At 42.4% G+C, this 115,598-nt stretch overlaps 13 protein-coding genes and 2 non-coding genes across 24 annotated transcripts; 10 read left to right on the plus strand and 5 right to left on the minus strand.

The window, feature by feature from the left end:
- Positions 1-17,352: 17,352 nt before the first annotated feature.
- Positions 17,353-23,405, minus strand: LOC115688319 (DEAD-box ATP-dependent RNA helicase 46). Of its 2 annotated transcripts, none has more exons than XM_030614119.2 (9): positions 23,178-23,405; positions 22,029-22,333; positions 21,336-21,491; positions 21,074-21,142; positions 20,242-20,511; positions 19,333-19,683; positions 18,904-19,181; positions 18,194-18,586; positions 17,353-18,090 (listed from the first exon to the last, which is right to left on the minus strand). In XM_030614119.2, the coding sequence occupies exons 2-9, from the start codon at positions 22,320-22,322 to the stop codon at positions 17,682-17,684; spliced, it is 2,220 nt and encodes a 739-aa protein (XP_030469979.2). In that variant the 5' UTR covers positions 22,323-22,333; positions 23,178-23,405; the 3' UTR covers positions 17,353-17,681. The 2 variants fall into 2 exon arrangements, with proteins under 2 accessions (XP_030469979.2, XP_030469977.2); XM_030614117.2 differs by having other exon boundaries at positions 22,029-22,336.
- Positions 23,406-32,463: 9,058 nt separating this feature from the next.
- LOC115688321 (polygalacturonase At1g48100) lies at positions 32,464-36,546 on the plus strand. The gene is made up of 7 exons (XM_030614120.2): positions 32,464-33,527; positions 34,260-34,391; positions 34,587-34,811; positions 34,942-34,983; positions 35,061-35,268; positions 35,624-35,814; positions 35,962-36,546. The coding sequence occupies exons 1-7, from the start codon at positions 33,195-33,197 to the stop codon at positions 36,343-36,345; spliced, it is 1,515 nt and encodes a 504-aa protein (XP_030469980.1). The 5' UTR covers positions 32,464-33,194; the 3' UTR covers positions 36,346-36,546.
- A 288-nt stretch (positions 36,547-36,834) lies between these two features.
- Positions 36,835-41,086, minus strand: LOC115688323 (peptide deformylase 1B, chloroplastic/mitochondrial). 2 transcript variants are annotated; one of them, XM_030614122.2, is made up of 7 exons: positions 40,780-41,086; positions 40,525-40,663; positions 40,124-40,316; positions 39,486-39,596; positions 38,575-38,637; positions 37,834-37,957; positions 36,835-37,247 (listed from the first exon to the last, which is right to left on the minus strand). In XM_030614122.2, the coding sequence occupies exons 1-6, from the start codon at positions 41,012-41,014 to the stop codon at positions 37,859-37,861; spliced, it is 840 nt and encodes a 279-aa protein (XP_030469982.2). In that variant the 5' UTR covers positions 41,015-41,086; the 3' UTR covers positions 36,835-37,247; positions 37,834-37,858. The 2 variants fall into 2 exon arrangements, with proteins under 2 accessions (XP_030469982.2, XP_030469984.2); XM_030614124.2 differs by having other exon boundaries at positions 36,835-37,325.
- Positions 41,087-42,398: 1,312 nt separating this feature from the next.
- On the plus strand, positions 42,399-46,176 carry LOC115688326 (ADP-ribosylation factor 1). Of its 2 annotated transcripts, none has more exons than XM_030614128.2 (7): positions 42,399-42,539; positions 42,948-43,132; positions 43,742-43,812; positions 44,256-44,375; positions 44,806-44,924; positions 45,235-45,316; positions 45,919-46,176. In XM_030614128.2, the coding sequence occupies exons 2-7, from the start codon at positions 42,985-42,987 to the stop codon at positions 45,922-45,924; spliced, it is 546 nt and encodes a 181-aa protein (XP_030469988.1). In that variant the 5' UTR covers positions 42,399-42,539; positions 42,948-42,984; the 3' UTR covers positions 45,925-46,176. The 2 variants fall into 2 exon arrangements, with proteins under 2 accessions (XP_030469988.1, XP_056169800.1); XM_056313825.1 differs by lacking the exon at positions 45,919-46,176 and adding an exon at positions 45,387-45,788.
- Positions 46,177-47,178: 1,002 nt separating this feature from the next.
- On the plus strand, positions 47,179-51,157 carry LOC115688327 (ADP-ribosylation factor 2-like). Its single transcript, XM_030614130.2, has 6 exons — positions 47,179-47,663; positions 48,583-48,653; positions 49,097-49,216; positions 49,771-49,889; positions 50,071-50,152; positions 50,859-51,157. The coding sequence occupies exons 1-6, from the start codon at positions 47,516-47,518 to the stop codon at positions 50,862-50,864; spliced, it is 546 nt and encodes a 181-aa protein (XP_030469990.1). The 5' UTR covers positions 47,179-47,515; the 3' UTR covers positions 50,865-51,157.
- An 801-nt stretch (positions 51,158-51,958) lies between these two features.
- On the plus strand, positions 51,959-54,050 carry LOC115688325 (MYB-like transcription factor EOBII). Its single transcript, XM_030614127.2, has 3 exons — positions 51,959-52,157; positions 52,268-52,397; positions 53,436-54,050. The coding sequence occupies exons 1-3, from the start codon at positions 52,019-52,021 to the stop codon at positions 53,755-53,757; spliced, it is 591 nt and encodes a 196-aa protein (XP_030469987.1). The 5' UTR covers positions 51,959-52,018; the 3' UTR covers positions 53,758-54,050.
- Positions 54,051-56,190: 2,140 nt separating this feature from the next.
- Positions 56,191-56,262, plus strand: TRNAP-UGG (transfer RNA proline (anticodon UGG)). Its single transcript has one exon. It is a non-coding gene; the product is annotated as a tRNA-Pro (tRNA).
- Positions 56,263-56,445: 183 nt separating this feature from the next.
- On the plus strand, positions 56,446-57,362 carry LOC115688264 (50S ribosomal protein L12, chloroplastic-like). The gene has a single exon (XM_056313824.1). The coding sequence runs from the start codon at positions 56,496-56,498 to the stop codon at positions 57,066-57,068; it is 573 nt and encodes a 190-aa protein (XP_056169799.1). The 5' UTR covers positions 56,446-56,495; the 3' UTR covers positions 57,069-57,362.
- Positions 57,363-59,007: 1,645 nt separating this feature from the next.
- On the minus strand, positions 59,008-60,276 carry LOC115688324 (uncharacterized). The gene has a single exon (XM_030614126.2). The coding sequence runs from the start codon at positions 60,274-60,276 to the stop codon at positions 59,680-59,682; it is 597 nt and encodes a 198-aa protein (XP_030469986.1). The 3' UTR covers positions 59,008-59,679.
- Positions 60,277-65,356: 5,080 nt separating this feature from the next.
- On the plus strand, positions 65,357-65,456 carry LOC115688333 (small nucleolar RNA snoR1). Its single transcript, XR_004006563.1, has one exon. It is a non-coding gene; the product is annotated as a small nucleolar RNA snoR1 (small nucleolar RNA).
- A 517-nt stretch (positions 65,457-65,973) lies between these two features.
- LOC115688322 (cinnamoyl-CoA reductase-like SNL6) lies at positions 65,974-69,501 on the minus strand. Its single transcript, XM_030614121.2, has 5 exons — positions 69,061-69,501; positions 67,787-67,968; positions 66,733-66,927; positions 66,488-66,641; positions 65,974-66,396 (listed from the first exon to the last, which is right to left on the minus strand). Exons 1-5 carry the CDS (start codon positions 69,341-69,343, stop codon positions 66,077-66,079), a joined length of 1,134 nt encoding a protein of 377 aa, XP_030469981.2. The 5' UTR covers positions 69,344-69,501; the 3' UTR covers positions 65,974-66,076.
- A 6,789-nt stretch (positions 69,502-76,290) lies between these two features.
- Positions 76,291-78,421, plus strand: LOC115688235 (uncharacterized). Its single transcript, XM_030614003.2, has 7 exons — positions 76,291-76,451; positions 76,764-76,811; positions 76,926-76,972; positions 77,543-77,609; positions 77,687-77,730; positions 77,974-78,031; positions 78,113-78,421. The coding sequence occupies exons 1-7, from the start codon at positions 76,392-76,394 to the stop codon at positions 78,161-78,163; spliced, it is 375 nt and encodes a 124-aa protein (XP_030469863.1). The 5' UTR covers positions 76,291-76,391; the 3' UTR covers positions 78,164-78,421.
- A 1,112-nt stretch (positions 78,422-79,533) lies between these two features.
- Positions 79,534-90,664, minus strand: LOC115688234 (serine/threonine-protein kinase BLUS1). 5 transcript variants are annotated; one of them, XM_056313822.1, is made up of 21 exons: positions 90,413-90,664; positions 87,707-88,387; positions 85,899-86,153; positions 85,667-85,791; positions 85,497-85,541; positions 85,304-85,385; positions 85,151-85,219; positions 84,884-85,054; positions 84,721-84,786; positions 83,614-83,682; positions 83,395-83,538; positions 83,184-83,257; positions 82,622-82,891; positions 81,723-81,814; positions 81,547-81,623; positions 81,065-81,187; positions 80,944-80,986; positions 80,819-80,871; positions 80,246-80,307; positions 80,089-80,140; positions 79,534-79,844 (listed from the first exon to the last, which is right to left on the minus strand). In XM_056313822.1, exons 2-21 carry the CDS (start codon positions 87,872-87,874, stop codon positions 79,821-79,823), a joined length of 2,064 nt encoding a protein of 687 aa, XP_056169797.1. In that variant the 5' UTR covers positions 87,875-88,387; positions 90,413-90,664; the 3' UTR covers positions 79,534-79,820. The 5 variants fall into 5 exon arrangements, with proteins under 5 accessions (XP_056169797.1, XP_030469855.1, XP_056169796.1 ...); XM_030613995.2 differs by having other exon boundaries at positions 87,707-88,397; XM_056313821.1 differs by having other exon boundaries at positions 87,707-88,397; positions 90,379-90,664.
- A 5,922-nt stretch (positions 90,665-96,586) lies between these two features.
- LOC115688275 (probable phospholipid-transporting ATPase 8) lies at positions 96,587-105,035 on the plus strand. 3 transcript variants are annotated; one of them, XM_056313819.1, is made up of 12 exons: positions 96,587-96,875; positions 97,385-97,803; positions 98,715-100,081; positions 100,796-100,903; positions 100,992-101,268; positions 101,394-101,482; positions 101,559-101,667; positions 101,744-101,953; positions 102,047-102,172; positions 102,907-103,005; positions 103,349-103,540; positions 104,142-105,035. In XM_056313819.1, exons 2-12 carry the CDS (start codon positions 97,411-97,413, stop codon positions 104,724-104,726), a joined length of 3,555 nt encoding a protein of 1,184 aa, XP_056169794.1. In that variant the 5' UTR covers positions 96,587-96,875; positions 97,385-97,410; the 3' UTR covers positions 104,727-105,035. The 3 variants fall into 3 exon arrangements, with proteins under 3 accessions (XP_056169794.1, XP_056169795.1, XP_030469905.2); XM_030614045.2 differs by having other exon boundaries at positions 96,588-97,803; XM_056313820.1 differs by lacking the exon at positions 100,796-100,903 and having other exon boundaries at positions 96,587-97,803.
- Positions 105,036-110,845: 5,810 nt separating this feature from the next.
- LOC115688225 (uncharacterized) lies at positions 110,846-112,149 on the plus strand. Its single transcript, XM_030613986.2, has one exon. The coding sequence runs from the start codon at positions 110,968-110,970 to the stop codon at positions 111,970-111,972; it is 1,005 nt and encodes a 334-aa protein (XP_030469846.2). The 5' UTR covers positions 110,846-110,967; the 3' UTR covers positions 111,973-112,149.
- The last annotated feature ends 3,449 nt before the right edge of the window (positions 112,150-115,598 follow it).

A 115,598-nucleotide genomic window follows, 5' to 3' on the forward strand; every position in this document is an offset into this window, starting at 1 on the left:
AAACAAAAGTTTCTATCTCACATACAATTACTAGAACAACAACATTAGGTCTCAGATAAGCAAACTGGGAAAGCACAAAGATAACATTTTGAGAGGCAACTACAATGCAAGAGTCTTTTATTACCTACCAGGGTATTTATGAATTCAGAATTAGCCACTTTGGCGAGCCATCATCTCGAGAAAGTCCAGCTCCTTAATCTCCTGACGTTGATGGTCATTATGGTGCTGATGGCGACGGTGGTGGTGGCGATCACCATCCATCTCCAAGCTCATCTCCAGGTCCAACTCACGTTCATCATCAAATCTCTCTTCACTCCCATTACCACCGTCTTCACTCAGCACCTGATGATAATGATGGTCATTCACCTGATAAAGCCCAAGATTCCCATTCCCATCAACCATCGGAAAACCAAAGTAACTGCTGTCTGGCCTCTGAGCAGGTGGCAACGGCGGCTGGTGGTGGTGGTGGTGATCCGGCGCCTGCTGGGGGCGGTTGGTCGCTTCAAGCTGCATGTCCGAGCCATGGGAAATGGCTGCCGCCGACAAAGACAACGATAGCTTCTTGGTCTGGTGGTGGCGGTGGTCGCGACCACAAGCCGGTGCCGATTGTTTCGGACAAGATGGAGTGGTGACACTCCTGATATAATTTTGCAAGAGGTTGGAGTTGTTGTAGGGAAGTGACTCGCGCTTAGAGAATTGCCTGCGCTTGGTAGCATTCCAGTGGTTCTTAATTGTGTTTTCAGTTCTTCCAGGCAATCTCTTGGCTATCTCGGCCCATTTGTTCCCAATCTGCTTGTGTACCTGAATCAGGATCTTGTCTTCTTCGATGCTCCAGGAGTCCTTCTGCTAAGAAAATGATGAGAGCCCAACGAAGAAGAAATAGAAGAAAAAAAGGAGGAGAAGAGATAGAAAAACTCATTCTAGGGTTTTGTGAGTTTGGGTTTTTGGCGAAGTCCTTGATTACACTTCATTAATACAATCAATAGTAATTAGATTTTTCAGTTTTAATTGATCAAATAGATTACAAAGTATGCGTATTTACATGTAGGTGTAAAATATTTTTTTGATATATAATGGTGAAGTTTCTTTGAGGGAAAAAACGAGGAAAATTCATAATGAATACTTTACACCCTTCTAATATAATTATGGATCTTATTTAAGTAAGGTTTAACTGTGCGATTTAATAGGTATATGCCGTGTGTTAAATGGAAGAATTTTGGAGTTCATAAAATGGATTTAACCTTTTGTTTTGTTCTTAATTAGCTGCTGAGCTAGGACATGGAAGTGCACGAAGGGTTCATGCAATTTGGTCATCACTAGAAGTTAGAAAAAAAAAAACATTCACGTTTAACAAGAATCAAAGCATCTTTTGAGATTTTTCCGGTCCTGCTTATAAGGCTTGGTTTCCGAAAAATCCGGTCCGCATGGGCACTTGTCGCCATGCATGCTTGTGAGTTGTTGCATATGGACTAAACGACGCAGGATAAGTAGCGTATTGGCAAACTTGAAGAAGTAAGTCAGCCAAAAACTTAATAACGACAAAAAAAAGGGATAGAGTCACGAGTTCCACACACTAGACGACACGCGTCGGTAAAGATAAGGAAATAAAGTCATATTTCCGTGGAAAGGTAATAAAAGAAATACATATACTCAATAATGGTGTGTATGAATGGTGCGATTATGGCATGAATTTAAGATAAATCACGATGGAAAATCACAATGAGTGTTGAATGCTCATGTCCTTTGATCTATATGCATATCATATATCTGTCTTTAGATATACTTTCCATGTATGCGATTCACTTATCAAATCTAACTGTGATTCTTTTTATGAATACAAGACTAAATGAGTAGGATGGTCAATGTAAATTCATGTAATGGAAGGTATAACGGTGGGAGAGTCTAAAGCAAGAACAAATTATGGGCAAGAAAAAACAAATATTTAAAGGAAAAAAGGAGAAAAAAACCTTGATATTAGATCTCAAATGGTTATGCCATCTCTCCCTACATTGTTTTCCAATTCTTCCGTCAACCATCTTCGCAATTTGAGACCACCTTTGCGCTCCATGAGTCTCAACCAACATCGTCAAGTGCCTGCACAAAAGATATAAAGACAACAAATAATTTTTTTCGTCACATATCACCCCCAAAATTTCGGAAAAAAACAAGCCCAGAAACCCTAACGAGGAAAATAAGCTAAAACCTCAGATATCAAAAGACAAACATTCAAAACCAGAAAAAAAATATATAGATGAAGGAGAAAAAGCAAGCCAATAAAGGGTGTTTTTCATGTCTTAACCTGTCTTCTTCAAGAGTCCACTGGCCTTTGACGACCAAGGGCTTCATGTCAGCCTCCTCGTTCTCATTCTCTCTCTTCTTTTTTCCCGTTGTATGCTTCGGTTGCTGGTGCGGCAGACCTATCACCACCTCTCTCTTGCTCCGATCATCACCACCATCGTCCCGCTCATGACCCCATTGGCGGTCCGAGCTCACGTCACCTGAAGAGAACTCCTCACCGAGTTTTTCGTTCAGCGATCCAAGGTCATTCAAGTCGAGCAAAGGCATGATCTGGCGGTCCACTGTCACCGGATTGTGATAACGACGGTGATCGACCAGACAGTAGTCAAAGAGGCTCTTGAACTCGAGCTGGCCATGCGCCGCTACGCTGTCGCTGTTGTCGCCGCTCTTCAGCGAGGTGTCGACGGACGGAGGAGGAGGAGGGGTCGGCAGCGGCGGCGGGGCACAAAGGTCGAACCCTCTGGGGAACGTCACAGCCGGTTGAGGATCTGGGGATCGGTGATAAAATGGCAGGTCGAGCTGTGGGGTCGAGACCCCCGAAGAGAAAGGGTTCGAGGAGGAGCCTTCGATGGTGAAGCCATGGTCATGGTCGAGAATGTCGGGGCTACGGCTGTGGAGGAGATTGTAGAAGAAGCCATTCACGTTAAGAGGAGGCGGAGGAAGAGTCTCGAGGTCAAGAGATAAGCCGTCCCGGGGTTTCGGGAGGGAATTTTCTTGGAAAATGGCCGGAGGGAAAGGGAAATCATCTCGGAAAGTGGAGCAGGGGGTGCAGGAGGAAAGGTTGAGCTCCATGCAGAGGGAAAGGGAGAGGGAGAGGGGAATGAGTGGTTGAATGCTGGTTTTGGCTTTGGGAGTGAGTGAATTCTGTGTGAGAGTTGGGGCTTTTTAATAAGGGAAAAGATGGTGGGGCCAAGATGGTGCGATGATGTCCACGTTGATTTCCCATGATGCGCTAGGAACCGACGGTCAGGATCGAGAGCTATAGATTGGATATTGGGCCTGGGCCAATCTTGGATTTCGGACTTGTCCAGTGGGACTCATCCGTTGACGTGGCACCACTTTTGAATCACTAAGTGGCTTGAGACTACGCTGAAGTGGTGAGGCGAGTCTCCCTAATATTTTCTCGATTCTTGAATCTTACACCCATGTCGGGTCTTGCAAGAAAAGCGTAGGTTCCTGTATGCTTTCTGCGTTTTGATTCATGGGTGTAATTGAAACAAAGTTTAGTTGACGCATCATAGTACTCACATCTCGACTCGATTTAAATATTCAAAACCCGATACTACTATCAAGCTCTATTGAGAGTTGGATTTTCCAAGCTACTTTTCAACAAGGTCAAAGCTAACCGGACTTGTTAATAATATTTGCATGATATTTTAACTAAACTCGGACTCATGGTCCAAAAATGCACTGCAATTGAAAATAAACTATTTGATTGGTCTCCTGACCAACTCAAGTTGCATATTCAAAGTCCACGCTTGGCTTGATTCAATACTCTAACATGTTCGAACTTGATGTGCGAGGAAAGATCGACTAGCTCACGAGCAGTTTGATTGGTTTTTTACCCATGAATGTGATTAGACCAATTGGATCTATGCACCACATCATTTCTCATAAAAAGATGCCACCCCATCTACAATGAGAGAGAGAGGCACAAGCCAGGATTGAGGGAGAGGAAAGTGGAGAGTAGCGACAGTGGTCTTTTAGCATGCGATGGTTTCATTGGAGGTGGCATTTCAATATATTGACACATTTCAATATACAGACAACATGCTATTAACATATTATTTTGCTTAAAGAGTTATGACGAGGACTTACTATTAAGAATTTAGAATAACTGAAATGAATTAATTAAATAAACATGATGCCGTTGTCAATATTTTATGTAATTTTTATATACTTGTTAAAGTGAGGATGAACGATAACTTTTGAAATGCAAATGAGTTACGAGTTAAGGGAGGAAATGGTGAAGGGAGATGGCGGGGGGAGATGAGTAATAAATAGGTAGTTTATGGAGGTAGACTAAACAACTCTGCGATTTCCAACTAAGCAAAGCAACAAAAAAAGAGCAGCAAAACTCTAAAATCACTCGATTAGCAATTGCTTTCTTACATACTACATAAATGGTGGCAGTTCACAAAGAAAAATTAATATGCAAAGTAGTCGGTCCAAAAAAATTAATCGAAATTCCTTATAGAATCAATGTATAATGCCTAAGAAAGTACATTTTTGATAGTTCATACATTTTTTGCGTTTTTTGCAGCTTTCAAATGCATATTAATCAAATTCATTTCAAAGACAAACCGATGGACCAGGACAAAAAGACATGGTCTTAGTTGCATTGTCCGATCATTGATTTCAAAAAGGATATTTTGCATGAAGTTTTGATCATAGAGAACAAAGGAGAGGATGGAGAGTTGCGTTTAAGGCTTCGTTTGTTTTGCACAAAATAAATTATTCGGAAAATATTTTCCTAAAATAGTCATTTGTATCACTTGAAATAATTAGCTAATGAAATTATTTTTATTATCGACAATAATTTATGTTTAAGCATTTTCGTGGATGGTGAAATATTTTTTATTAATTCATTTTTGTAAGCAATATAAATGATCAATTTTAGGAAAATATTTTCCATTATTCATTTTCTGTGAAACAAACGGAACCTAAATGAGAAAGTGAAGGATTACTGGATAGGTTTGACCGAATGGGGAAATGTTTAAGACTAATTAGCATTCCAGAAGTACATAAATATTGCAATATGAAAAGAACCAAAGAGGAGGATTGAATGCTGGATTTCTTTCCGAAATTAGGGACCTCTTCAAAAGCTAATGTGTCATTAATGTTTGACTCTTTTATGCAAAAAGCGAGAGAAAAGAGACACATGGGATGACTTGCCCCTCTTATGTTTGATCAAATAAAAGGAATACATTGAATATCGAAGAATAGTTCAAGTACCAAATTGAACAAGTCAAAACGGTACGAATGACATTGCACATTTGGACCGAAATTTATGGGCTACCAATATCATTTTATAAATGACAAATGTTCTTTTCTTGGTCGTAAGATGCGACTTCCAATACTGCAAAGAAGTTTGCCATGATTCTTTGCCAAAAACTTTTTCCACTGCATCAATGAAACTCATGCAAAGTGCCATGGCAGATTTGGTGTTCGACAAAGGGCTAAAATCCAGATAAACTCCTCAACAGAGCTCCTGTCCTTTTGCGGTTCATGTTGCAAAAAATAAGGAGCAAAGCCTGACGCCATGACATCATAGCTAACGCCATAGCACTAAATATTTCGTAACTGGTTAAACGTTATGGTTCAAATATCGCGTGGATAGTAGGCAAATATCAATTCATATGGAAAAGAAAATTTGAAGGATCCTCAATACTTTTTTCTTCTAAATCAGCTAGGGCTGCCAAGATCGCTAAATCAAAAGGTCGCGAACGAGATAACTCTTCGGACGCTTTAGTTATCGTAAGCCATAGATTGAAAAGCGGAGAAAGACCCTTTACCCCGCTCGGTGCCTCCATTTTTTCTCAATAAGGATTGATGTTTGGGATGAATGTAGCACCAGATAAAAGACAGCAGTGTAGAGGCAAAGGATCCCTTACAATAAAAATTCATAACTGATACAGCATGGAGGTTTCAGCAGCACTGAGAATTAGAGTTTTCGGTTTCATACAAAAAATAGCAAACGGCAATCACAAACAATATAATATTCCCATGGCTGTCGGTCGTGCGGGGGGTTCCTGGGTTATCAAAAAGAAAAATTAATATAATATTCCCCCACCCAATTGTTGAGACTACAGAAAAGAAAGAAGAAGTGGAAAGCTGAAGCTCGTAAGAAGTGGAAAGCTGAAGCTCAAGTCTTCTATACGCATCAACAATGTCTGCGTAACTGATTTCTATTCTTAGAACTAAGGAAAAACAGAGTAGTTAACATTCTGTTAGTTCAGTTGAACAGAATTGTTCTTCTGTTAGTTTAGTTGTTCAGTTGTATTTTCTGGTACATGAGCTGTAAACTCGAGCGTTAGTTTTAGCTGTATGAACTATATAAACAGTGAGATACACAAGAGAGAGATAAGGCTCTCAGATGAAGTTCTGTATGGAGTTTCTCTGCATAATCTGATGAATAGAAGTTCACGTATCTTCAACTATAGATTTCCTTCTCCTTTCTTCCATTTCTCAAGTTCTTCACACCAATCACCGAATGGAGACCTTCAGCTCAAGCCACAGCAGTTCCAAAACCGCTTAAAACGAACATCGCATCTAGTATAATTTCTAGTTAAGTACTTCATTTGCCATAATTCGGTTAAGCATTTTGCATTAGAATGCCCCTGCAGGTACGTCAATGCAGCATTCACAAAAATCGTTCCGTCCACTGCGGACAAAGATGCAAAGAAAACCAGTTCTAGGAGATCATGGGTCAAGCATCTTAGATCCTGTAATTCTAGGGACCAAGTTTCTCTTTACAGCTTCCCCTCTCTGGCCCGACCTCAGAAAGAATGAGGGGATCTTCAGCTGCACCCACTTATCTGCCTCCGTAAAACAGGAATCATGCCTTCCTCTTCTTCCCCGAGGTAAGAAGAGCGGGACCACCACCATATCCTCCATCCCATTTTGATAGAGCATCGCAGTGCGATCCCCCAAAATTCTCTCGCTCGTTATCCTTCCCACGGGGCGAACGAGACCTTGCACGTTGCAGACTACGTGAACTCTCTCTTGTTTGCTCGCTGTGGAAGGAAGATGCACCTGGGCGATGAGACTGGCTTCTCTTCATCATTGCTTGGTGTAAGCTCCGAACTGGGGAATGAGCCCTGTCCTGTTCAGATGTATCAGGCTATGGTTGCAGTCACGACTCCAGTTACTAGCACGATCAACCCAGCCACCCGATCCCTTGGGACTGCGACTTCTAGCTCTCTCATATCCATCATGGCCATTGCCAAACCTGTTTCAATATAGGAGAAAACCTCTTAAGCATCGTGATCTTCCAAATGCAGTTTATCAAATAGAAAAGAACTTCCAACAATCAAAGTTGCTGCCAACATTACCTTCACGTGACTCGGAACCGTAGCCACGACCGCTAACTTTGGCTGGCCTGCTTCCAACCTCCCCTTCCACCATCTCTTCCCCCATAATTAGAATCGCCACGTCCACCTCAGCCTCCATCTCTATCACCATCTCTTCCACAGCAAAAATCTGGATTCGCTTATAATGCCGTATAGAAACAATGTATAAAGCCTAAGAAAGTGCTAATGAGATGAGCGCGAGAGAGATTTTTGATAATTCATACATTTTTCACGTTTTTTGCAGCTTTCAAATGCATATCAATGAAGTTCATTTCAAAGACAGACTGATGGACCAAGACAAAAAGACATGGTCTTAGTTGCATTGTCCGATCATTGATTTCAGAAAGGATACTTCGCAATAAGTTTTGATCATAGAGAACAAAGGAGATGATCGAGAGTTCTGTTTAATGCTCCAATTGTTTCGTAGAAAATGAATTATTCGAAAAATATTTTCCTAAAAAAATCGTTTGTCTCGTTTGAAATAATTAACTAATGAAATTATTTTTATAACAAACAATAATTTATGTCTAAGCATTTTTGTGGTTAATGAAATTTTTTTCATTCATTCATTTTTGTAAGCAATATTAATGATCAAATTTAGGAAAATATTTTCCATATTATTCATTCCACAAAACAAACGGAGCCTAAATGAGAAAATGGAGCCTGGGCCAATTTTGGATTTCGGATATGTCCACTAGTACCCATCCGTTGAGGTGGCACCACATATCGATCACTAAGTGAGCCAAGACTTCACTGAAATGGTGGGGCGCGACTTCCTAATTTTCTAAATTCTTGAATCTTATTTAAAAGAACAGTGAGACCCTCGTCGGGTCTTGCGAGAAAAGCGCACGTTCATATATGGTTTGTGCGCTTTGATTCATGGGCGCAATGGCAACAGAGTTCAGTTTACACAACTTAATATTTGTACGTCAGTACTCACAACTCGACTCAACTCTGCTCGATTAAAATATTCAAAATCTAATGCTACTATCAAGTTTTATCGAGAGTAGGATTTTCCAAACTGGAGCTCAACTTGTATAACTTTTCCACAAGGTCAAATTTAACCGAACTTGTCAATTAAATTTGCATGAAATTTGAATTAAACTCGGACTCAGTCTAAAAACCATTGCAATTAAAAAGCAACTATTAAATTGGTCTCATGAGTAACTCAAGTTGCGTATTCAAAGTTCAAGCTCGGCTCTATTCAATACTCAGACATATTCGAACTCAAGAAAAATTGAGATGTGTGAGGTGAGATCGAATAGCTTACGAGCAGTTTGATTGTTTACACCCTCGAATGTGATTAGATCAATTGGATCTATGCACCACATCATTTCTCATAAGAAGATGCCACCCCGTCCAAAATGAGAGAGAGAGGCACAAGCGAGTACTGGGGGAGAGGAAAGTGGAGAGCAGCAACATTGGTCTCTTAGCGCAGTAGCCGGCGATGGTTTCATTGGAGGTGGCATTTCAATATACTAACACATTTCAATATACATACAACTTGATATTAATATATTATTTTGACTAAAGAGTTATGATGAGGACTTACTATTAAGAATTTAGAACAACATAAACGGATTAATTAAATAAACATGATGCCGTCACCAATATTTTATGTAATTTTATATAAATGTTAAAGTGAAGATAAAAGAAAACTTTTGACACATAAATGAGTTACGAATGAAGAAATGGTGAAGGGAGATTGGGGGTGTGGGGGGGGGAAGATGAGAAGATGAGTAATATGTGGTTTATGGAGGGAGATGACAGGGCTCTACGATTTCCAACTAAGCAAAACAACAGAAAAATCAATATGCGAAGTAGTCAGTCCAAAAAAATTAATCAAAAATCTTTACAGAATCATTATATAATGCCTAAGAAGTGCTAATGAGATGAGCGCGAGATGGAGAGATTTTTTATAGTTCATACATTTTTCACATTTTTTGCAGCTTTCAAATGCATATCAATCAAGTTCATTCCAAAGACAAACCGATGGACCAAGATAAAAAGACATGGTCTTAGTTGCATTGTCTGATCATTGATTTCAAAAAGGATATTTTACAATAAGTTTTTATCATAGAGAACGAAGGAGAGGATTGAGAGTCTCGTTAAAGCCTTCGTTTGTTTCATAGAAAATGAATGATTCGGAATATGTTTTCCAAAAAATGATCGTTTGTATCGCTTGAAATAATTAGCCAATGAAATTATTTTCATTATCGACAACAATTTATCTCTAAGCATTTTCGTGGATGATGAAATTTTTTCATTCATTCATTTTTGTAAGCAATATAAATAATCAATTTTAAGAAAATATTTTTCAAATTATTTATTTTCCGTGAAACAAACGAAACTTAAATGAGAAAGTGACAGAATGGGAAAGTGTTTAAGGCCCCGTTTGGTTCAGCATTTGGAATGCTCATTTGCGCTCTAAAGTCCCTTGGCCAAATGCAAATGGTGATTGGCAATTTTTTTTACTCACTTTGGGGAGATGCAATTGCATTTGGAATGCTCCCCAAGGGACCTTTGGCCAATGCTCCACCGGAGGTGCTTTGGAAAGTTGCATTTTCGGAATGCAACTTGCACTGTTCATCGACACTGTTCATCTTCCCCAGACCGAGGTCCGGCGACCGGCGACCGCCGACTAAGGGCTAACCCGACGACCCTCCGGCGCGTCGCCGGGGGTCGCGCGACCCTCCGGCGACGGGTCGCACGACCACCGCCTGGGGTTGCCGAACCTCGGGCGTCGCACGGGTCGCGCGACCTAGGCAACGCTTGGCCGGGTCGCACGACCCGGGCGACGCCCGAGGTCCCGCGACCCCAAGCGGCGGTCATCGAGGTCGCGCAACCCCAAGCGGTGGTGGCGGCGACCAGATATGGCCGGCGGTGATAGCCGCCGGTTTAGCTCCACCAGAGCTTTTTTTTTAAAAAAAAAAATTAGAAAAAGTCCTTTAGCCCAAGTTGATTTTAAAAACACTTACCAAACACTACTTGCATTTTGGAAAACCCCTTTAGCCCAAAGGTATTTGCATTCCCCCAAAGTCGAATTAAACGGGCCCTAAGACTAATTAGCATTGAGGAAGTACTTAAATATTGCAATTCGTTTCATTCATTCATTCATTTTTGTAAGCAATATAAATGATCAATTTTGGGAAAATAGTGTCTAAATTATTCATTTTTTACAAAACAAATGGGGGCCTAAATGAGAAAGTGGAGGAATACTGGATAGGTTTGACTGAAGGGGAAAGTGTTTAAGACTAATTAGCATTGAGGAAGTACATTAATATTGCAATACGAAAAGAACCAAAGAGGAGGATTGAATGCTGGATTTCTTTCCGAAATTAGGGACCTCTCTAAAGCTAAATGTGTCGTTAATGTTTAACTCTTTTACGCAAAAATAGAGAGAAAACAGACACATGGGATGACTTTCCCTCTTACGTTTGATCAAATTGAAGGAATAAATGGAACATCAAAGAATAATTCATACACCAAATTGAATAAATCAAAAGTTTAAGAATGACACATTGTGACTGAAATTTATGGCCTATCGATATCATTTTATATATAACCAAATGTTCTTTTCTTGGTCGTACAATGCGGCTTCTAATACTACAAAGAAGTTTGACATGATTCTTCTAAGTTTCAATGGCCAAAAACTTTCTACACCGCAACAATGAAACTCATGCAAAGTGCCATGGCATATTTGGCGCTCGACAAAGGGCTAAAATCGCGATAAACTTCTCAACAGAGTTTCTGTCCTTTTGCGGTTCTTGTTGCAAAAAATAAGAAGCATAACCTAATGCCATGACATCATAGTTAACACCAAAGCACTAAATATTTCGTAACGAATTAAGCAAAGATTGATTCAGACGATAAAGAAAAGATGAAGGACTCCCAATGCATTTTTCCTAGATCAACTAGGGCCATTGGGTTCACTACATCAAAAGGCCGCGAACAGTAACCCTCCCGAGGCTTTAGTTATAGTAAGCCATAGATTTGAAAACGGAGAAAGACCCTCTAACCCGGTCCGTGCGTCCATTGTATCTCAATAAGGATTGATGATTGGGATATCACAATGGAGGCAGAGGACCCTTCCCCTAAAAACAGTCTCAACCGTTACAACACTCTAACATTCGCATTTATCACGATGACAGTGATGGTGACTCACATCTCTACCCATTGAACTGAACATCAACCAAAACCATCAATAGAATTTCAATAACGGATACATGTAGTTTCATCAGCACTGAGAATTAGAGTCTTCAATTTCATACAAAAAGTAGCAAACGGCAAGCACAGACATTTCAATATCCCAATCCAATCATCGAGAACACAGCTCAAAAGCCACAGCAGTTCCAAAACTGCTTAAAACAACGGGGAAGAAGAAGAGAGAGTGGATGGCAAGATTGACAAGGAACCCTTGGTCGTCAAAGGCCAGTGGAGACAGGTTAAGACTTGAAAAATATTCCCTTTCTTCTTGGTTCTCCTTCTTCATCTATTTTTTTTTCTTCTAGTTTTAAATGTTTTTCTTTTGATTTCCTAGTTAGGATTTCTTGAAATTATTTTTTTCCAAAATTTTGGGTAATATATGTAACCAAGGATCTGTATGTTTTTTTCTTCTGATTTTGGTGCAAGCTCTTGACGATATTGGTTGAGACTCATGGAATGAAAAAGTGGTCTCAAATTGCTCAAATGTTAGAGGGGAGAGTTGGAAAACCATGCAGGGAGAGGTGACATAAGAAGCTTGATATTAAGATTTTTTTTCCTTTACTTTCTGATATCAGGCCTCAAATGGTTATGTCATCTCTCCATGCATTGTTTTCTGACTCTTCCTCCAACTTTTTTGAGCAATCAGAGATCATTTTTTTCATTTCATGAATCTCAAGAAATATCGTCGAGAGCTTGCACAAAAATCAAAAGAAAAAAATATAAAAATTCTTCGTCACATATTACCCCAAATTTCGGAAAAAAAAACACAAAAACCCTAACGATAGATAACAAAAGAGAAACATTCAAAACAAGAAGAAGAAGAAAAAATAGATGAAGAAGAAGAGGGGAATGTTTATCAAGTCTTAACCTGCCTTCCTTAAAGTCCACCGGCCTTTGACTACCAAGGGTTCCTTGTCAACCTTGCCATCCTCGCTCTCTCTCTTCTTCTTCCCCGTTGTCTGCTTCTGCTCCTGCTGCAGCGGCAGACCTATCACCACCTCTCTCTTGCTCCGATCATCACCACCACCGTCCCGCTCATGACCCCATTGGCGGTCCGAGCTCACGCCACCCGAAGAGAACTCCTCACCGAGCCTCTCGTTCAGCGATCCAAGGTCATTCAAGTGGAGCAAAGGCATGATCTGGCGGTCCACCATCACCAGATCGTGATGACGATGTTGATCGACCGGACCATAGTCGAAGAGGCTCTTGAACTCGACCTGGCCATGCGCCGCTACACCGTCGCTGTTGTCCGGCAAGGTTTACATGGACGGAGGAGGAGGAGGGGTCGGCGGCGGTGGCGCCGCTGCGCAAAGGTCGAGCCCTCTGGGGAACGTTGCGGGACGGGTGATAAAATTTGGGTGGGGGGGGAGGCGGCCAAGGGGTTGGGGGGAGTGAATTCTGCGTGTGAGTTGGGGCCTTTTTAATAAGGGAAAAGAGCGGGGTGGCCGAGAAAGTGCCGTAGGGTTCCACGTTGATTTCCCATGATTCACTATGAACCGACGGTCAGGATCGAGAGCTATAGATTGGATTTTGGGCTCCATCCTGGACCTCGGGCCATCTTGGATTTCGGATCTGTCCGGTGGGACCCATCTGCTGACGTGGCACCGCGTGTCGATCACTGAGTGGACCTTGTAAAACTCTGACGTGGTGGGACAGGAGTATCTAATGTTTTCCCCATTCTTGAATCTCATGTCAAGAAACAGTGCCCCCGTCGAGTCTCGCAAGAAAAGCGCAGGTTCTTTTATAGCTTGTGCATTAGGATTCATGGGTGCAATTAAAACAAAGTTTAGTCAACGCACTTTAATACTCACAACTCGATTTGACTCGACTCTGCTCGATTTAAATATTCAACACATGACGCTACTATTAAGCTCCATTGGGAGTAGGATTTTCCAAACTCGAGCTCGACTTAAATAACTTTTCAACTAGGTCGAATTTGACTGAACTTGTCAATAAAATTTGCATGAAATTTGAACTAAACTCGGACTCATAATATAAATATGCACTGCGAATTTAAAATCAACTATTTGATAGGTGTCATGAGCAACTCAAGTTGCGTATTCAAATCTCAAGCTCGGCTCGATTCAATACTCGACGTGTTCGAACCTGAAAAGAATCGAGATGTGCAAGACGAGATCCAATAGCTAAGAGTAGTTTGATTGGTTTATACCATTGAATGCCATTAGACCAATTGGATCTATGCACCATATCATTTCCTATAAAAAGATGCCACCCCGTTCAAAATGAGAGAGAGAGAGGCGCAAGCTAGAACTGGGGGAGAGGAAAGTGGAGAACAGTGTGGTCTCTTGACACGGTAGCCAGCGATGGTTTCGTCGGAGGTGGCATTTCAATATATTGATGACTTGATAGTAACATATAATGTTGCTTAAAAAGTTATGACGAGTACTTACTTTTAAAATTTGGAGCAAGTTAAACAAATTAATTTAATAAACATGATGTCGTCGCCAATATTTTATGTAATTTTTTATGTATATTAAAGTGAGGATAAAAGATAACTTTTAAAATGTAAATGAGTTCGACTTAAATGAAGAAATGGTGATGAGAGTGGAGGGAGATGGGTAATATATAGGTAGTTTATGGAGGGAGACAAAAGAGCTCTACAATTTCCCACTAAACAAAACAGAAGAAAAAAAGTAGCAAAACTCAAAGATCACTCCATTAGCAATTGCTTTCATTACATACTACATAAATGGCCGCGGTTCAAGAAGAAAATCAATATGCAAAGTGGTTGGTCCAAAAAATTAATCGAAATCATTTTGGAATATTATCGAAATTCCTTATCGAATAAATGTGTAATACCTAAAAAGTGCTAATGGGATGAGAGTGAGATGGAGAGATTTCTATAGTTGGTACATTTTTTTATGTTTTTTGCAACTTTTAAATGCATATTAATCGAGTTCATTTCAAAAATAGACCGATGGATAAGGACAAAAAGACACGATCTTAGTTGCATTGTCAAATCATTAATATTAAAGTGGAACGTCTATTTTGAAAGAAGTTTTGATCATAGAGAATAGAGGAGAGGATTGACGGTTTCATTTAAGGCTCCATTTATTTCACAAAAAATGGATGGTTCGGAAAATGTTTTCCTAAATGAAATTATTTTTATTATCGACAACAATTTATTATGTAAGAATTTTCATGGATGATTTCATTCATTCATTTTTGTAAATAATATAAAAAATAAATTTTAGGAAAATATTTTCCAAATTATTCATTTTTCGCGAAACAAAATGAGCCTAAATGAGAAAGTAAAGGGTTACTGGATAGGTTTGACAGAACGAGAAAGTGATTAAGACTAATTAGCATTGAGGAAGTAGATAATTATTGAAATTTGTTTCATTCATTCATTTTTGTAAGTAATATAAATGATCAATTTTAGGAAAATATTTTTGAAATTATTAATTTTTCGCAAAACAAACGGAGTCTAAATGAGAAAGTGGAGGTAACTGGATAGGTTTGACAAGACGAGAAAGTGTTTAAGACTAATTAGCATTGAGGAAGTACATAAATATTGCAATTTGTTTCCCTCATTCATTTTTGTAAGCGATATAAATAATCGATTTTAGGAAAATATTTTTCAAATTATTCATTTTCAGCGGAGCAAACAAAGTCTAAATGAGAAAGTGGAGGATTATTGGATAGGTTTGACAGAACAGGAATTAAGACTAATTAGCATTGAGGAAGTACATAAATATTGCAATTTGTTTCATCTATTTATTTTTGTAAGCAATATAAATAAAAATAATCGATTTTAAGAAAATATTTTTCAAAATATTCATTTCAGCAAAATAAATGGAGCCTAAATGAGAAAGCGGAGGGTCACCAAATAGGTTTGACATAACGGGAAAGTATTTAAGACTAATTAGCATTGAGGAAGAAAATAAATATTGCAATATGAAAAGAACCAAAGAGGAGGATTGAATGTTGGATTTCTTTCCGAAATTAAAGACCTCTTCAAAAGTTTATGTGTCGTCGATGTTTAACTCTTTTACGCAAAGATCAAGATAGAACAGACACGTCGAATGATTCCCCCCTCATTTGTTTGATCAAACGACATTGAACGTTTAATTTTATTGTCCGAGTACTACATTGAATAAGTTAAAGGTTCAAGGAGGACATAGCACGTTTGGACCAAAATTGATGGGCTACTAATATCATTTGATATATGACCAAATGTTATTACTGGATATAAATTCAGCTAAGAATGGTTTACAAATAAGAAGGGCTTACTTTGACTAAGAACAGCATCGGTGTCAAACGAAAAACAGAAGTTTTGTTGGCCGTACGATGTGAATGTGATATTGCAAAGAAGTTTCACATGATTCTTCCAAAGTTGGGAAAAGAACCAAAAACAAAAAGTCATAATCCTATTGCATTTATACCAATTCAGTCCTAAATCTTTGAATTATACCAATTAAGTCCTATACATTTTGACAATTTGCCAATGAATAAAAAGCGCTCAAATGGACGTCATCCATACTACATGGCACGATCGGCGCTAACGTAGACAAATTTATAATTTTTTTTTATATTTTTTTATGAATTTTTTGTTATTTTGTTCTTTTCTTTTTTAATTGTGGGAGGCGAAGATCGCCTCACCAGCCACTGGGCAAGGGCCTACAAGCCTTCTTCGACTACTCGCCCTTGCCCAATCGAGAGGGTTGAGCCCGGCCCGGGTGAGGGTTGCCCTCGCTGGTCACAATGAATAAAAAAAGAAAAAATATTTAAAATTTTAGAGAAAAATATTAAAAATTTGTAAAATTTGACGTAGGACGGCCAAAGTTTATGTTAGCGATTTTCTGTCAAAATTGACCGGATTGACTATATTAGTAAATCGTCAAAAATTTTAGAACTCAATTAGTATAATTAAAAGGTATAGAATTAAATTAGTATAAGTGCCCTTCTAAAGTTTCAACGCCCAAAAACTTTATGCACCACAACATCGAAACTCATGCACCGCACCATATTTGGTGTTCGAGAGAGCTAAAATCGGAATAAAGTTCTCAACAAAGAGTTCCTACCCCTTTGCAGATCATGTTGAATTGCAGATCATGTTGAAAAAATGAGGAGCAAAGCCTGACGCCATGGCATTTAAGCTAACACCAAAGCACTTAATATTTAGTAACGGATTAAAGGTTTCGGATTCAAAAATCATGTGAATACTCAGCAAAGATCAATCAGACGGAAAAGAAACAAATGGATTTCCAATGCTTTTTTTTTTCTAGATCAGCTAGGGCCACAGCAGCTAAAATCAAAAGGTCGCGACTCAAAAGGGACGCGGACCAGATGACTCTCCGAGGCTGTCGTTACCATAAGCCATAGATTGAAAAGCTGATGAAGACCCTCTTAACCCGCTCGGTAACTCCATTGTATCTCAATAAGGATTAATGGTCGGGATGAATGTAGCACCAGATAAAAGACCGCAACGTAAACAGAGGACCCCTTCTCCTAAAAACCAGCGTCAATAGTTACAACACTCTTAACATCCACATTTATCACGGTGACAGACTGACTGTGATGGAGATTCACATCTCTACCCAATCGGCAGCCATTGAACCGAACATCAGCCAAAACCATCAATAAATTTCAATAACGGATACAACATGGCACTGAGAATTAGAGTCTTTGATTTTAAACAAAAAAGTAGCAAACGGCAATCACAAACATTTTAATATCCCCACCCAATCATCGGATAGAGACCCTCAGCTCAAGCCACAGCAGTTCCAGAACCGCATTAACAGAACATCGCATCTAGTAAAATGTCCAGTGAAGTACTTCATTCGCCATAATCCAGTTAAGCATTTGCCATTAGAATCCCCCCTACAGGTACTTTAATATAGCATTCACAAAAAATCATTCCGTCCACTGCAGACAAAGAGGCAAAGAAAACCAGTTCTAGGAGATCAAGGGTCAAGCATCTTAGATCCTGTAATTCTAGGGAAACCAAGTTTCTCTTTACAGCTTCCCCTATTTCTAGTTCCATTAATTACTAAACAAACAAAAAATAAGGGCAAACAAAGGACTGGCCCGACCTCAGAAAGAATGAGGAGATCTTCAGCTGCACCCACTTATCTGCCCCCATCAAACAGGAATCATGCCTTCCTCTTCTTCCCCGAGGTAAGAAGAGCGGGACCCACCACCATAACCTCCATCCCATTTCGATGGAGCATCACCATGCGATCCCCCAAAATTCCCTCTCTCATTATCCTTCCCACGGGGCGAAGGAGACCTTGCACGTCGGCGGACTCCGTGAACTCTCTCTTGTTTTCTCACACTGTGGAAGGAAGATGCACCTGGGCGATGAGATTGGCTTCTCTCCATCATTGCTTGGTGGAAGCTGCGAACTGGGGAACGAGCCCTGTCGTGTTCAGACCTATCAGGGCTACGGCTGCGGTCACGACTCCAGTTACTAGCACGATCAACCCAGCCACCCGATCCCTTGGGACTCCGACTTCTAGCTCTCTCATATCCATCATGGCCACTGCCAAACCTGTATCAATATAGGAGAAGACCTCTTAAGCATCATGATCTTCCAAATGCAGTTTATCGAATAGATAAAAACTTCCAACAAACAAAGTTGCTGCCAACATTACCTATCACGTGACTCGGAACCATAGCCACGACCGCCACCCTTGTCTGGCCTGCTGGAAGCAGAAGCAGAAAATGACCAACCTCCCCTTCCACCATCTCTTCCACCATAACCAGAATCACCACGTCCACCTCGGCCTCCATCTCTACCACCAGAATCAGAGCCCCAGCGTCTAAACCTTCCCATTCCTCCACCACCACGAGAAGCCATACTACGAATTTCTGGTGGGACTCGCTGGTTTGCCCCCTCAAGAACTTTGATGAGTTCTGCTGCGTATTTCGAATCCTGGTCACCAAAAAACGTATATGCTAATCCACTAGCTCCTGCCCTTCCAGTTCTTCCAATCCGATGAACATAATCCTCCACACCAGTAGGGAAGTCATAATTGATAACCACCCTGAAAATGATGCAGGTTCTTTTAACCGCAAAAATTCATAAAATAAGGGGGTCCAAAAGCGTGTATGATAGAATGTATAATTGGTCAACAGATCAAAAATCCAAACAGCCATGTTCAAATAAAACGACAGAAAGACAGCAAAGCACGTTCCTGAAGGGAAAAGACCCCCTAAATACACCCAGATTCTCCCAATCATCTGTACTCAGACAGCTTCCAATATGCCAAGTATCACAAAACTGGATTTCTTAATCTTCCTTACATCATAAAAGTAGCTTTTCCTCTACCTGATTTCTTTACTGACCCAAAAAAAAATATACCTGATATCTTTGATATCTAATCCTCGGGCTGCCACATCAGTTGCTACCAAGATTGGAGATTTTCCAGTCCGAAACTGACCCAGCACGAAATCCCTCTCACTCTGAGACTTGTCTCCATGTATTGCAGCAGCTCCGAACTGGCGGTTGAGGTTACGGGAAAGCTGATCACACATTTTCTTAGTGGAACAGAAGATAATTATTTTTGACCCTGGCTCTTGAGAGCGAAGTATCTGCTCCAATCGTCTGTGCTTCTCCATGGGAGCCAAGACTTCCACATGCTGTATGTCAAAATCATAACAAATGATAAATAGCATGTATTTCATCTTGATGAAAATGGTTTTAGTAAATAGAGCAACTGCGACCACCAGGGAAGAACCATTTCAAACACGTAAGTACAAGTCATGGAAGGAGGAGGAGAACAATACTAACCTGTGTGATAGACTTGTTTGCAACAAGCTCATCCACATTACCGATGTTAACCTGCACGGGATTAACCAGTAGATCTGCTGCAATTTTACGAACCTCTTTTGGCCACGTAGCAGTATACATAAGAGTCTGGCGGCGAGCAGGCACCTCCCTCACAATCTTTCTTATCTGAGGTTCAAAACCCATGTCCAGCATGCGATCTGCCTCGTCCAGCACAAGGTAAGAAACTTGACTGAGGCTGACTCTCTTCATCTCAAGGATATCATTCAAACGTCCAGGAGTGGCAACCACGATGTCAGCTCCTCTGTCTATATCCCGCAACTGGGGACCTTTTGGTGCTCCTCCGTAGAGACACTGGAGCAAACAAAGGAAATGTATCAATAAGCAACTACATTCAAATCTACAAATATTTGAGTGTACATTAGATATACTCATTTTGACAGACAAAATTAAGTTAATCTTGAACTCAACCGCTACATAAAATAACATGAAAAGGAAGTTATCACAAATAACATTATTGTTTAATCAACAATGACAAATGTGCAATTTTCACCCAAAATAAGATACATATGACACTTATTATGCATGGACATCAGGGAACACAGTCTGCAAATATCCAAATACAAGAACCATCTCAAAGACACTGGTAACGCAGTCTACTCAAAATTCATCTTCTAAGTAGCAACTGCATGCGTGAAAAATCATGATGCATGGATTATCCTGTGGCAACAACGCCTCAAAAGATGGACTGAACAAGCAAAGCTACTGACACGGTTACAGAGAAAATCAGTAAACGAGCATTGATTTCAGTAACGTACATATTAATTTGTAGTCCCAATAATATGATGCCATCAAAAACACAGGATGAGATGATAAAGCCAAAATGATAAGTTAGATGGACATGTGACGCACCACACAGGAAATTCTTGATGATTTACCAAACTTGACAGCTTCGTCTTGTATCTGCGTCGCCAACTCCCTCGTGGGTGACAGTACCAGCACAGTTGGACCCATACGAGAATTATTACGGCAGCGCTTGATATGGATAAAGCCTGGTATTAGGTATCCCAATGTCTTCCCGGAACCAGTTTTAGCAATGGCCACGATATCTCGACTTTGGAGTGCGATAGGCCATGACTGTGCCTGAATTGGTGTCGGAGAAGAAAACCCAGCACTGTGTACCTGGAAAAAGGCAAAACCCAGCAGCCCCATAAGCACAGGCACTGCCTTCAGTATTTCTTTGTGATTTCCTTTCTGGACCAAACAGAATTTTGGCTAAAGCCAGAAGAAGCATCATCCCCTGCACGCGGCCACCAGTGCTTGCTGATGCAAGCTGGAACAGGAGGAGACCACTTCTTCTGTTTGGACCAAGTAGCAGACTGAATAATCACCATCGGCAGTCCCAGCCACGAACATGAGTGACTTGGAAAGCCCTTCCAAATAATTGATCCATCGTCTAAAGGTGCCCCAAATAAATGCCAGCCCCCAAAAGAGGACAGCATAGCGTACGACATTAGCTCCTCCCAGGAGCAAATATCGCACCTGAGACAAGAGTAGAGACGGCAGAAGAATTAACGTGAGTCTGAAACTTGACGTTTTGACTCCACCAGTTTGACGACCCGATAAACTAGGTTTACAATGCTCCCAACACATCCACGATCTCCATATAAAACCGCTAAAATCGGCAGAATTTTTGCAATAATAAAAGAACAAAGAAAAATGAACATAAATGAGATTTACTTACTTCCCTGAGAATCTCTGAAGGGAATCCTGTAGCTTCAAATGACATCAACGGCGGAGGCACGTCAGCTCCCTAATGACATTACAAAACCAATTAGTAATAGAATCATTAATATCGTGACTATAAAGAGAAATTATATAATGAAAGCATGCTAAAAGATGGTCAAGCCGTTACAATTAAAAGCGCAGACAAGAGACGAGAAATTGACCAAGCACACTGGAAGAAAGATTATGAGTGTGGTTCAAACACAGTTCAAAGTACTCACAGAAACAGTGATTTCGTGATGACGCCGATATGCATCAGCAGATAAACTACTTCCAGTGCTTAAATGACCCTGTTCCTTCACAGAAGGTGCTGCATGCCCAAGACCAACTGTCCCCTTTGGAGCATTTTGTGAACTAACTGTCCCACCAACTGCACTCTGATGAACATTTCATTTGACAAGTATCAGCCAGTGATTCCAAATTATTGTGCAAAATAGATCTCAAACTGAATTTAAGGCCGCAATCAAACGATAAAATCACCGGAGAAAAACCTACAGCAACTCATTCCCGACCAACTTACTTGTTAAAAGCAGTGCAGGACAATGGTTAAATGGAAGCCAAATCGAATTATTGCCCATATCACAAAAATTTCCAGAATGGCTTGCCAAAATCTTTATAAAGTGCAGACATTAGCGGCCATTCTATATAGCAGCAAGAGTGATCTATTTGTCACCCAAAATAAAACTAGTTCAACATTCTTATATCCACATTACATAAACGGCGAATCAAAAGGCAAGGGAAGTTAGTAATTGGCATGCCAAAAAAACAGTGTATGCATAATTTCAAGCATGAGTGATCATTAGGCTTTCGAGTAGCAGCAGAACCATCATCCAAAAGCAAACTAAGCCTCTTGTTAAAAATGAGTAGTAAAACAATGCACCAGATAAATTAGCAAGCATAAAAGGAATATGTACCTGAATGCCCCTTGACCCACCATTGTTTCCTCGGCCATATCTATCATCTTCCTTATCAGGATTATAACCTCGCTGCTGACCAGGTGATGGCTGTCGAACTTGAACAGAGGAACTGATATGAGCCGAAGACGATGTGCCCGTGGGCCTCTCATACTGAGTAACGTTAGTCTCCGGATTCCAAAAGTAGAGATAACCCGTTTTACCATCAACAAGCCCTCTCCAGGGCTTGGGAAGAGTAGGATCTTCCGGAGCATAGCGAGGACCAGATGACGTCATGGTTGCAGTTGCAGCCATTTCAATACAGACTGCTGCCAGATAGTTCCACATGGACACAGCACAATATGAGAAAGTAATCTTTTGACTTCATAGTTAATCGCACGCATTCAGCATATACAGAAGGCTCGTACAACAAATCACGCACATACCCACAAAAACAAAGTAGATTAAGCAGCAGAAAAGCCAGAGAAGAACAAAATCAAAAAGAAACGAGTGGTGTATTCAACACCGCTTGTTTCTAAAGGATTAGACCATTAGTGCGTAACATATAATCATTTGAAAGGGGGGAAAAGAACCAATCATAAACCCTCAGATGCAATGCTCAAGCTTCACAATAGCTGCGCATCAACCATAGACGCGTTAATGCCACCGAATCAGCCATCACAAACCAAGGCAAACCCACCAATCACAACGACAATTGCAGCCCCAAAACAACGCGAGTTCTCCGAAAGAACCCCAGAACCAAAAAAGCCAAGGCAAACCCATCAACCACAACGACAATCGCAGCCCCAAAACAACGCGAGTTCTCCGAAAGAACCCCAGAACCAAAAAAGCCAAGGCAAACCCATCAACCACAACGACAATCGCAGCCGCAAAACAACGCGAGTTCTCCGAAAGAACCTCAGAACCAAAAAAGCCAAGGCAAACCCATCAATCACAACCACAATCGCAGCCCCAAAACAACGGGAGCACTCCGAAAAAACCCCAGATCCAAAAAAGCCAATCCCACCCAGAGACTCCCCGCGGGAGCTAGCACAGGCAAAATCGAAACTTAGCACCGACCCGAGAAATCCCTCGACGACCCAATGATGCATGAAACAAACCCACAAAAAAAGAGGGCAAAAAAGATCGAGAGAGGGCAAAGAAAAGCACCTGGCGGCGGCGCAAGAATACCCGGATGCGCAGAGCGATAGACAGACAAACAGAGAGAGAAAGAGAGATGCTATGTGGTGATACGCGAGGTCGAGCCGTCTCTCTCCTCCCTCTGCGTGCGGGAGCCCCCCTGGGCCAACACGAACCCTCCGCTTCCTACGGACGAGAAGCGCAGAGAGAGAATCAACAATGGTGGGTGGAGAGAGAGAGAGGAGGGAGGAGGACAGGGAGGCATTGATATTTATAACAGATGGACGGCGGACGCGGAGCGATTGAGAAGGAAGGAACACGGACAAACCCTAGTTAGGCGTGATTCTAACCGTGGTTCGAACCTCGTCTCCGGTGGTCCAAAGCGGAAGCGCTTTTGCTTCTCGGGAAGAGATTTTTCTAGAATTCAACCGTCAAAGGTTGGGGGAGATCGCAACACGCCGGAGTCGTTTCGGGCGGCGCGAACTCCGGTGGCAACTCCGGCAAAATTGGCTTGAGCCGAGCCATTTTAAGTTGATCGGGCCTAAGAATCGGGACGACATGATAATTGAGAGCGGGAGCTCGATGGATTTTATTTGAGATGGCGGCGAAAAGCAAATTTCGAAAAGTCGTTATGATTAATAATGAGGCTCATATCTCGTTAATGTCATCTGTTTATGTGCATAGGAGGAAGCAGACCGATCGGTCGAGGTGGGAAAAACCTGATCTGAACACTACTTGATCGCTATATTCAAAAGGAAAAAAAATAAATAAATGCATCGGAAGTCCTAAAACTTGTTACAAAAGTACAAATTAGTCCTAAAACTTTCAAAATATGCAATTAAATCATTAAATCAATTTGATAAGTTTTAGGACTGGATTGAACTTTTTGAAAGTTTTAGAACTTAATTGCACTTTTGAAAATTTTTAGGATCTAATTATATTTTTATAACAAGTTTAGAACTTCTAATATACTTATTTCGAAGAAAAAAACGGAGTAAAAATTTAGGCCTTTCTTAGATAAGTGGAGATTGTGCTTGTCAAGACTCCTCGAAGCACTGTTGAGGTCTCCTTTGTATGTTGAGTATCGAGAAGCCAAGGCATAGCTAAAAAGTTTCGGGGTAGGTGAGAAGTCAATACATAGTCAATGTATAATGAATTCAAATTAGCTTCTTAGCAACACATGGGTACAAGATAGTAGTTATTCAAGAACATGCACAAGCTAAAATGTGAATCTCATTGACTCTCCGACAATGAGATTCATCGAAGGAAGATTTGGTCCTTCATGTTTTCAATTTCCACCATTTGACTCTACGATGCGTGTCAAAGTCAAGACCGTTGTGTTCGCAACATCGTTTCGATGCTCGATCGTTCTTCGATTTTCTGCAAGAACGAAAAAGATGCGAAAAAGATGCGAGAAAGACCCTATTGCTAAATTTAGAAATTCCAAGCACGATGAACAATTCAGCAAGCTGGTTCATCGTCATTCAGAGCGAGCCGTTCTTTCTCGATGGCGGGACGTAGTCATGGCCACGGGCCGGTTTTGGCTCGGAACCGGCCCGGTCAAACCTGGGCCCGGCCCGTTGATCGGGCCCGCGGTTCGGAACCGGAACCGGCCCGTGGCCTACGGGCCCGGTTCCGATTCCAAATTATTATTTTTTTTAAATAATAATGAATATTTTTTTAAAAAAAAATCATTATTTAATATATTTTTTTATAAAAAAAATTGAACTCTAATTGCCATGCATTGTAAGTGCATCGATCTCTAATTACAATGCTTGACTTGGGTTTTATAAACAACCCCTTTGATGGTCTCTTCATTCCCATTCGATGTGAGACTCTCGGCTTGCCTTGAACACCTTCAATGTGAGACTCTTGGCTTGTCTTCATGCAAATGCCAAGAGTCCCACATCGAATGGGAATGAAGAGACTATCAAAGGGGTTGTTTATAAAACCCAAGCCAAGCCATGAGCATGTGAAGTTGTATACCTTTTGTGGCTACGATCCTTTGCTAGTTAAGAGCAAAGGGTTCCATTGGACAGCCTAGAACCGGACTGGACCAATGGTCCGATTCCCGGTTCTATGATTTGCCGGTCCGGTTCCTAGTTCTAAAATTAAAGGACCGGTCTTACCGGTTCGGTTCCCGGTTCCGACCAGGAACCGATCACCCCTATAATTTTCATTTTGATTATAATTTATATTGAATAATTCATTATTTCATATTTTTATAATTCATTATTTTTTTATTTCATAATTTATTTTTTGGTTCGGAACCGGAACCGGAATCGCTAGGGGCGGTTCCGGTTCCGGTTCACACATGGCCACGAATTGGAACCGCCGGTTCCGAACCGTGGCCATGACTAGCGGGACGAGGTGAACTCTGCAAGTCAATGACAGAGTTGCCACGTAATCTAAAAGATCCAGATGTGACCCGAATCTAACATTTGGTTATTGAGGTGGAAGAGTCCAAAACCATATGGACCCCCCTGCACCATAGTTCGGTCAGCTCTGGCGAAATTGGCTTGAACCGAGCATTTTAAGGTGACCGGGCGTGAGAATCGAGACGATATGGTAGTCGAGAGTGGGAGCTCAATGGATTTTTAATCGAGACGATGAAAAGCCAATCCCGAAAAGTCTTATGATTATTAATGAGGCTGGCGACTCATTAATATCATATGTCCACTTGCACGAGTCATGAGATTGTCTGAGGAAGCAGATCGGTCGAGGTGAAAAAAACCTAATCTGAACATTACTTGATCGCTTATTCAGAAAGGACACAAAAGAAAAGTAAAAATTTAGGCCTTTCTTAGAAAAGTGGAGATTGTGATTGTCAAGGCTCCTCAAAACAGTGTTATGAGGTCTCCTCTGTTTTGTTGAGTATTGAAAAGTCAATGCATGGTTAAAAAGTCTCATGGTAGGTGAGAAGTCAATACAAAGCCAATGTACAATGAAATTCAAATCAGCTTCCTAGCAACTCATGTGTACGAGATAGTTATTTAAGAACATGCACAAGCTAAAATTTGAATCTGGCTGCTCCAATGTGGTGATGTGATAGGAAAAATCTTGCCCGGTTATGCGATATGCTGTAGATGCGCTAAAAACAACAATAGAGAAGACTTGATTCATGTCTAAAGTTGAGATCGAGCGTAGATATCTAAACATTACATCGAATTGGAAAAAAAAGAAAAAGAAAGAGGAACTTTTATGGCGGCAATTCTGGTCTAATAGTTCCCTTACATGTATGCTAAGATTGAGGTAGCAAACTCTAAAACTTTTGGTGAGGTGGTTTTTTCTCTTGCAGTTCAACTTCCACGCATTATTACCTAAATTTTTTTAAAAAAGAAGAAGGAAAAGAGTGTTATTTTAGGAATATTGCGGATGGAGAAAAGTCCTATGTCGGCATCATTAATTACTAGTTATTGGGTAGGTGAATTCTTATAGATCTATCCTCCGACGAAGGAACCAGGTATGACTATTCTCCATTGTCCGGCTCGAGCAAGAATAATAAATAAATAAAAACTAGATGGATCCGTATCCATAAAAAGTTAGGTCCGGCGGGTATTGGTAATAATCCTATAGGTACTGAAACCATTAGAGGAACACCTAGTACGTTATTAGGTATTATACAAAGTATTTAAAACACGGGAAAGAGTTACCATTTCCAAGGAGTTGTAAACGGATGGGCGGGTTCTTCCATTGTCGATGGTTCCGGAACCGCTAAGCATACGTTACGCGCAATAGTACCGAGCACTAGGCACGTGCTAAATAGGTCAGCAAATCTCCGCACGTGCCCTAGAACTAAACAAGGATGGGTTTAATGGTGTGATTAATTTTGGGCTTTGATCTAAGAAATCTAAAAAACGGGCATAAGAAAAACTTGCTCTCGTTGGGCCTCATCACGATTTGACCCGAAATGCCTTTAACTCAAATGTGGACCGGGCTTAAAATTGATTAGCGGATCCTCCAAATACCCGAAAACAGAATCATGGCTGGCAGCTAGGATTCAAATTTCAAGCCCAAGCATTAATGCACTACTTAAATTGAGCAGGCAATGAGCAACAAAAATTTGACTTTTCCTAAATCAGACGACTTTAGGGTCCAGTGAATCTAATGATCTTGTACTAGATATGAACGTGGCCATGTCTATCTTGTACATCTTTCAGTCAGTTTAAGCAATTAGTCAGTCGAGGACCAAAATTACAAAAAAAAGGTAAAATTTAGCCCGTCACCCAATAAAGTCTCTTAGGAAAATTGAAGTCGTGTTCTGCCATCTTCTCAGCTAAGAAATGCTAAGAAATTGTTTCTGAAACGTGATTCCTATTTCGACGCAAACATAAATCTCGCATTTACGACGCACCGTGCGAGGAAGAGAGAGGAAAATCGAAATTATTCAAAAGTGAAGCGAACGCCTAATCGATTAATGAGAATGCCATCGCGGAGGTCTTATATCAATAGTGAACGGGGGAAATTTGCGCCCTGACTAGTGCGTTCAAAGGAGTCTTTGGAATTGACAATTCCTGCGATTGATGGGTTTGCGTACGAGAAGGGCTGGGGCTTGGATAGCATTCTACAATTATAGCAAAAAATATAGAATCGTTTTGAGTTTTCACAAGAATTATGTATCGATCTACTTTAGACTTCTTCATGTTCTTACAATTATCACCATCCCGTGCCCCCACCAAAAAAGCCGATTTCCAAGGGGAAATCTTGCCCCCGTCCGGGCCCGGACTCCGCGGATTTCCCGTGCAACATTGCCCCGTCTCCGGCGATAGAACGAAAGTCCAACCTTAATTGGCTCCCCGACAGTGAGATTCATGGAAGGAAGATTTGGTCCTTCGTGTCTTTTCAATCTCCACCGCTTGACTCTGTGATGCGCGTGTCCAAGTCAAGACAGTTGTGTTCGCGACGTCGTTTCTATGCTCGATCGTTCTTGGATTTCCACAAGAACGAAGAAGACGCGAGAAAGACCCTGCTACTAAAATTAAGAAATCCAAGCACGACAAGCGATTCGGCAAGCTAATTCATCAAGCCCTTTCTTTATCGATGGTGGGACGAGGTGAATTTTGCAAGTCAATGACAGAGTCGTTGCGTAATCTAGAAGATCCAGATCGTGCGCTCTTGTGACTCGCACGTCCTCGCCAGTCGCTAAGATCTGGGCCGGCAGTTGCTGGCCATCACAGAGGCCTTGGCAACCACCGGATGGATATAAGGAAAAAAGAAAAAAGAAAGGGAAAGGAAAGGAAAGAAAAAATTCGGGAAAATTTTTAAAATTTGCAATAATCGTTCACATTAGCGCCGATTGTGCCACGTAGGACGGTCGGCATTGACTAGAATGCCACGTCAGTGATCTCCAATTAAAATTGATCGGAAGGGCTATATTGGCAAATCGTCCAAAAGTTCATCACTAAATTGACTAATATGACGAGTTTTTTTGACAATTTTCCAAAAAAATAAAAAAGAAGTACGAGTCATATAGAATTTCGATCATGGGCATGTCCAAAAGCAACCAATAAACTTAAAAGAGAAAATGACGAGCACAAGAACTAACCAACCGATGGTGTGCTCAATTTCTAGCACAATCATTTTGAAAAATTGGAGGAACAAGACAAGCTTGTAGATCTTCTCCAGAGTCCCAAGACCCGGCAAAGTCGACCATCCACATGTGCTCTTATCAAAATTAGTCGTAAAGAGACCACGCAACCAATTTCGAAAGTTACTTGTCATATGATCCCCTTCGCCGCCTGATAATTTGGGTCTTTGGAGCGGTCGGTCACGTTATGGAAACGTTCAAAAGATGCATCTAATTTTCCTTAAAAATCGCTACTATTCGGAGCATGAACGCCCAGAACGCTCGATACCCTTTGCCTTTGAACAGGGATTTTTTCCTTTTCGTCTCCTTTCGGGCGAAACGAAGTCAAGGTCGGGATACACGAGAGTATCCGCCTGTAAAGTCTCGTTGGACATTTGAAACGCGGGTCGTTTTCGCGAGACGTTCACGGCCTCGCCAATGCGACAGTAAATTATGCCGTCCGTCCAATCGGAAACGAGCTTAATATGTCGGAAAGACGACAGACAACGCAACCGAGGCGATGACGAAGTGGTGCGGGATGTCAAGTTTCACAGGTATAACAGGAAGAATTGAACCGGAGGTCTAGGATGATCCGTGTGCATGCATGAGCACGACCTGATGATCCTCCAGCTCCAAGTGCGGCGTATCTAGACTCGCACGAAGCCAAAGTCTCGTGCTCGAGTCGTTTTCTGGACTTGGAAAATCAGAGGATGCAACTCACAACAACGTCGGTTGTCAAATATTGCGACGTCCGAGTTTACAATAACGTGTTCAGAAGACAGAACCACGTGATTCGATAATAGTTTATGGAAGAACAAAAAATTTAGGGTTCGTGTTTTTTCTGGATTCTTTTCGTGGGGCCGCGGCCAACTGGTTGAAAAGTCCAAGACTAGGTTTGCAAGCCGAAGAGTCACAGATTCAATGGAAAAAATTATCCAAAAAGTCACAAATTTATTACAGTTTTGCCAATTTGATTTTAAACCTTTCAATGTTTTTGCCAATTGAGTCATAAATATTTTCATGTTTTGCCAATTGAGTCCATTCGGCTAATTTTAGTTAGAAATCACTGATGTGGACGCCAGCCGTTCTACATGGCTCGGCTAGCCGGCGCTTACATGAACAATTTTAAATAATATTTTAATATTTTTTTGAATTTTTTTTATTAATTTTCTTTTCTTTTCTTTCTTTCTTTTTTTTTCTTTTTCTTCTTCCAAGTCCGGGGAGGGTCACCAGCCGATCCTCGCCGGGTACAAACAAGGGCCAGCCAGCCTCGCCTATTGTTAGCTGACAACCCTCGCTAGACTTGATAGAAAAAAAGGAAAAGAAAGAAAGAAAATGAAATAATAAAAAATAATTAAAATTCGAGAAAATATTAAAATATTAATAAATATTGTCCATGTCCGCGCTGGCCATCCTACGTGGCACTACCAGCGTTCACGTCGGTGATTTCCTGCTAAAATTGATTGGATTGACTCAATTAGCAAAACATAAAAAGATTTGGGACTCAATTGGCAAATTGAAAAGTTTAGGACTAATTGGCAAAAGTGCAATCGGTATAGACTTTATGGACAATTTTCCCCGAGTTTAATTCTTCAGTCTAGCATTGAAGGACGGACCTAAGCTTAGAGGTATCGCCGATCCTCAGTTTCCCCACTCACACCTAGTGATGTTGCGGTGACAGGCTCGCCGGCGGACAATCGGTGCTTCTTCCAGCATCAAACCTTCCATTCCGCTGGTGGTTGAGTAGGTCCCGATCCCGTTCGAAGTCTTTTTCCGAGGCAAAAAAAAAAAAGGCCCTTAAAGAATACTTAAAGCGCTCGTGATTAGTTGAGTAAACGGGTATGTATTTTGCAGGAGTGCCCAAAAGATTTCTCCAATTTTTGGTGTCAATCAAAGTGAGTCATCCATTACATATTTTATTACAACTGTTTTTAACGGTCTGACATTCTTTTGTTCAGCCGTGTACCCCAGAGAACATTCGCCAGTGGAACCGTCATCGTCGGGTAGGACAACTTGGCTACCCATTCTAGTCCAAACGAAGCATCTCTTCATCTTTTGTAAGTTACCTCAACACGCAAATCTCGAAGATTTTGCCTTGTCCCTTGCCGCTTTTGGCGGCCTCATTCCCGTAACCATCTTCAATAATTCAATCTTTTTTTGTGTTATATATAACTTGGGTTATCGCCTAATTATATACCTCCCCAACATGGCAAGAGTTGGTGGTGACTCGGACCTACCATGTGGGTAAAATTTAGATGATATCACCCGATAGAAAATCGATGTTTCGTGTCTAAGCTTTTATCGATCAAATTCCGCTTGACGATAGAAATGGGGAAAAGTGTTCCAAAAAGTCTTAAACCTCTTGCATTATATCAATTCAGTGCTAAGCTTTTCAATTGGACCATTTTAGTATTAAATATTTTCACATTGATATCAATTCAGTCCGTCCGGCCAATTTAGGCTAGAAATTGCTAACATAGACGCTGGCCGTTCTACGTGACATGATCGGCGCTCACATAAACATTCTAAAATAACATTTAAATAATTTTTTGAATTTTATAAAAAAAAATTTCTTTTCTTTATTCTTTTTTTTTCCTTCATTTTCGCCCAGAGGCAGCAAGGCCTCGAAGGCCCTCACCCATGGCCTTCAGGCCTCGCTGGCCACGAGCGAGGCCACGATGACCCTGGACGAGGCTAGCGTGGCCTCGCCAACAGCGGGCGAGGGCCACATCGCCCACGGTCGGCAAGGACTTGCTGGCCCTCACTGGCCAAATTGAAGGAAAAGACAAGAAAGAAAAAAGGAAAAAAAATGATAATAAAAGATAAGATAAGATAAGAAAAACAAAAAAATTATAAAAATATTGAAAATATTATTTAAAAAATGTCTATGCCAGCACTAGTCATGCAACGTAGGATGGCCAATGTCCACGTCAACGATTTACGACTTAAATTGACCGGATGAACTGAATTTGTACAAATGTGAAAATATTTAAGACTAAATTGATCTAATTGAAAAGTTTAGGACTAAATTGGTAGAGTTAGAACTTTTCTGGATACTTTTCCTGATAGTAATGGTATCACGCATTCGATTAGAGCGCCGCTCCATATCGTATTCGCATTATCTTTGTCTGAGGTCATTTTCACATCGATTGGATTTTACCGAGGTGTATCTTCATGAATGGTGTTGTATGTTTGATGTGGCAAGCTAGCTCGGATTAATTGAAACTTTGCCAAGTGTTGGTAAACTAACGGCTGTTGCGTTCAATTGATTGATACTTATTTGTTAACTATGGATCACGTGGGTTTGTCGCGTTCTCATCGTTTCAAGGTTAAAAAAAATACTTGAACACGCTTGTCATCTCACGGTTGAATAGAATGTAGCCATAGCGTCTTTGATCCTTGGAATCACCTGTGCGACTCGTTCACGAGACTCTTCTTACTCGTCTAGTGTTTGATGCAAGTGATTGTTTCGTATCGCTTGTTGACGTGATTGAAACAGTCTTATGAGCGTCGAATTTTTTCAATTCAATATCTAGAACTTTCAAGTTTTATTGTACATCAACATGGTATCGGGGCCATGTCAAATTATTTCCGGTTGTAGGTCTAATTTATTGCCGCCTGTCTTAAACAAGGCGCATGTTCAATCTCCACACGATTGTTTTTAATTTATCTGTCTCCTCAATGACATCATGCGTATGCGAATGGTGGGGCTACATCATGTGGTTTTATGTATGACAAATACAGACGGTCACGAGCTCATTGTTAACGGTAGAGACAAATTCGGTTGGGTAAAGAAAAAGAAGAGCTAATGGCGTATGCATTCGACAGAGAGACCATCATGAAATCCAATCCCATTCCCAACACTTCGTCTCCAAGCTATTGCTCACGAGTACCTCAAAACTGCATATTAAGCATTCTCAATCAAGAACATATCAAAGTTTTTAAAGCATTGACTACACACATCACAATAAAAACGTCGATGTCCTGAAAATCGTTGGGGCACAGAACCACCGGCATCGCACGCCGAGGTTAACTTAAAAAAAACCTGGACAGAATCAAAACTGATTCGGATGCAAGAAATCTCGACATGAGCCACAGGTTATGACAATCAAATAGAAGAACGAGAGCTACGTCCTAACAGACACAACAGGGCATTGTTCTAACCCTAGTTTAGAATTCCCACCACTCGTCCTATTTAACGGTATTGACAACGCACATTCCATTTGTTTAACGAATCGAAAAGTCACAAGCCGAAGAGTCACGAAAATAACAGAAAGCAAAAGGTTCGCTCCATACTCTTGCTAAACTGTGGGGCACATGGTTGCACAGTGCTACGAGTCCTGAGTTCTTTCTACTCAGCAATGCTTCCTGCTTATAAATAAAGAGACCAACATACCCATCATTAGCCACCCCTAGTTTAATATACTCGTTCAAACATCTGCCTCCCCTCCTTCCCTCCCTCTGTTGTATTAGCCAGATCCATGAGGATGACTAAAATCAATCTGAAGAACGACGCCTCCCTCCTTCTCATTGCCATTTTCATTTTGAGTGCAAGTTTGGGGACCTGCTATGGCAGAGAAGGCAAGCATTGGAGGCCCAGCGAGGCGCACCCACTGAAAAAGGGACAAGGTCATCGAGGTGGACACCGACACCACCGTCAACATCACCACCGCCTTTCGCCGAAGGTGATGGGAGATGGGTACACTGTTCCTCAAGAGACTATGACCAGTTTAGCAGGAAGTTCAGGGAGTACTACCACTTTTAATGTGCTGGACTACGGTGCTAAAGGTGATGGACAGGCTGATGATACGAAGGTGATTATTATTCCTGAAAGCCTTCTACTGTATATTTTCTTTAAGCAAATCAGACGTGTTCTTCCACCTTGATCTCGAGCAGGTGCAGCTTGAAAAGCTGACTAGAGAACCTCACAAGAAAATGACAGTATTATAGAATGGCTTTGCCTACTGGATCATTAGTGTATGCTGATGCTAAATGATTTTTTTTTTTTTGGTTGAAGGCGCTAAATGATCTTTCACCAGGCACTTCATATGCATAGAACTGCAACTGTTTACAAATTCAAATGCTAAAACTCAAACCAAGCAGTGTTAGTAATCACAGTTTATTCAGAAAGAAATTGGTAGTCACTATGATTTCTAATGGGTGCCACACAATCTGTAGTGGTGCCCAACAAGGCAGCCCTAGGAGAAATGAAGGAGGCCGATGGTTAGGCCAGGAGATGCTTCTGGGGCACGGGAAATAAACCTCGCAAAAACAATCAGTAAATAATTGAAAACCTAAAAATAAAGCAGGGATGTGATTTAAGAGTTTATGTGGTTCTAGGATAAAAACTAATTAAGTCAAACTGACAGGCACTTGAAGCAGCTTGTAAAGCAGCATAATTAAAAACCTCGAAACAACAATCAATAAATAATTGAAAACCTTGAAACAGCATTTGAAGCAGCTTGTGCTGCAGCATAATAAGCAGGGATGTGATTTAAGAGTTTATATGGTTTTAAAAATATAAATTAATTAAGTCAAACGGACAGGCATTTGCAGCAGCTTGGGCAGCAGCATGTCAAGTGGCGGCATCAACAATGGTGGTCCCATCTGGGTCCGTGTTTATGGTCAATCCAATCTCTTTTTCAGGGCCTAATTGCAAACCGGGCATTGTGTTTCAGGTAACTTTAACATCCCATTCCTGCTAGCTAACTCTGGTAGACATCACCACTTGGCATCAGGCCACTGCTGGGTGAGGCGTTAATCGGGTTCAAAACCTTGTAGAAGAAAATTTTGGTAGACATATTCTGTGTACTACCATCTAGTATAGGATTCCACGGGATAGCCACAGTTTTGTTGACTCGTCTTTTATACAGTTAGATGGCAAGATAATTGCTCCAACTAGCTCTCAGGCTTGGGGATCAGGTCTCCTCCAATGGATTGAATTCACAAAGCTTACAAAGATCAAAATTAAGGGACAGGGCATCATCGATGGACAAGGCTCTGTGTGGTGGAACGATTCACCCACTGTTAATCCAACAGAGGAGTTGGATTCGGTCTCCTCCACAGCCCTAAATTCAACAAATAGTTCCAACGATACGGTAATTCAGTGCATATTACACGTGCACTTTTTCCTATAGGTCATATATTGTACACTAGCATGCATAGTTCCAGTTAAAAGCCTAACCACAGTTCTCGAAACTTATCCACTTTTTTCAATCATGACTGCAGATAAGTACTAACCTAAGTAATATGCCAAGCACCAAGCCCACGGTAATTTCCAGTCTTTCCACCTCAAAATCCCATAGACCAGAGATAAATTCCTAAAACATTGTGATCTTGCCATGCAGGCACTTAGGTTCTATGGAAGCACTGATGTAACAGTCAATGGGATAACCATCCAGAACAGCCCTCAGACCCACCTGAAGTTCGACTCTTGCACAGATGTCCAGGTTTTTGGTGTTACTATATCTTCCCCAGGAGACAGCCCCAACACTGATGGAATCCATCTACAGAATTCCCAGAATATGCTGATTTACAGCACAGATATTGCGTCCGGTAATCCTCCATTTTCCTAACACCAAAGCAGTGTATCCTTCCTTCTGGGGCACCACAAGCACCTAATATTAACGAGTATCCCCTGGTCACTTGTTAAGTATACTTAGTTTGGAATAATTCAATTTTTAAAACATTTCGCATAACACGAGGACAGTCGATGCTTTGAAAACTATCGAGTTTCCTTTATTGAGTGCTTCACAAATGCCCCAGGGTACTCATTAACAAAAGCCTTCTCAGAATTAGTCCACCCAAAAGTCGCTCTACTATTCACAGACCTTTGAATGGTCTCCTCATTTTGGTCCAAATGATCAATAAAACTAGGACCAATAATTGAGTACCAATTTTTCTTTTGCAGGAGATGACTGTGTATCGATACAGACTGGATGCTCCAATGTGTACATACACAATGTAAATTGTGGACCAGGACATGGTATCAGTATTGGAGGACTAGGAAAGGACAACACTAAAGCTTGTGTCTCAAACGTCACTGTCCGAGACACAACATTTACTGGAACATTAACTGGGGTCAGGATAAAGACATGGCAGGTAAAAAGATCCTAAGCCGATAATAACCTCCACAATCTTTTTCGATTATCCACTTCATTAACAAAACAGTAACAACTCAACTTCAAATTGCAGCAAGGCAAAATTGATAATTGAATAACCAACAACCTACCTTTTTCGTAACTACAGGGAGGTTCAGGATCTGTACAAGATATCATGTTCTCCAACATCCAAGTATCTGAGGTTCAAACTCCTATTATGATTGACCAGTTCTACTGTGACAAAGGAACATGCAAGAATGAAACAGCAGCTGTAGCAGTTTCGGGCATAAACTACATGAACATAAAAGGAACTTACACAGTGCAAGCTGTACATTTTGCCTGCAGTGACAGCTTGCCTTGCATCGGTGTGTCTCTTACAACCATAGAGTTGAAATCAGTTCAAGGCAGACACTTGTATGATCCCTTTTGCTGGGAGACATATGGTCAGTTGAAAACCACCACAGAACCTCCAATCAGCTGCTTACAGAAAGGAAAGCCATCAAACTTACCGTCTAAGCTTGTTTCATGCTGAGTTTACGCAAAGAATTCTGCTAGATATACGTACCTTAGGCTTTATGTGATCTCTTCAACCGTATTTGGCTGACTACATAGGGAGGAACTATATGGAAATTTACACGTGTGTAGTGGAATCATCATTTTCTAGTGATAGAATTGAATTTCTACACAACAATATACAGGAATATACAGAAATATTTTTTCCATTTTAACAAAGGATTCCAGCAAAATATTCCATTTGTCAGAGACCACCAAGCACTTTTCTCCCAGTATTGCACAAGCACATTCAAAGATGAGAAACATAGTCTTTAATAATAATAATAGATAGACAAACCACCAAGCTGAAACATAGTATTCTTCGAGAAAACCAGATGGACCTATTCCATGGCCATGGTAGACAAACAAAAGAACAAGTGGTAATTCCAAACTAATTTGTTCAGTCTGACATTGCCTGTTTATAGGTGTACAGCTACATGTATAAGGTGATTCTATGGTGAAAAAATCAGGAAGTGAAGATAATTAATCTCATAAATGTTCTGTGATAAACAAGTGTAGCCTTTACAACTCATGCGTCTCATTCCCAACCATGATGAATATTCCAGCCAAATACTCAGTCGGAGAGACAACCCGGCACTTGCCTCTCAGGATTATATAAGCACATTCAAAAGATGAGAACCAAAGATCCAGTCTGGACACAAATCTTTGCAATCTCAATCACTTACAACTCATGCATGTTGCTCTCAATCATGAAGAAAATCTACAACCAAGACATCATTTCATGTTGCCTGCTAACTTGTTGACTTCTGCTCCTCCGCTATCTGCACTGTGCATCTCCCCACTCTTCCAAATGAAAAGGAATATCTAAATCAGTCCCCTCCAGGACATAACTCCCAAGAGTTATCCCTTTGAGCTTTCATTCTGCAATAGCCCCAAAAACATTGTCGCAAGTTTCACAATCAGTTGTCATTCCAACAAAAGTAACTTGGTGCCGCAAAACTGAGGAAAGCAGTAATTATCTCAGCACTTTAGTGAAGAACAGCTCACACTAGTTTATCCCACAGTTGTGAACATCTATACCTCTTTTAATATTGTTTTTTTGCAATACGGGAACTAAACTGCTTCTTTGCTTTCTTCTGTCAACTCCATAAACTCAGTTAGACATAAAGATAGCAAATGAGATCTGCAATATTTATGTCAGAAGATTATCAAGTATATGTCGTCTTGCCTCAGAAACAGATGTAATGTGTAAAACCTTATTATTGTCTCCAAATTTTATATGCACTCAAGAATAAAAGTGGCACATAATTAGGTCATTTATAGCATGAATCACTAGCAAATGTTAAAACTTTTATAATCAGCTACTGGCTTATTCTGACTAGGTTTGCATATAAGGTGAGCTTTTCTGCTTATAGAAAGCCATTTACTTCACCCTCATAATTCCGCAATACATTCATTAACAGTCCTTTGACCCAAAAAAATAAGCTACCAGCTTTGCTGTACTCACCCGAGTATCAACGCCCCTAATACAATCATGACTTGCCAAAACCAACAGCTACCCTCCTTCTACGTGTCTCTATCCGTTCAGGACTAGGCAATCCTGTCCTCTGCTCATACTTCTTCTCCAAGGCCTGGACAAGCATCAAAATTTAATGACGAAAATATATGAAGAAAATGAAGATGCATAGAAAGAGATGAGAGATGCACAAGCAAACCAGTCCTTCCACCCCAAAATTCTTCTATTAATGCAAGATGTCAAATGCCCCGATCCTGCTAAAAACTCCATGTCTAAGAAACACTAGACCTTCTAATGGCCTATAAGCAAAAAGCAATTAGTCATCCTTTTTTGAATTCAATAAGAGACAGGGCTACTCTGAATAAGTAAACGAGACTTCTCTCTTGGATAAATAATCTGAAAGGATTTTCTAAAAGAGATTGCAAATAGAGAAGGCTAGAAAACTAAATAAACTGAAATTCGATAACATCCAAAGTAGAAAACATTTCAGTGTTCCTGAAAGCAATCATCAGGCTTATATGTTGCCTCATTCAAGTAAAGATGACTCCTCCACATGAGGGATTTCCAAAATGGTATGTTTTTTCTTAAAGGAAAATCAAAATCAAGTTGATACTTGACATCCATAGAGCATTTCATGGGGATAACTTCAAAGTTCTTAAACATGGATCATGGCAGATATTTTGATAAATGTACAAACCAGAAATGACCGGCACTAAGTGTGTATCAACTCACCTCCAGCTCTGCACGTATCGTGTCAAGTACTTGTTCAGTCATTCTATCAGAGAAGACAATCCCCTGCAACACATTATTTTATATAAGAATAGATTGACGATAGCCATGAATGTGTAGAATGCCTTGACATGAAAAAGCAAGCCCTTCTCTGGGACATGAGCTACAAAGGCAAGATAAAGTTCACTTATAAGGCAAGAAACAGAGGATCATCTCTTCACGCATTCAAACCAAGATACGCTTAGACTTAGAAATATCATGTATGCTGAGAATCAATGGCCAAACTGATTTTTTTCACTGAAAGCTTGCCCATGCCAGTGTAACACATGGGAGGGCCAAACTAGCGTAAAAGATTTTGCTCAAACTAAGAGTAGGTGAATTCATGCATAGCCAGTTTAGGCCGCCCAATGATCCACTGTCTAAGTTTTGGGTATGCAATTCAAAACTAGGCATGCATGGTAGCCATGTTGCTTCAACAATGCTCTAAGAATTTCTTCTAAAAATGTCTGATAACAACTGCAAGGAGTAACAGTTATGTGATCATCCTTCTTCCAAAAAGCAACTAGTCTCCTCTTGCAAACAAGCAACTGGGCTGACGGTTGCATCCAGCTTTAGAACCTTTGTTGTCAACTACAATTTCATTAATTTTGGTCATTAAATAATGCAGAAGTTACTAGCATTGAAGTCCAAGTAATACTTGACTACAGCTAAATATCTCTTTCATGCTGTCCAATACATTTTCGCTCTCTTGTACTTTATTTATAGCAAGAACATAGTAGAGCAATAGTTTTGTGAATTTATTATAAAGAAATCAGTACCACACATACACAAATGTCTGGAGTACCCGAAGTATTTTTGAAAGTAAATATGAACGTTTTTTAAAGTACACGACATGATGTTAAAAAAATCCATACTTGCAAATGGTCGAATTCATGCTGGAAAACTCTTGCAGGAAGACCAGATAAGCTGACAGTAAACCTTGCACCACTGATATCCAGAGCATCAATCTTCACAGCTTCTGGTCTCTGCATATAACACAAGACAGATTTACTCCAACAAGCAAATAAAATTTCATAGATTCGCTAAGAAAAAAAATCACTGCAAAAAACGAGCAATTTCTCACTGCAAGCCCTTAACTGGAAGGACTCAAGCTGCCACAGGTCCACAACTATATCTTCGCCCAAAAAAGATGCTTCTACTATAAGACATTGCGCGTAGAGATGACAACAACCTTTATACCAGCTCACATATCACACAAATCAGCACCCTCCAGATCACATACATAAACAAAGGGAAAACAAGTATGTTGAAGAGAAAAATAGTGAACTAAGTACAAATTTCTATGTTGGACCTATAGTAAAATATTGCCTTCCCTCTCCTAATTTCTTCCTGGCCTCTGCCTTAAGACTTGCCAAAGGTAAGATCCAACTATTTCAGCCATTACTCTCAAGAACCAAGCCATGTCATCCAAAAAATCCATTCTCTCCTACAAGTAGCATTTCAACTCAAGGAAGTCCAACACCCACGCTGCAGCAAGAAGCGAGAAATATACCTGCACGTCAGCATAAATACCAGGGAACGAAAGGCAACCTTCATTAAAGGGCACCGTCTTTTTGGAATATTTAATAACTCTTGGATTCACAAGAACAATCTCCTCTCCCTCCCCGCGTTCACCGACGGGATTGAACACCATGAGCTGGACATTAATCCCTACTTGGGGAGCCGAGAGTCCAATACCATCAGTACTGCAGAAAAGGAAGCCATAGCATTCAACTCCTGTAACCGCGTATCCAACAATGACTAGGAGGCACATGACAAGAACAGAGACAAACTCCGGTTACAACGGCCAAGTGATCATTAAGCATGTGTCCGCAAACACTGACTACAGAGCATCGACGCCAAAACATCGCAAACCGACACCACCACCCGCATTGAAGCAAATGAAGAGCTTACTTGTACATCACATCGAACATCTCGTCCGCTAACTTCTTCAAATTGTCGTCAAACGTCCCAATCCGCTTGTTCTTCGCCCTCAGCACAGGGTCCGGATACTCCACTATCTTAAGCGGAGCCTCGAATTGAAGATCATCAACTAAAAAGCAAACCAGAAAAAATGAGCATCTCACATACTCGAAACTCCTCCAACTCTCAACCCGAACCAAAGTATCTGTAAACGGAGAATTTGTACGAAATGAAATAGCTGCTTACCCGAAGCGAGATCGTCGTCCTTGGATGAGAAGCCTCGCTTGGCCTGCGCGCGAACGGGCAGCGACGGCGGCGCGTGCCGGACGGCGGGGGAAGTGGACGGACGTGTCGAAGGGAGGCGACGGAGGCGACCGGAGGCGGACGGAGGAGGAGGAGGGCGGAGACGGAGGCTGAGACGAGGTAGGAGAGAGTGGGGGATGATGAGGGAAGATAAGTGGAGGCGAACGGCAGAAGCCATGGCCGTCGGTGATAAGCAGCAGGAGCGGCAAGCGCGACGGCGACGGGATTTTTTTGTCCGGAAAATCTTCGAGCCTTTTGCGTTCTAATTTCCTTTTGTCTTTTTCTTTTTAATTTGTTGAATCATATTTTGCAACATGACATATTTTGCTTTTATTTGTGGGAAAATTTCAAGTAAGACCATGAAATACCCTCATATTGAAAATGGATATTGTGTCAAATAATGAAGTGACCATTTCAATTTCAAATAAGAGTCTGACATTGCCGATCACCAACCAGCTAAATATTTCGAGCAATTAAAGGCATTTTTCGTCCAATTTTTTTTTTCTTTTTTTGGTTTTTCTTTTTCGCCAATGACTGGAGAGGGCTGGCCAAGGGTCGCCCTTGCCCGATCTAGTGAGGGCCACCCTCAACACCCGGCGAGGCTGTCCCTTGCCATATGGGTGAGAGTCGTCTCGCTAGCTGCCGACAAGGAACGGCCTTGCCCAAGCAAGGTTACCCTTCCCTCGGCGAGGGTCTTGCTTGTGGCTTTCGAGGGCCAACCTCGCCTTATAGCTAGCAAGGTCGTCCCTCGCTAGATCAAGTAAGAGCAACCCTCGGCAAGCCTTCTCCGGGCGTCACTAGTGATAATAAAAGAAAAATCAGTAAAAGGAAAAAAGAAAGAAAAAAAGAGAAAAAATAATTAAAAAAAAGATAAATGATGAAAATGTCTTTGTCAGGCTCTTATTTGAAAATGGACATGGTCGCTTCAAGGTTCAAGCCCTTTTTTGAAATAAGATCTACTTCATACCCTTATTTTAGAAAATGAGGGCATTTCAAGCCCTTATTTGAAATAAAGCCCACTTCAGGGCCCTTATCTGAAAATTTCCCCGTATTTGATGATTTTTTTTCCTTTAAAATTTAGAATCTCGTCATAATATTAAGTTTAAAAAAAAGATAATCACTCAAATGGTCAATAAACTTTGGCTCAATATGCAATGTGGTTCGTGAACTTTAAATTTGTTCAATGTGGTCCGTAAAATTTTAGCACATATTCAATTTAGTCCACGGACTATATAAAATGGCTCAACGTCATTTCATTAATTCAAGTTTAGGGATAACATTAAATATTTTCACACAATTTAAGGACTAAATTGAATATATACCAAGAGTTTATGGACCGTACCGAACAAATTAACATTTCGGAGATAATATTGTAAATTGGGCTAAAGTTCAAGGATCAAATCGAACAAATTTAAAGCGTAGGGGTCAAGTTTCATAACGGGCCCAAAGTCCAAAGGTCGCCTGCGTCGTACACCCTTTAAAAAAAAAATCAACAAGCTAAACGGCGCCGTCGGTACACGCACATTCTGTGTGCTTCTTGGGGCGGTGGTTTTTGTTTTTTTCTTTTTTTCTTCTCTCTCGGGGGACTTTGAAATTCCATCCTTTTCGCATCGAGAGGTCATTATTAAGCAAACCCCCCGAGCGAAGACGCGATTCCCCTTCGTTCGAAAGCTGCGGCTCCCCTAGAGAGAGAAACAAAAGAGGTACTTCTCCTCCTCCTCCTCCTCTTCCTCCTCGTTTTCGATCTCCATCCGTCGTCGAGATTCGCCTCCGATCCGCGTCGATTCCTCGCGCGGATCCGCTCGCCGCCGCCGTGAACGCGCCCGATCACGCAATCGCCGCTTTTCCGGCGATGATCTGCCCGGACTCGTCGGATCTGCCGAAGTAGCCGGCTAGATTTCGGATTCGCGGTCGTTTCGTCGGGCTTTGCGTTGGCCTGTTGCGCCGATCGTCGGATTCGCGGCTCTCCGGGGGTTTATTTTTGGTTTAGATCTGCATTTCTGATTGAATGTTTGCTGTTGGGATTCGGTTGGTTTTGGTTTGCTAGATCGATTTGCGTTTGAATCGTTGCGGTTTTTTTTGTTGTTGTTGGTGGCGTTGCTGGTGCGAAGTGATTCTTTCTGGGCTGAGCTTGGAGCGTTTGGGACCATGGGGCTCACGTTCACGAAGCTGTTCAGCCGGCTCTTTGCCAAGAAGGAGATGAGGATTCTGATGGTGGGTCTTGACGCTGCTGGTAAGACCACCATCTTGTACAAGCTTAAGCTCGGAGAAATCGTCACCACCATCCCCACTATCGGTGAGTCCTCCAATGCCCGGCATGGTTTCCAATCGAATACAGTTGCCTTGTCTTTTGTATCTGCAGTGCTGTGAGATCTCGTGTCTGATTTATTGATAGGTCGTGATGCGGGAGGATATACTGTTGTCATTGCTCGTTGTTTTTTAACGGTCTAGAATTAAGTACCGAGAAGAATTTGCACCTCGTAGGTGCGCATTAGAATGAGCTACCAGCCTCCACGTGCCGTAATTATTTGACTATGAATATTCAATCAGAGTTTGTTTGCATCGATATGGTCTATTGTGATCGATTGGTTGCAATGAGTAAATTTTAAGGGACAGCACAGTAGAAGAGCAATCATTTGAATTGATTTAGATTTTCTAACTGGTAGGTGAGGAAAGAGGTACCGGCTGCGATTTGTTGTCCTTGAAACTAAATCTAGTTATATGAGTGGATAGGATGTTTGGGCTGGTTGGGTATCCGCTCCTGTCCATTGAGTACTTGACTTGTGGTATCAACTCTTAAATCTTGTTTTGGTGGCTCTTCACGTTAACCCAAGGTAAACATGTAACATGTTTTGACTTTTTTTTTTCCACTGTGATTGATATGGCTTCCTTTTTTTTTCTGTAGGATTTAACGTTGAGACAGTTGAATACAAGAACATCAGCTTCACAGTTTGGGATGTTGGGGGCCAGGACAAGGTTGCTCTATGTGCCTCTTGATGCTTGCTCCTTTATAGCTTTCCACATGCTTTTGTTTCCTGCTTGCATGCCATCAGAAACTAAAATAGAGGCAGGATGACCCAACAGTTATTAAAATCCCATCTTCTGAAAGGCACGTGTACTTCAGCTCGGTTTTCTACTGACTCACTGACACATCCACCCCACATGGTTCAAAATTTTTCTGGCTATACCTGTAATTCAGTACTGCAGATTTTTTTTATTGACCACTCCAACATAGGCATATCTTGCGTTAGTTGGTGCATGGTGCAATAATATGGTAATTATCAAGCACATGCTTGCATCTCATACTTTGTGTTACAAGATGACTAAAATATGAATCATAGCGCTCTCTTTCGTGGCATCTCAAAGCATTGTTAATTGTTATGCAAATGGACTAAACTTCTACTTGACTTCAAATGCAGATCCGTCCATTGTGGAGGCACTACTTCCAGAACACACAAGGTTTAATTTTTGTTGTGGATAGCAATGATAGAGATCGAGTTGTTGAGGCGAGAGATGAGTTGCATAGAATGCTGAATGAGGTATTGCTGCATTTCTGTTTTGGACAATTTTACTGTAAATCATATGTCTAATATCTATTGAGCAGAGTAGCTTGTGGTGAGAGGCAAAGGCTTGCATAAGTGATGACATTGATCTTTTTGCCTTTTTTGGATTTACTCTATATTGAAGTTCTTTTCTCATGAACAGCGACGTATAAATAGATATGAGCAACACAGTGATGTCTATTGTACACTGTTTTAGCTTGAATTTGTAGATGATGACCTTTTCCCTAATTGTTGCCCGACCAACTTGTTTTGTTTTCAATTTTTTTATTTTTTTGTGGATCTATGGATATGATCTTTCGAGTTTCTTTATACATGGTGTAGACGAGTTTTGCTGTACTGCAGTTCTATTTGATGCTCGTGGACAAGGAAAAACAGTGCGATTAATGTTTGAGTCTTGTTTTGTCAGGATGAGCTGAGAGATGCTGTTTTGCTTGTGTTTGCGAACAAACAAGATCTTCCTAATGCAATGAATGCAGCTGAAATAACTGACAAGCTTGGTCTTCACTCACTCCGTCAACGCCACTGGCAAGAGACTATCCCTTGTTCACTCTTAATTATTCTTTTCTTCAGAAATATTGCTTTTAAATGTTGTTACGTCACATCCAGCCTATGATGCTTGAGAATTCATCGAGTGAAATGAACATTTTTGCTTTTGCAATTTTGGTGGAAGCTCATAAGTATGGACAGTGCCTAGGTTTATCTTAATAAGTGAGGCTGAATATGAGAACTGCATGAACTGATTTTTCATTTGGATCTGGGCCTCTCCTGTGAAATTGTTGCATTTACTATCTTTTTTTTCTTCTGAAAGTTTTTCGGATGTGATGATTTATCTCAGGTACATCCAGAGCACCTGTGCAACATCTGGAGAAGGCCTTTACGAGGGTCTGGATTGGCTTTCCAACAATATTGCCAGCAAGGTAATTAATGGCCCGTGCATTGACTTCCTGATATAGCTTTTGATTATTGCTGAAACTTGGTCATTGGTAGGGGTAGCGTGGGTGGATTTGGGGCCATTGCTAAGTTAGTGTGGAGCCCGAGTCTTATCTTAAGAAACTGGACTGGATTGATCGTTTCCAACAGTCAAAAGGGAACTACTGCATATTTTCGGTCCAGTACTATTGGGTATTATTAATTATGAAAGGAAGCTTGCAAGGCCAAAAGGCTCAGAATTGTGACCTGTAATCAGTACAGGGAACGCTATAACCATTCTGCTTTACTGCTGAAGCAGCTCTTTGTAATGGTGACAACTTGTGCTTTAGTTTTCGTGCAATTTTTTGTAAAAGAGATGGTGGTATGTGCGACTTATTTGGTGGGGCTATGGTTCCTACGCACACTAATATACCCTGGTGGCCAAGATTTGTTTCTGCTATGTTTATATTCCTGGTTTAATTGGTCGAGCCTTTGACCCCTTTCCCCTGTTTTCTCTGGTTCTCTGTTATAGACATCCACTTGATTTGGGCATTTCATCACTTCTCATTTTCTGATTGGGACAACCATTTTCTTCCCCTGTTTTTTTCAGGCTTGAGATCTCTTGAGGATTTTGACTGGCTTCACGACGGGGCACCAGAATTATGTTTGGTCTGAAAGGATTTAGTCTTTGTTTTGCTGTTGATATACTGTTGTGAAAGCTCGAATGGTTTGCTAGAGCTTTATCTGTGTAATGTGACATGGGATTGCATAACTGCTGTTTTTGGCTGAACACTTTTAAGCAGTACAAATGGCTCTGTAAGACCTTTTTAAATTTGCCCATTAAGGTTTGTATGGAGATTAAATCAAAGCTGTATTATGAATGATACCTGCATAAGGTCCCAGCAGATTCTCTTGACTCAAAATGTAATGTTAACAGTAATTTTTTTCCTTCTAGATGCTAGAACGTTTGCCACCAGGTCATCTGATTTGATGATGGAGCAAGGGATGGGCATGTTTCATTGTTATAAACTCAATGGAGCAGAGGAGACATTTTAGGACTTGTTGTCCCCTTTAAGGGGGCTATTTGGAAATTAAGCCTGGACGCACTTAGGTGTCATCAAATTTTGTATCATCTTAAAAAAAAAAAAAAATCTACTCCAAATTTCTAAGTAGACATTATTTTTACTATCACAATCCAAATTACGAGCGCATGGTTGCTTCCGTGCTCTTTAAGACATGCGAACGATATCCGCGTCTGAAAAAATCTGTATTTGATTGTGAAAAATCAAATCGAGCGTTGTGTGAATCTCGAAACTTTTCCACACGGTAAAATAAAAATAGAAGTTAACAGGAAAAGGACATCATGAGTCAGAGGTTGGTAGCAATGTGACTCTGTGTAAAATTACGGGTAGCTCTCATATTGTGGACGAATGGCGCGAATTAGTGGAGTAAAATTGGAAAATTCGCATGGTATTTTCTTCATTTGAAAAAGGGGCATCTGAGTCCAAAGAAAGCTTTTTTTTACCTCAAAGGGACGCGGATGCAATCAAATTTTTTTTGGAGGGGGTGCGGTGGAAGTAGAAAACAATAAAAAAAAAACTCCGATATTTATCGAAGAGCTGCTCCCGCAACGACGTCGTTGAGGTTCGGGTCGCCGTTGAAATCTCGTCACCTCCCTTCCCTTCCCTTCCCTTCCCTTCCCCCATTTCACACCGACAGACGTCGTTGTTAAGGCAATTGCGAGTGCCCCCGACGTTCGTTCCAACGCTGCGTCGCCTCCTGCAGACACACGGACGGACGGACAGACAGAGAGTCCGAGGTAGCTCCTTTCCTCCTCCTCCTCCTCCTCACTCGTTTCGATCCAATGCCTTGTCGGCGGCGCATCGTTGTCGCTCCGGCGTTGATTTCTTGCGCAGATCCACTCGCCATCGCCGTCGGGCGCACCTTGATCTGCATGCCCTCATCGGATCTATCGAATTGCTTAGCAGTACCTCGAATCCATTGTCGTGTCGTCTGGTCATCGGATTTGACCTTTTCTTGTACGGATGCATTTCGATTTAGATCTGATACCGACTGTTGAGCGATTGCTGTTTTGAAATTTTCGCTCGCGTTATTTTCCGAGACTGATTCTGTGTTTGTTGCCCGCTTCTGTCGGCGCGGCGGCGGCGAAGTGATTCTTTCTGGGCTGAGCTAGAGCGGTTGGGACCATGGGGCTTACGTTCACGAAGCTGTTTAGCCGGCTCTTTGCCAAGAAAGAGATGAGGATTTTGATGGTGGGTCTTGACGCCGCTGGTAAGACCACCATCTTGTACAAGCTCAAGCTCGGAGAAATCGTCACCACCATCCCCACTATTGGTGAGTTCTTGAAATGGCATCCTTGTTCATAAGTGAATCATTGGTTTATATATTGGTGAAAGGAGATCTTGCGTCTGGTTTATTGTGCATCCAGTATTAAGTCGCAAGAGGATCATGAATCTCCTAAATGCATCGCAATGAGCTGCTGTTAGCTTATATCGAGCGGTCCAAGTTTGAATCTTCAATTTGGATTCGCGTTCATTTGATCGGCGCGGCTGCATTTGTTGTCCTGCAATGAGCATGGAAGTCATTTAAGGAAGCGCTGTAGAAGAGCAATTATTTGAACGAATTTGAATTCTCTGACGGGTAGATGAGATAAAGATACGGTCTGACATTCGATGGACTTGAACCGAATGATGAGTAGATAGGACTTTCGTGTTGCTAGTATTGGAACTATGAATGTCATCATTCGCTAGTAATCGTACTGATTGTTCAGTGAGGCAGTCTTGGCAGTCAAGCTTTTGTGGACTCTTCCTTTTCATGCAAAGTAAACATGTTTTTCCCAGTCTTACTGGAATGAGAGTATTATCTGCGGAATAGAGATCTTCTGAAAAATAGGGTGAACCGATGCTTGGACAGATGCCTGTCCGTGGAAATTCATGGGATAAGCAAGTTGAGTACGAAGGCTCTAGAATTGTTATTGTTCTAGACAATAATCTTCATTTTTTATGTGAGATTATTAGGTGGCTATTGGAATGCATGCTTCTTGTGGCCCAATAAATGCTTGATGGTGGTTAATCAGAACAATTTGGGGACTATTTTGTTTATTTTTCTAACTGTATAGGATAGCTTTTGGGTCATTTTCTTTATTCTTGCCTATACGTCTAATCTGCTGTTGTATCCCTTGTCATTTGGTGAGCCTTGCCCATGTTGACTTTTTCATGTTCATAGTGATTAACAGAGCCTTTTATTTTTGTAGGTTTTAACGTAGAGACTGTTGAATACAAGAACATCAGCTTCACAGTTTGGGATGTCGGTGGCCAGGACAAGGTTGCTCAATTTGCCCTCTTGATTTTTATTTCTGTAACTTTTCATGTGCTTTTGTTCACCACTTACATGTAAGAGCGAGCAAGTACAGAAGCAACAAAATCTGTAGATTTCAAAACCCTGTCTCCTAAGGGGGAGATAATGTTCAGCTCAGCGTTCTTCTGATTAACCTCCACATTCACCCTACATGCTGTAAATGTTATGTAACTAGGGTTCCCCCATTCTCTTCTGTTTAGTACTGCTGACTTTGATTGACCACTCCGACCTAGGCATATATGGCCTTTATTGATGTCGGATATCTACATCAAGCATATGCTCATACCTCACATTTTTGTGTGAGATCACTGAAATTTTTTAAGTGTTGTCCCTATCTGTTTTTTTAGCACATCCAAACCAAGCTTTGAATCATGTGGACTGATGCAGCTTCTACTTTGCTCCAAATACAGATCCGTCCATTGTGGAGGCACTACTTCCAAAACACGCAGGGTTTAATTTTTGTCGTGGATAGCAATGATAGGGATCGAGTTGTTGAGGCAAGAGATGAGTTGCATAGGATGCTGAATGAGGTAGCACTGCGTTTCATTTTGGGCTAATTTAGTGCTTCTATAGTTCTCTTCATCTACTGAATAGGATTGCTTGTGGCGAGTGGCAAAAGGCTTATTCTTACATGAGTAGTGACTATTATTGACACACTTGACATCGAAATATTATAGTTGCTTTTATTGGTTTACTCGACATCAATGTCTTTTGCTTCTGGATCCTGATATTTTATTGAGGATATTTACAAGCAGAGAGTTTTCTGTCGTACCTTCTGAGCTTGTAGCTGTTAATGATGATCTATTGTCGTTCTTTGGCTTTGTCAACCTTTCCTTCGGTACTTTCCTTGTCACAGATAGCATTTCTAGTTGTTTTTCATAAAAAAAAAACTTTATTATGATTTGAAAATTCAAACGGGAACATGGTGCGTGCTTTGCAGCTGTTTGTTTACTGATCTATTAAATAGATTGCGAAAGTCTTTACGAGATTGGATGCGCACGTTGCTGGACTGCAGGTGTCTTTGACGTTTGTGGAAAAAGAAAGTCTTCCAAATTGCTGGTTTTATTAACATTTCACTTTTCAGGATGAACTGAGAGATGCTGTGTTGCTCGTCTTCGCCAACAAACAAGATCTCCCTAATGCAATGAATGCAGCGGAAATAACTGACAAGCTTGGTCTTAATTCTCTCCGTCAACGCCACTGGTAAGAGCTTATCTCTGGGTGGAAGTGCATAGCTCTTTTTAGTTAGTGATGTTGAATTAAGAACTATGTTCATCTGGATCTTGGTCTTTCTGGTGAAATGGTTTCATTTGATGCGTATGTTTTTCAGAAAGTTTGCATCATGGATTTTCCCTCTGATAAGGAATGTCATGGTTTTTCTCAGGTACATCCAGAGCACATGTGCAACCTCCGGAGAGGGCCTTTATGAGGGTCTGGACTGGCTTTCCAACAATATTGCCAACAAGGTAAGCGATAGCCCATGCGTTGATGCAGCCATTATATCTGCCAAGATTGGATGATCAGTTGGAGTAGAATGGGTGGATTCGTAGCCATTGCTTATTTATTGTGGTGTCCAAATCATGCTTAAGAAAACTGGCCTGGATCAATCTGTCCAATCAACTAAAAGTTGGAACTGGGTGGGTCACTCCATTAAGTTGACACCTTCGAGCCATAAACTGTACAAAACCACATTGAACAGGTCAACTTCTGTCAAAGTAGCTTCAGTCTTGCACAATCACAATAAAAGGAAACGTGCAACCTGCATGCTTAAAGCTCAATGTTATGAGCTGCAATGAGTAGAGAACATTAACCACTCTGCTGCATTGTGTGGCAGCATTTAGTAATAATGACGACTTAAGTTCCAGTTAGTACACTGCTTTTGTAAATGAAGATGGTTCTAGTGCGGATTTGGTGGCATGTGGTGCTCGCGCTTTGGGGCCATGGTTCCTGAGCACAATGTCGACCATGTTAGCCAAGAGTTCTTTTGTTCTGTTTATACCCATAATAGTTTTGCTACCGCAATGAAATGAAAGATTTCCCGGGGTAAATTGGCCAGGCCACCGCCTCGCACCCCAGACTGCGTTTGACCTGTTCTGCTTTTTATAGACATTTACTTCGGTTTTGGCTATTTATATTCTGATTGGGAGAACAATCCTTCATCCTGTTTTTCAGGCTTGAGGCATTTGGGGATTTTCATGGGCTTCTCAGCATGGCACCAGAAGCACGCGGTCCGTAAGGGATTAGTTTTTGTTTTGTTGTCGGTATACTATTGTAAAAGCTCAATTGGTTGCTTCAACTTTATATGTCATGCGACATGGGATTGCATTACTGCTGTTTTGGCCAACACTTTTAAGCGGTAAAAGTGACTCGCAAGACCTTTTGGATTTCCTGGCAAGGTTGACATGGGGTTAACTGAGCTGTATTAGGATTTTGCAGAAGTTCAAGTGGATGTCTATCCTTGCGACCTCGTATGATCTGTTTTCTTGTTTATCTATTTGAAAACATCCGAAGCCCGCAGCATGTATAAGCTCAATATTTTAAATTTGATGCTGCTACTGCCTTCATCGCCCTTACAAGACAGAATGGCGCTCGAGTTTCATGACCGGTGGAAGAAGTTCTCTTTTTGTGTTTGCTGGAAATGTATTACTGTTTTTGCTGATCGTTAATCTTCTGGCTAGACCCATTGTTAGGGACTTGAGATGACTTCTTCGTTAGGACCGGAGTGTACTTCGTTTCTCGCCTGCGCAGCCTAATGATAAGGTAATAAGGTGTTGCCTAATGACGATAATTTATTAGAGGCCATCTCAACGTCATATGATTCATGCAGATACGATCGCATATGTCTATCGAGCAAGAGATGCCCCGTGCTGAGATCATTCGTCTCAATTACTGATTGACTACCTAATGTCTCACTTAGGTGGATATCTTTTTGGCTCGTTAATTTTCTCTTACCACATTGATTTTCCTTTTTCGTCAGCTAAATTTTCTGTAGCTACTCAGAAGTTTGATGATATATGCAGCAACTAATGTGTGTACTTAAAATCGATATTGGACTCGTGCGTACTGTAACTCATGACTATCACGGTCAAATTATCCTCGAAGCCAAATTAAAAGCAAAGGGTGACTATTTTGTCGCTTACAAAGGCGGTTAGGTAGAAAGCTGTCTGCTCTCATGCAAGATTATTAAACATCCTGAACCGGCCCTAAGTTGTTTCGACAGTTCAAACGCCCTCTATATAAACCGTGGCTTGCTCGTTTTGCTCGACAGTGCTTCTCTCACTCTCTCTCTCTCTCTCTCTCTCTCTCTCTCTCTCTCGCTGTCTCTTCTCAAGATGGACGGGAAACCATGCTACTGCACACAGGATCCTGAAGTGAGAAAAGGACCATGGACCCTTGAAGAGGATCTGATTCTGATAGACTACATGACCAATCATGGCGAAGGCGTATGGAACTCTCTTGCTAAAGCTGCTGGTAAAATAGTCTTGAATTTGTTTCTTATTACTGTTGGCAATGTTTCTCTTGTTCATACCCTTCTTTTGTCCTTGTTCTTTTAAGATGATCTCCCATATCGATTATGGCAGGTCTACAGCGCACCGGAAAGAGCTGCCGGCTTCGATGGTTGAATTACCTCCGCCCCGACGTCCGGAGAGGTAACATCACTCCCGAAGAACAGCTCTTGATCATACACCTGCAGTCCATGTGGGGAAACAGGTGATTTTCGCATCCTATTCTGTGAACGTTTCTTTATTTTCTGATTACATTCCTATCGACGCAAAACGAAGGTATTTAAGGCGCATTCGTATACCATTAGATAATCGACAAATTTCTCATAACTCTGCACATCTAAATCAACTGCAAAAGTCTCTCATAACTATCAGATCACTTGATTTTCCAACGACGGTGCATCGGAAGAACGTTCAAAATTACCCCGTGAAAAAGCTGAGAATAAAGCAAATCATCTATCAATGGACATGCCTATCTCGCATGCTGGACTCTAAATAGCAAAATCCCTTTCTCTCCTTGTTTCCTACCGTGTTTTTGGGTACCCTACGTTTGAATTCTATCGTTGAGACCTCATAAAAGGCACAACCATTCGGAGGAAGAGAATCGTAGGAGATCTGCTTGGTGGGGCTCATGCATTTCAATTCCAACGCATGGGAGTAATTGTGGAGCTTATTTATAGCCACGGCCACTACTTTTGTTCTCGTGACCAACCAAATAGCCCCATACTATACACATTCCAATGCTCCCATCGAGATATATAAGCTATGACTTACGCCGTGCTCTGATAACTTAAACCTTCAGAGTAAAACGATTGTGCGCGCTCAACTTCACGCGCTAATGTTATAACCAGAGATGTCTCGAGTTCGGTTCATCTCGCATCCTCCTCTTACTCGTTTACGCGGGTCTCTTTCTTTACGATGCCGTGGATCGAATTTCAACAACCATCGCCAAAAGCACGGGGGGTTGTTAAGATATATAACATATTTCGCGTCATACTTTAATAGTTTAAAAATTTTCCCTCTCTATAGTTCTAAAAGTCTTAATGCAAAGTTATCGCTAGAACTTGGGGTCGTGGACCTTGGAGGATGTAAAAGGTTTAAAGGCGTGCCCAAAAGAATTTCAATTAGACTTTCGACGTGTGTGCGGCTTTTTTTTTTTTTTCTATTTTCGTAAATGAACTCGTTCGATTATCGTCATCCTGAGAGTTTCTACTGTATGAAAGAACGACCGTTTTACCATTTTCAGGTGGTCCGAAATTGCGAAGCACTTGCCGGGGAGGACCGACAACGAAATAAAGAACTACTGGAGGACCAAGATCCAGAAACAAATGATAAAGCAATCAGAAACTGAGATTAATGATCTTATTAATCCTCCATCGTCTGCGAGCGCGAGCGCTAATCATTGCGGGGTCTCAGCCGCAGATACGACGGCAATCGCCTATTCTCCGGCGCCGCCGTCGGATCGAGGCGACCTCGGCGGAATCACGGTCACGCCCCCTCCGCCTTCCCAAGCGCCGAACCCGAACGACGGCGTTTGCTGGGGCGTGGAGGATCTCTCGCCCATGTAGTCACTAATTGGTGGTATTGGCCATGATGCCTAATATTATCCCGTCCAGCTTTAATTAAACCGGCAAATCGTGACATGATCAACAAAGAAAAGAAGGGCTCTGATATTGGGTCTGTACGTTGTAGCTTGCTAGGTAGGTCTTGTAGTTATAGAGAAAAGGCCACAACATATTATTATTTCATACGTGATATGTTTTGTACAATCAATTGTGGCTTGTGCAAGTGTATTTTAACTAGGTTGTAGCAGCGGCAACAAATCTATTGGAATAAGAACTTAGAGATGTTTTCTGTACAACTAGATACCAAACGTTGAACTCGGTTGAAACTCGCGAACACACGCGATCTACTTCGTGTGCGTTGTTTCTAAGGGCAAGCACCGGGTCCGGTTCGACCCGGAAGCCGGATCAAACCGGTCCAGACTGACTGGTCCAAGATTTGATTCTAGGAAAACCGGTCCGATTCCCAATTCCACGAACCTAGAACCAGACAGAGACCAATTTGAAGCCTCTTTAAGAAAATTTATATAAAAGCACCTATCAAGAATTGAACCATAATTTTCAACATAAACACTTGACCAACAAATGCTTTTGTAGTGAAACTGTGCAACTATTATACTTGATTATAAGAATCTATTATCTTATCCTAGCTAAATGTTAAATGACTGGGTTTCCCATTAAAATCGAGAAACTAATCAAACCGGCCGGTTCATGAACTGGCAATTCCAGAACCGACCGGTTCGATTTCCGATTCCAATCTGTTGGAACCAAGCATCATAGGGCCATTCCTCGATTCTAGGCGAGGAACCGACCCGCCCTGAAACCGACCATCCCAGTTGTTAGACAATTTATAAAACTACAAAGCATACCCAATCGTTTCCTTACTGTAACCACTGCAACAAGTGTGTGACATTTAGCAGTACCAAAGACCAGGTCACTCTACACATATGGAGACCATTTGGATGTTTTTGGGGTCTCTATGAATCCCGCCGCATCGATGGTTTCCAGGAACACACGCGGGATCGACTTCGAAGTTGTTGGCTTCCCTAAGAAAGCTAAAATGACTTTGCGGTCGAACCTGTCATTATCCTCCTCGCGGATCGCCACCATTTCCTCTTTCATTCGTGAACATCCGAAGGGGGCTGTCTTGCATCGAAGCACATGGAGGAAAACCCAAAGAAGAGGAAAAGAACGTGCCAACCCAATTTGAGCCGCTCGAGTGTTCTGTCATACCTTGGCCTTTTCACTTCGGTTGCACATTTCAAATGTGATGAAATTCGAGGTACGAAGCATCATCCTGTGTGGATAACGAAAGAACACGTGACGGCCGTCGGCCGTGAAGGCACTTAAAACGTGAATTCTGTGCTTGCGAACGACTTTTGCTCTTTAGCTATTTTTGCCTACTGCATTATCCCACCTCGGTCACTCCAAACCTAGTGGTCAGCATATCTTCAAAGCAGTATCATTGGGATCGGTCCAATTCAGTCCATATCTCGCTTTATTAGCTATACCGATTTCAGAACGAATACGTTTTTTTAGGACTAATTCCTACGAAATGCACATAATCACAAGCAAGGTCGCGGATCCTCGAACTACAGAAGCCGTGAGAGAGGGTACCGAGTTCTCTCAACAAAACACGTGCAGAAAAAAACGATGCGACAAGACTGTTACGCATTCCGGTGTCGGGCTCGTCCGAACACTCGATGTGGACGCGATCTCGATGCACCGAGCGGGTGACTATGTGTTCTAGGGCAACGTACTAGTTAAATGGGAGATGGCATGGACGATGGAAGTAACCGAGTGCCAAAGCGGGCGTTGCCGGATTCTTGGGCCCAAAGTGGGACGACCCTTCTTCACAAGAGCAGTCCCACGTTGAAAACTCGTGGGTTTGGGTTTGGGTTGGGTGGGGTGGTTAGACCCACGAGCCGAAAAGGGCCCCCCCCCCGACGTTTCATTGGATTGATATTATAGGGGGGGGGGTCAACGCAATAATTGACCCGACTTCCCACGTCTCTATTGTTTCATTTTTCACCTTTTTCTAATTGGAGTGGGGTTCTTAGTAAAGTTGTGGAATGCAAAACTCGATGCTTCCCCTGGGGTTGCGTTGGTTATCTTTATCCCCAAGGTTCGTTGCTACTTTCGAGCGCCTCCGAGCAAATTTATTAAGCCTGATCGGATGCGTACGCCCCCTTATTTAAAGTCCCAATAGGCAGATAATCCAGAGCCCTCCCCCCCGTGGTCTTTTCTCTCGGGGAGGAGGGAGTATCCCCTTTGGAATTTACATCCCAAAATACCCAAATGAGAGATCTTAGGAGATGGACTCCGGGTGGAGTGGGTTCTTAGTAAAGTTGCCGAATGCAAAAGTTTTCATGTGAAGGCAGGTCAAAATTGCTGCTAGAGTTTTCAAATTTTATAATGAACAAGCAAAGAGCAAGGATTGGGCATTTGGTCTAGTGGTATGATTCTCGCTTTGGGTGCGAGAGGTCCCGAGTTCGATTCTCGGAATGCCCCCCACCCCTATTTTCACCTTTTTCGACATTCATAACGCCCCACGAAATTCCCTTTCTACCCCTTACCGGTCACCTATCCAATCCGACTTCCAGCATAGGCATTTTCGTCCATTTACGGAACGCTATCTTCGCGTTCGTCCTCCTTCCGCCAACAACACTCCCCCTCTTATCCTATCTTCTTCTTCTTCTTCTTCTTCTTCAGTCACTCTCTCTCTGCTTCAACTCACCGTAACAATGGCGACGCACGCTCTCTCCGCGCTCACCATCCGCTCCTCCGCCCCCCATCCTACCCCGCCTCTCTCCTCCCCTCGCCCCGCGCACCCCCTCCGCCTCCCCCTCGTCCTCCCCTCCCCCGCCTCCCCACTCCGCGCCCGCCGCCTCCGCCCCGTCGCCGCCGCCTCCGCCCCGGAGAAGGTCGCCCGCCTCGGCGACGAGATCTCCGGCCTCACCCTCGCCGAGGCCCGCGCCCTCGTCGACCTCCTCCAGGACCGGCTTGGCGTCTCCGCCGCCGCGTTCGCCCCGGCTGCAGCCGCCGCGGGGGCCGCCGCCCCCGGGGCCACCGCCGAGGCCGCCGCCGCCGCGGTGGAGGAGAAGACGGAGTTCGACGTGGTGATCGAGGAGGTGCCGAGCAGCTCGAGGATCGGGGTGATCAAGGCGGTGAGGGCGCTGACGAGCCTGGCGCTGAAGGAGGCCAAGGAGCTGATCGAAGGGTTGCCCAAGAAGTTCAAGGAAGGGGTGTCCAAGGACGAGGCCGAGGAGGCCAGGAGGCAGCTCGAAGAAGCTGGAGCCAAGATTGCCATCGTTTGATCTTCTTTCTTCCTTAAAAGAATCGCTGGTTCTGTTTCTTGTTTTATTACTTGTTTATCAGGTTTTCTTGGGTTTTTTTTTTTTACTGTAGTTGATGATGTCTCTGGATAGTTATATTTGTTATCAGGAGCGAGTAAAGAGGTCTTCACTGAATTTTCAAAGTTCTTTGTAGTCATGCATGTTCATGGAAGCCGCACCATCTGTGAAATTCTGCGAAGGCATTGCCCGTGTCCATGTTCATCTGTTTTGAGCATCGATGCTTATGAGAAATCATAGCGCGATGGTTATGTGTCTGGTGGAATTGAGATTCGAAAGCGGTTTTCAACGTATGCTCGAATTCGTTCGATGCGAATCGATGGCATGGCATCGGGACGAGTCTCGAGTTTGTGCCGAGGTTATTCTCGAACTCGACTTAGCTTGAAAGCTCGGTTGTTTGGTGAATTAGGCTCTAGTTCGGTTGAGTTTTGTGTTTCGATGCTTGATTGAAGTTGAATAGTCGGGTTCTTAATTTAAGTTGTTGGATTTAGTTACCATGAGATTCAACTAAGATCGACTCTCGAACCAACTTCAATGATCAAATTTACTGGTGAATAAAGGAGATCTATATTACAAGTGTTAGGATACACGTGTGAGTTGTATTAGAGAAGTCCTACATTAAAAAATTAGTATGGTGTTGAGCGGTTAATATATCATAGTTGATCCATAACTCATTAGCCTAAGCTTTTGACTAAAGGTGGATCCAACTAGATATGTTGACGGGATCGAACTTGAGCTTCTTGTTGGGGATCTCTCAGGTAAATATATCAAACTTCTGCTACGCATTCATCAAAGCCGATGGTCGATTGGTGGGCCACTCCCAATATGTATCGATGTTTGTCGAATATCTCAAGGAAGGAATCTGGTGACCAACGCTGTTTTCGCGGGCTTAAAGGCAAACTCCATAGTTGGGCATTAGAAATTCAAGTTAAAATATGTTGATGGAGAAGGATATCTGAATTAAAGTACAGCAAATTTAATACCGGGGGAGATTTGCTGTGTGCTCCCAACAATAAACATAGAAATCGACTTTCGGTCTTCATTATGCAAGCTACACATGAATCATAACGTCCCTAAATATTAGTATCCTTAATTTGTCGAAATTAAGGCTCCGTTTATTTCGTGAAAATGAAAGATTTGGAAATCTCTTAAAAATGATCACTTGTAATGTTTTCATGATCGACGGCAATTTATATCTAAACGTTTTCACGAATGATGAAAATATCTTTCGTTCGTTCACACATTCTTGTCAACGACATAAGTGATCCTTTTTAAGAGAAATATTAATTAAATTATTTACTTTTCGCAAAACGAAACTGATTTATTAAGTGAAACCGGAAGTCCCAAGACCGTTAGATTTGAATTTACAGAGTGAAATAGGACAGCGCCGGTCAAACAAAGGGCTGCGACATTTAGGGGGGGAAAATTTCGTAATTCAACTCGTTTGTCCTCACCTATCGATTCTGTCCAAACAGCCACTACAGGACAAAAAAAAAAAAAGCCTCGAGGCTCTCTCTTACGGTCTTACCTCGTCTCAATCTCGGTAAAAACTTTTCACTGCTCCGGACGCGCGAAGCTCGCTTGAACAAAAGGATCTTTCGTAATAATTGACTGCGGTTTGCTAAACTTATTCAGCGGCTTTTAACCTTACCGATTGAACTCGTGCCATGCGTAATATGCCTTAAAAAGATCGGTGCCTCGAATGCTAAGTAAGTGTACATCAAAAGTACTCATTAATAAATTAACTCTCGACCAAAATGATATGAACAAAGTCGCCGTCGATCAATTCGAGTTGGGATTTTTTTTTTTTTCCGGATCGAAGACTCTGAAGCAGAATCATCGATGCCATGAGTTCATTTGCATCCTCATTTTAAACAAGAAAAGAAGACGAGATCATATCTCGTGATTTCTGAAATACATAATTCCTTCGTTATTATATATCAAGCTCGTTTCTTTCAAGTGAGCACAAGAATAATACTCGCGAGATAAAGGAGAAAAAAAACTTCAATGACACACGAGGATGCACAGTGTTCTCTCATCTTCTTGAACGGGGGAGGCAGCAGAAGACAGTCAAGGAGAAAGGACCAAAAGCCAAGTTACCGTGAAATCTCTAACTAAAAGCACTGTGACCAAAAGAGAGAAACGGCGACAGCCGAAAAATTGTTTGAACATTTCATCGTTTCAGCGTACAACAACGTAAGAGCGGAAGAGTCCCAATGAGCAGATGATCCCAAAAGGATCGCACACCAATTACGAGCACATCGACCAATCCATGTACAAACCTTCGGAAAAAAGATGGTTCGTCGACCGTCGGCTGGAATACCTTTCGAACCCCATCTTCGTCGCCGCCGTCTTCTTCTTCTTTCCGCGGTTTAATGCATGCACCAGAAAATCCCCAAACACCAAGACCGCATGGATTCTTGGCGTGAAAAATCAGAGACCACACGCTGTTCGCAGTGATACCAGGTATCGAACGCATTGCTGCTCTTCACATCCTCCCAGCCCGAAAAAAAGAAAGAGAGAAACCAAGAAAATACAAGGAAGAAGATCCATGGATGAATTGGTCGAATTCCTTTCAACTGCAACCGCCTTTCCCCTGGAACTGAACCCCGGTGAAGGAAACTCTGCCGAAGCTCAGATGACCCACCTCGTACAAGTCCAGGTCCAGCCACGCCGATCTCTCTTCGGCCTCCTCCGGCACGCCGCCGCCGCCGCCGCCGCCGCCTCCGCCGAGGCCCTCCTCGAACCCGAACCCGTACACCGACTCCCTCATCCCTTCCTCCACTATCCTCTCCCTCTCGCTCGACCCTCCTCCCGCCCTCCCGCACTTCCTCTTCTTCTTGGCGGCGGCGGCGGTGGCGGCGCTCTTCTTCCTCCTCGCCAGGCACCTCCGCCAGACCATGTACGGCACCCGGACGAGCGCGAGTGCCAGCAGGTTCACCACCGCGCAGGGGCAGCAGCAGCACACCGCCGCGCAGTCCGCCACCACCCCGGCCGTGCACGACCTGCACCGCTCCCCGGAGCACTCGATCCCGTCTCCCCCCACTGATCCCTCGCCGCCGCCGCCGCCGCCGCCGCCCCCGTCGTCGGCGAACCTGCTCCTCCTCCGCCTCGCCGCCGCCGCCGCCCCGACATGGTTGCCGGGCGTGCTTCGTCGCCGTCGATCCTCCATCCCGTCGACCCGATCCTCTCTCCCTCTCTCTCTCTCTCTCTCTTCAATGTCGTAAACTCCTGCGATGCGAATCGTATGAGAGAGAGACGGGGGAAGCGTGAAGCGTATGCGTAACTGTATCTGGGAGGCAATGCAGGCGGCTTGGGAAAATGGATTTTTTTTTATTTCTATTTTCTTATTTTTATATATTTTAGGCATAATACGAAATTGGCTGAAGCGGGCGATGCATTAAATGGCGAGAAACCCCCGCGGCCACGCTCTGTGCCGGGCACGTGCGGACCACGCACGAGTGGGGAGTGCTGCCGGGCGCGTGTACCGAGAGGGTGACGTGAGCGTCGCGGCACCCCAGTAATTTGCCAATCAAAGCCGCACGTGAGCCCAGTTACCCAAGCAACTCCCTCTGTTACTAATAACAAAATATTATCATGAACGATCAGATATTTTTTTAAATAATTAACTTTTTCACGGAGCGTAGAAGTGTTGATTAATTTCCTTCGTGACTAAAAGCGTCATACTAGGAACACGGTCGATATGTGTACGCAATTTTTTTTTTATCAAGATCGATTCTTTTTTCATCCTTTTCCTTCATTTTTTTTATATGATAACCGATACATATAGCAATTACAGCAAAATAGTATGGGCAAAAAAACGGCACGGAGTAAAATATCAATAAAAAAATAAACAGAAATATAAAGTAATAAGAAAGTTAAGTAAGTTCATTCGTCTTCTTCCAATCCCATAAAATAGGTTCTAATTGCCGGTTCCAACTAGGTGGATTCAAAACCAGAACTTGGAACCTACCCGCACAACACCGGTTCTAAATTTTCAGCATTGGGAATCGGACTTATTTCCTTTGGAACCAAGAATCGGACTGTTTTTATGGCGGGTTCAATCCGTTTTTATGACGGGTTCGGTCATAACAAGAATGACTAGGGTGAGCAACTTGGACCGCCCAAACCGGACCGGACGACCTGACCCATCGAATCACCGGGATTTCGGCCTGTTCCTGCTCCTAAAAGCGGAAACCGGTTTTCGGGCGGTCCGGTTCCCGGTTCCAAGGGGGAACCGAACCAGACCGACTATTTAATATATATTTTTGTTATATTTTTTTTAGAAAAAATTAATAAAATGTGAACTAAACTCTAAGTGAACTTAATTATCATAAATTCATTGATAAAAATTAGTAAAATGTGAATTAAACCCTAAGTGAACTTTATTGACATAAATTCATTGACAAAAATTAATAAAATGTGAACCAAACCTTAAGTGTTTAACCAAAAAAAAAAACTAAACTCTAAGTGACCAGTTCCATTAGATCGGACCGGACCGCCGGTCCGGTCCGGTTCTCAGTCCTAGAACCAACCGGTCCGGTCCGCGGTTCCCAAAATTGGGAACCGGTTCTCTCGGTCCGGTTCCCGGTTCCACTTTGAAATCGGATCGGACCAAAAACCGATCACCCCTAATAATGACAGTGCCTTAAAGCCGCAAAGAAAGTTCGTGATTTTCAATACGCCGTCCCACCATGTTATAGCGTCGCCAGTGGATCATAACTTTTTCATCAATGTGAATTTCGGGCAATTCCTAAAAAATGAGCGAAGCCTTTTTAGGGGGACGTCAGAGGGGAAGCGCACGTGAGAGAGAGAGAGAGGGGCCTACGTTTGGGAAGGTGAGATGAAATGCGACCGAGAAAAGGACAGAGGAGAGGAGAGAGTCAGTAAAACCTGAGTTGATGTCTCCCACGCTTGACTTTAATGTTTTTCACCTGAGCTTTCGAATCTTTCACTTTTCATGTCCCCTCCCCTGCCTCATTCCCCCCCGTATTGTGTCGGCTTCGAAATTGAATTTTCACAGAATGACCCTCTCAAATTTTTTCTTTTACGATTCGCATTATTAAAATATTTTCATATTTAACTCAATCTAAAAAATTCATACCCAAACTGAGATGAGAGTACGGAGTGAGTGAGCGAGCACGAAAGTAAGTAAGGGCGAAAGAGATTAATTGAGTTTAATAAGTTGTACGCCCATAAAACACTCGACTTTGAAAATGTTGAATCGGGTTTTTTTTTTTTTTCAACAATAGGAAGATAGATATGTTGGAATTGGTCTTGCACATGAGGCCAAGAAGACCAGATGAAATGGGCAATACATACGTAGACTTAGTCAAATGAGTGTATATATATATATATATATGCTGAATTGGCCAATGGCCTTGTCCCTTGACCGGACAAGAGGGGTGGAGAAAAGATGAGGGGTGGAGAAAAGATGATGTGTTCACATGGGATCAGATGGTACAACTAGCGAGTACTGATGGCCCAGCTAAGATCGGGGCTTATGTCCCCCCCGCCTTAATTAAAATTGTCCATACGACCCTAACCCCACATTATTCTATCTAACAAAATAAACTACCATATCCTATATTATTCTTCAAAGCTATGCCGTGGACCAGGAGCTTCGTTAATTCAGGAATTTTAATGTCCAAGCATAAACCGTAACATATATTATCTAGGCCATAGGGCCCATTAGAAGAAGCAGGGGGGCATTGAGATTGGCCCGCTATGAAAAACCATTGTTGGGTCAGAGAATTCATTAGCCTATCTCGAATCGATCCCTCACCAAACTTGGATAATCTTTTCGAGTCGCTTAAGGGACACCGCCCCCCACCCCGAACACTTTCATCAATGGTTCTCGAGCTTCGGCATAATGCACAATTTCAACAATAGATTTTTAATTTGTTCAGTGTGGTTCCTGAACTTTTAGCCTAATATACAATGTCGTCCCCAAACTTTTAATTTTATTCAATAAGATTCCTGAACCTTTGGTAATGTTCAGTGTAATCCCTAAACTATATGAAAATATTCATTATAGTCCATAAACATGAATCAATGGAAAGATAACATTTTTTTTTTTTGGTAACCCAGGGAACCCCGCACGGTCGACAGCCGGGAGATAAACCCTGGGGGCGACACGTGCTAGCCGCTACACACGTGCACCGGTTAAGTCATCCTGCGGCGCCCGGGATTCGAACACTCAACCTTTTGCGAGAGGAAGAATGCCCTTTCCAGCAGCGCCACCCAGGCGGGTGGTGGAAAGATAACATTTGATATTTTCATATAATCTAGGAACTAGATTGAATATTTACCGAAAATTCAGAGACCATACTGAACAAATTAAAAGTTCAGAGATCACATCACACTTTGAGATAAAGTTCAGAGATCATATTAAACAAATCAAAAGTTCAAGAATCATATTGCATATTTGGTCAAAATTTAGAGACCATTTGTGTAGGGATATCGTTCCGTGCGACTGTCGTGCCGCCGGCTAGCGCGGATTAATCAGATGCCGAGATGGCCCCGAGACAGCTTCCCTTTTGAAGGAAGGGGAAACAAGGATCCTATGCAATCACACACGAGGCAAAGCGGGAGCAGCTCAGAAGCAAATTACCCGCGCTCTTGCCTCGTGAGGGAGAGGTGATGACAGTGGGATTTACGAGCGAGGGGTGTTTGACGTGCTCTTCCAGTGAAAGATCACCTTTTGAACTCTAGCGAAAGATCACTTCAATACGTGAAGTGATTCCTCGGTTGAATGGGCCCAGATGTTGCTACAGTAGTAGACGCCTAAAGCGGAATGAACGGGTGATCTTACATCCCATGGGGGTCGTGTGCAGCAAAGCTCAATCGAACAGGTGGAAAGAGACCCAGATGCTCGAACCCATTCGACATGCAGATACAGATAGATAGCCCATATGTTGATCGCAGGTTCCGAAGAAAAGGGGCGATGGATGTATCGAAATGCGTTTGGTGCTGACTCTTTTTACAGGGTGGAAAGAGACCCCAGTGCAGAGAAATAAATGGAGCTTGCGAGCGAGGGAATGAAATCAGACGTACCTCGGAGAGTGACAGAGAGACCGTGGAGGCGAGCGATGGCTGCAAGGGTCTCGTCGCCCGAGCAAAAGAAGGCGCTGCGCATCCGAGTGGTGCTTCGGCGATTGCTTGGGCAAAAGAAATCTCCGGTCTTTACAGTGAACCGTACAGTGTGCGCTCAGGTTGATATGATGCGGGGGGAGCGAGAGAGAGAGGGAGAGAAACAGACAGAGAGATCTCTGTTCGCAGAAGACGAAGACGATGCTAATGTCGATCTGATCTGAGCAAAGCGAAACGACGCTATTTCTAGTAGCACTCCTCCTTCCTACCCTTCTCTCTCTCTCTCTCTCTCTCTGTGACTGAATAAACTACGATTCGAAAACCGAGACCAAAAAGGGAAAACCTCACGCAAATGATGTCAGGGGAGCATCTTTCATCTGGGAACAATGATATTCATTTGAATATTATAATGGAAAATCATGAGAGTCAGAGGGGTGATCTCAGCATTATTTTTCTCTTACTTGGGTGAGTCCCGATGACAGCGAATATAGGAGATATGTTTTCTCCTTCTCCTTCTCCTCCTCCTCCTCCTCCTTCTCCCACCACCTCATCGGCCTCGCACGCGACAGGCCGAGCAAGCACGCGCCACCGGTTTTCTCTCTTCGCTTCGCTTCGCTCTTGAAAACAAGGTTCTCGGGCGGTTGCCGAAAGCGCCGCTGCTCTGCTCTGCTCTGCTCATGGCAGTAACTGGCACTGCCAATTTGTTTTCTATTTGATTGCTCCTTGAACGGGTAAAACTGTACTTTGCTTTTGCTATTGAAAAGTTAATCAGTGGGTGAGAAAGGACAGAGCGTTAGGGTTGTGGACAGAGCCCTCGCTCGACTCCATGTCGGCCCATCCATTGAACAAATTTAGGCGACGATGGGCCTGTGTTCTGACCCAAAAGAAGCCCCCAAGTTTCGTCTATAAATTGTCGATCCCATCGTCTCATACGGTCACAAGTCGCAACAAGAAGCCCTAGGCATTGGCATTGGCATTGGACGCAGCCGCGCCGTCTCCTTCTCTCCGCCTCTCCTGTTTCTTCTCCTTCCTGCATAATTTCTGTTCTTTCTTTCGAAGATTGTTGTTGTTTCGCGTCGCAAAGTGTCGGTCTTTTCAAGGTTTTTGCTCCTTCGTGGGCGGTTCTTGTTTTTTTTGTTTTTTTGGGTCGTGTCGCGTGGGGCGAAGATGAAGAGTGCTTCCATATTCTGACACCTCTTGTATGAGAAGAGCTCCGAAAATGGAGTTCTTCGTTGAGCAGATACAGCAACTCTCTGAGCCCCGACCAGAATCGCTTCATATCTCGACCTTTTCTCTTTCTTTTTTCTTTTGTTTTGCTTGGGAAATATTTCACCAACAGCTCGGCTTGACATCTCCATTTCAAATTTTTTTTTTGGGTTTCATCGTTCTGCTCCTTTTCTTTTCCTGTGAAGTCGCGATGCTTTCTGTACATTTCCTTGTCATTTCACTGAATCAATGAGCTATGACAAGAATAAGAACAAGAACAGCTGCGATGTCAATGGACCAACAAGTTCTTGCCCTTAAGGGACTTCGGTGAACTTAATGATTTGCAGTTGTGTAATAACATCCGGGACTCGATCTTGGTTCGATGCCCATTTGATTTTTCTGTCTGTTTTGCGTGCTTTTCTCTCACTCGACACTCTTTCAAAACTCGTAATCAACGTGTTTAATGATTTTGATCTTCGTAAGACGGTGGAAATGTATAGTGGGTCGTATTTTCTTTGGCATTCCAGATTCAGTGCAGATACTCTTGGTCATGGTCTTTTTTCTCCTGAAATTTCTGAAAATCTAACTGCAAAATTTATATTCATCTGCATCGTTCTCGGCCTTTACATGGACAGGACGTGGTAAACAAAGCGGACATTGCAATAGGAACAAAATCAGACTGTTCTCGACTCATCGTAACATGGACGTAGCGATCTCGACATGAGGCAAGAAAGCTTCCGGTTTGACAATTCCAACCTCGGCCGTGGTTCCCTGGACGATTCGCCCTCTCCTCCCCCGCGGATCTTATCGACCGGCATCCCCATTTCCCCTGCCAGCCTCGCCGCGTCATCCTCGCCGTCGATCACCCGATCGAAGCAGATGTACCTCCCTGATGCGGTCTTGATCATCGCCTCGAACACGCGCACGTGAGCATCTGCCAGTGTCGTCACGTCCACCGTTGCTAATACACCATCCGAGTACATTTCCTTGGCACCTGAACTCGAGCCAAAAACCCAAAAACCCTTAAGATGGGCGTCAATGTGAACGTTAGATGGACTATGAAAATTGGAGGGCATGTGATGTACCCTTAAGATATGCAATTGTAGCTGTTGGATTCCTGTTGATGAACTGAGGACCAGTGATGAGAGCAGGGCAGATCGTGGCCAGCTTAAGTCCCTTTTCTTCTGCTATTTTCCAAGCAACTTTCTCAGCCTTGAGCTTGCCCAGGGCATACCATAGCTGCAAATCAAGAAGTAAAAGAAGTTAATTGACGTTTCCTCTTCCAGTAGAATGTTTTTCAGCAAAAATGTGTTGTGTCTCTAGCAAATACCTTCTTGCTCGCGCACAAGGCTTCATCACTCCAGCAATCGTGGCTGATTACGTTGGTGAGGTGGTTCCGCGCGGTGTCTCGCCATACGCAGGCCAGAAGCGACGATGTGAGGACGCACTTTCTCACCGACGGTGTCCTCGTGCACGCCGCCATCACGCTCTCGCTCACCTTCACTTCTATCTGCGCCATCGCTTTCTACAATGACAACAAGAACAGCGGTTCGGCAGGGGACTGTTAGCCACGGAGGTAGTTGAGATTGGACTAAGAAGCAGGAGACTATGATCTTTGCTCAAATGGAAACCAGATAAGTCCACATCTAAGTCAGTCAATTACCACGAAATTATCAGCATGTACATGCACAAAAATTACTCGATGCGTGCGGACACTTACTCAAGAAAATTGACTGGATATCTAAGTGGTCACGGCGAGACACTACCCTCTAATGTCTGGACCGCGAGATCAATCTACCTAACCCACCTTTTCTCCTTCCCTTCTTCTGATGTTAGGGAAGGCCGCGTTATTCATACCAAATCAGGAACACATTTTAAAAGCTACCACGTGCCGATCAAACCAAAACATGCCGTTATCGATCCTCTTCGTCGCACCACCCGCGGGACGAACCTAACACTATGGGATCTTCTTCGCGTCTTCGAAGGGCAGGCAGAGACAGAGTTTTCTATAGCTATAAGTAGCAGAACCGCCTTTAAAGTGACATTGATGCGAGTAATGGGATTACAGAGGACCGAAGAGGATCTCATTTAACTCCAACCAAACCCAACTTAATGGGCTGGTGGGTGTGTTTTGCCACAGATGTGGAGTGAACCATGCGAAACGGTTTGTGTATAAGGGGAAGCTGCTCGTTCTGCAACTGCATCAGCAGGAAACCTTTTCTTTAAGGTAATTCGCGGAACTTACCGGGCCGTGATATGCGTCGAATGTACTGCTTACTGTCTAGCACCAATTGAGCAATGCGATAGGACCCTTTATAATGCGATAAAGTTCAGACCAGCAGAGACGGAGGCGACGTGGAGGAAAGGTTAGCATGAACACTCACGGTGTAGCCAGAGATCCCGGCCGGATCAGCAAACGCCGAGGTGTGGAAAATCCCGGCGCACCCTTCGAACGCCTCGCACAGGCTCTGCACGTCGCCCAGCTTCGCCACCGCCGCGCTGAAATTGCTCCGGGCGCTCCCCATCTCCCCCGAGGTCTCCATCTCCCTCAGCTTCTCCATGTCCTCTGGAAAAAAAAAAAAGTCAACCCACGCCACAGACCCCCCAATCACAATCAGCATTCCCTTAAAAGTAATAGCAATGATAACAACAGTGACGAACATAGCTCAACGGAAAATCATTCATCATGACAGCTTGTCAGCCTATGACCCGCGACGTACGAACGGTCCGAACCGGAGAGATCTACTTTAGTCTCGGAAATTAAGAAAACGCCGCACCGTGACGTCGATCCGAGTATTCTAGGGGTGGATCACGGCACAGATGGATCCCCATCATGGCCGCCGGTGGACTTCGTCAATTGATTCTCAATTCCTTATTTAATTCGAATTATTGGGCTTTGACCTTCGAGGGATATAACAATCTTTGTTACCTAGGCCATCTTCGAGGATTACATTGAAGTACACCAAACCAAAATCCGAGCTCCACGTGGTTTTCTACCCTTCCTAAGATCGAACCCATCTTGACTAGCCATTCAAAAGAAAGGAAAACAAAAGGGATTACGAGCCATCTTATCTTGGTCCAATGTTAGATCAAACAAGAAGGATTTTTCCTTGATTAGTCCGTTCAATATGAAGGATCCTACAGATTAGATGCGGTTCGCATCGATAAAAACAACCTTGCGTCGACATGTCGCGCGATAATATGAAAATTTATCGACCAAAGATCGGGGGAAAACACCAACATATGGGCCACATTTGAAGCATCATCGTTGCCGTCCATTTTTCTAAACAAATGGTCGGAAAACTTTCTTTGCAAACCACTTTTTATATTTCTATCCCTTGCCTTGCATAAGCGCTTGAAGTCAAACGATGAAAATATCTACGTGGCATCTTCGCGACGCTTTGCGAAAAAAATTAGGGAGAACGGAGTTGGCTGGGTGATGGTGCGATACGGGGTCGTTTTCGTTCGCCATCGATTACGCCGTGGGACTCGTCTACTTCCACGTATCGGTTTCGATCCTCGCTGCTGCTGCTGCTGCTGCTGCTAACGTCACGACGAGTTCATCCAAAAGCCAAGAACCAAAGCGGGACAGGAACAAAAACAAGAAGGAAATGGCGTCCGGCGCAGGTATGTCGTGTGCGTAGATCGCGTAGCGTACCTTCGTTGTCGACGAGGATCCGAACGGAGTACCCGCGGAGCAGGAGCCGGCTCACGAGGGCCCGGCCCAAGAACGACACCCCGCTGGTGACGCACACCGCCCTCCCCCCTCCGCCGCCCGCCTCGTCGTCCTCGTCGTCGTCGTCGCCCCTCGGCGCGGCCCTGGGAGGGGCCCCGATCCCGTCGTCGTCCTTCCTCCGGTGGACGGCGGCGCACGCCAGCAGCACGCGCCGGAGCTCCTCAATCTCCGCCCGCTGCCTCTCCTCCGACCGCACGAACCCCATGCCGCCGCCGCCGCAAGAAACTCGACCTTCCGGGTACCCGGGAGACGCGAACACCGGCGGTGGCGACGACCGGAGGAGGTGTGCTCTCTCCTTCTTCTACTTCTTCTTCCTTCCTTCGGAGGGGGGGGGGGGGGGGGGGGACGTTCTGTGCAGGGCGGTTGATAACGTATGTGACGGAAACGAAGAGGGCTCCGAACTTGGAGATATATGAGAGCAGGAGTCGCTGTCGTGCAAAAACGACGCCCTTCCCCCTCCTTTAATACCTGCGTTTTCGTTGTCGCTCTTCGTTTTCAGTAATACTTGCGTTATCGCGGCTCGGCTCGGCTCGGCTCGCGCGGATGGGCGGCGACTGGGCTGGCTGGTGTGGCCGCTGGCTCGCCAGGGCCGTGCTAAGTCTACGGATCGGCTCCGCTCGGCTCGGATCGGATCGGCTCGGAGCCGGTAAGTGGTGCTGGGACGGGCTCGTCGCTCACGTGTTGAAGGGCCAGTACGCACGGGGGGGCGTGAGGGGGGGGGGCCGAGCTACTACTACTCGCGCGCCACCGGCTCCGGACTTGGTTAGTTAGTTGAGAGGCTGCGCTAACGCGACAGGGCTGTGTGCGTGTCGGGTGATCTCGGCCGTCGGATCGGGGCGACATCCCATTCGAGCCTCCGCATCATCGACGGTGGGAACGCCCTTAATTCACGGGATTATCAGAGACGTTGATCTCTGTCTAATCATCGCCGTCGGCCAGGGTAAAAAGAGGCCGATTTCATTTCATGGACCTGGTAAAAGAGACCTATGGTGATCTTTCCTTAACGAGAGGAAAATCCTGAGACTTGTCGCGAGTTTAGTTACAAGCGCGGTCCACGTGATCGAGTTCGGATGGTAAATCACGCTAAAAATGATTGCAGCTATCGAGGATCTTTTCTTGCGATACTGATATTTGTTGTCGTGAAAAAAAATAATCCCATCTGAAAATTTATAAACTTCGATCGTAACTTGAAAGGTTCCACCACAAGAACGTGCAAGTCTCCCGGAAATTTCGAACTGAGCCATGCTCAATAATCCTTCTAAATCAATGATTAGATTAGATGCTTTAGCTACTGAAGTCACGAACACTAGAGTACGAAACCCTGCCTTGACTATGTGAGCAATTATTTAGCTTCCTCGTAAAAATCATGTCTATACACACACACACATATATATAAAATCTCGAGACAGTCCATAAATTGCATTGTGTCTAATTTGCTTCGAGACATGTTGTGAATTTAGTGACTTGCGTCGTCCATGTGATCGAGTTCGGAGGTAATCACACTAAAATCATCGCAGTTATTGGGAATCTTTTCAAGAAATAATGTATATATTGTCGTAAAAAAATAATCCCATCTGGAAAAGATAAACTTCAATCGTAACTTGGAAGATTCCGCGACAATGCGCAACTCTCCAAAAAATTTCGAACCGAGCCATGCTCAATAATCCTTCTAGATCGATGATTAGATGTTTTAGCTACTTAAGTCGCAAACACTAGAATACGAAACCCCACCCTTGACCAGGTGAACAATTATTTAGTTCCCTCGTGAAATCATGCCTAGATATATACATATATAATCCCGAGACCGTCCATAAATTGCACCGTCTCTAATTTGCTTCGGTGTTTTCGAATAATTGGAATGAAACAATGGGACACCGGTTGTTATTCGTCAAATGAAAGAGAGAGAGAATTCGATCGGTGGGTAATAAACTCCGACCCCAGTGACAAGTAGCGCGCACATGATCGAGCATTAGAACATGCTCGGGTCTTGTTTTCATTCTTTTATATTAGATCGTATAGTGTATACAGTTTTTTGGGCCGTGAATGAATGCAGTATATATATATATATATATTGGTGGATAGTCCAACAAGGAACAGTGGTAGATGTCCAAGTCTGACTAGTGGATGGCGATAAATAAAACTTGGCCACTTTTTTTAGGTCTCGGAACAAACCTACCAATCTCTCTCCGTCTCCATCTCTAGCCAATGGGCCTATCATAAATTCCTTTGCTAAATTGTCGAATTTTCGCTGTCGTTGGGACGGGAAAATCGTCTAAAATATCCTGAACCTACTGTACACGACGGTCAATTCCGTCTTAAAATTTTTAATTATGCCAATTTAATCATAAACATTCGGACGATTTATCAATTGACCAAAAATCACCCTGTGGATGTCATCCGGCCGGGCTAAAGTGAATAATTTTTTTTTTTTAAAATTTTTTTATATTAATTTTCTTTTTCTTTTTCTTTTTCGTTTATAGTCAAGGGCCAGCGAGGGGCCGCCGACCACTGGCCGAGTTCGACAACCCAACCTCTCCTTGTCCGGTCGAGCCACGTAGATCAGCCGTTGTCTACATCAGCGATTTCTGGCCAAAAATTAACCGGAATCGCTAAATTAGCAAGCCGTCAAAAGATTCGAGACTAAACCGGCGCAATCAAAAGGTTCGAGACCGAGTTGGCCGCCGTACAACAAGTTTAGGACTTTTTGGACGATTCCCTCTCGTCGCGCATCAATCAACCCTCGAGCTTCGAAAAGTTACGGGATCATCTCGCGAACTTCGATTTCTATCGCAGCGACCGGTCCGTCGCCGCCTCGCGATCCGTGCGTCCCGTCTTTTGTTGTCCAAACCATGTCGCGACTAGTGTTGGCTATTGATCACGATCCAGCGACATCCCTAATTGACTTAAAAGCACCTGATCGGTTCGAACGGCATCCGCCACTATCCGCAGATCCGCAGAGTAGCACGAGCAAACATTCTCCCGAACTGATCGCAATGAATGCAATTAGAGGTGTCAAAATGGGTCTTAAACCCATATATGACCCATTTAAAAATAAATTGGTCATATATGGGTCACTTTAATTTTAAAGAGTCAACCTTAAATGGGTTTTAAATTTTAAAGCTTAAAGATAAATTGGTCTAAATAGGTTGAGTTTGGAACCCATGTTCAACCCACCTACTAGACCCATCCACACACTTTCTCCCTCTTTACAAAAATATTTAAAAAAAATCGAAATTTAATTATTTTTATTTTTTCTCTTTTTTTCTTTTCTCTTCTTTCTTTTTCTTTTTTTTTTTTATTTCGGCCGATGGTCGACCACGGCCACCGGGATGGGACGACCTCGCCGATCTGGCAAGCCTCGAGCTAGCCCGATTCCGGCGACCTCGAGGCAAAAATAAATTAAAAATTCGATTTAAAAAATAAAAATATATTAAATTTTTTTATTTTCTTGGATAATGACTTTATGGAAAATATTTTCTAGAAATGTCGCATTTTTCGTAAAACAAACAGAACCTCAATTTTTAAAAAAATTATAAAATTTTTTCACTAGCTTTGTATTGTATAAAATGTTTTAGCAGTATAATTTTAAAAAAAAATCATAAGAAACAAGTATTCCTAGATTAGGTTAAATATAAAAGTGTTTTAGCAATGTGGGTCGGGTCGGGTCGTGTCAGGTCGGGTATGGGCCGGGTCGGGATATTTACACTATGAATAAATGGTTCATAAACGGGTTAATGGGTCATTTGGGTCGGACCATTTATGACCCGTCCCAAACCCGACCCGACTCACCCGTTTAACAGGTCTAAATGCAATGCGGTCGATCCGTGGAGTCCGTACGGGGCCGCGACGAGCAGCAAGGCGTGGCTCGATCGATGTCCGAGCAACGAACCTACCAAATTCGCCCTCCACATGCGACCACGTAGGGCCCTCTCGATCCACACTCCTCCTCCTCCTCCTCGTCCTTCCTTTCTCGTACTAAAGATCGCCCATTGATTGGAGCCCCCCACCTCACGTGATTCCCGAACCGTGTAAACAAGCCTTAGGAAAGCGACCCGAAGCTGCATGAACGTTCCGGCGGCGCCTTGGCGGCCCGGTGATCGGTCGGGAGGACGGGCCGGGTCATGGCCGCCCCACCCCGCCTACGCGTTTCTCCTTTTTGAGGATACCGGAAAGTTCAGTTCGTGGGCGCATCCGATGAAACTCAAAGCGCGAAAAGTTGTACTGATGATCGAATGATGAACTTTATCGGTTTCTTATCAAACATGGAATGATGAAGCATTATCGAAATGTTTGGACTGCATCGTTAGTAACGGATTTTCACTCTGTAACTTATTGCTTAACCAATCAGGTAAGCCGTTCTTGCTTACCACATCGAGTGGTTTTTGACTTAAACCCACCAATTATGTTGTTGTATCATTGGTGCTTATCATATGCACGAAGCGACATCAGATGTTGAAAAAGTTTAATTTATCAAGCAATTCATGTGGTTATGAAAAACGTCGACCAAAAAAAAAATTTGGTCATGAGAAATGCAACCTGTCCCTATAATGTGTAGCGGAGCGTTCCAAATCAGTCCATCGAGACACGGACCCACCCAACAGAGTAATAATAATGCATCGACACACCTGCTTAATTTTTGGATAAGGCCCGAAATATCTTTTGCCATGTAAAATGAATCACTTGTGTAGAATGTCGCCATGGGACAAGTGTCCTATCTTACGTTAATTCGTTAGGAGCCCCACTAAGCAATCGGTGAAGGAAATGACACAATTTTTTAACCCAATGGATTCTTCAAGACATGTATATAGTCGGTACTATGAAAAATCGAACATTTCCATTTTAAGCATATAATCTAAAATAGATAATTGATTGTATCTATATTGTTCGATTTTAGGGCGTACTTGAATGGTTTTTTTTTCCATTTGCTTTTTGATAGATCTAAATCTCGCGACGGCTAGAGGCGAGGGTCAGTGAGGCTGACCTCGAGCGCTAGGCTGGGTGAGGCACGGCCTCACAGTATCTGGTGAGGTCTCACCGGCCCCCTCGCCTCAGGCCGGTTGCTGAGGTCCGGTGATCGGTTAAAGGAAGAAGAAGAAGAAGAAGAAGGGAAGAAAAAAAAAAGAAAAGGAAAATTTTAAAATTTTAAAAAACTCGAAAAAAAATATTAAAATTTGTCCACATCAGCGCTGATGGTGCCACCACGTAGGACGCCCGGCGTTGACGTGGACGCCAGCCGGCCAAAATTGGTCGGATGAACTGAATTGACACAAATGCAAAAAAGTTTAGGACTTCATTAGTAAAAAAAAAAGTTTAGGACTGAATTGGCACGATTGCAATAAATTTATGACCCATTCCATCCCAATCAAACACCCCATAGGTGTGACTAAGGAAACCATCTTATAGCAGGTTGAATTTTAGCCTTAATTATAAAAGTAGATTCCTCCAAATTGATCTTGATTTGTAATACATTCCAATGCTCCGAAGTGGTCTGCGATTTAGGGCCCGTTCGGTAACGTGCCAAATAGTGAAAATTTTTGTTCTTTTGTTCTCAGAAATAGTTTGGGAACAGAAATGCGTTTGGTAAACTTTTTGTTCCCGGGCACATTTTCGCAAATATTTGTACCGAGAAACAGTTTTGGAAAAGAAACAAGAAGTAAAAAAAGTTACTTCTTGTTTCTCGGCTAATTTTGAGAATCAGTTTTTTCTTCTTTTTGTGTTGCTCTTCTTGGGTTGTGGCCGGTCGCCGTGGCCGTGGCGCCGGCCACAACCCAGGGTCGGCGAGGCGTCATGGCCCTCGCCGGCCGCGGAGAGCGGGTCCCCCCTGCCGGCGAGGCGAAAGGCCGGACCCTCGCCGCTTCGGGCGAGGCGGCTCGCCGTCGATCATGGCGAGGCTCGGCCTCTCGAGCCTCGCCAGATCGAGCGGCCGAGCCTCGCCGTCGCGACCCACAGCGAGGTCGGCCGCCGTGGGTCGCGACGGCGAGGCTCGACCTCGCTAGATCCGGGCGAGGCCGAGCCATGACCGACGGCGAGCCACCTCGCCCGGGCGGCGAGGTCCGAGCCTCGCCCTCGCCGGCGAGAGGGACCCTCGCCTCCGCCTGACGGCGGCGAGGGCCGTAACGCCCCTCGCCGGCCTACGGCGTGGCCGGCCGCCGGTTGCTTAGGTTGCGCGATCGTCCATGGCCTGGGTGGAAAAAAAAAAATTAAACAATTCAAAATATTATTAATAAAAAGAAATTTGTGTGTAGTTCTAAACGCATTTAATTCTTTTCTATTCCGAAATAGAAATTTTGGACAGTTCTACCAAACGCCTTCAAATGCACAGAAATTGTTTCGAGTTGAGAATAAAAAAATCATTTTGTTTAGAAATAGTTCTAGAGCAGTATTAATGCGATTTAGTGTCCCTGTACGAGTTTGGAATTTGTAAGAATCGTATGTATGAGATTTAGGTAATGTCATGAGACGAAGGAATCGATGCGCATTGCAAATCAAAATATCTAATCTCACCAAGTCATTCCAATTTTACGAGGTTCGACATCTTTGGACGGTGCCCACGACAATCAGTCGTCGTCCATTTGATTCGCCATCCATCTCTATATGGTTACGGTTCATCACTCAATTTCAAGATGATGATGCTTTTAGTATACTTGGTCTTGAACTGTGTACGAGTCTGTGATGCTCGAGGTTTATTAAAGCATGCAAGAGGCAACGAAAGTTGATGGCTGATGCTGATCAAGGCCTAATTCCAAAAAAAAAATATCAATTTTACTTTGAATAACGATTATGGCCCGAACTTTTTTTTTGTCCCATAAAAAAATCGCCAACTTTCACTTAAATTATAAATCCGGATCAAACAATTTGAAAATTTCACCTCATGGGGTCACGTTTGAGACTCGAGTAAAAGTTAGTCTTTTTTATTAAGACAAAAGGGAATTCGGTTTAGAATTATCACTCAAGGGGGAATTGATATTTTCTTTTGGAATTAGCCCTGCTGATCGAACAAGATTCATGGGCGTGAGTCGAACAGTTTTCGACTTGTACAACGTTGGAACATTCGAATCGCGACAAAGGAATTTATAGGCCCATAAGAATCGAAGCCCATTAGTCCTCTCTCTCTCTCTCTCTCTCTCTCTCGCTCTGTGTTCAAGAATCTAAAGAAGCGGAAACGAGAACAAGAATTGCTTCACGAAAAACAAAAGAACTGAATCGCTTGTTCTTTTCGAAGAAAGCGTAGTGGTCGCGCAAGTACAGAGCGTATGGATAGTTCGGTGACTGAATTTCCCGTGCCCCAGAAGACGCTCACGCTTGATATTAAGGTCGGCCCACTTTCCTCCGATTTTTTAACGTTTCTTCTTCGGGGAGCAAGAAGCTGTTGTTCCTCGTTTCCCTTTTCTTCTTGGGGGTTTGGATGGATCCTGTCTGGTTTTGGGTCGCCAAGTTTTTTTTTCTTTCCAAGGCTCTCTAGATGGGTTTGTATTGGGTTCGTTGTTTTGGGAATGAATAGGGTCTTTGTTGCCTTAATCGCTTCTGTTCGTTTGATGCTGTGTCGATGTGGTGATTGTCGTTGTAATTTGGTGGGTTGTCAACTGTTGGCGTTGCTCATTTAGCTGGTTCATGTTTCGTGGCAGGGGAACAAGACGGATTTTGTGATTTGCAGTTACGATGACCATTTCATGGTAAGTTAGAGACTCCCCAATTCCCATGTGTCCTGATTGCAACTGCACGTGCAACCCTTTTTTTTTTTTTTTCATTTTGTTCGCAGGTGATTCTAATGGAAATGATTCTTTTAGGTGATCGTCACTCAAATAGGAGCGATGGGGACAATACTGCATGCCAGGTCTGTTTATTTTACTTTGTACTTCATGATTAGCATGTTTCAGTTTTGTACGTTGTGCTGTGGTTTCGAATTCGGTGAATTTTGCTATGTTTTGGTGCGGGCATTTCTCCGTATTTCAGTTTAGTATCCGGGTATAGTTGTAGAGAAACTATGAGAAGTTATGACAGTATATTCGAATGCTCAACTAAAGTCAAAGCGAATTGAGTATGTTTGTTTATCAACACAATTGTCTTTTTGTCTATTGTAAAGTTTTGAATTTTGGCTCTTGGTTGTACCTCAGCTTCGTGCTTCGGTAGAACATCTGAAATTCTGGATTTCCTGAAAGCTCATTTTCAGCACAGTGTTCTTTATATGTGGAATGGTGTGGGACATTATAAACGTTGAAATGTTTGATCTGAATGAGAATCAGGCTTGGGAGAAGATAGATATAAGACGAAAACTGATCCTATGGAACATATATTGCATTGTCTTTCTGGATAATATTCAGTTCATAAAACTTCCCAGTGCTGTTTTGCCAAAGAAATGTCTAAAGCTCTTGTCCTCTAACTGTACTAAATTCTTCAATCTTAGGAAGGAGGAAGGTGTCTCAATTGATCCTACTTTTAACGTCTCTGTTGTATTTGGTAAGCGAGATGAGGTGAGTTAGTATAACGGCAGCGTGTTTTTTTTTTTTTGCTTTTGGTTGGAACTGACGTGGGGAAAATCTTTTTGCAGCCAATGATGGTGGCGTGTGCTCGTCAGCTGATTGAACATATAAGGTAATTGGTATATCCCCACATAGCCTCACACAGATAGAGGCCAGCTAGGTATATTGATTTTTATTTCTGCAAGGATCTATACGCGTGCCTGTGAATGTGCTTGGCAGGACTTCAACAACTGTTCTAGCACTGCGTAGATTAAAGTACATTATGTGATCTCATGCCAGTGACAGCGGTAGCTTCACATTTTTTTTTTGTAGAATTACTCTTTTGACTGACATTTTTACATGTTTGCGTATTCAGTAATTCCAGGGCTTCTAGGCAATTGGTGCTTTCTCTAGGTCTCAAGGATCATTCGCCGGTACTGTCCACGCGTGTATAGCATACATTTGAATTTGATCAAAATGCATGTTCGCCTCCTCTAAATCATTTGATTTTGCAGGAGACACTGAAAGGAGTTGTTTCTGCTGTAATTGAGAATCGCCTATGGTAATTGCTTGTTTGAACTGAGCATCCCCATTTCCTTCTCAGCAGCACTTGCAGCAGCTAAACTCTAGCAAGAATCCATTTAATTGCAGCACTTGGCAAGCATTTTTTCTTGCATATGCTGAAATATGACCGCAACTTTGAAGAGGTCTGTGTGGTTCTGGATTTTATTCAGCTGTATCATAGTTCGAATTGCATGTATGTTTTTCATCCATTTGGATTCTGGCGAGCTGAGTAACGAGCAATATCGAGAATTTATCCTTAAGATCACCTTTTTTAATGGTTATTCTCGTGTGTCATCACTTTGGTATGTTGCCATCAAAGGAATGCTTTCCACGAGAAATCTTGATCTTCGTAAAGGTGTCTAGGAAGGTAGCTGTTATAAATCAAGTGCGCACCAGTGTACAGAGGCCATGGTGGCTTGTCCATTTTGTAGCGTGGTATAGACTCATTTAGGCAGTAGTTGGTTCAGAGGAAACAGCTATCTGGAGCTTGTGCCTCTGGGAAGTTATGCCTGAGATTGTCTGACCAAGTTATCTGGAGATGAGTAGCGGTGCCCTTATCTAAAAGTGAGTGGGCTGCTTGTGGTTTTAAATTGATGATGAAGTGCTTTTACAGAGTTGATCTGCCGGTTTCCGCAATTTGCTGATCATGGCATCAGTGACATCCGCTCCGATTTTAGTTGTGTGTAGGGCTCTTATAACTGTGGTCTTGGCCATGCGATGTGTTTCAAGATCCATGATGGTCGGAATTCCAATTCCGCCCTGGAAAGGTCTCTTTGGTTTTTTTTTCTTTTGCTCTTTATGTGAACTGATCATCAAGATTTACACCAAGTCAGAAGTTCATGGCAGCTCTTCGCCTACTCTGTTCAGCATTATGCAGATTCCGAAAGCCAGAGAAGGAAGAAGGACAGACATCCTGAGGCAAAAGCTTCAACTAGTGGGCAGCCTATATAATCACGAAGCAACAGTAACAGATCGTCACATGTTACGTTCATGGTCGAGAATCTGAGAATAATATGTACGGCTGGCGATAGATCCGCCACAATGTTAGAATTTGAGCTTGACACACAGTGCTTATCATCAACTATGACTGCCTAATATGAGGCTGGGCACATCATGCGCCAGCCTACTCATTCTTGACTGAATTTCAAGGCACGATTACCTTTCAATTATAACGGCAGCGGATCCCAATTATGCAATGTCTATTACTCAGACCAGGCCTGAGTTGCAATAGAAAGAGAACTCTTCTTGACAATAATCAGAGATAAAACGTAAAAGGGTGACGTGGACACAAACTATAAGGGAATTAATTTAATTGCATTATTGACCGACTGGGAGCTGTCTACGATAGCGGGAAGCCCAGAATGCGAGCAGGGAGCAAAAACACACTTTATTATGGAGAGACGGAGAGACAGAGAGATGGTGTATCTGCCATATCTTTAATAAATTACATGTACAAGCTGCAACTCGAGTAAAGACATCTCAAAACTTAGCGGGGTCAGCCCTTCAAACCTTCACGCGGGTGGGAAGAGTACACGTTTAATCAGGGAAAAATGCGTGGTCGCTTGCTGATCAACCAAAATAGTTGCCATAAAAGAATAAGTTGAAGATGTGAACAGCATCATGCTTTGGTCATCCCTTTTTTCCTCTTGTCTCGGTTTGTCAAAGCTTCAGCTGCTTCTCCAACTGTAAAGCCAGCTTGTAACTCAGTGAAAACAACACATTATATAGTGAAACCAGAAGAGTACATTTCAGCTAGCGGGCGTTTTGGAACATCCTAATGGTCATAAGTCAATCACAAACAATGACAAGAATAGAGCACCATGCAGTGCTTTGATTTCGAAAAAGGAAAAAGTCTTGGTACAAGAGACGTTACAATGCGAAGGTTCTGTTGTTATAGAGGTCCACTGTATTCAACTAAGGTTCTCACCTGGGCATTTTTCAGTTTCAGGTTCTGCAACTCCTCAACAAGGCTTGTAACACTGTTATCCACAAAATGATTTTTCAGAGAAACATTTGAGCAAGTACAATACCTATAAGCAGCTACAAGAAAATTTGTGACATAGATAAATGAAATACAAACATACCATTGCTGCAGATTGGTAAACTGGGATTGCAATTCTTTTTCTCTTGTAGAAGCACAAGACACCTACGAGTCAGAGATTTATTGAAGTATCAAACTAAATGGCATCTTATATATGCTTGCGCATGTTCTACGACATTCAAAATGTGAAAGCAAAAGGAAAAGGTAAACGAAGTAATGGATGACAAAAATGGTGGCCTAGTCAATTCAAAGTCCAACTGGGAAATTGACAAAATGAAAGGTAAAAGGCTTTTTCAGTGCAAGCCATTCAGTTCGCCATGAAAAGTTGTGCCGAATTTCACTACAGAGCAATCCCATATTCTTCCAATGAGAGGTAACACTCCCTCTCTCTAGCAATTCCAGTGCCTCTTCAGGTGATAAGCATAACCCTATTGGGTATCAAATGATATTTCAAGTGCATATCAGATGACCTGCTTTGTACATTGCAGGCTGGTGGCAGTCTTTAACACCAAAAATTGTAGCTTCCAAGTTCTTAAAACTGAGATTTGCCCTTAAATTACAGTGTAGAAGCTATTTAGGAACTGTGATTCTTGCATGCATAAGACAAGGAGATGACCTGTGCCTGCAGAGAATTGCTGGTGCCCACCTCGGCGAAGTCCCCTTGATTACCTGTTTCACATTAAATGAGGAACAGATATCTACGGGGTAAAAATACAAAATATTCACCAATGAGGTCTGTACCAGAAATTTGCTCCGCGTATTTGATAAGCTTAGTGATTTCTTCCTGTCACGCACTTCATTCTTTTAGCAAAAAATCAAATTATAGAAGACAAATCAGAGCATAGCACAAGTAGACGTATACCCTCTGCATGATGTTCTGCTGCAAAATGCACTGCAATGAAGGGAGAAGGGCAGCTGCCAGGCTTGGGGTCACTGGACTGGATGAACCACCACATGCTAAGCCAGAGGAGCAGTTCATCATACCCTGAATGGGAGACAAGCGAGAAAGTTGTTATTGAGCCATAAAGATTTAGTCTTAAGGAGTTCTGCTCTGAGTATCATGGAACCACATAAATTTGGATGTTGTGAATTTCACAAACTTTGCAAGATGGGAACAGGAATTTCAGGGAGGTGAGTGTTTAATCTGAAACTTCAAGTTGAGATGAGTAAACAATTGCACTGCAGAATTCAGATACCTCAAAGCTGGGACTTATACCATATAAAGAATAGGCAGATAAAGTGACAAGACCAACTCAAGTTTTGAGTGGATTAAGAAAAAGTAACTCTTTCTTACATTTAAAAAAATTAAAGGCCCAGTCGGGACCAGAGATGACAACCAATTACCTTAGGACTAACATCTGCTGAAGTGACCTTAAAACGACCCTTACGTTGGATAACTGCTCCTTCTGACGTATCCTCTGCTGTGCATTAGTGATTACAACTAATAAAACTGATTCTCTTCACCTACCTGGAAAAACTATCAATAATCATAAGAAGAGCTCGAAACCACCATAACTTACCAGGTGACAAACAATTAGTGTCTTTCCTTTGGCGATACAACAGAGTCCCACTATAGTTTCGCTCAGATTGATATTTTGGTTGCAAATGATCCCTGAGATCGCATTTAAAGAACCGAACTTGATAAATTTCATGCTCTACAAGCAGACATTATGAAAATCATCTTTCTCACACCATGCTGTAGCCATAAAGATGTTCTCTCAATAGTTCATCCAAATGAGTAAGGGATGGAAATTATTAGGTGCAGTTTACTTTCAAGTCCTAGGAGTAGTATGAGGCATCACAGCTAGCAAAACCGAGACACTGCCCAGTTTCAAGTCCTACATATCGCATACCCTGCACAGCATCTAGAAGTGTCCTCCTCCATAACTTATACCTTACTTTTCTTAACACTGATATCTTCTGTATGATCCTAAGGTCGTCGTTTAACTCTCCAAATCCCCTTAAACCAGTATGTGTTGTCATATCCTCGATTAGCATCACACTGTGTTGTCCCTAAGGAACCCCCTCACATACATGACTTCATTAAGATGTGGAATAATGTCGGAACTACCTCACCAATCGATTACAAAATCACCACACATAAAGGCTCCAGCACACGAGCACCAGGCTTTTTTATTTTTATTTTTCAAGGAAATCTAAGCCTGAGAAAGGCAATGTAATATTTTCTTTTCTCATAAGAATAGAAACATCTCATATGATTGCATCGATGCATTCCCTTATACTATTCCCCAAAAACCGACACATGCAATAGGAACAGCTCAGACAAATGCCTCTATGTGCTCCTTACTATTATTTCCCATAAACTGACATATATTTTATGTGATTACTCACTTATATTGAAAAATTAGGATTTTATCAAAAGAAAAAGGAAAGAAATAGGTTCAACATAGAAAGTTACCTGTCCCCGTTGTCCATAATCTTCTTAGCAGAGGCTACAGTATCGTGTATTAATGGACCACTTAAGAATTTCTTATGATTTGGAATCTCCTGACGTGGTAAAGATCTACTCCGTGCAAAATCATCATTGTCGTCGTTGTCGTTTCTACCAGTATCCTGATGGACAGCTCTCGGTGAGGATTTTGTGGGAAGCTGTTCATCAGAATCTGATCGAGTGTCATCCCAGCTAGGACTCGTATTTACATCTTCCTCACCAACATCAAAACACTCTCTACATCAAAAGTTATGGCTCCAGTAAAAGAAGGTGAAAAAGACTGAAAACAGAAAGGCGGATCATTTCTCATCGGATCTTCTATGGTTTTTTATGACCAAAAGGAATGCATGGAAAACAATAAGCGCAAAGCAAGATAATTTCATCAGGCTAAGAAACAATGGCACTTAATTTCTTGGGAGAGAAGAGGCATATGGATACTCCAAAAAACCAGGAGCTGCATGAAGTTTGACAGAGGAAGGAAAATGAACATGAAGGAGAGTGAAAAAGAATAAAGATAAAGCAGTCATACTTGAGTGCTTGAAGTGGTTTGATAGGAAATGAAGCAAGTGAGCTCTTCAAATCATGAAAATCATTTAAAGCATCCTGGAACAAAAGGTTAATAATATTTATCAGGAGAAAATAGTTAATGGAGCTCCTGATAATGTTCAAAAGAAGACCATTTTACAATAAAGAGTTCGAAACACCATGATAACACGTTTACACAGCACAATAAGTGATACCTCCTGACCAGACGCAGTGTTTGAATGGTTAACCAACTCAAGTGACATTCTCTCTCTGAATCTCCCAGAACCATCATGTCTCTCCTTCTGCTTTATGGACGCACGAGAGTCTTCATTATTTGGCACATCATCATTTTCCTGAATCTGACAATAACAAATATCAAGAAATAAGTCTTTTAGCAATTAAAAACCTCAGTTGACAAGAAATAAAATACTCACAAGGGCAGCCTGACTTTTCAGATCTTCAAGGTTGAAATTCCATGCACTAATTCCTCTTATGTATTCTTGCTGCAGCAAACAAGTAATTTGTAGTAAACCATTGCAACAAAAGAGCAAGCATCTAAACCAGGGAAACTAGTAAACAAGGATTCTGCAGTGTTGCATGCATAGCAGCATAGATGAATTAGCAAATCCTTCTTCAGCAACTTACTAAAGTTGAAATACAAGACCACTTTTCAAAGCATCACTAAAGTGGGGAATTAAAAGAAAAAGAAAGAAAAATGCGCATAAGCAACACTTAAGCCATTTAGTCCCTGTAGGTTGCAATAAGCTATCCTTTAGCCCTCTCATTTGTAGTAGTGAAAATTTTGTATGCAGGTCATTGACTCCTCATTTCTCACAAGTCATGAATGTACAAACAGCCTCTAAAATTTTAGATGAGTTCTCAAATGGTCCTCGAACATTTAGAACAACTCAATTAACCTCCAAGATTCTCAGATGCAGCAGGGTGCAAAATTGAGTTTTGACTGGGGAAATTACATCAGTTTAATGCAATAGCTCATTCGTGATTTACCTACTTATAGAAAAGGAAATAGGATTTAAGTACAGCCGCTGTTCAATTTATCTTTTTTAAGTAATGTATGCTTCTTTTCTTTAAACCAGATACTTGTCCAAAGAGCATAAAAATCTCCCTAAGCACAAACGCGCAAAGGCCATTTTAAGAACCATTCAAGCGCCTTTCCATCATATTCAGTTCAAAGCAAATCTTCGGAAATTTATTGCACATTTTTTTGGAATGACATTTGCTTTGGACTTTTTACTTACTGTAAATCTTGTGGTGCACGCACTTTGACTTCTTTTTTTATAATAAGCACTTGAAACTTTCATAGCATATTAATATTGACACATAGTAGTTTTTCCACAATTTCCAAAGGTTGGATTATTATTGTAAAGCTAGACAAGGAACTGAAAAAGTACTTTTGACTTTTGATGAGTCCGGACAAACAACCCAAAAAGCAATGTGCTGAATTGTTTCACATTCTGGCCAGAACATGTTGCATGCTATCCCGCCTTTTGCTTATTATATAGGGAAGCCATAGTCCTTACCTGAGATAATTGCTCTTTGTCTTCATAGAGAGCCTTATTCTGAACAAGAAGAGCAGCTTCTTGTGCCTGAATATCCGAAAAATGTCAGAGCAGATGCACACTTGCATGGGCAAGGCCTCATGACACAACAGACTATAGATTGCCAGAGTTAGGAGCAAGAGACCTTCAGCTTTTTAAAGCGCTCACCCAGTGGAGCAAGGCCATTGAGAATGGTTCGAGCTAGATATTCGGTAGGGCGTGCATGTTTAAAAAAACTGTGCTTCAGAAGCTTCTCTGAAGTAGGACGTTTCTTGGGGTCCTTCACTAAGCAAGTGGCTACCATCTCTTTGAAAGACTAACATAGTAAGGCACCATTAGAACCATACATGATCACAGTGATGTAACTACAACGATTTGGTATACAACAATCATTTCTTCTAGATAGACACACCTTTGAAAATCTCTTATCTCTTTCGTAGTCCAGGCCCGGAGGTGCATTTTGTAAGGTCATCAGCAGAACCTACAGAAAGAGCTAAAGGTGTAAGAAAAGCTAAAGACGACATCTAGTCATGTCCACCAGTCTCAAAAGCAAAAAAAGGTTTACTTTCATTGGTGGATACTTGGAAAATGGGGCATGCCCATGCGCAAGTTCAAGTGCTGTTATTCCAAATGACCAGATGTCTGCTCTGTTAAAAAATAAACAATAACTTAACTTAATCATAAAAAAAATTAACTTTATGCATTAGAAACAAAGGGAACTTGAAAGAGGGGGTTCAAGACATAAGCAGTGCACTCACTTAAAGTCATATCCGTGTAATTGCTGCATGACCTCAGGAGCCATCCTGAGAGGATAAAGTGCAGTTAAGTATATGAATAAATCATACTATTGAAAATGCATTTGCCTTACAAAATATGATCATATATTGGACTGTCACATTGCATTACAACAATTTAGAGGCAAATTTACCAGCATGGAGTCCCAACAAAGGTATTTCTGGACCGTTGTCTATCTCCTGTATCGAACATGCATGCTGACACTCCAAAATCTGCTAACCTGACTGCACCATTGTCATCGATTAATATATTCCCTGCCTGCATTCATGTTGGTGAATATTGATAATATAAGAATGGTACGTTAATATAGAAAAAAACCATATGAATTGGACCAGAAAAGACAGTGCGGATAGCAAGCAAAGCACCTTCACATCCCTATGAATATGTCCATGTGCATGGAGATACACAAGTGCCTTGAGAACCTCATGCAACAAAGTGGCAATAGCTGGCTCTTCAAGACCTTCTGGGTAAGCAGATTTCATAATGTGAAGACAGGATCCTCCAGCCATGTATGGCATGACAACCCAAAGGCTGTGGCCAGCAGTAAAGGAGCAGTGCGCACGCAATAGATTTGGATGATTAATCAAACTCATTGTCTGTACCTCTCGCCGGATACCATCCTGTGCAAAGTCATTAGAAAGATGCATGAAATTAGGAAAAAAGATCATCATTAGAAATTTTCAATGTTGAAGGAAAATATAGAAAATTTATTTCTTAAACTAGATTTTGCAATTGAAATTACAGTCATCATTTGTCTTCATTGTTTTTCGTAAGACAAATCTTATTAATAGAGAAAACTGTTTAAGTACATGAGGAAACTTGTTTTCAATATTTTCAAACTTAACTCATAACATCTTCAGAGCTCAAACATTTCTTCACATAGCAAAAAATAGATTGATCCAAATGTCAATTCCATCATAAGCTCTTGAGTATCTGCTCAGAGGTAATGAAGTAACAAAGGGAAAAAAAAGCCCTAATCCACATGATCAAAGTCAGTCCAAATGAAAATGTCTTAGAGGTTAGCGGCTGTTATTCAAGAGGACTCAGCTCTCTCACATGATCACATTCAATGTACCCCCGCCCCAGCCCCACCAAGATTTCAACATGGTTTTTATGTCTCCAAGCCTCACTTGCACACACCTGTATGTCTTTCAATTGGACATATTCTGCCTTTGCGAAATAAAAATTATAGTGAATGGTATACATGATCAAAAAAGCTACTGAACATGTAAAAGTAGATAATCTAAACTACAGGAAAAGATATACAGAAAAATAGTTCCATTTGTAACTTTTATGCAACTCATATCTCCGTCTTTTGACATATGTCATATATACGTCAGTTCAAACACCTACTGAATTAGACCCTTGCTACATCATTAACAGTCTATCTTGGCATCAGATGCTCGTGTACTTTTTAGCTTCACCTAATAATGTAATCTACTCATATGAGCCTAATCTTATCTTATGTTCATTCTATTTTTTTATTACACCAGTACATGAATATGCGCTTACATGTCATTAATGACCGACACAAGGTGTACACTTCTTTATAGTTTGGCTAGTCATACATAAGAGGTACAAGAAGATGATGCAACAAAACCTTCTTCTTCTTTTTCTAGTTTAGCCAACCAATTACGGCCAGTATGAGTTGGTTTTTTTTAAGCAGAGCTCAATTGACTTTCTCCCCAATTTAAAAAATAATAATAATGCGTTTATAAACCAAAAATTTCAGATGATTCTAAATGCCCTTAGATGTCTATATGCAGGTATTTTAAAGATGAGAGGTGCTTAGCATTATATAAATTGGAGTCTCAAACACTAAAAGCAAAAGCAAAAGCCAAAACTTAAAGGTAAAAGTCAATCCCATGCAGAACCTTGATAGCTACCAAAAATAATCAGTCTAGACAGAGATTAGCAGCAAAAGTAGACAAGCAAGAACTCATTACACATTCTGTCCAAAAAAAAAAGTACTTATTAGCATGATATCTATGCATGCAAAATGAGTTTCTAAAAATAAGTGAAGCAAGCTGAAATCATGCTCCAAAGTATACCATCCTGTTATATCACATGATAAGTACAATATAATTACAATTGAAAAGGTACCAAAGCCACTTGGAATGAGAATATACAAAAAGAAACTCTCAACAGACCACGGAGAAAGCAGAGCACATACCAGATCATTATTACACTTCTCAAGATCAAGCACCTTGATAGCAACTCTCTCATTGAGTGGACTGCAGAGCGCCCTGTAAACAGTGGCACTGACACCTTCACCAACTTCCTCAAAGAGCTTATAGTCCTTTGCATTGAGGGGGAACTTTTTATCTGGTGTATGCTCCATGGTTTCTTTTGGACCATAACCCTACTTTTTGAAGACGATGCACAATATGTACACTCAATAGCAAAGCGTCAAATTGTGGGGTTTCTTCCAATTCCAAAGCATGGCTCCTTTGTTCAGCACAGAGAAACAAAAGCTTATGGTGACTCCATTAAAACAATTATAGATTGAGCAATTTGTATGGCATGCACAACCATCCGATCCTAAAATCACTGGCTTATCTCAGGAATTACAGACACGGTGTAAAGAGTGCTTAGGATTTCTCTTACTTTGAGAAGAGGAAGAGACTGTACATGTTCAAGTATTTTTAGAAAGTGCAATAAAGCAACTAAAAATAATGACTCTGGAAGAAAGGCTTAATGCCGTGGGAGTTTCAGCCCAGGCAAGGCAACAATCACTTCTACTTATAACAGTGTCCAGCCGATCACCATTGACGCTCCTCTCTGAATAAAGAAGTCTATCGTCTAGATGGGACCAATGTCTTCTGCAGCACTGCAGTCCACCAAAGTCCAATTCCTGGTGAAATCTGCAAATCAAATCAAGCACATGATGGAAAGAGATGTAAACCCCAGTCCAGGCAAGAATTGTTAGGAAAATCATACATAAATGCAAGAAGCAAGATTGTAGGTATAATCAATTGGAAAGACATAATAACACATGCACATGTATAAGGTTTCAAATGAACAGAAGAGAAGAGTCAATAAAAGACAAAACCCGTTATGGAGATGATAGGACAAGGCTAAGGCTGTAATCTCGATGGGACTAGGATGAGCTCGATGAATAAAAAAAGAATTGGTAGAAATTCTCATAGGTGAAGAAAATTATACCTAAGTTTAGGATACTAGATAATAAACACAAAAGGGACAACATCACTATCTGAAGCTACATCACTGAATGAAGTTGCTAGGTCAAAATATTATATAACTAGCAAGAAAATTGCTGAAACAGCAACTCTGAAAAGCTTATATGAACCAGTGCTGCAGTTTCAAATCATCGGCCATGACATAAGTTTTAAGTTCGGTTCTTATTTATCACAAACTGCAGTTTAATTGGCCCAAGCAAACTACCTACCATGGTCTGCCAAATCCATTGAGCAGACTTGGTCCCCTTTCAGAATATAATTTGAATCTGGGTAAATGGACATATCATCAATAGGCTAAATATCTTGAAGGCCGTTCATCATCTCCCTTCTCTGTCCAACCTTCATTCTACATCACAAAAGCGCACACAATAGTGGATCTTGGACTTGAACTTCTCAATATGCCTCCTCAAAGAATATCAAAATTCACAAAACCATCTTGTTAATGAGTATCCTGCGCACTTGTTAAGCATACTAAATAAGGAACAATTCACTTTCCAAAACAATACTCATGCTGCGAGACAGCCAATGCATTGAAAGTTGCGAATTTTCCATAAATAGTTTCTCAACAAGTGCACTTGGGGCAATCATTAACGAAATCCTTTAAAAAATTCTTAGATAGACCAACTATTTGTACAATAGCCTTTTCTCACCTAAATGTCATGTTATCTGATATCTTCCAACAGGTCTAATCCTTTTCAGGTCCACCTTACCAATATATGAGTTCACTTGCACTGCCTAAGGAAATTCTCACCTTCGCACTTGCACTGCCTTTACCCCCTCAACTTCTTCCTGCCTCGTAAGGCTTGGACCTCACTCACAAACTAATCGTGTTGCTATGATATTCTTGGCACACTAGTCAGTGCCTCACACATATCGATCCGTTCAATGTGCAATTCTGAAAGCGATGGATGTTGACACACCAGATTAGCCCACCAAAATCTCAAGCACCATCGACCCATGGTGACAAAGAATGCAGGATCTAAATGGCCTCCACACTGAGGGGGTCCACAAATTTGATATCTATTGTGACACCAAGCCCGACACACTATGCAAATCGCCCCTTAAAAGAAGTGTTTCGCATTGAGCATTGGAGTAGGCTCCCAACTCTTGACTTGTACATCACACACAATCTCTTTCACAGGCCACAAGGGTCTTGGATATCACACCCAAATTCATTCGAAAGTCGGTGTTCTTAAAAGGACGAGACTTGACAATTACTTGGTATGAGTATACAATGCAGAGTCTCAAGTACATCAAGAAAAAAATTTCACTAGTTTGAACTGGCTCCAATTGAGCATGCTCACTACAGGGAAACGCAATTAGCTTCATCCCAAATATAATTAGGAAGAATAGGAGCCCTATGCTCGAGCTGTTACAACAATCTCCTCCTTAATACATGGCTCAACATTGCACTCAGACTGTGCCGAACCAAGCAACGAATCGAGCTCGAAGGAAACCGAAACTTCTCCCAGAGAAATCTCAGTCGGCACAAGACACGAAGCGGGACACAAATCCAACACAAGCCAAGCAAACCAAACCAAACCACCGAAAGAACTCATCAACCCAATCGGGGAAACAGAATCGCTCGCGTCACCCAATGACAAGAAACTCGTAAAATCGAGAGAGGAGAGCGCGGAGCACGGACCTAGGGATTGGAGGTACCGGGGCAAAGTTCCAACCTTTCGGCGAAGGAAGCAAAAGGGTACCCTCGGCCGGGACCGAATCGAGCTTCCCGAGGATGCAGAGAAAAACTTGGAGACGGCGACGGCGACGTCGACTGGCCAGCTACTGTTCAACTCCTCCTCAAATTTCCTGTCTTAGCTGATCAGTCAGTGAGCTGGTTTTGTCCCCAGAAACGATCAGACACACACACACGCGCGTATACATATCTCCCTACGGATCTCTCTCTCTCTCTCTCTCCTGTCACGCACACGATGACAGGCTTGACAGCAACAAAAGAAAGAAGAGACGAAGGTGGAACGTGGGGATTGGTGTTTTTTTAACTATTTAACCGTCGGTTTCGGGGGTCAACGAGTTGAATCGTTTTTCCTCCGTCGGCTGTAAGAACAAGAACAACCTCGGAGGAGATAAAACAAAAGCCGACGTCCTCTCTCCTTCCTCCAGCCTTCACCCGCGAGCAGAGGCTGCCGTGCCGGAGGTGGGCAGCGGGCCGGCGGCGGCCCGTTTTCCACCGGACCGGACCGGTTGAGGGGCGGCCCGGGGCGCGTGCCGGGCTGGAAATCTCCGTTTGTGTAAAAGCCGCGGGATCTTTTCTATATGCCTTTTGAGGCCCCAAGCGTTGGCCCGTAAGGACGTTTTGCTAAACATCTTGCCGGGTTGGCCTTGAAGCGTGAGCATCGCGCTGGATCCGATTCTAACCCGTACCGGCTCTTCGCCGTGAGGAGGTGGTCAAGGGAGCAGCGGCGAAGGCACGGGGCGAGGGGCGAGGGGCTGGCGGCAGAGGGCACGAAGGAGCGGCCAAAAAGCAGCTGCTCAATGCTTGTCGTAGAAGGAGTACGTGGTCATGTCAATCACTCCGTTGATGTTATCAAATCCGGTACAATACATAGAGATAGAGATACTAATTATGTTATTCAATCATATAAGAGACATCTTGATGGATTGATCTTATTCGATACATTTGTCTGGTAAGCTATGTGATAATCTACGAACTTGAACGGATTTAATTTAACTAATATTCAGCTCGTGAGCTTCGCAGTAACTTACCAAGTAATTCTGAAATGCATCTTAACTAGCTCGTGTATATTAGGAAGTTGATGAAGTGGGAAATTAACGGAGAAAAGTTAACTATGTCATTTTTTATTGTCTTTTCTATTATTGAATTAAAATATAAAGTTTGGATAGTTAAAAATGACATGAATTCCACTTTTCACTTTAGAATGTCCAACCTAAATTTTAAATCGTTTGGTAGAAAGAGAGAATATGAATATAAGACTTATTGAAACACTAAAAATAAGTAATGTGCAATATCTTTTAACACCCAATCTCATATGCATACCAAATCGAGAGCATCACATGGAATTAATGAGTAAAGAGCCTCGCATGCGAAATAAATGGAGGACAAAATATGGGTTCGATACCAAGTTAGAACGTTGGACCGGGAGATTAGATCTAGCCATAAGAAGAATTCTTGGTCTTTAATCGAAAAACTTAAATTTATTAGGTGAAAGAAAACCACATATATTTTCCGACCTATTGAAACCCCAGAAAAACGAGTGAAGAAGGATGCTTTGACAAGAATAAAGTAGACCGAAACTCCTCTGAACAAGCTAATATATGCCAATGTCGAGTAAAGGACAACGTCTTCATGAGTCGTTATCTGATGTTTGGAGACACATTCGAGTAAAAGACAACGTCTTCGTGAACATCGTGTTGGATCCCATTCTAACTTGTATCGATGGTCGCGGGTCGAGGGGCTGGTGGCGGAGGGCATAAAGGAGTGGCCGAAAAGTGGCGGCTCGGCGCTTGTTGGAGAAGGGGTTTGTGGTCATGTCAATCACTGCTTTGATGTTACGAAATCTGGTACAATGTATAGAGATAGAGATACTAATATGTTATTCATTCATATCGGAGACATCTTGATGAATTGATCTTATTCGATATGTTTGTCTGGTAAGCTCTGCGATAGTCTACAAACTTGAACGGATTTTATTTATTTGACAGGTCGAGATTTCTCGACACATATCTAGCTAGCCAGTTTCTTTGTATTGCGGTAACTTGAACATATATAACTTATTTGATGGGTCGAGATTTCTTAACTAATATTCAGCTCACTGGCTTCTTTGTATTGCGGTAACTTACCAAGTAATTCTGAAATGCATCTTAACTAGCGGGTGTATATTAGGAAGTTGATGAAGTGGGAAATTAACGGAGAAAAGTTTACTATGTCCTCTTTTATTATTGAATTAAATGATACAGTTTGAAAAGTAAAAAATGAGACGAATTCCACTTTTCACTTTAATATATAGTTGTTAAAAAGATAATTTTTAACACGAGCAACTGTAGAATGTCCAACCTAAATTTTAAATCGTTTGGTAGAAGGAGAAAATATGAACATAAAACTTATCGAAACACTACAAACAAGAAATGTGCAATATCTTTTAACACTCAATCTCACATGCAAATCAAACTTAGAGCATCGCGCGAAACTAACAAGCGAACCTCACATGCGAAATAAACGGAGGGCGAAATATGGGTCCGATACCATGTTAGAACGTCGGGCCAGGAGATTGGATCTAGCGTAAGAAGAATTTTTTTTATCTTCAATCGAAAAACTTAAATTATTAAGCGAAAGAAAACCACATATATTTCGGACCTCTTAAAATCCCAGAAAACGAGCGAAGGAGGATACATAGACAAGAATAAAGTAGACCGAAACTCCTTCGGACAAGCTCATGTATGCTAACGTCGAGTAAAGGATTCATGAAAACGAGTACTGAGGGCGCGTTTTAGTCCCTATCCCATGTTTGGAGACACACTTAAATTAGGATTAGGCCCAGAAAAGTTCAGACAAAATCAAACATTATCTCGAGATCTTGACCAAGCAAAGCATTAGGTAGGAAGAGCGAAATTATTCAATAAATGATAGAGCTTATGATGACAGTCAATAATAGCACGTGCCTCCTACCGAAGGGGAGATTGGATTTTAGAGGGAGAGGGGAAGTGCGAAGAAATTTCGGAACGGTGGGGGGGAATCTCGCGGTCCCAAGTAATCTCCCCGCGCCCACGGCGGGAGTCTTTTGTTGCGAGCTTGGGGGGGACTAGGATGGACGAGGGCAACGTGGGAGACGACGACCTTCGTGTCCGCATGAAGGGGTCGCATCGGCCGTGTCGGTTGGCTTCGTGGAAGGCGGGGGAGGGGGTACCCATCTAGCCATCCCCCCAATTGACGGGGGCGAAAGAAAAGAAGGGAAAAAAGGGAGTTTGCCCGGTCCATAATCCACGCTAGGACTTTTAGGGTCTATTTGATAATCCGACAAACAATATCCGATTCTATTTTTTTTTTCTATTTTCGAGAACAAAAAAAAAAGAATAGAAATCCGTTTGGTAAATTTTTTATTCTCGGACATAAATTTGTTCCCAGAATCAGTTTTGGAATAGAATCGAGAATAAGGAAAATGTTGATTCTTGATTCTGGAAACAAGAATTAGAATTGAAAAAGAATTTTTTTTTCTTTCTTCTTTTTCTTTCCTGGCCTATGGCCGGTGGCCGGCGAGGGCTATACCCTCGCGGCCTGGGCGAGGGTCGCCCTCGTCGAACCCTTGCCAGATCCGGCGAGGGCGGCCGTCGTCCTCACCGGCCCTGGCCTATGGCCGATCGCCGACACCGGCGACCTGGCCATGGGCCAAGGAAGGAGAAGAATAAAAAAAGAAAAGGAAAAAAGAAAAAAAAAGGAAATAAATATTAAAAAATTTAAAATATTATTAATAAAAAGAAATTTTGTACCGATAACAAACGCATTTATGTTCTTTTTCTAATCTAGGAATATAAATTTTAGGCGGTTACCAAACGCCTTCAAATGCTTAGAAATTATTTCCGGGAATGGAATAAAAAAAAATCATTTCTGAGCATAAATTGTTTCGGGAACAAAATGGTTATCAAACGCACCCTTAGCGGATCCCCAAAATCATCCTAAATAGACCCCGATCCATCCCGGGACACCTCATGTTACGTTCGGTTGTCTGCATTTTTTGTCGAATGGGACTGGAGATGATGAGATGTGAAATTCGGGAATTCTGTTATATTATGTCTATAAAGTCAGATACATTCATATTTTATTACGTTCATTGTTTGGGAGGAACCGCATGTCGTGCGACTAGACTCAGAAATGCATAAATGGAGATGATAAGAATTTCTCACAATTCACTACTAAGGAAATTGCAAATGCACAAATGGAGACAACCTTCCACAACAAATGAGCTCGTTTGCAGTATTCATAAGCTACACGTTCGATCATGATGAGAATTGTAAACGGGTTACGACGACATCAACTAGATAGATCAGCCAGCAAGTGCCAAATCCAATAAAAGAAATCAAGCATGATCCTTTATCTTCGCGGTTCTCAAAAAGTATAGTGTTTCGACTCTCTTCTCGCTTTCGGAAAGTTCAACATGAACTAGAGAGCTACGGAGGAGAAGGAGCGTCGGCTTTGTCGCGTTTTTATGGAGCCTTGACGTGAACCAAAAAATTACAGAAGTGTCGTAAAGTTTGAACAAGAACCGTAACTACATAGGAAAAGGACAAAGAGATGCTAGCATTTTCTTAGAAATCTCTTTGCCCTTTATTTTTGGAAAATTGAAAAGATCCTTTTACGGTAGAATTTGTTCATTTAAAGATCTGGGTTAGTCTACTTCCTTTTGAAAAATATTTTCCTGAAGTCATTTTCTGGAAAATGTTTTCCCAACATAATTTTCCGTGTTGGTGACCAATATGAAAAAGTTTCGGAAAATATTTTTATTGGCGCGGCGCGAGGCCGAGTGGTCGAGGCGACAGCTGCCACGATCGGCGATCGGCTGGCCGTGATGGCAGCGGCAGCATATGCACAGTGGCGGCGACCTTAGTGAAAAGAAGAAGAAGTTCAGGAAAATGATTTTGCTTTTGAAGAAGCGGAAGTCATTTTCCATAGACTTAGGTTATTTTGTGAGGGGGAAGGAAAATATTTTCCCACGGAAAACGTTTTCCGCCCGAACACCGGAAAACCCGGAAAATATTTTCCGGAGAATATTTTCCAAACGAACGGAGCCTAAGATCCGGGTTAGTCTACTTCATTTGATTAGCTCATTTTTTTATTATTTTCTCTCTTTTTTTTTTTTAATTTCGTTTCCTTTTTAATTCCCTTCCATCGTTTCTCAATTAAAAAATATACTAATATACCTCAAATACTAATATGCGTAAAATATGTAATAAGTATAAAACTTAATTACACGTATATAGAATATATATTACAGAATAAAAATAAATTCAAATATATATAAAAATAAGAATAAATAAAAATAATTTTTTTATTCTTTTATTTAAGAAAAATAGATTTTATACCATGGACATAAGAAGTCATATCCACCTTCATCCCAACCCCACATAAGATATTTTTATCCGGGCTATATCCCTCTTATGTATGACTTTCTCATGTTTTTTGAACATAAATCAAATGTGGGATAAGATATATTTAATCACATCTCGACTTTTATCCCAGCTATCAAACACAGTTTCAGACGATTAGATTGGCTAAAAGGTGTATTGCTTTGGTCTGAATGGCGCGGATTCTACACACGTTCATCTCACATCGGTACTCGATTTAGAAATAGCTACGATCGAGTTCAGCTAAGTTGAAAAACAACCTTTTTCGTCCTATGAAGTATCTTTCCTCATAAGTTCCTTTTATTTCAAGTCGCCTCCGTATGATTGATCATCCATCGAGCTACACGTAATTCGGACTTGGCCTAAGCCCAGATTTACGAAACGTGCCCGAACGCTGTGAAGTCCCGAAACTTTTATCATTTTTAATAAAAAGCCGGCTAAATCCTCCATGTATAAAAGAGTTTATCAAACTTTTAGTGGAATGGAATGTCTTGATTGGAGTAATGCAAAAAGCTCGATTATTTTTAATTTCACAAATAGAAAGTTTCAATATTTAACCATACTTTTTATGTAGCTGTTGGGGAGGAAAAAACAACAAAATTCAAATATCGCCCATTTTCAGCCTGCGCCGGCATGGTGGCGGCGCACGTTAGCAAAGGCCACGGGAGTAGCGAGGCGAGAGCGACAACCTCGGCATGGCCGTCGCTGTCGGCGAGGCCGAGGCCGAGAGACCGAGGCCTGTCCTTTTGGGTTGACGAAGCAGACGACCCGCGTCGCCGTCAGCTCGTCCGGGTCGTCCTTCTTCGCCGGCGGCGACGTCCTCCACGGGCGTCAACGGCAATCATCACCCGCTTCTTCGCATTCCTTGTCGCTTTTCCGTCCCCTTCCTTTGCTTCTTTTAGCGGCAAAGGGGAAAAGAAAAAGGAAGAAAGAAGACCGCTTGCGCACACTTCACGAAGCTCACCTCCCTCCCTCCCTCCTCTCTCTCGCTAGCATTTCGAGCCGAGAGCAACAAGTAAGAGACCTCCGCGACTTGAGACGAAAGTAAGGAATTCTGGGTAGCCGCTGTTAGCGGGAAGTTTTCTGTGCCTTTTAATCTTTGTTCGTTTTTTGGGCTTTCCGCGTGCCGGAATTCGGAGGTGAATGTAAGGTTGGTCTTTCTTGGCGTCTCGCTCGCTCCCCTTTTCGTTTTCGCGGCTACGGGTCGTGAGCATGGCTGTTTGAGCGTTAGCAGTTCAGTGAGGCCGCGAAACTGTGTGTTTTAGCTCTGTCCGTGGCTTTTCCTTGTCTTTTCGTGTTGACATTGTCGATTTGACGACGTCGGTACAACTGGAACTGAAATGCTGTTTGCTGTAATTTCGGCGGTGAGTTTTGCGTGCGTGTAGTTGTCTGAGGTGGTGCACTAGTGTGTTGCGGAAGCTTTTAGGAAGACGTAGTAGCCGGGGACTTGCTCGATCGTTGACTGCTACGCGACTTTTTGAGAAAGTGGGGAGCCAATGTGCGTGGCTAGCTGAAAAAAATTGATTCTTGATCGATCTGCTTTGTGGAAGCAGATGCCCATCTGAGTGGGTGTTTCGAAATGACTAGAGGGCAGAGGAGAAAGTTACATTTGAGCAAGCTCTACTCGTTCTCATGCATTCGTCTCCATGGAGATGATAAACATGCCCAAATTGGCGAGAGAGGATACTCGAGGATAGTGTACTGCAATGACCCCAATAATCCAGCAGCAGTCTGGTTGAATTACAAGGGTAACTATGTGTCCACGACAAAGTACACCGCAGCTAATTTTGTTCCCAAGTCTTTGTTCGAGCAGTTTAGGAGAGTTGCCAATATATATTTTTTGGTCGTCGCTTGTCTTTCCTTTAGTCCGTTGGCCCCCTTTACAGCGCTTAGTTTTGTTGGTCCTCTGGTGCTCGTGATTGGAGGTACCATGGCCAAAGAAGCTTTGGAAGATTGGAGACGAAGCAAGCAGGTATATACACCTCTCTCACCACACTGGTTTTACGTGTGGATGATATTCTAATTTTAACTTTTTAATCATGTTTTGCCCTCCAGTTCAATTTCAGTGACTGTATAGTAAATTAATACATCACTGCAATTAAAAAAAATGGTGTCTTCAGGTTCTTAGTCATTACAGGAAACGTGTTAAGAAAGCATGTTGTTGAAAATTGACACTATTAGAGCAATCACAGTTTGGAATGCACTCTCTTGTTTCAGGATAATGCCCTGTCTGCTTCCTTAGCTAAACTTCTTAGACAACTGACTAAATATAGTTCTCGGTGTGACTGGGAAGTCTCTAGTGGTTGTGCTACGAGTTATTAGGAGATGTGGTTGAGCTTGACTTATTGAATTTTGTACTGTACCATCTTCCAGTACAACATGGTTTTGGAGAAGTTGTAAAGGTAGAGATTTCATAAATGCTAAACTTTGGGTCCAATATCCAAGGTCCAATGGAAGCTCATTGCAATTTCATGCATGTAATTCACCTGGAAAACTCTTTCAGCAGTGCCATCTCTCAAGTGAGATGCACTTTCGTGAATCCTAGACTTAAGTGCATTCAATGCCCTTCCTTGTGTGATCTTGGCTTTGGTTTATTTATGGTAAATGGGGATACGGGTTCACTAGGACCCTGGACTAGTCCATGCTGTCGCCCTCTCCCACACAAACTAGGCAATTACAGAGCCATTTTCTGGCTCTGCGCATGAGTGCAATGGTGCTGACACCATTGTGGAATTCTGAACTTAGACCTTTTGCTTCAGGCATAAGACAAGGTCGCCTTTGCCATCTATGCTAGGTTCTGGAACTGTCGACTTTTGTCATTCTCTGTACAGATTGTTGCCTCTGAAATGATTGGCTCGTAACAAAGCTTTAAAATGCTCGCAGGATGTAGAAGCAAACAACAGGAAAGTTTCGGCTTATAGTGGGAATGGTACATTCCATAGAAATAAATGGAAGAATCTCCGAGTTGGCAGCGTTGTCAAGGTGTATAAGGATGAGTACTTCCCTGCTGATCTGCTGTTGCTTTCATCAAGCTATGAAGATGGAATTTGTTATGTTGATACCATGAATCTAGATGGAGAAACTAACTTGAAGTTGAAGCAATCTCTTGATGTAACATCATCACTTCGTGATGACAGATGTTTCCAAATATTTACAGCTGTAATCAAATGTGAAGATCCAAATGACAATCTTTATTCGTTCGTTGGGAATTTACACTACAATGGTAAAGAATATCCTCTTTATCCACAACAAATTCTGCTACGAGATTCCAAGCTTAAGAACACTGATTACGTCTATGGGGTGGTCATCTTCACTGGCCATGACGCAAAAGTGATGCAGAATGCCACACATCCTCGTTCCAAAAGGAGTAAGATCGAGAAGAGAATGGATAAGATAATCTATATCCTCTTCAGCACTCTAATTTTGATATCGATTGTTGGATCTTTCTTTTTCGGAATTGAAACGAGAAGAGATCTTGTAGATCAAAAGTACAGAAGGTGGTATCTTCGCCCAGATGATACTACTGTGTTCTACGATGCGACAAGAGCATCTCTTTCTGCATTTTTCCATTTTCTGACTGGCCTCATGTTGTATGGTTATCTGATTCCCATATCCCTGTATGTATCTATTGAGATTGTGAAGGTTCTTCAGAGTGTCTTCATTAATCAAGATCTTAATATGTACTACGAGGCAGCAGATAAACCAGCGCGAGCACGGACGTCAAATTTGAATGAGGAACTTGGTCAGGTCCATATCATATTTTCTGATAAGACAGGGACTTTGACTTGTAACTCCATGGAGTTTGTTAAATGCTCGATAGCTGGTATATCATATGGACAGGGCGAGACAGAAGTGGAGAGGGCACTGGCAAGAAGGGATCGGCCTTTTGAAGCCAATGAAATTTCAATTGAGAGGATTGATAGTCACGGTGATGCCGTTCACTCTGGAATGCATAAAGGACACTCAGTCAAGGGTTTTAACTTCAGAGATGAGCGCATCATGAATGGAAGGTGGGTAGATAAGCCTTACCCTGATCTGATACGGAAATTTTTTGAGGTGCTCGCAATCTGTCACACTGTCATTCCAGATGTGAACAGAGGTACTGAAGATATATATTATGAAGCTGAGTCACGAGATGAGGCAGCTTTTGTCATAGCTGCTAGAGAGCTTGGGTTTGAATTCTTTAAAAGGAAAGAAACGAGCATATCGTTGCGTGAATTAGATTATGAGAGAGGTGAGAAGATTGTCAGGTAAGTTCTTCTTTGGGGTACTTTTTATGCTACCTTCATTTGCCTGTTCCGTTACTCGTTCATTTTTCTTACATCTATGATCGGTAGCTTTGAAGATGACTGGTGCATTTTTACTTTCTGTTTTGTTGGACATTTCAAGTGCTCCCGCACGCATCACACGGGTGCACTTAGTTTCTTAGCACATGAAGCAATATTTGTTCTGTAGTTTTGACTTGCTCTTGCTAATGTCATGTAACTATGGTGGCTGATGATTAAAGAGAAAGGTGTTCTGCTTAGACTGATTTTCTACCAAAGATGAATATCAGGGTAGACACAAAGGCCAAGTTTATGCACAAACTGATCAGTGGTTAATAAATCAAGGGAGACATTCTTTATATCTGGAAAAAGCTGCAGAAGATCTCTAAATCATTACGAAGTATTTTAGTCACCAAATCACTCTTCTTTATTGTTCTAGTAAGGAAGCTTTGTTTTCCATTGCGTCCAGTCCTTCCTCTAAACAAAATTGTCCTCTATGACCGTCACATGGGCAGAAAAAAATTTGATTGAAGTGCCAGGGTGATGCTTTAAAAACTTCTTTAAGCTGAGTGTAGTGATCCCTCTACGAATTTTTGGGGAGATGTGGTATAGTTTTATTTAGTTAACATATTTGTCTTGCTCTTTGATATAATATAACTTGGGGCCGTCATTTTAGACAGTTTAGGTTTCATTTTGCAGAAACTATGATCTTCTTCATGTCTTGGAGTTCAGTAGTTCTCGCAAAAGAATGTCAGTGATTGTAAGGAGTGAGGGAAATCTACTGCTTTTGTGCAAGGGTGCAGATAGGTAGGACTTGCTTTTCTGTAAAATCGGACTTGTAAAGTTGGTTTTTTCCCTTTCTGATGATCACTTTTCTATCTTTTTTCTATAACAGTGTTATGTTTGAAAGGCTTTCAAAAGATGGCCGCCTTTTTGAGTCTGAGACGAGGGATCACATCGACAAATATTCTCGAGTAGGTCTTCGGATCATGGTCATTGCATACCGAGAGCTTGGAGAAGAAGAATATAAAATATGGGAAGAGGAGTTCCTTAAGGCGAAAGCTTCTGTTTCTGCTGACAGAGATGCCTTGTTAGATACAGCTGCTGACAAGATTGAGAGGGAATTAATCCTTCTTGGAGCTACAGCTGTTGAGGACAAGCTTCAAGAGGGAGTTAAGATTCATCTTATGTCCCTTTGATTCCGTCAAAAGTGCTTTCACTATCTAACAATATTGCCTAAACTACTGCCCTTTGCAATGTGATTTCATATTGATACATTACTGCCTATTTCTGCCAGGTGCCCAAATGTATTAAAAAACTTGCCCAGGCTCAGATTAGGGTATGGGTGCTGACGGGTGACAAGTTGGAAACGGCAGTTAATATTGGGTAAAGGATTGGCTTAATTATAGAGTTTTGTTTGCTTTCTGGAAGTTGATAACTACTTACTTTCCGTTTTCTGCAGGTATGCATGTGGATTACTGAGACAAGGAATGAAAGAAATTGTGATAACTCTTGATTCACATGATATTAAAGTGCTGGAGAAACAAGGGGACAGGGAAGCCCTCGCAAAGGTAGAGGAAATATGATCTTCGTGATGTAATATATGTTCATTGTTCTTTTTTCCTTTTCAAATGTCAATCATTTTAGGCATCTCTGGAGAGTATTACAAAGCAAATCAGGAAAGGAAAATCTCAACTTTCTTCTGCAAGAGAAGATGCTATGGAGTTTGGGTTGATAATCGATGGAAAGTCCCTGAACTTTGCTCTTACGAAGAATTTGGAGGACTCGTTTCTGGATCTTGCAATCAATTGTGCTTCTGTTATATGTTGTCAGTCCTCACCCAAGCAGAAAGCTCTTGTAAGTATCTGGCCATGCTGTTATTGCAAGCTTCATACCGTTTGGCTTAATTGTATAAGAATAATCTCTCAGACATATATTAGAAGAATGCAGGTTACTAGATTGGTAAAAGTGAAACTTGGTAAAACAACTTTATCAGTTGGCGATGGTGCAAATGATGTTAGCATGCTTCAAGAGGCTGACATTGGAGTTGGCATTAGCGGTGTGGAAGGGATGCAGGTATGCCTATCATCTATACTATCTATGTGTGAAATTTCCCACCATAGTCACTGCAAATTTTTTCCTTCTATCATGGTGGTTTGCTAAGGATGTACTCTTTGCATCTAGTGGGAGGTATACGACCATTTAATCGTGATCTCTGTTTCGGATCTTAAGGAATTCATTATATGGAAGATGAGTTCATTTTCTTTTTTCTGTTTTTTCCTCTTTTTCCTTTTTCTTGTTGTGTAATTTGGATTACTAAATGGCCGTGGCAGACAAAGGCCAATTTATCTACAGATCCAACAGCAGCATTCTGGCCTATTCATTAGAACTATCCAGAATATGGCAGGAGATGATGGAAAGTTTGTCTGACCTTTGGAATAATAAATTATCATTTCTGTGAGTCCTAAGCTGGTTATCACCTTTTCCTTTCTCATGTTTCTTCCTGAGGCCTCCTAAGTGCCATTGTGGTGTAGTTGAATATAGCCATCTGCCTGTTCCTGAGAATACAACTCTATCTTGATACAAGTGCTTGATATGTTGGCTGATTAATCTAAAGCTAGATTTAGTCCTGAGATAATTTACATGCAGTGCCTCTGTCTTGTTTGCTTTAGTGCATGTAGACTTCAGTGCTCTTGTCTAATTTATGTCGCCTTTAGATTTCTTCTCATTCGTTTTTTGAGGATTTTATCTTTTGAATCAGATTGTTTACGAAGTGATTTCGCAGTAGCCAAGTTTTTTGCTGATTGCAGGCTGTAATGGCAAGTGATTTTGCAATAGCCCAATTCCGCTTTCTGGAACGTCTCTTATTGGTGCATGGCCATTGGTGTTACAGGAGAATAGCAATGATGGTAAAAACCTTGCTTAAGTTTATTCTCTAAGGTACAAGAAACAATGGAAAAATTCTATGCAACAGATTCTGGATCTGTGTTTATCCATGTGCGCATTTTTTGGGACATTATGTTCACATAGACATATGCTGATTGTATAACCAGCATATAAGTTTAAGATATAGTCTAAGGCAAGGGAGATAGGTCTTGTACCGCTTGCATCATGCTTTGAGTAAAACGACATGCTCCATTTGTCCGCTTCAATATGCAATGCCTTGTTGTATCTCGGGGCCGGAGGAGTGGAGGGTCAGATTGCTCATGTCTGTGGTCTATATGTAGTTTACATTCCTTCTTAATATTGCAGATTTGCTACTTCTTCTACAAGAACATTGCATTTGGATTTACCCTGTTCTGGTTTGAGGCCTATGCTTCATTCTCTGGCCAGCCTGCTTACAATGATTGGGATATGTCATTCTACAATGTATTCTTTACATCACTTCCTGTCATAGCCCTTGGGGTTTTTGATCAGGATGTTTCTGCATGCCTTTGCCTTGAGGTATGCAAATCTATTTATGAGCGGCACCATATAATTTCAATTGTTAGGAATCGATAGTTAGTACAGTCTGGTCACGTACCATTTCCCAAGCTAGGAAGAACTTTGATTCTTCAGAAAAAAAAATACCTCGGTGCAAATTTTTGCAGAGATGATTACCTAGAGATGACACAAAATGCTTTAGACATTGCTTAGGGCATAGGCTGATGTTTTTGTTTAAGCAATCATTTCAACTTGCTTTCATTCCTTACCACTTTTTCGAATTAGGCGTTCCAAGTCTGCTCCAAGCATTATCTCCAGCATTCTTATAAGAATCTGCTTTTCGTATTTATACCTCGGACGATATCCTAAGGTACATAGTACACTTGATTGATCGAATGGTTGGTTGAGGCCAGTGATATAGCAATAAAATTTGAAAAAAAGTACATCTTGGAACTGAACTGGACCACAACAGTAAGAACCACCCTAAACTATAAAGCTGAGGCACACGGTATCCTTATTTTCATGGAATGCCACCTGTTCTTTTCTGTCCCTGTGCAATGAAATTTTAAGTAGAATAGGACAAGGCCGTTTCTTTACTAAACTACTGCTTTCTCACATGCAGTATCCTCCGTTATATCAAGAAGGAACACAGAATATCCTCTTCAGTTGGTCCCGTATACTTGGCTGGATGGCCAACGGAGTAGGCAGTTCTATTATAATCTTCTTCTGCACCACCAATGTGATGGTTGAACAGGCATTCAGGAGAGACGGCAGAGTATCTGATTTTGAGGTCCTCGGAGTCACCATGTATACTTGTGTTGTATGGGCTGTCAACTGTCAAATGGCTATATCCATTAACTACTTCACTTGGATCCAGCATTTCTTCATTTGGGGCAGCATTGCCTTCTGGTACATATTCATGTTGATTTATGGTTACCTTTCACCAACAATTTCCACAACCGCATACATGGTTTTTCTCGAGGCTACTACTCCAAGTCTTCTCTATTGGCTCTCCACTCTTCTGGTGGTTGTTTCTACTCTGCTGCCTTACTTCTCATACAGAGCTTTCCAAACACGACTTCAACCAATGCCCCATGACCTTATACAAAGAACACGACGAGAATGTTCGGAGATTAAGACTTCTGGCGAGTTGTCTAATCCGGACCAAGGACGAACTGAAGCATCTAAAGGAACACACGAAGCATAGTAAGTCCTGAAAAGAGTAATTTCAAATGTACTTGATACAGAATAGCTGTCTGCATAGGCGTGGCAAAAATGCTCTATGTTAATTCCAAGAAAGTATAGCAGCTAAGTTAAGTGGAAAGGAGCTGAAAAAGAGCTCGTTCCTAGTCTAGGTCTGTTTGTAGATTTGCTATATAAGGCCAATACTGTCATGTATAGAAAGAACATCTGTATAACTCTCGATCTCAGCGAGTGAAGACTCCTGGATGTTACTATTTTTAGGCATCTGGTGTACTTTCACTGGTTGTGAAATGTATGTTAAGAACAATCGGTACCCATTTGGCTACCCAGTCTGAGTTTTTAGCTCGATTGATAAGATTGATCCAGTGAACAGATGATCATCGTGAACATCGGTGTGTAGTTCACTTTGCGGTGTATCCTAGTCTTTGGAGGCTGCTGTGTTTTCAGAGCTTCTCCCGAGTAATTTACGCAAATCTGTCAAGACAAGATGATATCATTGAAGTTTTTACTCGAGTCCTTCTAACAGCTCATACGCTTCTGTAACCGCGCACTCTTTTTCTGTAGCCAAGAACACGTCAATCCTGTTCTTGATTCCTTGCACCCCACTTCACGTTCCCTTTTTGCATCATACGTTTGCGGACCTAAGTTTGCTCGAATTCAGACTCATTTAGCCCGATGCACCGCGATCTTCCGATTCCACGTATCATGCAAGAATGGAAAGTCTGCGATGGTGGGGTTAGGAGCCAGTTTAGCAAATGAAGAGGAGGCTGGGCTGCTAGTGCTTTACGAACTGGCGACTTTGACGCACGACCCACCAAACCCCCATGATGTTCAAATTTCTATTACCACCCTCTCAACGTCAATGTCAGTTCATATCACGCAAACCACTCGAAGATTGCCCATCTGGGCTTTGAAAATCTTGGAAGTTCGGCCTATCCAAAAGAAGTCAACGGATAATACCTGCTTTTTGGATTCCTTTTTTCCCCCCGCAAAGCTTATCTTTGAACTTGGGATTCAGATTCACATTGAAAGAAGTCACGTAAGGCACCGTAAATGTTGGCCGAAAAGAGAAGAAAGTACCGCAAAACTGAGGCTTGGTTCACACCCAGCAACGCGTCTGCCTTCCCTTTTTCCTTCACTTCTGTCTGTTTTTTTGGCTGAGTTTGGTGACGGGAATCGTCTTATTCATTGAAGTGCGCCAACCAATTCCTATGACTTTCTCAGAGGACAGACATCTTGGGGATCATTTGGTGCCATAAGCTTTAGATCTCTAGGATACCAGACGAACGAGCATGGAGATTCCGAAACCCGAAAATCTGGCCAAAGTTGGCGAGATAATCTCACACGGACCGGACATTGTTTACGCGCGAAAATTGTGCTTACTACCCGGAAAAGGAAAGAAACCGACTGGCGAGAAGTAGCTCTCTAGTAGTTATCGACAGCGAGACGACACACCGATTCCATCGCTGTTGGCGCTGCCGTGCGGTTTCCTTAGGAGAAAATACCCGTTAAATTCCTAATCCTGCCATGTTGATGCAAGCAGGCCGAGATGGTCACTAAATAGAACCGCACGACCTTACTTAATTTCACCCGATGTAGATCGAATCAACGATATGTCGCCGTCGAGGCATGGATCAAAAGGCTAGATTGTTTGTATAGGTGAGCAATTAGGTAGGCATTTAATTCAAAGTACTATGTCGTTGTCGTCGGCGCAAGGCACCTCAACGTTGGTTGGTATCTCATTTATTTTTCTTTTCAACCGTCAAATTTTGTGAAAGAATCGTTGCCAAACTGCCTATAAAGCTTAAGAATGCGCGATTTAATATTTAAATATTCTATTTTGACTAATACTATGTGGTTGTCGTCGGCGCAAGGCACCTCAACGTTGGTTGGTATCTCATTTATTTTTTGTATAGGTGAGGCTTGAAAAGATTGTTCAGACAGCATGTGAGATGTTGTAATACCACTCGCTGCCTTTAAACTATTTGATGAAAACCCGATTTAATATTTAAATATTTTAGGATTAATACCACGAAAAATCTCAAACTGGTACATTTATGACAAATTTACCTCGATCTAATTTTTTAACCACGAAAAATCCCAAATCAGTACACCTGTGATAAATTTACCCTCCGTCGTCGGTTTCCGTTAAATTTTACCGTCAAATTGCTGAGTTGAATGACACGCAGCAGTTGACGGACGTACTAGCTCCGGGTTTTATCCCTCCGTTTATCACGGGTTTATCAATTTGTGATTTTTCATGGTGTTAATCCAATTAAATCTATCACATGTGTACCGGTTCGGGATTTTTCGTGGTATTAACGCAATATTTTAAAATATATTCTCAATCTAATATAAAAAAAGAAAAAGAAGAAAGAAAGAAGCCTAGATAAGACACTACCGAACGACGTCAACGTGTTCGTGGCATCGAATCCCCCCGACTTTCCTGGCCGAATTGCTTGCTCGCCAAACAAAAACGAGGAACGTCATGGGTGTGCTCACCGAAAAGAACGCAAATATTTTTAAACTCCGTTTTCTCGTTTCCTGGGATTTTCCATCTGGAAAACGAAAAGTCCCACCAACTGGGCTGTACCTTCTAGAGCGAGCGAGAGAGAGAGAGGGGGCCTCCTCGTCCTCCTCGGTTTCCACATGTTTGGACGCCGAGAAAACTTCGTCCCGTTCGTGTTGGACTTTTCCTAGGGAAAAAGGAGAAACGGGTTCTTCTTTTCTGTTCTTCTTTACCTTCCCGGAAAGAATCCCTCGTCCTCGTTCTCCATCGGCCTTTTGAGCAGCAGCAGCCTAGAAGGTCTTTCCTTTGAAAAGGGGGAGCCTCCTTCGTGACGCTCGTGCCAATAATGTGGAAGCCTCTCTCTCTCTCTCTCTCTCTCTCTCTCTTTCTGTCTTCCTCGTAACTTTCTTTACCCGTTTCTCTTTTCCACGGTGGCTGCCAAATGATTTGAGGAAAAATTCACACGCGCGTGTGCCCCGCCCCCGCTCTAATAATCCGTGGGATTGTCAATTTTTGTGAACTGACATGTGGCGGTGCCCGGGGCTTCGAATCGACTCTGTTCTAGATAAGCGTCGGGGCCCGTGCACGAGCGATGCGGGAGATATCGCTTTCGAACCCATAAATCGATAATTGGCTCGTCGCAGATCACCCTATAACTAAGGGTGTGCAAAACGGATTGCCCGAACCGGATGGTTTGGTGTAGTTCCCGAGAGTATCGGTCCGGTTCTCGATTCCTAAAAGTGGAACCGGTGTTTGGGCGGTCTAGTTCCCAATTTTATAGGGAATCGGATCGGACCGAATACATATACTTTTTTATTTTTTTATTTTTTCAAAAAAATTAGCAAAACGTGAACTAAACCTATGTACAATGCTTTTCCCTTTTTGTCGCACCATAATAACCCTTCACTCATCATCGCTTTCATCAATGCGTTAAGATTTGTCACTCTCTCTCGTTCTGGTGGGAAAAAATAAAAAGGTGATCGGTTACATTGGACCAGTCCGATCCCTAGTTCTCAAACTTTGGAACTGGCCCTTCCGGTCCGGGAACCGATCATCCCTATCTATAATGTCGACGGCCGTGAATATATGTAAACAAAAAAAAGGAGGGAAAATTCCAAATAAGAACCCAAAGTTGAGCTATTTTCTCAAATAAAGATTCGAAATGGACATTAATTCAAATAAGGACCCGAAGTGAATAGATCAATATCAAATAAGGACCTTAGCTCGCCGGCTCGCAAGTGACATTTTTGGTGGTTAAGACATTGATGGATTTTTCAATATTTCCAGGTTCATATCCTATCTCCAACATATCTATTATTTTTAAAAAAAATGAAAAAAAAAGCTAAAAACGATTAACGGTTCTACTCAAGAACCGGCTTTATAATCGTCCTTCATGGTACAAAATCGGGGACCATACCGGTTAAAGATCGGATCTTTGGTCTTTTATCCAAAACCTATCCGGTCCCCGCGGGAACCGGCCCGGAGCCGATCGACAAGGCCGGATCTATTCGGGTGACTTACGCCTGCATCCGCTTACACCAATTGATCGACGAGCCAATCCTTAATGTTGATAAATCCAAAATCCCGGGCGAAAAGCAGACCGGAAAATGAGGAGGAGGGGAACGTGAATGTGGCCTCCCCCAGCTACATGGCGAATCGAAAGAAAAAGACTGACCTTAGCATTGTCACTACACAACGTGTGAACACACGTACTCGTACGCTGCGAGTGCACGTAACGTGCGGATCAAGCTCCGATGCACATAACATCACAGTCACTTCAACTCTACAAGGAGATGCGTTCGGATTCGTTTGTCCTCTGTCTCTCTCCCTCTCTCTCTCCCGGCAACATTCATTCTAGAATATGTCGTGCTCTCTACTTTCCCTCCTCCTCTTTTTGTGACATCCATAATTCCATCAACACTAAAATGACCGCGCATATCCCTCTCTCGTTCCTTAACGGGAACACTTCGAAAATTAATATCTATCTCTAGGCTACGGATCCATCCGAGCCCAATTGATATGAAATGTTTGATCAGCTGCGCTGCACCTCGGCATCCCCGAGCTCTCGGAAAATCACGTGCGGCCAAGTCCTTTTGTCGGTGGTTCGAGGGCCGAAGGTGGAGACAAAATGGCGAGTACTCCGAATACATCGGAACTGCAAAACTTCCCAACCATAGAAGAAAGCATCATTATTGTTAGCCCGATGTACACATGAATTCGTACAGCCCCCCAACGTCCTCAGGAACGACAAGTCGAAATCTAAATTGCACACCCTTTGCTCGAAAGTTTTGGCATTATTATTAGAGATAATCGGGAGACTCTTACTTCTAGCGGTTACCCTCTTTCTCTCGAAAATTCATCGTCTCGATTCCACGATTCTTATTGGCTCATGCCTTGTCACAAGATATCTAAGTCCCGTGAGAACACGATTAAATTCCTCGTAGGGAAAGAGATAGATTAAAAAAAAAGTTAATTACTACATAAAAGTTAAAACTAGGGATTATGGATAGATAAGTTGTTGACCAAAAAGCCTGAACTTTTTTTTGTGACACGAAAAACCCCAAACTATGTCACTTATGACAAATTTACCATGAACTTTTTTTTGTGACACGAAAAACCCCAAACTATACCACTTATGATACATTTACCTCACATTACTTTGGTCCATGGACATTTTCATCTTTTTCCTTTTATTTTTCTTTCTCTCCGGCGAGGGCTGCCCTCGCTAGATCCGACCCTCGCCTGGGCGGGCAAGGGTAGCCCTAGCCCGACACCGGCGAGGCGAGGGCAGCCCTCACCAGATCTGAACCTCGCCGGATTTGGCGAGGGCGTCCTTCACCGGCGTTGGGCGAGGGCTGCCCTTGCCTCGCCGGTGTCAGGCGAGGGTCGCCCACGCCTGGGCGCGGATCTGGCGAGGGTCGTCCTGGCCAGATCCGGCGAGGATCGGATCTGGCGAGGGTCGTCCTGGCCAGATCCGGCGAGGATCGGATCTGGCGAGGGCAGCCCTCGCCGGCTTCCTTTGTCGGAGAGAAGAAAAGAACAAAAAACGAAAAAAAAAAAAAAAAAAGGAAAAAGACGAAGATGCCCATGGGCCAAAGTAATGTGGGGTAAATGTGTCACATATGGTATAGTTTGAGATTTTTTGTGTCACAAAAAAAAGTTCAGGATAAATTTGTCACAAGTGGTATAGTTTAGGATTTTTCGTGTCACAAAAAAAAATTCAGGATAAATTTGTCATAAGTGATATAATTTAGGGTTTTTGATGGTATTTTAAAAAAAAAAAAAAAAAGATAGATAAGTGAATTAAAAAGAATCATTTTTTTTTAAGAGAAAAGGTAGGGCCCGGGCATTTTTACCTTGGCCCCCCGAGAGAGGTGCACTTGCGAGGTACAACTGGGCGCGTGAACATTGAATTTGACATCACTAATGACCTTTTCCACCTTTCACTCGACAATCGACAGCCAGTCCGTCCTTCTAGAAACCTCACGCGCTCACCCCCGCGCGTGTCCCCTCACGCGCACACCTCATTGAAGAAAACCTCCTCCCCCATCTCTCTCTCTCTCTCTCTCTCTCTCTATCTCTTTCTCTCTCTTATAAATATCTCCGTCGCCGCCTTCTCCATCCTTACTATAATCGTCTCTCCAAAGTTCCTCTGCACTTGCAGTTGCAAACGTAACGTAGCGGAAGTCGGAGCATCTTGGATCGGAACGCAGCGCTTTGGACGCGCCGGCGGAAGATGACGTCGAACGAACCGGAAAGCCCCGAGCAGCTCGTGGTGTGCCCCAGCTTCAACAGCTACTCCGCCAATCGGCTCGCCGACGTCGCCCTCGCGGTCGCTCTCGAGGACGAGGACAAGGACGAAGGCCGCGGCGGCTACGGCTTCGGGTCGGAGCCCACTTCTTCGGGTAGTCATCGGAGCGGCCGCTCGGGGGGCGGCGATTATGACGAGGCCCGGGACGACGATTTCGAGTTCGTCCCGCTCGTCAGGGAGCACGACGAGGTCCTGATCAACGGCGGCCAGATCGGTCCCGTCTTCCCGGTGTTCAACCGAGATCTTCTGTACGTGCACGGCGATCGGACTTCGGATGGCGAAGCGAAGGAGGATCGGGAGATTCCGTTGGAGGACTTGTTCGCCGGAGATCGCGACCGCGATCGCGCGGTGTCTTCGATAAGGATTCCGCTGAAGGACCTGTTCGTCGGAGATCGCGACCCTCCGTCGTCGTCGTCGTCGTCGTCGGAGGCCGACGAGCTGGAAGGGATACCGGAGGGCAGCTACTGCGTGTGGACTCCGAAGCCGCCGGCGGGGTCGCCTAGCGGGTGCAAGAAGAGCAGCTCGACGGGGTCGTGCTCGAAGCGGTGGAGGTTCCGCGACCTGCTCCGCCGCAGCAACAGCGACGGGAAGGATTCGTTCGTGTTCTTGACGCCGAGCTCGAGGTCGAGCTCCATGTCGTCGAGAAGCAGCGACGCGAAGGCCGGAGGGGGGGAAGCGAAGGAGAAGGCGAGCCCGCCGACCGACCAAGCCGTCGCGGTCGCGGTCGCGGAGAGAAGGAGCAAGGTGAAGGCGTCGTCCGCGTCGGCGGCGGCGGCGGCGGCTGCGGCGTCGGCGCACGAGGTGTTCTACGTGCGGAACAGAGCGCTGAAGGAAGGCGGCAAGCGGAGATCGTATCTGCCGTACCGGCGAGACCTGGTCGGATTCTTCGCCAACGTGAACGGATTGGGGAGGACCTTCCCTCCGTTCTGAGCCTTCCGGCGCAATTTCGGTTTTTTTTTCTTTTTCTTCCTTTTCGATTTATTTATTAAATTAAAATGGATTTGGTTCACCAAATGAGGCCTTTTCAGTTAGGATCTTATGTACATAACATGAAGTTTTGTCTGTTTTAGACTATTGGAAATGTATAAATAAAGAGTTGAAATATATGTCTATATATAATTTTTTTTTGTCCGATTGCTGCGAAAATTAGGGGCTAAGATTCTGGTTTAAACCTAAAACAGATATGTTTTCATCAAATTATTAATTTTTTTTAATAATGAGACAAACTTGTAATCAAAGCAAATGGGTACGAAATAGATCGCAAGGCGGGACGGGAGGGACAGATCAAATCCGAGAGGATGTTAATGAGAGCGAAATTTGTCGGCCTTAAATACGCTCGAGACAAGGCAGGGGGGGAATGCGCACCGCGCACCTAATTTGATGGTGATTTTTATGGGTGGGGTGGTGGGTGGGTCCCGCGGCAACACGCAAAGCGAGACTGCTCCGGATAACAACTGCGAAGGGAGCACGCATTTCCACACGGATCGGTCCGAATGCGCTGTAGAAATTCTGGTCGCGGCTCTCACATCAATCGAACGTTAATACTCGGTGCACTTTGAGGGGGTGGGGGGACAAATTCGTTTTCACGATTCTAGGTGTGGGCTATCCCCACTCGCGCCTCAGCTTAATCCCCGAAAGCATGACAAATTTTAAATTCAGTTTCAATTCCGTCGCGAGCGCAGTCCAAATTTACCCGAACTCTTTTTTGTCTAAAGAAAAAAAAGACCCTCGAATAAGAGTTTGTATCAAATGAACCTCGAACTTTAACTCTAATTCCGTGCCCTCCCTTAGCTCTTTGTTTGAAAAGTCACCGTTAGTTGTCCCCAATTCCCTATTTCCATTTTAAAGAAAGGTCTCGTTTTGTCGATAATTTTCCCACGTCCCTTTGCTTTATGTAAATTTGTTATCGACGTGGAAATGTCACGTTAAACAAGACGGAGGGATAATGGAGTTAGATTCGAGACTAGATTGAAAATTGGTAATCTCTTTTTGGACAGAAAAAGTTCGGGTCGGATTTGGGACTAGGGTTAAAGTTAGTGATTGACAAAAAAAAGTCTAGGACATATTTGGGATTGAACCTAAAGTTAGTTATTTATTTTTAGATAAAAAAAAGTTTGAGTAGATTTGAAACCTAAAGTTTGGGGCTTTTAAGACAAAAACAATTCGAGACAGAATTGAGACTGGATCTAAAGTTGATATGGATAGGGTTATAATCACGTGCCAAGGCAAAAACGACTTGATCAGACTCGTTTTCTCTTTGGTCAATAGGCATATGGCTTTACTGGTAAAAAGATTGGGGGGTGGGAACGCTAATATCACAACAGCTGCGGGGTTTGATTCCCGCGCTCTGCATAAGGCAGATTAAAAGTAAGAAAAAAAGATAAGAGTTAGAGATAAGACAGATAAAAAAAGAACTTATTTTCTTTCATGTTATTTTTTTTCCCTTTTTTGTGTAGACGTGGATTGAGTTAAAATCACAATCTTGCTATATTAACCACGAGAGCATAATTGGCAACCCAACCGGTGCCTACATACACACGTTGTAGAGCATATGGCACAGCCTCCGTTTTTGCAAGACCAATTCAAGGATTCAATCAGTGCTAACACGACGGCGAATTGAATAACCGAGGCCGCTGCTCTAGCCGAACCATCGAGAATGGCCCGAAGTTCATTTCTCACCTAATCTCGGAGTCGAACAAAAACCCTAGCGGCCTCACGGACGGAGGACTGTTCACCCCGCGCCCCCTCTTATTGCGAATGGGAACTTTCCGTAGTTTCATGTCGCGGATAAAAACACAAGAAAGCAAAAACAGAGAAATCCACATTAGCTTTTCGGATGATCATTCACTGTGATTCACATATCCTCGTCATGCATCAGCATTAAATTAGACATGCACCCCCCTTGAAAGTCAAAATGGCCGTCGAACAGAGCGGGGCACGAGGTTCGTGTTTCGATTGGAGCAAAATAAACAAAAGAAGGTGCAATTTGGGTTTGGGTGGCGAGGGTCCTGAGATCATATTCCCCTCGTTCCAACTTCTTTCCAACAAACCCAAACCTTCTCTCAGCTTCCCCCGACCAAAACAAGATTCCCAATGATTCGAAAGGCGATAAGAGTCGCCCAGGAGTTAAAGTTGCATCGGTCCCGATGGCGTATTCGATGGTCAAATTCTGATGCTGCGATGCCTCCGGGATTTTGCACGAATCGTTGGATGGTCGCTGACTGATTGGGCTCGTCTTTCTCGCGGCCCACTTTGCCTTGAGTTTCTTCCAACTCGAAAGCCTCTTGGAGGCACTCAACCCCCTTTAGCGAGAGCGATGTGTGGGCCTTAATAAGAGACCCGTTCGGGAGAAATCGTCCAATCAGTCCTAAATATATTGTATGGATGTCACTTTATTGCATATTGAGTCAAAGTTCAGGGACCAATTATATCATTTCTCCGTATTTTCATTAGGGTTCATATCACGAAATGCCCCAAACTGGTACACTTGTGACAATTTTACCCCCAATTAATTTTTTGACAACCAAAAATCCCAAACTGTCGACAAATTTACCTCGAATTATTTTTTTGATCACCAAAAACCTTAAACCGGTACACCTATGATAATTTTGACTCGAACTAATTTTTTGATTACCATAAATCTTAAACTGATACACCCGTGATAAATTTACAAAAAAACTAATTTTTTTACCACAAAAATCCCGAATTGGTACATTTGTGACAAATTTACCCTTCGTTAAATTGGATTAATATCACGAAAAATCACAAATTGGTAAATTTGTGACAAATAGAGGGCTAAAACCCCAAACTGGTACACTCGTCAATTGCTACGTGTCATCAAACTTGGCAATTTGACAGTAAAATTTAACGTAAACTAACGGAGGGTAAATTTGTCACAGGTGTACCAGTTTGAGATTTTTGTTGATCAAAAAATTAGTTTGGGGTAAATTTGTCACATGTGTACCGGTTTAGGGTTTTTGGTGGTCAAAAAATTAGTTCGGGGCAAAATTATCACAGGTGTATCAGTTTGAGATTTTTTGTAGTTAAAAAAATAATTTATAATAAATTTATCACAAATATACTAATTTAAAATTTTTCGTGAAATTAACCTTTTTCCTTACATATCAATCACTCTCGATGCTGCACGATGGTTAGCTCTTCTCGATTATGGGCCAGAGATGCCGGACGAAACATGTAAGTGAGTCCCATCGAAAATTTTGGCAGAGTACGGATGCGCTGGGGATCGAGAAATTCAATTGATTGTTCCTCCTTTCAACGTGTGTAGAGAAAGTACACTGCACATGCGTGATGTTATGTGCATCCGAAGTTGCTTGAAGAAACAGGAGCGACAACTAGAAAGGGGATCGAGAAATTTAATTTTCGATTGGATCACGACGGGGATCCGAGTAACGAGGATCCTGCTTCTTAAAATAGAAGGAGACTAAACTTAGCAAATCATGTATTTAATAAGAATAATTTTTAAAGTCTAATTGACAATGTTAGTGTGCGAACATACAATTGAGATACATAATTAAATAAATTATCAGGGATTAACC

The sequence above is a fragment of the Syzygium oleosum genome, unplaced genomic scaffold (assembly GCF_021117445.2).
Source record: "Syzygium oleosum isolate NSW1041296 unplaced genomic scaffold, Sole_v2.1 Sole_v2.08, whole genome shotgun sequence".
Classification (NCBI taxonomy): Eukaryota; Viridiplantae; Streptophyta; class Magnoliopsida; order Myrtales; family Myrtaceae; genus Syzygium; species Syzygium oleosum.

Coding starts and splice junctions, on each gene's coding strand:
- LOC115688326 (XM_030614128.2), top strand. CDS start 42,985: ATGGGGCTCACGTTCACGAAGCTGTTCAGCCGGCTCTTTGCCAAGAAG. Junction 43,133..43,741: donor CACCACCATCCCCACTATCG/GTGAGTCCTCCA, acceptor TTTTTTCTGTAG/GATTTAACGTTGAGACAGTT. Junction 44,925..45,234: donor TCACTCCGTCAACGCCACTG/GCAAGAGACTAT, acceptor GATTTATCTCAG/GTACATCCAGAGCACCTGTG.
- LOC115688319 (XM_030614119.2), bottom strand. CDS start 22,322: ATGGCTGCAACTGCAACCATGACGTCATCTGGTCCTCGCTATGCTCCG. Junction 21,492..22,028: donor GTGGGTCAAGGGGCATTCAG/GTACATATTCCT, acceptor AATGTTCATCAG/AGTGCAGTTGGTGGGACAGT. Junction 19,182..19,332: donor CAAACAAGTCTATCACACAG/GTTAGTATTGTT, acceptor TTTGACATACAG/CATGTGGAAGTCTTGGCTCC.
- LOC115688322 (XM_030614121.2), bottom strand. CDS start 69,343: ATGGGGTTCGTGCGGTCGGAGGAGAGGCAGCGGGCGGAGATTGAGGAG. Junction 66,642..66,732: donor CCTTGTGCGCGAGCAAGAAG/GTATTTGCTAGA, acceptor CTTGATTTGCAG/CTATGGTATGCCCTGGGCAA. Junction 66,397..66,487: donor TACAATTGCATATCTTAAGG/GTACATCACATG, acceptor GCTCGAGTTCAG/GTGCCAAGGAAATGTACTCG.
- LOC115688323 (XM_030614122.2), bottom strand. CDS start 41,014: ATGGCTTCTGCCGTTCGCCTCCACTTATCTTCCCTCATCATCCCCCAC. Junction 40,664..40,779: donor GGACGACGATCTCGCTTCGG/GTAAGCAGCTAT, acceptor TTTGCTTTTTAG/TTGATGATCTTCAATTCGAG. Junction 39,597..40,123: donor GTATTTATGCTGACGTGCAG/GTATATTTCTCG, acceptor TGTTATATGCAG/AGACCAGAAGCTGTGAAGAT.
- LOC115688275 (XM_056313819.1), top strand. CDS start 97,411: ATGACTAGAGGGCAGAGGAGAAAGTTACATTTGAGCAAGCTCTACTCG. Junction 101,269..101,393: donor AGGACAAGCTTCAAGAGGGA/GTTAAGATTCAT, acceptor TATTTCTGCCAG/GTGCCCAAATGTATTAAAAA. Junction 101,483..101,558: donor GAAACGGCAGTTAATATTGG/GTAAAGGATTGG, acceptor CGTTTTCTGCAG/GTATGCATGTGGATTACTGA.
- LOC115688327 (XM_030614130.2), top strand. CDS start 47,516: ATGGGGCTTACGTTCACGAAGCTGTTTAGCCGGCTCTTTGCCAAGAAA. Junction 47,664..48,582: donor CACCACCATCCCCACTATTG/GTGAGTTCTTGA, acceptor TTATTTTTGTAG/GTTTTAACGTAGAGACTGTT. Junction 49,217..49,770: donor TGCATAGGATGCTGAATGAG/GTAGCACTGCGT, acceptor TTCACTTTTCAG/GATGAACTGAGAGATGCTGT.
- LOC115688321 (XM_030614120.2), top strand. CDS start 33,195: ATGAGGATGACTAAAATCAATCTGAAGAACGACGCCTCCCTCCTTCTC. Junction 34,392..34,586: donor AACCGGGCATTGTGTTTCAG/GTAACTTTAACA, acceptor TCTTTTATACAG/TTAGATGGCAAGATAATTGC. Junction 35,269..35,623: donor CAGCACAGATATTGCGTCCG/GTAATCCTCCAT, acceptor TTTCTTTTGCAG/GAGATGACTGTGTATCGATA.
- LOC115688234 (XM_056313822.1), bottom strand. CDS start 87,874: ATGGAGCATACACCAGATAAAAAGTTCCCCCTCAATGCAAAGGACTAT. Junction 83,258..83,394: donor ACACTGCGTCTGGTCAGGAG/GTATCACTTATT, acceptor CTTTTGTTCCAG/GATGCTTTAAATGATTTTCA. Junction 81,188..81,546: donor CAGCAGATGTTAGTCCTAAG/GTAATTGGTTGT, acceptor TCTCCCATTCAG/GGTATGATGAACTGCTCCTC.
- LOC115688325 (XM_030614127.2), top strand. CDS start 52,019: ATGGACGGGAAACCATGCTACTGCACACAGGATCCTGAAGTGAGAAAA. Junction 52,158..52,267: donor CTCTCTTGCTAAAGCTGCTG/GTAAAATAGTCT, acceptor CGATTATGGCAG/GTCTACAGCGCACCGGAAAG. Junction 52,398..53,435: donor CAGTCCATGTGGGGAAACAG/GTGATTTTCGCA, acceptor TACCATTTTCAG/GTGGTCCGAAATTGCGAAGC.
- LOC115688235 (XM_030614003.2), top strand. CDS start 76,392: ATGGATAGTTCGGTGACTGAATTTCCCGTGCCCCAGAAGACGCTCACG. Junction 77,610..77,686: donor TATTTGGTAAGCGAGATGAG/GTGAGTTAGTAT, acceptor ATCTTTTTGCAG/CCAATGATGGTGGCGTGTGC. Junction 77,731..77,973: donor CAGCTGATTGAACATATAAG/GTAATTGGTATA, acceptor TTGCGTATTCAG/TAATTCCAGGGCTTCTAGGC.
- LOC115688324 (XM_030614126.2), bottom strand. CDS start 60,276: ATGGAGGATCGACGGCGACGAAGCACGCCCGGCAACCATGTCGGGGCG.
- LOC115688225 (XM_030613986.2), top strand. CDS start 110,968: ATGACGTCGAACGAACCGGAAAGCCCCGAGCAGCTCGTGGTGTGCCCC.
- LOC115688264 (XM_056313824.1), top strand. CDS start 56,496: ATGGCGACGCACGCTCTCTCCGCGCTCACCATCCGCTCCTCCGCCCCC.